The sequence below is a fragment of the Taudactylus pleione genome, unplaced genomic scaffold (assembly GCF_031769625.1).
Source record: "Taudactylus pleione unplaced genomic scaffold, aTauple2 ptg000126l, whole genome shotgun sequence".
In the NCBI taxonomy this organism is placed as follows: domain Eukaryota; kingdom Metazoa; phylum Chordata; class Amphibia; order Anura; family Myobatrachidae; genus Taudactylus; species Taudactylus pleione.
Window position 1 is genome coordinate 1,147,518 of NW_028284528.1, and position 144,179 is coordinate 1,291,696.

The following is a 144,179-nucleotide window of genomic DNA, read 5'->3' on the forward strand; positions in this document are numbered from 1 at the left end:
GAGGTGCCTAGACGGTGATAATACAGGAATATGTGGACCGTACACGTTCCTTCAGCAATTCACGAATATATACATGTTTATGTATTTCACTATTACTTTTATTGCAATTAAGAGTGTATAGAAATGTTTGAGATTAAGGCCCTCATTCAGAGCCGCTCGCTAGCGGCAGTACGCTCGTTCCGAGCGATGTTCGCACATCTGCGCATGCGTACGGTTTTTAGTACGCATGCACGAACCAGTCAGTGCGACCGAAAATCGTTGGTACGCTATATAGCGAGGGCCTGCTATTTTGAGTGACAGGATGAGGCGTATGTGGGTGGTAACAGGGGAAGGTGCTTGAAAACGGGGGAGTGGAGATCCGAACGCAGGCGTGCCTAAAGGTCAAAACGGGCGTTTTAAGGGAGTGCATAATTAATCCAGCAGCGTCATTGACCACGTCACTTGTTTTTTTTTAACTCAGAACTGCTCGCAAAATAGCGGTTGAAAACATCAACCACAAGAATAGCGAGCAGTTCATACGCTGTACGATGTACTCGATTAATCTAATAAATAGCGGACATGACGTATGGTGCGTGCGGCCAGGGGGCGTTTTTATAAAAATAAACGAGCGTATGTTTTGCTCGCTCGTTCAGACTTAGAGGTGGGAACAGACTGCAATGAGTGAACGGATCATTTGAATAGCCTCCCCTTGTTTTTGAACGAACGACCACAAATAGCGAACGGCTCTGAATGAGGGCCTATATTCAGTACCAGTGCAGTTGTGTGAGTTGCAGAGGGCCGCATTTGTCGAATGGCCTCAGGCCTAGAGAGGATAAGGCCTTCCCTTTCCTTTCTAAAGTAAACAAGTGCGTGTCTGATGCAGCAGCCATATTGTTTAATATTTTAGCTAAGGGTATATTAAATGATGTATTAATAAGTATATAGAGAATAGTGTTTATTTCTATGCAGGTGTGATTAACTGCGGAGATATGTATAGGTTAAAAACTGCTGTAGCCATTGTTCTAGCAAAAAGAATTATGAGTTTAAAATGTGTCAGTGTGCGCAGAGTGGTACACAGCAAGTCTCAGGAATTTTATAAACAAAGAGTTAAATCAAGATAGCATTTGTCTGCAATAAGCAGCTGAAGGCTAAAGGGGCAATTATATTAGAATTCTACATGGGAACAGAAAGATAATACAGAATAGTGTCAATATAATGGTTAAGACACCCATAACCATTTAAGGCCTAGCACGTACGAATATTAAATTAATTAATATTCCCCATTGGGTTAATTGGAGGTATGGACAAATTATTGTTTATAGCATTGACCAGAGAGAGAGGGAGGGGGGAGCAGTCAGAAAACAGAAGAAACAGCACACAACGAGGGTCTGGGGGTGCTGGGTACCGTTGCTGTATGTATGTATGAAATTGGCTGACTGGTATTCTGCACTGGGTGTCACAAATTTATTTTACAAGTATTCCCTACAGCTGCTGTTATGTTTTTGTTGTAAGTCTGCACTGGCAAAATACATGTATAATTAAGCTGTCTTTAAGTAAAAGCATTGTCATTTATTTTAGAATCTGTATTTGTGTGGATTATTTCATTTTAATTTATAACAAGTAAGGTTTATAAATAATCTGGAACACATCGCATTATGAATGGTTAACGTCCCTACCTCTACTAACTTTGGTTTTTCGAATGGTACACATGCCTTCACAACTGTTGTCAGGATTTGGGTTAAAGTAATTCCACACCCAAGACGTGGCTTTTCTGGTCTTATGCCCAGGCATGACAATGGCTGTTTTTTTATCATGAGCAAGAACTGCTGCCACTGGTGGCTGATTTACACAAACAACATCCTCACTATAAACATCCTCATTAGCGTCAGATAGGATAAAAATTTCCCCCTCATCCTCCTATTGCACTTCCTCTACACTATTATCCTCATTTAATACTTGCACAGTCGTCATGGCGTCAGAGATCCGCTGTGCAACTTGGTGACAGCTGTTATACTTGCTTCCTCTATCAAAGGATTCTTTAATAGTCAATTGTTTTTATAAATTACTACTAGTAGTAGTCTTCTTGGTCCCTTTCTGGGATGAAGATCAACCCCCAGCAGCAGCAGATCTAGCACTCAAGGATTCTTCTGAGGAATACTGGATAAGGGAGGAGTCACCGAGCCTTATCCTGGATGCAGAACTACTTCCAATCATTAGTGAGGATATTGATGATGAAGGTGTTTGCGGTGGAGATTACAGGTGCTGGGATCTAGCTGAGGGAAGGGAGCTAACTGATGCTGGACTGTCTGTTGTTATTTTTTTAGGACCAGTTTCTGATTTTCCCAAAAATGTTCAATGAACTCGCTGTAAATGACGTAACAGGGAGGAGGTTCCTAGATGGTTCAGGTCCCTACCTCTACTTACTCAGGCTTTACAAAGGGTACAGATGGCTTGACAATTGTTGCCTGGATTGTGTCTTTATTTAACTATTTATTTTACAGTGGAGGTACGGGTGCTGGCTGCCTGCTGGCACTTGTAGTTCCACAAGTGCCAAAGGGCAGGCATGCTGGCACCTGTAGTTCCACTGTAAAATACAATAATTTACTTCTCTTTTACACTTTATTACCCCCTGTACCCACAGCCCAGGGGTGCGGGGAAGCGCCCCGGGCTTCAGACCAAGCCTGGGATTTTGGGAGATGGGGGAGCCCTTTTATGGGGGGCCCCACCTCCCCTGAGATCCCCGGCTTGGCCTGACCGGCTTGGGGTGAGAATGCTTTGTCCCTGGAGACCCGGTAATAGGGTCTCCTGGCTGTGGTATTACACCCCGGTCGGTTTGTGTCCGGTGCTGGTTTTAAATATAGGGTGGTCCCTACGCAATTTTTTTGCCCCCTATATTTAAAATCAGGACTGGCCCTGCAGTCTGGTGCTGGTTAATAAATTACGGTGGAACCATACTCATTTTGTTCCCCGTAATTTTCGGAACCTTGACTGGCTGACAAGTCAGGGGCTGGTTATGCTTTTTTTGGGGGGGGCCCTACGTCATTTATTTACAGGCAGAAACATGCACAAATCACAATGATTTTTGTATGTTTCTATCAAACTCACAGCTCAGAAAGTGGAGAGTTTGAAAAGTCTGTTTGGCAGAGAGTTTGCTGTCATCTCACACGAGCTTGTCATCCCAATTCTTGGTAAATTGAGAGATGTATCTTTTAGGTAAAAAGTACTTCCGAATTGTCCCGATGGTGATAAGATTCGAGTTTGCTATCTCACCCGAGTTTTACGAGTGAGAAGAGAGAAATCTCTCTCTAACTCGCCTGACTTTGCCTTTAGTAAATATGCGCGTTGAAAATCAAGCCTAAAGTCTCCTGGGATGGTCATCTCAACCAGTCTCGATTCTTAGTAAATTTACCCCTTAGAGTCAATAGCTTGATGAAGCATCAGCGGCGGGGCTGTGATTCCTCTCTTGTATAGTCACACCACAGAAATCCTGAAAGTTGTGGACAGAGGGGGAAATAACTGTTCATAGACAGTGATCCGCAGTGTTGTGGGTGTGCCTCCCTTTAACTTCAACACTAGGGGCCACTGCGTGTATGGTATCCAGTACACCTGCGCTAGACGGACACCATACAAAATTATATAATAGACAGGACCACAACTATAGCGGAGTAGCCAGTGCTGCTGCAGAGTGCAGTCTGCCCTGGGTGTAGAACTGGCCCCCACTGCAATCCCCATTTTCAGGTGCCCACTGCACTGTTTTTAATAGCGGTGCAGCCATCTCCTTCCCAGGCTCTCCCCCCCGCCACTGGGCAGAGGAGTACTGTAGGTGGAGTCACTGGAGCAGAGGTGCAGGGTGCCTCCCACCTTCATATTTATTTATAGGCAGATGCAGTCTGGGGACTGGGGGGCCTATTCATTAAACATAAAAATTAAATGGAGATAATTAGCTTTAGAACTCTCATGGAGTTCTAGCTAATTATAGGTGGAATTCATCATTCCACCTCTCCATAAGTATCTATTCCGAAAAGCTGTCATTTTTGCGATGACAGCTTTTCGGGAAATAGATACTTTTCCCTGCCTACACTGCCTTATCGCATCTGGAAACAGTGCTGCGCATGCATTGTTACATCTGTAAAACCAGCGCATGCGCAGCACTGGCTACAGATGCGTTAAGTTTCGTACCCCCCCCGATCCCCCCCCCTCCCCCCCTCCGCTCACCCCCCCCCCGACTTACCTGTCCGCGCAGCAGCCTCCGGCTCCGTCCTGCTGGTCTATCACGTGGTTTCCCAGCAGACCACATGACAGATTAGAAAAAAATAATATATATATTTTTTTTTCTAAACTTTCTTGTGCTCTGCTGGGGAACACACATGACAGACCAGCCTCCGGAGCCTGAGGACGGAGCAGAGCGCCGGAGGGACTCGTTGGGGGACCTGCACATGCTGATACAGGTAAGTGGATTCTGCTATTCGCCACCTCACAGTGGCGAATAGTAACTGCATCAAATTCCGAAAATTGATAATTTTTGGAATTTGATGAATACCATAATTTCCACATCCCCATACTAATGTATGGGGAGTGTGGAAATTAACGCAGGGGAACTTAGCAAGGAGATATCTGTGATATCTCCTGTGTTAAGTCTGTTCATGAATACCAAAATAACGTTATTTAAGGAAAATGTCCTTAAAAACGTTATTTTAGTGTTGATGAATAGGCCCCTGGGGCTCATTGTGTCAGGACCGGCCCTATTACATGCTGGCACCCTGACAGTGAGTGTAGTATCTTGTTTCCTTGGGCTAGCACCTCCTCAGGGTCAAGTGTCCTATCTACATCACTACAAATCCATCCCTTTCCTTCCTGTTACTCCCTCCCTCTTATTTCCTCCCCTCTAAACCCTTGGTTCCCCTTTCCTGCTCCGTGGCACCTCTGCACCAAGCTCCACCTCCCCTCTCCTGGTTTGTTTCCACTCCAAACTCCTCCCCCTATTTGCGGTACCCTGACCCCCTCCTCCCCCACACAGGTTCCCCATTCCTGCTCTTTCTCCCCTCACAAAGCTCCAAACCCCCTAATTTACTGCACCCTCAATTCCCCCCACAGGTTCCCCTTTCCTGCTCTCTCTCCTCTCACACAGCTCCAATTTACACCTCCTCTCACATCCTTGGCATAATATGTAAGGGGCACTATTGTGTGGCATAATGTGTAAGGGGACACTATTGTGTGGTATAATCTGTAAGGGGCACTACTGTGTGGCTTAATGTGTAAGGGGCACTACTGTGTGGCATAATGTGTAAGGGGACACTACTGTAATGTATAAGGGGCACTACTATGTGGAATAATGTGCAAGGGGCATTACTGTGTACAATAATTTGTAAGGGGCACTACTGTGTGGCATAATGTGTAAGGGGCACTACTGTGTGGCATACTGTTTAAGGGGCAATACTGTGTGGTGTAATGTGAATAAAGGGACACTACTGTGTGGCGCAATGTGAATAAGGGGCACTACAATATGGTGTAATGACCACCCCAGACAGTTTTTTGATCGGCCGCATTTTTGTGATGTTTGTGAAATTGTGGGTGGCAAGCTGCTATTGGGTACAGTTCTAAATGGACTGCTCATTGGGACACATGACTGGAGCATTGACCAATTAGAAAGAAGTATGTGGGGGAGTTACTTGTAGGCACCCATAAGATGGACCATCTCCGTGCATCTGTTTAACCACCTCCCAGTCACCGCCCAGGAAAGCCCTGTACTTTCCCAAGACATTTATCATACCGTCAACTGCAATGCGCCGTAGGAGTTTATAGATATTATTGCACACTCGCAGTAACAAAAAAATCGCTTACCTCCGTGGACATCAGCATTGAGTGTGCCTCTGAATCCAGGCTCTGAATTAGTGGGAAGAAGGAAAAGAGAGGCAGACAGGGGAGAGAGATGAGGTGGGGGCATGATAGAAAATACACATGGAGGGGGGGAGCTAGTAATGGCTACATGTAAATTATTATCTCCAGAGTGGGGGAAGCAAGGGAGGAACTGAGGTGCTCAAGAACAGAGCATTCACTGGAGGAGCAGCAGCCAGGACAAAGTGCTCAGACTGTGAGGGAGGAGGTTTAGGGGGCTAAGCATGGGCACGATAGGGGGCTGCTCCTCCTATGTGTTGTGAATGAGGGCATTTCCGCTGGCTCCCCCCCCCATCATTTCATCTCTGATGTGTTGGGGAAAGGTCCCGCAGTTAATTAATATAACTGTGGGGAGATTGTTGATCCCCCTCATCCAGCACCCTCCCCCCCATCAGGGGCAACACCAGGAACATGAGCTCTGCCCACACTACTGCACCTGCATGCACCTTAGAGTATTATATGGATCCTGATGTTTTGCCGCTTGTGATATGACATATTATCTTTCACTGTTCAAAGTGGACCAGTAGCACCACTAACTAATGAGTACCACAATTTATAACTTAAGATAATATATCCTAAACTTTCCCTCATTTATATTTACCAATGTAAAATTTTTAGAACAAGTATAATCTGCCATCTTCGTGATGATGAAATACACCTGCCTGCAAGACCATTGGATGAATACAGTATCTAAAAACATGCTAAGAGTGACCGCTCGTACACTAGGAGGAACATTTTTAAGTTAAAGATACGAAGCCCCTCCCATCAATACCACTGGATACAATTATGTCAATCACCAGAAACATTTTTTAAGAACTAGCATATTGGACATGGTGAATGCTGGATGGAGGGGTCTCTCCTCTCCCAACTTCTCTTACCATGGCCGTGACTCCCTTTTCTCTTGCTGCCAGAGTGGGAGCATTACCGGGGGAAGGCAAACAACTGCAGCATGTAACCCCGCTCCAAATGCACATGTCAGTCTCAAGACACACATGTCAGTCTCAGGAGGCACATGTCAGTCTCAGGAGGCACATGTCAGTCTCAGGAGGCACATGTCAGTCTCAGGACATGCCAATTTCTACTATTCTACAGATGGCGGCTTGCACATAAGGACAAATCTAAGGTAAAGATGTAACGCTCCTCCCATCATCTTGGATGCGAATTTAAACATACTGTATGCTGAGATGGGCTTTGTACAAGAATAAAGTGCCAGATCACAGCTAATGCTCGATATGGCGAAACGCGTGTCCTTTCCATTACTACTGTGCTCACAGCAGCTACCCCCTCTCTCCCTGGCTCCTGCATATGCTCCCTGAACATCTGGGACACCTCCCTGAACATCTGGGACACCTACTTCTTTCTATTGCACTCTTAGCAGTCTATTATTTTTGCTACTTATGAAGTCTTGTCTTCACAGGGATGATTATAGGGCCTGATTAAGAGTATTACACAAACCCGATGGTTTGCATCGTACTCCGATTGTGAGCGACCTCAGCATGTGCAGGTCTCCCTCAGCGCGATCGCTCGCAGATCCCCCCCAACCTGCGGCATGACTGACATGCTTCCAGCGCAGACTACCTGGCTACTGAGCTGCGAGGGGCAATCTGAGTAACCTCAGGGGTACTCTTATTGCCAATTGTCATGCACAAGATCTGATGCTGTATATCAGGATGCAGCACTCAGATCTCCGATGGAGTCAGGAGATGTCTATTTACACCAGACGCCTCTTGCTACATTAGCGTGTTAGTTGTACGGTATTGTACAGCCGCTTATCTACAACTTTATATCAGGTACTTACTAGGAAATGCATTGACTAAAACAGAGGTCACCAAACTCGCCACTCAAAGCACCCTAACAGTCCAGGTTTTAAGGATATCGATGCTTGACCACTGACTACTTAATTAGTAGCTCAGTCAATTTGATTTTACCACCTGTGCTCAAACAGGGATATCTCTAAAACCTGAACTGTTGGGGAGCCTTGAGGACCGCGTTTGGGAACCTCAGGACTAAAACATTGGCTGCATTACCTCTTTCACTAGCCTTTTACTGGCTTAAGCTGGGTACACTCTTAGCGATGTGTACCCAGCTTGATGTCTTGTGCGGCGGGTCCCGGCGGGGGTGCTGGCATCGGCAATTGCATACACACTTCCTGATGCCGGTAGTGACGGAGTGACAGCAGGAGCCGTGCTGCATTCGGTGGAAGCGCGCGTTGTCAGCAACATAGCGGGTACACACTGGCCGATGTGCCCGATAGGTCTATTGTGTGCCCGGCATTAGACACACGGCAGACATCAGAAGGGAAAGTTACGCTTGTAAAGGCTTTCCTCTTTATTTTATTATAGTCTGCCTGTAAAGGAACCTGAGTGACAGAAAAATAAATGTATAGATGGAATTGTGATGCCATACATGCCCTAATCATGGCTAGTTGTGTATATGATATGATTCCGTTTCCACAGGACTAATTATATTACAAAAATACCATCAGTGGTTCCCAAACTGAGTGCAGTGGCACCCTGGGGTGCAGTGGCACCCTGGGGTGCCAAAAGGCACTTACAGTGGTGCCAGGGGTTGGTGGCCCTGTATCAACTAAAGTGCTTTTTTGTGCCATGTGATAGGTAAAACCAGGTGGCTGCCAATCATAAAATATGTGGACATACCTAAGCACAACCCTGTCCCCCAGCACATAGCTAAACCTAAGGATAGCAGGTAAGCACAATTTACTTAATTAATATTTTTTCCTGAGTTTTTTTCAATAAGTAACTTTTTGCCTAGGTGTGCCGTGGAAAAAAATGCTGATATTCCAGGTCACTGTGGTTCAAAAACGTTTGGGAACCGCTGCTCTGGATCAATGGTTCTTAAACTTGGTCCTCAGGACCCTACACAGGTCACCCAGCAGGTGCACAGGTGTACTCATTACTCACTGACACATTTTAAAAGATCCACAGGTGGAACTAATTATTTCACTTGTGATTCTGTGAGGAGACCTGGAAAACATGCACTGTTTGGGAACCTGTGCTCTAGATGTTAATACTGTAGGCAGCACTGAACATAGCATAAATCTGTGTCCACAGGGAATACAGTCTAACAATATACTAACCATCAGTAGATGATTCTTGATCTGATTCCACCTCTGTCGCATAGGTAACAGAACCTCTCTCATTCAGTGTTCTCTTTCTAGGGCACAGGTTCTGAAAAACGGTCCTCACACTTATTTTATTTTGTGTATATTGTTATATGTATCACATTTTGAGTTTTTCCAAAAGCGGGGATTTGTTTTTCAATCCTAATACTTAATAAATCCTACTCCTGCCCCCCGCCCCCACTCTGTTCTTTGCTTTTGCATATACAGGTATATGTTACATATATGCAGGGCCGTAGCTAGGGTAGTGCGGCCGGTGCCATCGCACAGGGCACCACAGGTCAGGGGGTACTGTTTGGGCCTGTCAAATTTCTGTTTATTATCATTCTTGCTTGTAGCTTCCTATTATTTCATCCCCAGCATCTCCTTGCCTCTCCTGTATCTTCCCTGGCCCTTCCCCATGAGGCCATTCCCCTTTTTTGGGTGCATTATGTCAGTTTGAAAAATGAGGGGGGCGCCAATGCTCTTTCTGGCACAGGGCACCAAAAAGTCTAGCTACGGCTCTGCATATATGTATTTGTCTTAGTGAGTGTTGGATCCACACCTAGGGGGTCATTCAGACCCGTTCGCGAGCAAAGGACGCTCGCAAATGGGTCGATGTTGCACCGTCGTGCGCATGCGCGAGACCCGGAGAGCGACGGGCTCTCCATCGCTCCGGGTCTCGCACCAAAGGGGGCATGCTGTCAATGTTGATTGACAGCACGCCCCCTTTGGTGGGCGTGCCGGGGGCGTGGCTGCCAGACGGAGGCGTTCCCATGGGAACGCCTACCGTCTGAAGCCGGCCCCACTGACATCACTAGTATCACGGATGAAGTCATTTCGCTGGGTAGAAACTTATCTCCGTATTCAATTTTTCAATTTAAAACGGTTTTTGCTCCGCGGAAAGTCAATGCAATGTAATAGGCAAAACGTTTTTGCCTCTGAATAGGTGGAGAAAAAAATGCTAAATCATTATTTTGGGGTGCAAAGGTGGGAAAACCACTCAGAACCCTTAAGACAGCCCCCCAAAGGACAACTGCGTCAAAAAATTCTGAAAAAACCCCATAAGAACAGCCCAAAAAAGTACTTTCGTTTAGGGGGCGAAAAATTGCAAAGTTAGGGTACAAGCTTAAAAACTAGCAACATAGACTTTTGGGGCATCTGCGAGGATGGGTCAGGTGTTTTTTTTATTGCAGGTGCTTTGAAACTTTGAAATATGCTTGCACCCATTTTTAAGTACCTGAAATTTGACAGGACTACTTATTTTCACCAAAAAATACTGCTTAATGCCATTCTTCACCACTTGTGCAAAGACGCTAGAGACTATTGACGCAACTTAAGTACCCCAAATAGCTTTATTAGGGCTATTTGGGGACCTCTACATTGATCCCCTATGTAAGTGCATCCTTTTGGGGTGTTCTGCCATTTTTCCACATTTCTGACAGCACTTTCCGCCTGTTCCGACTTTGCGGGTTGCTATTTTCGCGTGTTTTGGAATTGAATACAGCGAATAGCGGGGGCACTCCTGATAAGTTTACACATCCAAAACACGCGATGTCGGCGGAAAGTCGGGCAGGCAAAACTTTTCATCGGACGCAAAACTAATTGAATACGGGCCCTAGTTGGAACATTTGTTATAGATAGGTTACATTTTAAATGTGCCGCACAAATTGGCATATTATTGTCCACCTTTTCCTTTACTAAACGCAGTACACTATACAGCACCACCAAAACAGATTATCCCACTGACAATTCAGCCCATTGCGTGTGGTGTGACCACTGTAGGGCCTGGAGGCAACTGGGGCCCAGCAGAAGAGCAGAATAGGAACCCCATCTGAGCAAGCGCCGGTGCAGTGAATGTACAGTGATGCCTCATTCAACCTGTCCTACACATGGCTGGAACCTGTACATGTTGGTAAGGGGCCACCACTGTGATCATTTAGGAGGAAAGTGAGGGCCTAAGGCAGTGGTCGGGGAATAGGGTAAATTACCCCATTTGGGGTAAAACTGAAATTCCTGGGGGTAATGGACGGACAGTCGGGCATGCATATGAACCATTACCCCCAGGAATGGAGGTCACTGGCGCCGGGTGCAGTGGCGTACCCCCTGCACCCGGCATCAGTGACCTCCAGCCCGGTGCCGCAGGGAGGCTCTAAGCCGGACGCTGCTGAGATGCTATTACCAGAGGGCGCCCGGCTCCTTCCTTGCAGCGCCGTGTTAGCCGGAGGCTGGAGTTCTCTTCTAAACTCCAGCTTCCGGCTCTCCCCATGCGCACTATGGGAGAGACGTCATGACGTCATAGTTCCGAGGAGCAGTCGGGCGGACAGGACGGCGGCGGATGCAGGAGCAGGGATTAAGGTAAGTGTTTTTTAGTTTTTTTTTTGTACAAGTGGCACTACAGGGGCATAACTATGGGGGCACTGCTACAGGGGCATAACTATGGGGGCACTGCTACAGGGGCATAACTATGAGGGCACTACTACAGGGGCATAACTATGGGGGCACTGCTACAGGGGCATAACTATGGGGGCACTGCTACAGGGGCACTGCTACAGGGGAATAACTATGAGGGCACTACTACAGGGGCATAACTATAGGGGCACTGCTACAGGGGCATAACTATGAGGGCACTACTACAGGGGCATAACTATGGGGTCATGCTACAGGGGCATAACTATGGGGACACTGCTACAGGGGCACTGCTACAGGGGAATAACTATGAGGGCACTACTACAGGGGCATAACTATGGGGGCACTGCTACAGGGGCATAACTATGGCACTGCTACAGGGGCATAACTATGGGGGCACTGCTACTGGAGAATAACTATGAGGGCACTACTACAGGGGCATAACTATGAGGGCACTACTACAGGGGCATAACTATGGGGGCACTGCTACAGGGACATAACTATGGCACTGCTACAGGGGCATAACTATGGGGGCAATGCTACAGGGGCATAACTATGGGGGCACTGCTACATGGGCATAACTATGAGGGCACTGCTACAGTGGCATAACTTTGGGGGCACTGCTACAGGGGCATAACTATGAGAGCACTGCTACAGGGGCATAACTATGGGGGCACTGCTACAGGGGCTAACTATGGGGGCACTGCTACAGGGGCATAACTATGAGAACACTGCTACAGGGGCATAACTATGGGGGCACTGCAACAGGGGCATAACACTTGAGAACACTGCTACAGGGGCATAACTATGGGGGCACTGCTACAGGGGCATAACTATGGGAGCACTGCACAGGGGCATAACACTTGAGAACACTGCTACAGGGGCATAACTATGAGGGTACTGCTACAGGGGCATAACTATGGGGGCACTGCTACAGGGGCATAACTATGGGTGCACTACTACAGGGGCATTATATGGGGGTACTACTACAGGGGCATTATATGGGGGCACTACTATAGGATTTCCTTCCTTTCAAATCAAGGGGGTAATGTCGGCATATCTAAATATATTTTGGGGTAAAAGGTAAAAAAGTTCCCTGACCCCTGGCCTAATGGGTGGGAGCGGCATCACTAGGCCTTTATCAAAATGTTGCTATGGGCCCAATGATGCAGCTTTCCATCCCTGTATGAAAACTATTATCCTTGATTCTTGGGACCCTTCCTGTATTTTATCTGTTATTATGAGTACCTTGCCTAGAAAATATAGTCATAAATAATATAGATGAATATCTGCTGCCTTTAGACACACTGACAATTAGTTTAGAATGATGTGAACTGCTTGGAATTTTTGACTTAATTGTGATAAACAATCTGTGCCATGTGGCACCATTCAATAAACTCTACTCCACCTGTATCTGTGGATAATAGCTATCACTGCCCTATTACGTTGATGTGATAATTGTACTGTGTGCATTGCATAACACTTTGGTCAGATCCAGATTACACGCTATATCCACCCAATGTAATATTGAAATTGGCAACTTCTTGCACAGATAAGATGCAGGAGATCATGACTCACAGGAGCTATCATTGTCACTCCAATGCCAAAGCAAAGACACATGAATGAAGACCATTGTGGTGTCCAACCCATGGATGGGGACTCGCCTTAATGTACGCTGTTTGATAAAAGATAACAAAGAACAAGTAGCAATATAAAATATCCCCCTTAGAGCGTTTTCCATTCTACTCTCCACTCCATCTTCACGGCAAGACCAAGCCAAGAATCCAGCCATGGAATACCGGGTTTTCTGCCTGTTTGCCATCGCCCTCATTGTTGGGTCTTTCAGTTCCGCACACGGACAGGCTGCCCTTAGTAAGTCCTATACATCATCTTAACAAATATTCACCTGTATTATATTTACTAATTTAGGAAGGCAAACACAAATATCTGCTTGTAATTGAGATTGTTGTGTAGAGGTTGGGTTTGGATTATATTGGGATTTAATTTTGGATTTAGATTTGGATAGATAGAACATCTAGGATTAAATATTGACGTAGATTGTAATATATAATTTGGTATATAATTTGGGCAACATTAGGGCTATGTAATCCCTAGGATTAAGATTATTATGTTATAGTTAGTATACTCTTGTTACATCTCAATCAAACAATACTCTTGAAAGAGAGGACTCCCCTGTTAATAAGGATTCAAAAATCTAGTAGTCTATTTAAGGATTCAATTTTGGCTCCATTAATAGTGGGTATAATAGTGCTTAGTGTTCACTCTAGCTCCGGCGGCAGGCAGGGTGCCGGAGCTAGAGAGGGCAACTTTGTGCGCGCGGGCGAAAAGGGGGCGTGACCATAAAAGGGGGCGTGTCTATAAGACGCGTTCCCTTTTTCATCATACTTGGGGGCATGCCCGGCACTTACGGACATGCTGGGCAGCCCCCAAGCGCTGCAGACAGGGAGAACAGATGCCGGGCGCATGCGCCCGGCGTCTATTCTCCGGCGGTGACCGGGTCACAGCACATTTCTCCACCCGCGGGACACTGTGTCCCGCGGGTGAAGACTGCACCCGCAGCCTGTGAGGGCAGGGTGCTTTTTGCCCTCCTTCTGGAGGGCAGGGTGCTTTTTGCCCTACAGAAGGAGGGCAGGGTGCTGCACCCTGCTAAAACAGCCTAGCGGGAACGCTAAGTGCACTTCTTTTAGAAATACCCGGATTCTAGGTATGTAATTAGTAGATTGCATGACTTCATAAGGCAAGTGGAATGTTTATTGCTTAGATCTTGTCTAAGTATAGAGTACTATTCAATTCTGAATAAAACTAGTGTTATAGTGAGTGCGGAGTCATGTGATAAATGATGAATGAATATATATTATTGCACTTTTGTGCAGAGGTTATGCTGGGTGTTAGATGATGGGGCTGTTATGAGGAGGGATCACTGCTCTAAGATAAAATACTAATATACTATGAAAACAGACAAGTGATTGCTTTCCAATCTATGGGTAGCCATTAGTACAACTCATGAAATGATGTAAAGCGTTGTCTTACCAATAGTTCGAACAAAGCTGTTTGAATTGCATTAAACAAGACCATTTATCAAAGAATATTTCGGGTATATGAACCAAAACACCCACTATTTGGGGGGTAACGGCAAATATTAAGGATCATCTGCTGCGATCCCCCGTTTTCTTTTGCAAAATTAGCCCTCGTAGTTTCTATTGGGGGCTATTTCAATGACAAATTCAGTAAGTGATCACTTCATTTTTACACATTACAGGGTCGGGTTCCTATTGATTATCTTGCTCTGAGGAGCTGATCTTCGGGAATCTGCTCTGCACATGTGCAAAATGGGTCCTGCGTGATCGCACGCAGCCCCTGCTATGCATGATCGACAGGCAGAGGCATTTAAGGGGCGGTGCGGGGTAGCGGGGGAGGCCGTCATTCCTGGAAACAGGGGCATGTCGCCCCCGTTTTCCGGGAGTGGCAACGCCAGGATCTGCTTCCACGGATCCAGTTTCCTGGCCTCGCAAGCCGGCCAACCTGCATAAGCTGAGGCTCACTTAGCTGGCTGGCGCAGTCCACTGATGGTCGCGATGGTTATCCCAGCCTCCATCCTCGGTCGCCGTGCTGTGGTCGCAAGTGCAGCAGGGGCTGTCAGACACCTCCTGAGCATTTGCATATTTGCAAGGATGGAATTGCAAAGCTGCTTTCGCGCAGCTTTGCAATTCCGTCCACAGGCTGTGTTAGTAAAGTGACAGTTAGGAGCTGATTTGTTGGTACTTTGTCACTCTCCAAGGCTTAATACACCTGCCCCTTAATCTTATCCTGTGTGAAAATGCCCCATTGCCACCCAGATGCCATCCCGATACATGGGCAGTCTGCTAAAAAATTGTAGAATTGCGTGCGACCCTGATTCAGGTCCAGCGGCCATGCAGGACTATGCTTACAGTGTAATACAATGAATTGTATTAGTGAGGTTTGTAGGCTATAAAAGACAGATATAGGGCCTCATGTAATAGCCTGCAAAGTGCAGGCATGGGTGTGATTCCTGCGAGATAGTCCTTATTCTTAAAGCAGCAATAATTTAAAGGGCAAAACCTACCTGGACTTCGCCTCGCTATTATATAAGGTTCATTGTTGTTACTTAAATAAGTATAATAAAATAATGAATTTAGACTGCAGCATTACTAATTTACCTAATGCAATTCACCATTACCACTCACATAAACTGAGGGGGGGATGTATCAAGAATCGCCTATACTATGCAATACATCCCACCCCCTATCACATAGATACTGGCATATAATAATGCCGTATGTATGAATTCTTAGGTCCGATATAGAGCTGTCCCTGTGCAGTTCTGACTTCCGTGGAGCCCTATTGTACATGCATTGCCACTGGCCTGCGTGCACAAGCTGTTGGGGGAAGGAGAGGAATCCTTTGGGTCCCTCTCTGGGGAAGCATTACGTAAAGAAGACCATAGGCTCTTAAAGTCAATGCATTGCCTTTTGGGCAGTAGCATCATTTTCCAGATCTAGCTGCATTTGGACACATCGCAGCCCCATAGAATGCTATCGGGAATGCTGTGCCGGCCGTCTAGAGAGAGATAATATAAAAGATCTGCAGTGGAATATATCACAGATAGGCAAAGCACACCTAAACATAGAGTAACAATCCCCACTGTTACAAACTTGTGTCACCAATGAATCCATTAACGTAACCATACTGTACAAAGCTTGCAGTATATTTATACACTTTGCATTTAGCTTTGCTTCCAGTACTGAACATTATTATTAGACTTATTTGCTATCAGCCACAAAGACAACTACCCTCCATTCCACCTAACTTAGCTCTAACTCAGGAGGCAAATTTTGAAACCAATAAATACATTTCCATTGAGGATGCAGATAAGTGACTACTTAATAGTCTTTAGCATGAATCAAATGATTCATTACTTTTCCTGTGCGACGCTGTAATGTTTTATTCCTGTCTTTATTCCTGACGTAGCTCAAGAACAATGCAATGTTCAGCCAGTTGCGAGAGTGAACTGTGGAGAACCCGGCATCAGCGCCACTCAGTGCTTCAACAAGGGCTGTTGTTATGACGCTTCCAATCCCAATGCCATCTGGTGCTTCTACGCCCGGCCAAATGACGGTAAGATTGTCTCTCTGTACGACTGCTGTATCCTGCCCTGGGGAGCAGTATTGCGGGGTTGTAGTGGGGCAGATGACACTGGTCTGGCCCTATGGCCATTGGGTTGGATCACAAAGGGCTTTTGTGCTCAGTCGATGACTGAATGTATATGATCATTGGCTGACCGCGTATAACAACCAGCCCAAGCTGAACAAACATTTCCGAACATATATTTCTGGACATTACAAGATACGTTTATAACATATATCATGTGTATACTACACGTATATTATAGCATATGAATATGACAGTAAAATATACCAGTAGCTTATAGAAAGTGTTTCAAACTGAACCAATATGCACATCCCCAACCCAACCGCTGGATGAGCGACATTATGTGCTAGGGTAGTGCGGCCGGTGCCATCGTACAGGGCACCACAGGGCAGGGGGCGCTGTTTGGGCCTGTCACATTTCTGTTTATTATCATTCTCACTTGTAGCTTCCTCTTATTTCATCCCCAGCATCTCCTGGCCTCCCCTATCTCTTCCCTGGCCCTTCCCCATGAGGCCATGGCCCTTTTTTGGGTGCATTATGTCCCTTTGAAAAATGAGGGGGGCGCCAATGCTCTTCCTGGCACAGGGCACCAAAAAGTCTAGTTACTGCTCTGCTCAGCGCTATAGGTACCCCCTATCTATTGGCTCTCTGGGCAATTAGGTTTGCTTAATGGTAATGCCAGCCCTGTGTAATATAATTTGATATAATTGAACAGACAGCTAAATTCCACTGTAACCTAACAAAATACAAATTTCCATTTATTGCCGATAGCTGGTGATTATGTTGAATGATCCCCATAGTATAAAATGTTGAGTTGTTTTTCCATATGTATTGCTTATATTAATTATTGCTTTATTTCCTAGAATGCCTTTTGTAAGTGGATCCTGATGAACATACCGTAGCGGTCTCTGCCAGTGGAACAAAGCAACACGGAACAATCGCCATGTCTAATGTTTACATAGACAGAAGAAATCCGAAAACTTTCTCTGTCCTGATCAGATTTCCCATCGCAAAAGACTTTCCCTCCTTATAAATGTATTACAGCCAGGCACTCATGTAATTTAATAAAGCTGCAATTGGAAATTTAATTTTGTGTTGTTATTAATAGGTAACTCATTATTAACATTTGGCTGAGAGACTCTTATCACTACTCCGCTGATAACATGTAGATGCCCAGACTGGCTCCTTCCACTGAGGCATATAATGGGTTACTGTGATCTCTGGTCCTGTATATGCTGGAATTATGACACGCAATACACTATGTATGACACATATTAAACATACATACCTACCCTCCCGGTTTTCGCGAGAGGCTCACGATTTTTCGGGTAACCCCAATCTGGTTGGACCAATATGCAACATGTAGCACCTATCCTTGTGTATCAAATTCAATGCCTATTTCCCTACAGAATCTAAGCTTCTAACAGGGCCTCCTTACTGTACCTCTATGTCTGTCTGTTATATTACCCAGTCTTGTTCTATTACTGTTTGTTCCCAATTGTGAAACACAACAGAATATACTGGCGCTATATGAGTAACTGGTAATAAATAAATAAAATAAATATGGGCTGACCATAGAGAATCACACAATCGCCACATAATGTAGCGATAAATTTACTAAAGTGAGAGTTTTTAGAAGTGGAGATGTTGCCCATAGCAACCAATCAGATTCTACTTAACATTTAACTAGCACCTTCTAGAAGATAATAGCTTGAATCTGATTGGTTGCTATGGGCAACATCACTTTTAAAACTCACTTCTAAAAACTCTCACTTTAGTAAATAAACCCCATAGGGTTGCAATTTCAAATATTATATTTATGCTATAATTATTCACATCAGAGTGTCAGGACTTTTAGTACTTGCCGCAGCCCAGATATGTGATGGCTTCCCCTAGGAAGGGCTAAACATGTCATATACACAGGCAAATTGGTGCAGTCACGTTTTGCAGTCTATAAAGCAGTGTTTGCAGATTAAGGTGATTTCACTGTTTATTTCTGAAGAATAGTCATGGAGAATACTAAAACCAATTGCATATTCCCAGCTCTGGGTGCTATTATAAGCAGCGGCGTCACTTACTTGTGTAACACCCGGTGGGCTCCGCGGAGCCACACCCTCTTATGTGTGATGATCTTGGGGATGTGACCGCAGGTCATGCCCCCCCCCCCGATCTCAGCACACAGTGGGCCTGGCTTACCCAGCGCTCCGGCAGCTGCTGGGGCAGCCCACAGCCTCTCCCCTACCTCTATGGTGGCTGCTCGGTGACACCATCCGACAGGGTGACACCAAAATTGCAGAGCAGCTCTGCTATTTTGGTGTCACCCCCACTTTTTGGTGTCACCCAGTGCGGCCCGCACCCCCCTAATGATGCCAGTGATTATAAGAGTTAAAGCCTCAGCCATCCTGTGTTGTCATACATTGCATTTTCTAGCCAGCATACAGTACCAGAGACATTTCAAGTCTGGAGGGGACCCATGTGCAGATGCTATTACGGCAGCCCTATCTGGCTTCTAGGGGCTGCAGCTCATTTACTAGGGGCCAACATCTGTTTGCAGTGATTCTCCCAAGCACCTTTATCAAAGGACTTGTCTTTTTAAAGATGTTTTGAGTAATAAACATCTTACATTAAGATGCCTGCATCTGCTTGTATCCTGTGACCACTAGAATAGCGCAAAATGCCATTCTGTTCTCCAGCTGTTCTGGATTGAGCCCAGTGCTACCTTGCAGGATGGTCCATAATTAGGGCTCAGTGGGAATTAGCTTATATTTCCCAGCAAGTGTTGCAACAGCGTGTCAACACATACTCAGAAGCATGCAGTTATAGTTGTCGGTAGTAGGAGCCTGTGTTGAATGAGTGGTCTGAGGTGCCAGTGTAGGTACCTGGTGGTGGCAGCAAGTTATCTGCCCATTACGCATTGGGAGGGGTCAGTAACAGGCAGTTACTGATGGTGAGAGGGAATCCCTAGAAGTGGTAAAGTAAGCCCACTCAGGTTACTCCGAGTAACCACCCTCTATTCTATCAGTGACAAAAATCTGTGATCGCCTGGTGGAGCGAGGTCATCCGGTCACAAAGGTATTCTATTGTGGTCCTCTGTAATATTAGCATTCTCCCATGGACCCCTGTAATAGGGTCATTCTCCTGTGGACCTCTGTAATGTTAGCATTCACCCATGGACCCCTGTAATAGGGTCATTCTCCAATGGACCTCGGTAATGTTAGTATTCTCCCATGGACCCTTGTAATAGGATCATCCTCCTGTGGATCTCTGTAATGTTAGCATTCTCCCATGGACCCCTGTAATAGGGTCATTCTCCTGTGAATCTCTGTAATGTTAGCATTCTTCCATGGACCCCTGTAATAGGGTCATTCTCCTGTGGACCTCAGTAATGTTAGTATTCTCCCATGGACCCTTGTAATAGGGTCATTCTCCTGTGGACCTCTGTAATGTTAGCATTCTCCCATGGACCCCTGTAATAGGGTCATTCTCCTGTGGACCTCTGTAATGTTAGCATTCTCCCATGGACCCCTGTAATAGGGTCATTCTCCTGTGGACCTCTGTAATGTTAGCATTCTCCCATGTACCCCTGTAATAGGGTCATTCTCCTGTGGACCTCTGTAATGTTAGCATTCTCCCATGGACCACTGTAATAGGGTCATTCTCCTGTGGACCTCTGTAATGTTAGCATTCTCCCATGGACCACTGTAATAGGGTCATTCTCCTGTGGACCTCTGTAATGTTAGCATTCTCCCATGGACCCCTGTAATAGGATCATCCTCCTGTGGACCTCGGTAATGTTAGCATTCTCCCATGGACCACTGTAATAGGGTCATTCTCCTGTAGACCTCTGTAATATTAGCATTCTCCCATGTACCCCTGTAATAGGGTCATTCTCCAATGGACCTCGGTAATGTTAGTATTCTCCCATGGACCCCTGTAATAGGGTCATTCTCCTGTGGACCTCTGTAATGTTAGCATTCTCCCATGGACCCCTGTAAAAGGGTCATTCTCCTGTGGACCTCTGTAATGTTAGCATTCTCCCATGTACCCCTGTCATAGGGTCATTCTCCTGTGCACCCTGTGATTGGGGACTTTCTCCTGTGGACCCCTGTAAATGGGAGGATTTTCCTGTGGACCCCTCTAGTTAGTGGACATGTTCCTCTGTAATAGAAACAGTCTCCTGTTCACTTTTGTGATGTCATTCTTTGATCTGTTCTAATGGGGGACATGTCTTCAATTAACAATGACTTGTCTTGCATGTGTCACTTTTTTGCATTAATGTATTTATTACATGGCTATTTGGGTGCATTTATGTGGACATCCGCACATCAAATGCACCTGTATGGTAAAAAAACATGTTCCACAGCAAACCGAACTACTCATGATTGATAGCACCTCCTGGGTTCTTGTAAATCAGGCAATATGCTTATAACCATTATATATATTTTAATATCTCATTGTCTTAAATGAAATCTCTTTCATGTGTGCTGCTGGCATTAAACTGGTACAACTCAAATCCGTCCAGCTCCTTCCATGCAAAGATGCTACATTCTTTATCGTTAATGTTGCCATGTATTAGGGGTGTGTTCCAACCTGGACCTGACCTCTTCCACAATTTGCAGTAAATGCATCCGAATACTTGAATAAGTTTGAGGATAGATAAGCACCCTGTTTGATATGTAATTTTGTTAGGTAAGTTAAGGGTTAAAAGCTGGAGGGGGATGTGGTTAGTTATTGGTCATTTGAGGAGTATAAGCCTATGGTAGGATTTCTGGGAGGGCTTAGAGGTCCCATATAAATAGCCTGGGGAAGGGAGCCATCTTCCTCTTTCCAGTTTATTCAACCAGGCTGGCTAAGTGTCTTTTATATATTATATTTAATCTGCCTGTCTTTCCCTTGCCCATCTGCATTTTACACCTCATTTATCTACCCTTTTCTTACACCCTCTCTAGCTCCTGTCAGTATTTCTTTTATTGTTTATCTATTTTGCTTCCTTTTAGACTCTGTTCCACATTTTCCTCCTCCCTCCCCTGCTTTTGTGTTCATCCATCCCCTGTCCCCTGCCAGTATCTTCTCAGCCATGCCCAGCCGTTCAGCCGCCCCCCACCCCCCGCCCGCCCGCCGCCTTATGGAAGCTCCCAGCCCTCACGCCCTGCGGCCCCCTCGTCCCCTTCCAGTACCCCCCTCAGTTACTCCCAGGCCCCGCCGTTCAGCCAACGCCCTCCCCCCCGCCGCCTCTCACCACAGTGGCTTCCTCTTAGCGGGGCGCGCCCTGCTATAGGCCGCGACCGCGCGCCTGTCTGCGCTCCCGCACATGGCCCTGATCATGGCCGTCTGGCTCTCTGGCGGCGCCGCGAGTAGCTCAGGTGGCCACAGCCCCCCGTCCCAGCACCGCAGATTACGGCCAGCCCGCTCCCTGCGCCGGCGGTTGGCCTCGGCCACAGGGTCACGGCAGCCATTTTATATATTTTCGGCCTACGCAGGGAGCCCTGCTTGGTCCTGTTCCCCCCTTCATCTGCCCCCTCTGCTCCAGGAGCAGGGCCCCCCCCAGCACTCCCCGCTGTTCTTTAGTAACAGGGTTTTCCAAGGCCCCAGGTGCCCCACCCAGCAATCTTTCCCCTGTTGTTTGCCGGCACCCAGGGGCGGGAGTTATACCCCTTCGCCCCGTTTCTGGCTCAGCAGTAGGACAGGTCCCCATATTTATACACCACCACACTACACGCAGAATGCCCTTGAAATATACTGCCCCTTACCATCCTGCCCCTTCCGTGTACCATCGTGTACCGTGTACCCCCTGCTGCAACTCCAGACCCTAACCCCCTTTTACAAGGTTTTTGCACCTTCCTATCAGGTTTTTTCACCCTTTTTCCCTGCCTCATGCCCCCGCACCTGCATATTCCCAAACTACACATATGCTGCAACCCCCCCTTCTGTCCCCCCTGCCTTCCCCGCAATCTGCCCACGCCCCCCACTGCCACCCATTGCCCCCCCTGTCCCCCATTCCGCAGGCACAGTTGCTGTGCGGTCCAATTCACCAGTTACTGTTTCAAGCCCCCAGGTAGGAGTTTCTGATCTTTCCAGTCGCGTTATCGAGGTCCAGCAGATGGATGATGCAGTGGTATCAGCGAGTCAAATCGTGGTGGGCGCACCATGCAGCGAGGGACAGTTGGCGAACGCTCAGGAGGAAATGTCTGGTCCTTCGGCGGCAATTTCTGGTGAGCATGGTTTTTCTACATTTCGCAGCGCACATTTATCTTCCACTGATTCTAGCGATTCTTCGAGTTCATCTGATAGGCCGCGCAATCTCAAGCGTTACTTTGCGCAAAAAAAATAAAATAAATAAATAATAATAATAAATAAATAAATAAATAAAAATTAAGGCAAAGCGGGGGAGCCATAAGAGGTCTAACACAGTGTCGGCAACTAAGGTGCCGGATGCATCGGGAGATTAGGTTCACTGCGCGAATATGGCTATCCTTAAGGGTTTAAGTTCTAAATTTAGGGAGCAGATCAAGAAGAGTAAATTTGTGCATATGTTTGCGGTTGCGGATTACGCAAGTAGGTCTTTGGATCGGACTTAGTCAGCTGGGGTAGTTGCGGAGGCGACATGTCGTTCTTACCAGAATTCGGTGGCGCGTGTATATGTTTTTGCGGCACGCCCCTTAAATCCAGGCCTGGGGAGTATTATGAATGTGCTAAAATACATGCACATGGTACACGGCTTAAACTAGTCAGCTAAAGGTACCGCTTGGCGGCAATATGACGCATTTAGGACACAGCAGGAGGGGGTGGCAGTATTTTAATTCGGTTTCAAGGACGTCGAGGTTTGGCTTGCAGTCAATCAACTGCCTAACGCGCCTGCAGATTCCTCGGCTGGTCTGAAGCAACCTTTTCCGATCCGCCCTGGATCTGCGGGCATCAGTTGCGTGCCGTGCTGCGCATGTAATAACACGCAGCATCATGAGGGGCAGGCTGTGGATATTGGCATATCTGCATGCTCTGCGGGAGTGGTCACCCAGCCAAGATGTGCAGGGGGTCTGCGGCGCAGGAACAGGTTGAGGAGAATAGGGCAACGAGCATCGCGGAGGTATTCAATGAAGCGCCGTTTCTGAGTAATTTGGGGGTTTTGAGGAGTTGGTTGGGTCGTTATCCCCTTGGGGAGGAAGCAGCCTTTTTTGGGGGGGGCAAAGTTTTGGTGTGGGTTGGTGTTTACCTTTGACATGGGCGATATCTGGGTTTTCTAGGAAGATTCTGAAATCAGTGCATGTCCATCTGGAAGTCGTTAGGTGTACGGTGGAGGCGGAAGCCAGGTTAGGGCGCATGTGCGGCCACCTTTTTGCATTCCCCCCCTTTTCTGAAAGTTTAGGTGCACCGCCTTTAAGGCGGCACCGTAGAGGGAACCGAGTAGATTTGGGTTGATACAGCATCTCTCTTGCCCAGATAGAAGGGTTGGGCTCCCACGCATGATGCCCATCAGATTGTCGTGTCGTTTGCCAATCTGTTTATAAAAAAAAAAAAAAAAAAACGCCCTGGAGATAGTACAAGGTTTCGGGGGGAGGGCTCTACTAGCTAAGGCGGATATAGAATCCGCTTTACGGCTGTTGCCCATTCACCCCGAGTCCTTTAGATGTGTGGGAATTAAAGTAGTAGAGCTCTATTACGTAGACTGATGTCTGTCGATGGGCTGTTTCATTTCGTATACTTTTCGAGGGTTTAGTTACTTTTTTGCTTGCCGGCCTTGTTCGTCGTTAGTAAGGTCTACTTATGCGCATATATTACTTGGATGTAGAACCCGATACCTCGATAGGGTTATGCCACTTGTCTATGGAGAGGGCGTCGCATTTCGGGGGAGTTGCTAGAAGCGTTCATTTCGGTAAAGAAGGTTTAGTTAATGTAGTTGCAATCGCTATTGGGTCCCCTCAGTTTCGCGTTTAGAGTCATACCTAGGAGTTGTTTTTTTTTTTCAGCAGATGGCTAGGAGGAACCTCAGCGGGGGTTAGGAAGCCTCATAACCTCATTCTGCATCTCTTTGGAGCTGAGTGAGGTTCTGCGTTTTTGGTTGGTTGTTTATGTGTGAATTCAATGGCGTAAAGATATGGCCTCCGGCATCTGTAGCCAATTCGAACTTCAACTGTTTACAGATGTGTCCGGTTCCTTAAGTTTTGGTGCATTTTGTAAGGGTGTGGTGCATGGAGCCCGGGCCGGTTACTTATGGGTTTCAGGGCCTAAACAAGAACATCCTTCTTTTAGAGAGTGTTCCCAATGGTAGGTAGCTGTAGGAGAGCAAGATTTGCAATAGGCGAATTCCCTTTTGGATAACTTAAGCGTGGTGTAGGTCGGTGCTAATCAGGGACGGACTTAGATCCGGCCTTATGGTTGTTGATGTATTTTACACTGCTAAGTGGGTAAGGAATATTGAATTTAGGGCATGGCAGGTTTCAGGCGCTGCAAACGGTATGGCGGACGCCTAAAATCTTTTTCAGTGGGACAGGTTCATTTTATCGTGCCTCCTGTTTAAATGGTTTAGCCTTCCCTTTCCATGCCCGGCATTTCATTGGGCTGGCATCAAGGACCTCACACTGAAGTCATTGACGCCTAGTACATTAAAGACCTACACGGCGGTTTGGTACGATGGGCAGGGTCTTAGCTTCCAAGAGCGGGTGAGGTAGGTCGATTGATGATTATATAGCAGAGTTTGTCTGGGGCATGCCACGAAAGGGGTCATTCCAAGGCGGTTTGTCTTCAGCATTATCAAGTATCTCTAAATTTTTCCAGGCACGCCGTGGGCGGATCTGGCCAATTACATTATACTAACCATGGGCAAGCTAGTTGCTGCTAATAAGCTTTATGCGCTAGCAGGTTTAAGGTTTAATAAGGTGGTTATTAAGCAGGTATTGATCTTATGCTAATTACATAGGTTTAAGACAAATTAGCTGGCCAAGGGGCGTTGCATTTCTATTCTGGCGCTTGCATATCTCGTGAATTTGTCCAGTTGCTCAGGCAGGGTGCTTTCATAATGTTCGCCCTCCAGGTGGCGGGCACTGGTTTATCCTTGCTAATCTAACCCCCTTTGTCCAGGTGGCAGTTTATGAGGGTGTTTCAGAATTATCTTATTGCTTTAGGTATAGCTACGGAGCTTTGCAGGACTCATTAATTTAGTTAGGGGCAGCAGCTTGCGCAGCGTGGACAGGTGTTTCAGTCGACTTATTAAAAACAGTTAGGGTGGTGAGGTCGTATTTAAAGGAGGATAAGTTGCACTAGGTAGTTGCGCTCCTTGCGAGTTTGTTGGGAAACCTAGGGGCCTTATGCCTACTGCCGCTAGGGATTCTGAAAGGATTTTCAGCTTTTGCCCTCAAAGAGGTTTTGCTGTTTTTCATCTTCAGATGGGTCACCCAACTATTTTGTTTCCCTTTCCTTGGGGTTAAATTGTTGTTGTTATTATTACATACCAATTTCTGTCTGTATTAAATTCCAATATCTGTCTGTATAAATGCCAATTTATGTCTACGTGAACTCTCGGACAGGTTTGTCCGGGAATGCTAATTGTCGGGTGTGGGTGAATTCCTATTTTTTACTGGGCTAGCCAGCACCCCTTGGATTTGCAGGTCCAATTTTTTGTTGTGAGTGGGTAAGTTGCAATTGTTAGGATTACGAGAAATGCATTGGAAGCGCCTGCTAGATGCCCTATGGGCAGCAGACGAGACGTTTGGGGCCCCACTTGGGAGGCAATGATTTGGGCGCATGCATGGGTATTGAGCGGATATGGTCATTGCACACTTGTCATTTAGCGTTGGCGGACGCGTCATGCAATACCCAAGTTTTTTACGTTACAGGGCAGAGAGCTTTCATAGACCCAATGGGGCTAAACTCCTGGGCGCGGGGCTAGTGTGGTTGATCAGTGACCTCTGCAGTTTCCCTTTATTTTCAGGAAGGTCACAGTTTGGTGGCGGGCCTGGTTCTGCGAACCGGGCTTTGGCGGGAAGCAGTGCTCACGGGCGGCCTATTATTAGCGCAGGAGTGCCTGTGGTAGCATCTTTCCTTTGAGAGCGGCCAGTTTGTCACCGCCTAAAGGGGGGACATGGTCTTTGTTCCAAGGGAGGGGCCAATGCTGTGCCAATTAGGGGAGGATGGTACTGCCCCAGGTCAGTCTGCGCAGGGCGGGGATCCGCCCCTATTATTTAGTATTGGTATCCATTAGGGGTGAGCGGGTTCGGATTTCTGAAATCCGAACCCCCCCGAGCCCCCCCGATCCGAGTCCGATCCGAGTCAGGCTCGACTTTTCCCGCCTGACTCGGATCTGAAATCGAGGCAAAACGTCATCATCCCGCCTTCCGAGTCTCGCGGGTTTTGGATCCTATATAAGGTACCCGCGTCGGCGCCATTTTCTCACTCGGCTGTGGACAGTGAAGAGGGAGGGTGGGAGTTAGGGCTGTGTAGTGTAGTGTAGTGTAGTGCTGCTGTTGTCCACTACTTCAAAGTCCATAGGGGCTGGCTGTGTTGTGCTGCTGTTGTTAATAGGGGCTGTGTCCACTACTTCAAAGTCCATAGGGGCTGGCTGGACTGTGTTGTGCAGTCAGTTCTCCATAGGGGCTGTGTCCACTCCAAAGTCCTGTGCAGTGTCCCAGTCCTAAAGGAGTGCTGTAGTGTTGTCCAGGGGGTGCTCTGTCCATCAGGGGTGCTCCCCCCAAGTGCTAAAAAAATAATATATTTTCTGTGTTTGTGAATTGTGTGCGCAGTAGCCGCACGTGCATCAACAAAGTAGTGCCAAGCGTGCGCCTGTGTCATAAGTAAAGGGCCGGCTGGCTTGACCGTTAAAGGGTGCTGTAACCCCCGAAAGTACACTCCAGTCCAAACCAAAAAAAAATTATTTTCTGTGTTTGTGAATTGTGTGCGCAGTAGCCGCACGTGCATCAACAAAGTAGTGCCAAGCGTGCGCCTGTGTCATAAGTAAAGGGCCGGCTGGCTTGACTGTTAAGGGTGCTGTAACCCCCGAAAGTACACTCCAGTCCAAACCAAAAAAAAAATTATTTTCTGTGTTTGTGAATTGTGTGCGCAGTAGCCGCACGTGCATCAACAAAGTAGTGCCAAGCGTGCGCCTGTGTCATAAGTAAAGGGCCGGCTGGCTTGACCGTTAAGGGTGCTGTAACCCCCGAAAGTACACTCCAGTCCAAACCAAAAAAAAAATTATTTTCTGTGTTTGTGAATTGTGTGCGCAGTAGCCGCACGTGCATCAACAAAGTAGTGCCAAGCGTGCACCTGTGTCATAAGTAAAGGGCCGGCTGGCTTGACCGTTAAGGGTGCTGTAACCCCCGAAAGTACACTCCAGTCCAAACCAAAAAAAAAATTATTTTCTGTGTTTGTGAATTGTGTGCGCAGTAGCCGCACGTGCATCAACAAAGTAGTGCCAAGCGTGCGCCTGTGTCATAAATAAAGGGCCGGCTGGCTGGACCGTTAAAGGGTGCTGTAACCCCCGAAAGTACACTCCAGTCCAAACCAAAAAAAAATTATTTTCTGTGTTTGTGAATTGTGTGCGCAGTAGCCGCACGTGCATCAACAAAGTAGTGCCAAGCGTGCGCCTGTGTCATAAGTAAAGGGCCGGCTGGCTTGACCGTTAAGGGTGCTGTAACCCCCGAAAGTACACTCCAGTCCAAACCAAAAAAAAAATTATTTTCTGTGTTTGTGAATTGTGTGCGCAGTAGCCGCACGTGCATCAACAAAGTAGTGCCAAGCGTGCGCCTGTGTCATAAGTAAAGGGCCGGCTGGCTTGACCGTTAAAGGGTGCTGTAACCCCCTAAGTACACTCCAGTCCAAACCAAAAAAAAAATTATTTTCTGTGTTTGTGAATTGTGTGCGCAGTAGCCGCACGTGCATCAACAAAGTAGTGCCAAGCGTGCGCCTGTGTCATAAGTAAAGGGCCGGCTGGCTTGACCGTTAAGGGTGCTGTAACCCCCGAAAGTACACTCCAGTCCAAACCAAAAAAAAAATTATTTTCTGTGTTTGTGAATTGTGTGCGCAGTAGCCGCACGTGCATCAACAAAGTAGTGCCAAGCGTGCGCCTGTGTCATAAGTAAAGGGCCGGCTGGCTTGACCATTAAAGGGTGCTGTAACCCCCAAAGTACACTCCAGTCCAAACCAAAAAAAAAATTATTTTCTGTGTTTGTGAATTGTGTGCGCAGTAGCCGCACGTGCATCAACAAAGTAGTGCCAAGCGTGCGCCTGTGTCATAAGTAAAGGGCCGGCTGGCTTGACCGTTAAAGGGTGCTGTAACCCCCGAAAGTACACTCCAGTCCAAACCAAAAAAAAATTATTTTCTGTGTTTGTGAATTGTGTGCGCAGTAGCCGCACGTGCATCAACAAAGTAGTGCCAAGAGTGCGCCTGTGTCATAAGTAAAGGGCCGGCTGGCTTGACCGTTAAAGGGTGCTGTAACCCACAAAGTACACTCCAGTCCAAACCAAAAAAAAAATTATTTTCTGTGTTTAGCCGCACGTATATATCAAATCGATATAACATAAATGGAGGACCAAACTTTCTCCGATAAAAATAAAATAGAGAAAGATCAAGAACCACTTCCTCCTAGTGCTGAAGCTGCTGCCACTAGTCATGACATAGACGATAACATGCCATCAACGTCGTCTGCCAAGGCCGATGCCCAATGTCATAGTAGAGGGCACATACAATCCCAAATGGCAAAGTTCAGGAAAATGACCTTGAAAAAGACATTTAAATCAGCTGAAGAGAAACGTAAACTTGCCAATATGCCATTTACGACACGGAGTGGCAAGGAACGGCTAAGGTCGATCCCTAGTATGTTCATGACTAGTGGTTCAGCTTCACATGACGATGGAAGCCCTCCTCCCACTAAAAAAATCAAAAGAGTTAAGCTGGCAAAAGCACAGCGAAGAACTGTGCTTTCTAAGAAGATATCACAAATCCCCAAGGAGAGTCCAAGTGTGGTGGTGGTTGCGATGCCTGACCTTCCCAGCACTGGACGGGAAGAGGTGGCTCTTTCCACCATTTGCACGCCCCCTGCAAGTGCTGAAAGGAGCACCCACAGTCCACTTGCTGATATGCAAATTGAAGATGTCACTGTTGAAGTACAACAGGATGAGGATACTGGTGTAGCTGGCGCTGAGGAGGAAGTTGGCGAGGAGGATTCTGATGGTGATGTGGTTTGTTTAAATCAGGCTCCGGGGGAGACAGTTGTTGTCCGTGGGATGAAAAAGCCCATCACGGTCATGCCTGGGCAGAAGACCAAACATTCCACCTCTTTGGTCTGGCAATATTTCTATCCAAATCCGGACAACAACTGTCTTGCCATATGTACCATATGTAAAGGTGAAATAAGTAGGGGTAGGGACGTCAACCACCTAGGAACATCCTCCCTTATACGGCACCTGCAGCGCGTTCATAAAAAGTTACTGTCAAGTTCAGAAACTTTGGCTAAGACCGTAAGCAGTCCAGGGACACCTAAATCCCGTTGTCCTGTTGTATCCAAGCGCCTGCAAACCACACCATCAACTCCCTCCTCGTCAATTTCCTCCTTAGTCAGGATCGGAAGTAGTCCTGCAGGCCATGTCACTGGCATGACTGACTCTCCTATCCGGGATTCCTCTGGAGGATCCTGCATTGCTACGCCTACTGCTGCCGCTGCTGCTGTTGCTGCTGCTGGGAGTCGTTCATCATCCCAGAGAGGAAGTAGGAACACCACTACTTTTACTAAACAATTGACCCTCCAACAGTCCTTAGCGAGGAGGATGAAGTACGACAGCAGTCATCCTGAAGCAAAACGTATAACTGAGGCCTTGACTGCTATGTTGGTGTTAGACGTGCGTCCGGTATCCGCCATTAGTGCAGTGGGATTTAGACAATTGATGGAGGTAGTGTGTCCCCGGTTCCAAATCCCGTCTAGATTCCACTTCACTAGGCAGGCGATACCGAGACTGTACAGAAACGTCAGAAAAAGTGTCCTCAGTGTCCTGAAAAATGCCGTTGTACACAATGTCCACTTAACCACGGACATGTGGACAAGTGGAACAGGGCAGACTAAGGACTATATGACTGTGACAGCCCACTGGGTAGATGTATCACCTTACGCAGCAACAGCAGCAGCGTCACCAGTAGCAGCATCTCAGAAACGCCAGCTCGTTACAAGGCAGGCTACGCTGTGTATCACCGGTTTCAGTAAGAGGCACACCGCCGACAACCTCTTAGAGAAACTGAGGGAAATCATCGCCCAGTGGCTTACCCCACTTAGACTCTCCTGGGGATTTGTGATATCTGACAACGCCACCAATATTGTGCGGGCATTACATCTGGGCAAATTCCAGCACGTCCCATGTTTTGCTCACACAATAAACTTGGTGGTGCAGAATTTTCTGAAAAGCGACAGGGGCGTGCAGGAGACGCTTTGGGTGGCCCGAAAAATTTCTGGCCACTTTCGCCATTCAGCGACTGCGTGCCGAAGACTGGAGCGCCAGCAAACACTCTTGAACCTGCCCCGCCATCACCTGAAGCAAGAGGTTGTGACGCGGTGGAACTCAACCCTCTATATGCTTCAGAGGATGGAGGAGCAGCAAAAGGCCATACAAGCCTATACATCCACCTATGACATAGGCAAAGGAGGGGGTATGCACCTGACTCAAGCGCAGTGGAGAATGATTTCCGTGTTGTGCAAGGTTCTCCAGCCCTTCGAACTTGCCACACGTGAAGTCAGTTCAGACACAGCCAGCTTGAGTCAGGTCATTCCCCTCATCAGGCTTTTGCAGAAGCAGCTGGAGAAAGTGAAGGAGGAGCTAAGACGGAGCGATTCCGCTCGGCATGTGGGACTTGTGGATGAAGCCCTTCATTCGCTTTGCCAGGATTCCAGGGTGGTCAATCTGTTGAAATCAGACCACTACATTTTGGCCACCGTGCTTGATCCTAGGTTTAAAGCCTATGTGGTGTCTCTCTTTCCGGCCGACACAAGCCTGCAGAGGTGCAAAGACCTGCTGGTGAACACACTGTCAGCTGAAGCGGAACGTGACACGTCAACGGCTCCTTCTTCATTTTCTCCCGCAACTGGGGCTGCCAGGAAAAAACTTAGGTATCCTAAGCAACCCGCTGGCGGTGATGCAGGGCAGGCAGGACCAAGTTTGGACATCTGGTCTGGACTGAAGGACCTGGCAACAATTTCTGACATGTCTACTGTCACTGCATATGATACTGTCACCATTGACAGAATGGTGGAGGATTACATCGGTGACAGCATCCAAGTAGGCATGTCAGACAGTCCATACCTGTACTGGCAGGAAAAAGAGGCAATTTGGAGGCCCCTGTACAAGCTGGCTCTATTTTACCTGAGTTGCCCCCCCTCCAGTGTGTACTCCGAAAGAGTGTTTAGTGCAGCCGGGAACCTTGTCAGCGAAAGGCGTAGGAGGTTGCTTCCACAGAATGTGGAGAAGATGATGTTCATCAAAATGAATTATCAGCTCTTCCAGGGAGACCAGCCTCCAGAAGGTACAGAGGGACCTGTGGTGGTGGATTCAAGTGGGGACGAGTTAATACTTTGTGAGGATGAGGATGTACACACTGAAGAGGGTGAGGAATCGGTGGATGAGGAGGATGAGGATGACATCTTGCCTCCGTAGAGCCAGTTTGTGCAGGGACACATTAATTTCCAGCTTGTTTTGTGGGGGCCCAAACGAACCAATCATTTCAGCCACAGTTGTGTGGCAGACCCTGGCGCTGAAATGATTGATTTGTTAAAGTGTGCATGTCCTGTTTATACAACATAAGGGTGGGTGGGAGGGCCCAAGGACAATTCCATCTTGCACTTCTTTTTTTTCTTTGCATTATGTACAGTTTGGGGCCTAGTTTTTCTAACTGCCATCCTGTCTGCCACTGCAGTGTCACTCCTAGATGGGTCACGTGTTTGTGCCGCCCACTCGTGTCGCTTAGCATAGTCATCCAGCTACCTCGGTGCAACCTTTTGGACATGAAAACACTATTGTGAGGTGTTCAGAATAGACTGGAAATGAGTGGAAATTAAGGTTATTGAGGTTAATAATAGCATAGGAGCAGAGAAACCAACAAATTCTGTGATTTTAGCTGTTTTTATGCTTTTTAAAAAAAAAATACAGATCCAAAACACAAAACCCAGAACCCAAAACACGGAAGGGTGGTTTTGGCAAAACCAATCCAGATCCAAAACACGAAGAAAGATCCAGATCCAAAACCAAAACACAAAACACGAAAAGTGGCCGGTGCACACCCCTAGTATCCATCGGGCTGTGGCCTTGGAGCACTGCTTTCTTCTTGCCACCTATTCTAAAATTTCAATTTGATCAATAAATTCTGGCTGTGACCTCTTTTAATTCCATACATGTGTCAGTGTGTTTATTCCTAGGTTTAGGATTAAGTTAAATTAACAAAAGGGAATAATAAAACAAATGTGTGACTTATAAGATTATTATTTATATAATACAGATCAGGGCAGTTGGGAGGGGTGTGTGAGCGTTGCTGTCTCCCAGGGCGCAAGGCCCTGGGGGGAAACACTGCAGGCATGCACCCTGCAGTGCGTACTTCAACTGTTGCTAGCTCCACCCCCTCAAATGATGTCACAGGTTCAGGGCGGGGCCAGCACAGGGCACCAGTGGGGGAAGTAAGGGGGAGTGGCGGGAAAATACTGCGTCATTTTGGCGTGATTCTGTCGGGCGCACTGTTGATACTGCATGCAGTTGGCTGATGTTTGAAGTCTGCGTATGCGGCTCAGTTGCACAGCGCATGTGTCCCCCTTGTTAGCGCTCAGAGCTGCAGTACAGAATCAGATGCAGGTTCTGTAAATTTTAGTGGGAGGTCCTGTGAGGTAACGGGGGCTGGATAAGCCGACGAGGGTATCAGGGCTTAATTGCGTCCTGTGCTGGCCCCACCCACTTTCCGCATGACATCATGATGACATGCATAGTGGGGGGCGCCAGCACCCGGAGGTGAAGCAGTGCACGTAGCTTCTTTAAGACGCTCCAGGCAGCTGTACACATGACAGGGTGCCTGCCTGTAGTCTCCAATAGTCAGTACTGGCTGCCGGGTGCTGTTCCAGGCACCCCGCTAGCCAGAAGCAAGGGCTGTGGGTGAGCGACAGTACCGCCCACAGAGCCATGTGCTCTGTACAGTGGGACCGGTCAAACACTCCTAGTTGCCGCATGGCACTGAACCATAGTCTGACGGGGAGACTACACCGGCCATAGGGTTGGTGCAATTTTTCGATGGTACGACTGATGGTGTCTAAAGATGCAAAGAGGCAGAAATGCACTTTCAAAAGACTCTGCAAGTGGTCAGAAAATAGACCGCGGCATGAGCATAAGACGCAGACGCAACTGCGGCAAAAACGTCTGCATCGTGTCAGCGAGGACGCAGTTGTGCTGACATCGGCAGCCAGGTACAGGTGGAGATCCTGCACCTCTATAGGGAAGGTGCAGTCTCCGATAGTGCATCCGATGATTCGTCTTTAAAAAGCACAACGGCGGATTAGTGCTGCGGTCAGTGGGGGTCTCGGTAGGATGTCCACCAGTCGTAGCATTAGCATAAAGACGCAGTCACGTCTGCATAAAAAGACGCAGTCGCAGCTTAAACAGACGCACACCTCTAATTCATGCCATAAACCTCTCTGCACATTATAAATCTGCCCCACCTACAGTGCCGCATGGTTCTACTAAGGTGCAATTTGCCCTTTTTTGCAGTAGGGTGGAACAATCTTAGGGGCTTTAGTGCTGAGGACCTCAACTAACCTCATGGCTCCTAACCTCACTAACCGACTGCTCAGGTCATCATCTGCTGCTCTGCAATAACTGGCCTCGCAAGTAGAACAGAGCAGAGGAGTCACTCCTGCTCGCTATCATTGCACTGCATCCACTGACAGTAAGGGGTATGTTTACAGTACTAACGTGCGGGTTTATAGAAGTGGAGATGTTGCCCATAGCAACCAATCAAATTCTACTTAACATTTAACCGACACCTTCTAGAAGATAATAGCTAGAATCTCATTGGTTGCTATGGGCAACATCTCCACTTCTAAAAACTCTCACTTTAGCAAATATACCCCTGTGAGAGGATTAGGGACAGACAAGGAAGTGTCCAGCAGTGAGAGGCCAATGATCAGGGTGCTCATTACAAGTGTTATTTGGGCAGCAGAAGAGGGTGGAAGGTCCCTATTTCTATCACATGTACTATGGAGAGGATTACATGGCAATCAGATGTATTTTTCCTTCCAAACACTGGAAAACAAGCTGTAACATACCATCTAAATATAGTGTCAAAGTAGCCTTAGTCACAATTGACATGATTCCTAATATCGAGGACAGGGTGGGGTGCGGAACAGGGCAAAGCCCATCCCTCAGTAAGCATTATCTGAAGAATTTAGCAAACAGGACCAAGGATATAAATGACCCCATGTAAATCCATGACTGTCATGTGAGCACACAGGAGGGAGCCATGATGACAGATTGCAGGTTGTGCTGTGTGTTGGCCGTTGTGCTGATGTTGGGGGTCAGCTGCACTGACCAGGCTCTGAGTAAGTACAGCCCTTGCTTAAGACTGTTACTACATTAAAGGATTACTGTATGCAAAATGGGAATTGGATCGGGAACATAGAGTTCAAGTAATCTGTTGGTTTTCAGCTGTTGTGGTACTACAAGTCTCAACATAACCTGCCACCCAAGCGCAGAGCGTCCGAAGAGTTTGCCGCATAAGATAAACTATTTTATTCTGGAAGATAGATATTTGGCGATATCTTATAAATTAGCAGCAATCAGTATAACCCTACGCACATCACTTACTGTGCCAAGCAGTATTGGTACATAACCAGACTGGCAACGTGTGGGCATTGCCTAGTGATTTTAATTTCACATATTTATATGTGAAAAGGCTAAAATTCTGTTATGTGGAGGATTTATTTATTTTTTATTTATTACCAGTTATTTATACAGCGCACACATATTCTGCAGTGCTTTACAGAGAATATTTGTCCATTCACAACTCCCTGCCCCACTGGAGCTTACAATCTATATTCTATATTCTATAAACGCACACACCTACACCCATGGGTTAACTTTTTTTTTTTTTTGTTGGGAGCCAATTAACCTACCAGTATATTTTTGGAGTGTAGGAGGAATCCGGAGTACCTGGAGGAAACCCATGCAAGCACAGGGAGATTATACAAACTCCACACAGTTAGGGCCGTAGTGGGAATCGAACCCACGACCTCAGTGCTGTGGGGCAGTAACCATAAAATCGTCTGTGCTGCACAGATTTGCACAGAACTTTATATTTATTAATGACATTGGTTTGAGATGGATTCATACTTTGCTGCATGATATTTATTTTGTGTGGAACTCTACAAGGCTCCAATAATAATTTGTTGCTAATCTTACATTTCAGTGATAACTTTTTTAACACTTTGCTTTGCTGTCTGCTCTTACCAGGGATTTCTACAGTTTGCTCCCATGCAGAAACTTACAAGTCCTCTATTGCAGATCATAACCGAGCGGATTCAGGGGTGGGCGTCAAATTGGCCGCAGCTGTGTCTATTGCAGGTTTGCAGTCTGCGACTTTATGCAAAGGCTGCTACAAAGTCCTTCCCCGGAGTACATCAGTGCAGAGGAAGGTGCAAGGACTGAGAGGCCCACTGTGTCCATACTGGCTGTAATACAGATTGGTGCGTGTCTGGATGCCACCATTGGTGCCACCATGGAAACTTGCACCAGATCAATGGCTGGTGTAGTTTCATTGTACAAATATGGCCTCCTATGTGAACACGCGGCCATTTTCACCAACACGCCCATGACACTCTCATAACCAGGGCTGGTGCTACCATTAGGCAGCTGCCTAAGGACCCTGGCCACTGGAGTGCGCCGCTGAGTCCACACAAATAAAAAAGGAGGGTGTCTCTTTCAGCCTAGGCCGGGACTGCTGATGACCAGGGCTGACGCAGGAATACTAACAGTGTAGGTATGTTTGTGTGGGGGAGTCGGTTTCATTGAATGCCGACCAGGTGAGTGTGTTTGTTTGTGTGGGGGTTAATGAGTGGTGATCGATTGAGTGTGTGTGTGTGTGGGGGTTAATGAGTGGTAATCGATTGAGTGTGTGTGTGTGTGGGGGTTAATGAGTGGTGATCGATTGAGTGTGTGTGTGTGGGGGTTAATGAGTGGTGGCAGGTTGAGTGTGTGTATGTGTGTGGGTTGTTGATTAGTTCTGGCAGGGTGAGTGTGGGTAAATGAGCACTGGTGATGTGTGTGTGTGTGTGTGTCTGGGTATGGGTTGCGTGCTGGCAGTGCGAGTTTGTGGGGGTTGTTAATGAGTGTTGGCACAGTGAGTGTGTGAGTGTTTGTGGGGGGTGTTAATGAGTGCCGGCAGGGTTAGTGTGGGTTAATGAGCACTGGCGATGTGTGTGTATCTGTGGGTGGGTTAATGAGTGGTGATCGATTGAGTGTGTGGGTGTGGGGGTTAATGAGTGGTGATAGATTGAGTGTGTGTGTGTGTGGGGGGTTAATGAGTGGTGACAGATTGAGTGTGTGTATGTGTGTAGGTTGTTGATTAGTTCTGGCAGGGTGAGTGTGGGTAAATGAGCACTGGTGATGTGTGTGTGTGTGTCTGGGTATGGGTTGAGTGCTGGCAGTGCGAGTGTGTGGGGGTTGTTAATGAGTGTTGGCACAGTGAGTGTGTGTGTGTGTTTGTGGGGGGTGTTAATGAGTGCCGGCAGGGTTAGTGTGGGTTAATGAGCACTGGCGATGTGTGTGTATCTGTGGGTGGGTTAATGAGTGGTGGCAGGGTGAGTGATTGTGTTGGTGTGGGTGGGGGGATTAATGGGTGCTGACATATATTGGGGCATGGAGCACAGGTGTTTGACATAAACACGTACTGGGGCACGGATTTGTGGCATAAATATTGGGGACACAGTTGTATGAGATATAAAGAATTTGGGGTACATGTGGCATATGTATTGGGGCATTGTGTGGCATTATTCATGGCTATGTGGATACAGTAAATTTGGGGCACAGCTGTGTGGCATATTATGTATTGGGGCACCAATGTTTGGCATATTGGGACACAAATGTGTGCTATATTATGTATTAGGGCAAAAATATGTGGCATATTATATATTGGGTGCACACATGTGTGGCATATTATGAATTAGGGAACAAAAATGTGGCATATTATGTATTGGGGGCACAAATGAGTGGCATATTATGTATTCAAGGCATTGATATTTAGCATAATTATGAATTGCAGATACAGATGTGTGGCATATTATGAATTGGGGATACATAATGTACATTTTGATTTTGGGGCTTTGCTGTGTAGCATATTAGACGGGGCATTTCTCTATATAGTATATTATGAATTTGTGACACTGCTGTGTGGCATATTATGAATTGGAGGGAGCAGGGGTGGTGGGTGAAATGTTGCCTAGGATGCCCAGAACTGGCCCTGCTCATATTATGCCCATAAGATGGACCATCTTAGTGCATCTGTTTAGCCACCTCCCTGTCAACACCAGAAACGCCCAGTATATTTTCAATACACTTTTACCTCCGTCCATATTCAGAGTCCTTCCAGAAAGAGACACTGCACCTGCCATAGGCTGGTGCAAGTGTCAATTGTAAACGCGGTGGTGCACCGATGGTGAAGTGGTAGGAAACTCTGACTGAGTTGCAATAGTGCACAGGCACTGAAAGTGGGTGGCTCAGGGCTTGCGCTGCCTGGTGCAAGCTAAAACACTAGGAGGAGGCTGAAACTCTGCAGAAATTCGCAACCGCAGCTGTAATAGCACCCACCTCTAAGTCAGGCCCAGAGTGACCACAAAGGTCATTATAATGTGTACTAAAGGTCACAAAATACCGTCCATTGCACATATGATACAGTCTTGTAAAAATGGAAAGTATTCACATGTCCCCAAAATAGCATCACCTAACAATGCCAACCGGAATATGGAAATGAAACCTTGTTTTAAGAACTTTTTTTTTTTTTTTTTCATATACTATGCACCCAGGACTGCTGGAAGCACAATTACAGCCCATAAGTAGAGGCATACATCCAATTTGCATGAAGCTGTTTTTATATTAACAGAGCTCATCAGTGCAGTGGCAGTGACTTCTAGGATGAACCCATAAAAGTTTGAATGAGTGCTTGGGCTTACTCTGCCAGCCAGTACACAATTGGGGTCACTATTACTGAGTAACCCAAGTGGGCTTCACCTCCCCTGAGTTATAGAAAAGATTCCCTTTCACTGTCAGTAACTGCCATTTACTGACTCCTACAGCATTGTAAGAGGTTAAGCCGTGGTCACCACCAGACGCCAGCACCTGGAACTGCGTTCTTCTGGGCATGTGTGGTCACGCTACTGTAGCACCTCCTGTATGGTGACAAGCAGAGGGTAAATTCGGAGACACTGGGGGTCCGCAATGGCAGGGGATGGGGCTTGGCGACCGGGCTTAGCGCCGGGGGGGTAACAGCGGCGGTTGGACAGCGCATGCGCGGGGCACTTGTCACTGTATTATTTTGCGAAAATACCGTGACTAGCGTGCAGATGGGATTCGCAGGGACAGAGCTTTCTTGCAAGCTGTCCCTGCCAGGGATTTGTAGTAAATCCCTGTGATATTGCCTGAATTCCCAATGCGGATTGTAGTAAATAGAGCCTTAATGAAAAAATAATGACTTTCAAACTTTTCAGTTGGCAGTAATGTGTCATTTATGTTCAATCTTTGAATATTGGGAAGGGAGGAAGACCACCCTGCACTGCCTATAGGGTAAGATGCAGCAGCTGCTCTACCCTCTTACCTGAAGGCGGCTGCCGCTGCTGCTGGTCTGGCCGGCCGGGTTCCGACGCCAGCACAATGGATCTGGCATGCACCTGGAACCAGGGGCAAAAGCAGGATTTTTATGAGGGGGTTTCCATAATAAATATATATATAAAGTGGGTATGTGTATACACATACAGTACATGCATACATACATACATACATACCTATATACATACATATGTCACTCATACCTTACATGCACACACATACAGTATATACACACCAATGTCACATATATACAAACAAACTTACCTTGCAGCAGATCTGACCGGGACAGGACCTAGCAGGCTGGCAGTATGTTCTTAAGTCCCTCCCGGCAAATTTCCGCAATTCGCAGGTCAATCTGGAGGGGTCAGGGACAAATTACTTGATTCTAATGAAATTGCGTCATATTGGCTCCGCCTCCTCCAGATTGACCCGCGAATCGCAGCAATTTGTAGCGAGGGGGCGGGGCTTAAGAACATGGTTCCTGAACTTCAGTCTGTCATGGGGGTTTCTGGGTACTAAGAAACCCCCCCTGCATGCGCTACTAGGAACAGTGCATGAGCAGCAGTGGCACCACGCATGTGCATAGCACTGGCTTCTGGGGTCTATTTTGACTGTAGAGAAGCCATGTAGGGCTGTCCAAAAGACAGAGCAGTGGCTTCCACTGGAAGCTGCTCTCTGCCAATCGCAGCCTGAGCTGGCAGTCCCAGAGGGAGGAGACAACTCCAACTGGGGCTGCCTGTCCTGTACGTGACTGGCAGGTGGTGCTTCCAATGGGAAGCCACTTCCAGTCACAGTGTAGCCAGTGCAGTCACAAACTGCAATTAGCTCATTGAGATGCAGGGTCATATTTATAATGGGTGCAGGGTGCGCGGTGAACACAGGATCCTGGGTCCAGGGGGGGCCCGCACCGCACACCCTGCACCTATACCTTTCTTTTTATACTTAGCTCTCTGAAGTCCAACTGAGTAGCGCTACACAAAATGCCTGGAAAATGGCGCAGTAGGAAAACACCAGGAAAAACAAGAGATATGGTAAGAACTTACCTTTGTTATCTCTGTTTCTACGAAGTCCATAGGGTCCACAGGGTTGACCTTGGGGTATAGCTTGGATCTGGATCCACGGCCACAATACAGTTAAAGCTTTAGCTCCCAGTATGCACTTGAGTCCTCCTCTATACCCCGCCCCCGAGCCACAGGCACCTCAGTTGGTAAGTAGCCTAGGCCGAAGGAGTAGACTAAACAGAGAGAAGGAAGACTGGAACACACAAGAAACCATACTCACAGAAATGGGAGACGGAAACACCGGTGACCAGTACCACAGCCCATTTGAAGCCAGGTGCGTCAGGGCGGGCGCCCTGTGGACCCTATGGACTTCGTAGAAACAGAGATAACAAAGGTAAGTTCTTACCATATCTCTTGTTTTCTACTTCAGGGTCCATAGGGGGTCCACAGGGTTGACCTTGGGGATGTCCCAAAGCAGTTCAACTAAGGGCGGGGACGCTCCTGAGCAGAAAGGAGAATCCTGCGCCCGAAGCATGCATCCTGAGAGGCAAAGGTGTCAAACGCATAAAACCTCAATAATGTCTGAATTGAAGACCAAGTGGCCGCCTTACACAGCTGAACAGCGGAGGCACCACGTCTAGCAGCCCAAGAAGGGCCTACAGACCGAGTGGAATGAGCCTTAACCGAGGCTGAAACAGACAAAGGTTCCTGTATATAAGCCTCCCCAATAACAGAACAAAGCCAACGGGCTAAAGTTTGTTTGTTGGCAGGCCAACCCCTCTTATGGAAACCAAAGAGGATGAACAACGAATCGGACTTTCTAACAGAGGCCATCTGTTCAACATAAATTCTGAGAGCCCGGACCACGTCTGGCGAAGCCTCGCCAACCGTAAGACCCGGAGCCTGAAAAGCTGGTACCACAAGTTCCTGATGTATGTGGAACTTAGAAACCACTTTAGGCAAAAACTCAGGACGGGTGCGAAGCAAAGCCCTGTCCTGATGAAAAATCAGGAAGGGGGGGCTACAGGAAAGTGCCCCCAACTCGGATACCCTCCTGGCCGAAGCAAGAGCCAGGAGAAACACAGTCTTAAGTGTTAACCACTTGAGGTCAACCGACTCAAGAGGCTCAAAAGGAGCTCCCTGCAGAACCCGAAGAATCACTGCCAAGTCCCACGGAGCCACTGGAGGCACAAAGGGAGGCTGGATCCTCAGCACACCTTGGAACAAGGTGTGAACGTCAGGCAGTGAGGCAATCCTTCGTTGGAACCACACTGACAGGGCCGATACATGAACTTTTAGGGAAGCAAGCCGTAAGTCCAGGTCAAGACCTGACTGCAGAAATGCCAAGATCCTAGAAACTCTGAACACCTGAGGGTCATAGCTTCTAGACTCGCACCATTGAAAGTAAGTGTGCCACACTCAGTGGTAAATCCGTGCAGAGGCAGGTTTACATGCCCTAAGCATGGTACTGTTGACAGAGCTTGAAAAGCCCCGGGACCTTAAGATGGCTGTCTCAAGAGCCATGCCGTCAAAGACAGTCGACCCAGATCCGGGTAAAGGCAGGGACCCTGAGACAGCAGATCCCGACGTTGAAGCAGAAGGTACGGAGCGTCTACAGACAGGCCCCTGAGATCGAAGTACCAAGGACATCCGGGCAACCCTGGAGCCACCAGCAGAAACGTGCCTCCGTCCCGTTTGAACTTTCTGAGTACCCGAGGGAGCAGGGAGATTGGAGGAAACAGATACGCTAGGTGAAACGACCATTTCACTGACAACGCATCCACTAGGCTTGCGCCAGCGTCCCTTGTCCTTGAGCCGTATATGGGCAACTCGTAATTGTGACGAGAGGCCATCAGGTCCAATTCCGGCAGTCCCCACTTGTCCACGAGAAGTTGAAACACCTCTGGTTGAAGCAACCATTCCCCGGGATGCACGTCGTGACGGCTGAGGAAGTCTGCCTCCCAATTGAGGACTCCAGGGATGAAGACTGCCGATATTGCTGGAAGGTGGCACTCCGCCCAAGTCAGGATTTGGGACACTTCCGACATCGCAGCTCAACTGCGAGTTCCTCCCTGGTGATTTATGTATGCCACCGTGGTGGCGTTTTCTGATCGCACCTCAATTGCTCTTCCGAGAACGGTGCCTGACGCCAGAAGAGCACGGTACACTGCCCGTAGCTCTAGAATGTTTATGGGAAGAAGGGCCTCCTCCGCCGACCAACGGCCCCGAAGAGACAACGAGCCGGTCACTGCCCCTCAACCCCAGAAACTGGCATCTGTCGTGAGCAGAACCCAGTTCGGAATCCAAAAGGGGCGACCCTGGCTGAGATGAGCTGACTGCAGCCACCACACCAAGGACCGGTGCACTTCCGGGGACAATACCAGCATCTGGGATCGGATCCGGCGGGACAACCCGTTCCATTCCACAAGAATCTGACCCTGCAGGGGTCTGGAATGGAACTGGGCGAACTCCACCATGTCGAATGCCGACACCATGGACCCCAGGACTCATTGCCGAATGTATTGACACCCTGCCACTGCTTAGGCAACCGTGTATCCTCAGTTGTAGGGAGGATACCTTTTCCAGAGTCAAGAAAATCCTTTGTTGACTGGAGTCCAGAAGTGCTCCCAGATGGACCATCCGTTGAGATGGGATCAGAGACGACTTCTTCCAATTTATTAACCACCCATGTGCTTGAAGACAAGCAATTGTCAGGTGTAGATGATGAAGAAGCACCTCCGGGGAACTCGCCAGCAGCAGCAGATCGTCCAGGTACGGCAGCAGCCGTATACCCTGACCCCGAAGGTGGGCAGCCATGACTGCCATCACCTTGGTGAAAACCCTCGGAGCCGTGGAAAGAACGAAAGGCAACGCCCGAAATTGGTAGTGATGGTTTAGGATAGCAAACCTCAGGTACCGCTGATGTGCCGGTGCCACGGGCACATGGAGAAAGGTGTCCTGGATATCGAGGGAGACCATGAAGTCCCCTGGTTCCATCGCCAGGATGATGGACCGCAATGTTTCCATCCTGAACCTGGGAACTCTGAGGTACTTGTTCAGAGACCTTAAATTCAGAATAGGGCGATGAGACCCATTGGGTCTCTGCACCAGAAACAGAGATGCGAAGCTTTGGACTCGTCCAGCGAAGGACTTGTGCAAAAAAATTGGTGGGGCGGCCTGCACCGAAACGACAGGGCGTACCCCTGAGAGACTACTTCTCGAACCCAAGCATCCGTGGTGGTACTGAACCAACACTGGGCGAATCTGAGAAGTCGGCCTCCCACTCTGGGGTCCCCCAGGAAGAGGCCCGTCCCGTCAGGCAGCAGGTTTATCCTCCTGTTTGGAAGAGGGGCGCCAAGCATTCCATATGCTTCTTGGGTTTGGATGAGGCTTTGGTCGCTGAATGTCTCGGGAAGGACTGGCCCTTGGCCTTACCCTGAATCCGAAAGGACCGAACGGCAGTGCTCCTCACTCTAGCCGGCGCAGAAGCCGAAGGGAGGAAAGCCGACTTGGACTTAGCCAAGGTATCCACTATTTTGTCCAAATCCGGACCAAATAGCAAATCTCCATTAAAGGGGAGAGCCTCCAGACCCTTTTTAGAGTCCGCATCAGCCCTCCAGGACCGCAGCCACAAGGATCTCCGAGCAGACACAGCCGCAGCCGAAACTCTAGAGGTTAACATGCTTGCGTCCAATGACGCTTCCCCAATATAGGAAGCGGCATCCCTCATTTGTGCCACTAATGCTCTCTGAACATCCGGAACATCGTCCGTAAGAGAATCCTCCAAGGCATTGGCCCAGTTCTCAATGGCTTTAGCCACCCAGGAAATGGCCATGGACGAGCGAGTAAATGGACTTCAAACAAATCTCCACTTTCCTGTCCGTTGGATCCTTTAAAGAGGAAATAGATGGCAATGGTAGCGTAGCGGTTTTAACCAAGCGAGTGACATGTGAATCCACCGCCGGTGGAGTCTCCTATTTCCTGCAATGATCCTCAGGAAAGGGATAATGAGAAGCCAACCTTTTCTGCGGTTGGAATCTCTTGCTGGGTAATTGCCAGGCCGCCGCCATATGATCCGCCAACTGATCGGACAGAGGGAACACATTAGAAGTAACCTTTGCTTTCTTGAAGTCAGGAAACTTCGACTTAGGGACCGGTGCCTCCTCTTCTATATTGAGAATAGCCCGCACCGCCCTAACTAATGCTGGAACATTAATGGAGGACCTAGGCTCAACCTCCTGTCCCACAGCACCCAAATCAGAATCCTCATGGACCTCTCCATCATCTGAAGAGGGATCCGATTCTGATACCTGCGCAGTGAGTAAACTCACAACAGGCCGTTTAGTCGCCTTCTGTGGCACATCACCCTGCAAAATTGACTGAAAAGCTGAGGATGAGGCCGCCAAACTCTGTACCGAGTTGGAGAGAACATCCACCCAAGGCGGAGGAGCCGACTGAGGGAAGCCCTGAAAAGGCACCACAGACTGTTGTGATACAGGGGGAGGCTGGACATACACAGGCAGCCCCGAATACTGTCTCACAGTCTGGGCCCCGGAGGGAGACCGCAATACCTGCGGAATATCCGGGGAATGGGAGATAGAGTGCTGGGACAATGCCCCAGAAGGGGTCACTGTAGGGATCGACATCTGCAATAGATGTCAGCACTTGTGAAAACATCGCCCAAGGGGGGTCCTGCTGCATAGGGGGTATAGAGGGGCCTGGTGCCAGCTGGCACTGCCCGCAAAGACCATCCTGAGATAAATCCCCCCCATTAACACCAGCAGAACAGCGTCTGCAGGAAAGCAACACAGGAGCCCCGGAGTGCTCAGTCTCCTCAGCAGACCTGATACAATAAATATATATAAAAAACTAATTAGCAGAGGACATACGGTGTTAACACCCCCGCACTCATCAGCATGCAACACAAACAGGCCCAAAAATATGGTACTGTGTAGCACACAACAGTATGTGACTGACCTCACAAATACATGATTTATAAAAGTGAGGTTAATAGAAAAACGCCCCTCCCCCACACACCTTCGGGCTGTAGGAGAAGCAAAGGGATAGATATAAGCTGACATCAATTAGAGAATAAGTACAGACAGCAGCACTAGCAAAGTCACATACAATGCAGGAAGATTGTACTTACTGCACCAATCGCTACCCTCAACCACCCAGATTCAGTGTCTGGGGGGAGTTAAAGCGCTGTGTACACTGTCCTTTAGGTTGGGGAGAGGTACACAGGGGGACCTGACCATGCACCTGCCTGGGAGCCTGCGTTATAGCCGGAGAGCTCTGAGGAGGAGTGGCCAGCAGAGGAGCAGCTCAGCGACGCCAGTACACATGAGAAAAGGCGCGCTGAGCTGAGGGGAGGAGCCGCTAAACCAGGGAAGGCTGCCTCCCCTGGCTAGTATTTAACCCCAGGGATGCCGGTTCCCCTCCGGAACTTATACCCTTCTGGTCCAGCGGAGCGCGGGGTATGCCTGCATGAGGGGGAGCCCGCCGCCGCTACTAGCGCCGCCGGTCTGTCCCCAGAGACCGGTGGCAACTGACTGCGTTTATCCCCGCGAGCGGCGCTAAGAGCGCTGCTCGCGGCTTACCTGTTCCCCGTAGAGTCCGGCAGCAGTCAGATGGAGGTCCCGTAGCCATGCTAGGACTAACTCCGGGGTCCCGCTGCGATCCCCAGATCAGTACTGGCGTCGCAGCGCCAGCGGGGTGTTGGAGTGGCAGCGTGGACGTCCAGAAGGACAGTCCTATGCTGCCGCATTAAGTGTAAAACCAGAGAAAAAATAAAAAACTTTTCTTCTGTAAAAATAAAGCTATGGGGCTGCTCCTGCAGCCCCACTGCACAGTGCAACCGACTTCGGCCGGCACCAAACTGAAACTGAGGTGCCTGTGGCTCGGGGGCGGGGTATAGAGGAGGACCCAAGTGCATCCTGGGAGCTAAAGCTTTAACTGTATGGTGCCCATGGATCCAGATCCAAGCTATACCCCAAGGTCAACCCTGTGGACCCCCTATGGACCCTGAAGTAGAAATGGCTGCCGCACAATTTTCCCAGTGACCTGCGCATGTGCAGTAGACTCTGGGCGCACTCTAGTGCCTGGGGTCTACTGCTGCTGCTGTCAGTTCGCTGGCGGCAGCCGGGCAGGGAGGAGGGGGCCCCCGGACGGGGAGTGAACACGGGCCCCCTCCTCTCTTAATATGCCCCTGCTTAGATGGAGCATTGAATATTAAGAGAAGAGTGATATATCTGTGAGACGCTGCTACACATATCTAGAGAGCAGTTACACTGTTGTGCAATTAGATTTTACTTTATGCCGCCCTTACAGGACATAACTGGCTAATTGTATCTCTCCTGTCTTCCTAACAGCTGCCGCGGGATGCAACGTCGCCCCTAACACCAGGGTCAACTGTGGATATCCCGGTATTTCTAAGGCCATCTGTCTGGCTAAAGGCTGCTGCTTTGACTCCAGCATTGTAAACGTTCCCTGGTGTTTCCAGACAAATACCCCGACAGGTAATTGCAATAAACTAACACAAATCACCCAGACTAACATTTATATATTAAGATGAGAATAAGAAGGCAGCCTATCAATTCGCTAGGAATCATCACTGAGGCATAAGGCACGGATTGAAGAGCCACCTCAAGGCCCGGTGTGGCCTTCATGAGGGAACCCCCAATGTTGCATTCATAGGGTGGGATGTGCAAAGCAATGCATCCACTATGTGATACATCCTGACACTTATCGTGTACATATCGGCGTTAATTATGCTGGTATGTACTTAGAAATGTGATTAAAATTGCAAAGGACAGCTCTCCCTGTAAGAGCTGTCATTTGTGATAGACTCGGATAGAGGAACTTCTTGGATTAATACCCAGAAGTCCCTATGTGCATGCGCAGAATTGTGCGCATTGCTGCGGGGGACGCTGGGAGGGATCCGATTGGATCCCTCCCAGAAGAAATGTGAATAGAAGACCATTGGCTTCCATTGGGTAACGCCATTTAAATTTGGCGTTACCCACCGGGTCCAAGCTCCGTAATGTATCACATTCTGGAGCTTGGTACATAGGAAATGCGGCCAAAACTCAGAAAATGGCATTTTCATACTTAAAACATCCCACCCATAGTACAACCCACCCATAGCATCCCACCCATAGTACATTCCACCCATAGTACATCCCACCCATAGTACATTCCACCCATAGTACATCCCACCCATAGTACATTCCACCCATAGCATCCCACCCATAGTACATTCCAGCCATAGTACATTCCACCCATAGCATCCCACCCATAGTACATTCCACCCATAGTACATTCCACCCATAGTACATCCCACCCATAGTACATTCCACCCATAGTACATTCCACCCATAGTACATCCCACCCATAGTACATTCCACCCATAGCATCCCACCCATAGTACATCCCACCCATAGTACATCCCACCCATAGTACATTCCACCCATAGCATCCCACCCATAGTACATCCCACCCATAGTACATCCCACCCATAGCATCCCACCCATAGTACATCCCACCCATAGTACATCCCACCCATAGTACATTCCACCCATAGTACATCCCACCCATAGTACATCCCACCCATAGTACATTCCACCCATAGTACATTCCACCCATGGTACATCCCACCCATAGTACATTCCACCCATAGTACATCCCACCCATAGTACATCCCACCCATAGTACATTCCACCCATAGCATCCCACCCATAGTACATCCCACCCATAGTACATCCCACCCATAGCATCCCACCCATAGTACATCCCACCCATAGTACATCCCACCCATAGCCTTATAAACAGGACAGTACCTCCGGCACTGAGAAGAGCACTTTATAGATCAAAACTTAGGGGCATATACAATTGTTTAGTGAGTTAAAAACCTCGTGGACCTCGCTCCCAATTCCAGAATATCACGGGAATGCGCGCTCCCGATACCATTCAATAAAAAAATAGTGGTCGCAGGGTTTTCAGCTCTGAAAACCCCGCGCCGCGTAAAAAACAAACAAGAAAAACCCACCTACTGTACCTGGCAGGGGGTCACCGCGGCTCCCAGTGGCTTCCCCTCTCTTCTTACTGGAGAAGGGGCTGCTGGGAGTCCCGGGGGCTGATGGGAGGAGCAAGGGCTGCAGGGAGATGTAGTTCTCCCAGCCCCCATTCTGGGGGGGGCCACACACACTGCACCTGGGGTCACACACAAAACACACACACACACACACACTCTCACTCATTCACTCATACACACTTACATACACCACACACACTGACATACTCACCCTGCTGCAGAAGAGCCGGTTCCCGATGCTGGATGCAGAAGAAGATACAGAAGACAGCGCATTGGAAGGTGAGTCATTAAGGACTAATTAAGCTAATTGGATACTTCCAATTGCTTAACTAATCCTCAGGGGGGGGGGGGTGCCGCGGGGGTGTCAGAGCAAGTCCCGGTGATTTTTCATAAAATCATCGATTTTAGGAAAAATCACGCTTGCTCAGGAGGTGCGTAAAAAAAAACCTCCCGATGTGTGTTTTAAAAAAAAACCACGCACCTAATAGCAAAAAAAACGCACCTGCAGGATAAACCTCGCAGGTGCGGGTTTTTTGCTATTCTCGCACACAATTGAATATGCCCCTTAATTGTGACAGATGCGAGCAATATAGGACTGTGAAAGGTAGTGTTAGCACTACTAATAAATATAAGTGGTCAAATACCCTACATGAAACATGAAATATGGGCTGCAATTGGCAAATAAGAGATGACCCAGCAGAAATTGATAACCAATAATCAAATTATTTTATTAGTTAGATTAATGGCATCATAATAAAACTCACTATTGACATGGATAAACAACATTTAAAAATAACAAAATTGTTTTCACTATTGTAGACAACAATGGTTAGAGAAATAATTAAAAATAAATAATAATTACAAATAATAAAAAAAACACAGTATCACAAGTTAAAAATGAGGCATAAAAATAAAGCATAAAAGAAAAAGGATAATTTTACTTAAAACTGCAACGCGTTTCACAGCACCTGGCCGCCTCCGCAGGCTACGTTCAATGAATCATAGTCTTGTGACTTTGGGATCTATGTACAAAATGGCCCGATTCAGCTACAGACGGAATTGCAAAGCTACTCGCAAGCAGCTTTGCAATTCCATCTGTGCAGATATGGTAATGCATAGGAGGCATCGTTGCCCAACGCAGTATCGGATACTCTGCGGGAACATCGGCCGGGGCCGGCCGCTGCAGATGATCGGAAGAAGCCAGGAAATCTCCGTCAGCTGAAGTCATATCTCTGTCCATGGCTAGCTCCAGGGATAATGCATTAGGAGTTGCGTTCCTGTTGGACTAATTGTTTGAATTAAATGCTTTTTTTTTCATTACAGAGTGCGGTTTTTAAAGTGAACAACCTTTACCAGCGATACTGCCATTCAACTGTTTGCACCTACACACCCTGAGCAGCGAACATATCAATAAACCACATAACTAGTATCTTATTGATTTAATCGTTTTAGCCAGTCCTCAAGATTCCCCAGGGAATATAATCCATCTGATCACTGAAAGCAAGTGAGACAAAATGGACGCCTAAACGATGGTTCACTCATTTTTCATGAAGACAAAAACTGATGCCAGTTAAAAATAAATGTATTACTTAAAACACGGACTCATGAGTAATTGGGTAATTACATTTGATATGGGGGATGAAGCATTCTCCGATGCAGATCTCCATCCCCTACACTCAGATATTGACCAACTTCCCCACCATGCCTAAGCAACTGGCGAGCAGGAATCGTGGCTTTGCTCCATCAGGCAGAGGGGGATGTTACAGTATAAATATCTGCTACCTAGCTTGCCCAAGAAAACTGAAAACCTGGCAAGCGGGTGGGGTCTATGTTTCATGTGGTGCCTCTATAATTAACAAGTACCAAAACATTTTACCATCTTTCTGGATCTTTTAATAAAACTTTTTTATTTTGTTTTAATAATCTGTAGTTTTCAAATTCTCAATTCGGAGATCAGTCCCAAAGATCAGTATTTTGCTCACACGTTGGTTTAATCTCTTTATGCCTTTTTCATTATTTTATTGCTTATATAGTTATTCTCTACCTACTGTACACCCTTCCCCTAAGCTGTGTCTGAGGTTACTATACTGTACACTCTTCCCCTAAGCTGTGTCTGAGGTTACTATACTGTACACCCTTCCCCTAAGCTGTGTCTGAGGTTACTATACTGTACACTCTTCCCCTAAGCTGTGTCTGAGGTTACTATACTGTACACCCTTCCCCTAAGCTGTGTCTGAGGTTACTATACTGTACACTCTTCCCCTAAGCTGTGTCTGAGGTTACTATACTGTACACTCTTCCCTAAGCTGTGTCTGAGGTTACTATACTGTACACTCTTCTCCTAAGCTGTGTCTGAGGTTACTATACTGTACACCCTTCCCCTAAGCTGTGTCTGAGGTTACTATACTGTACACTCTTCCCCTAAGCTGTGTCTGAGGTTACTATACTGTACACTCTTCCCTAAGCTGTGTCTGAGGTTACTATACTGTACACTCTTCTCCTAAGCTGTGTCTGAGGTTACTATACTGTACACTCTTCCCTAAGCTGTGTCTGAGGTTACTATACTGTACACTCTTCCCCTAAGCTGTGTCTGAGGTTACTATACTGTACACCCTTCCCCTAAGCTGTGTCTGAGGTTACTATACTGTACACTCTTCCCCTAAGCTGTGTCTGAGGTTACTATACTGTACACCCTTCCCCTAAGCTGTGTCTGAGGTTACTATACTGTACACTCTTCCCCTAAGCTGTGTCTGAGGTTACTATACTGTACACCCTTCCCCTAAGCTGTGTCTGAGGTTACTATACTGTACACTCTTCCCCTAAGCTGTGTCTGAGGTTACTATACTGTACACTCTTCCCTAAGCTGTGTCTGAGGTTACTATACTGTACACTCTTCTCCTAAGCTGTGTCTGAGGTTACTATACTGTACACTCTTCCCTAAGCTGTGTCTGAGGTTACTATACTGTACACTCTTCCCTAAGCTGTGTCTGAGGTTACTATACTGTACACCCTTCCCCTAAGCTGTGTCTGAGGTTACTATACTGTACACTCTTCCCTAAGCTGTGTCTGAGGTTACTATACTGTACACTCTTCCCCTAAGCTGTGTCTGAGGTTACTATACTGTACACCCTTCCCCTAAGCTGTGTCTGAGGTTACTATACTGTACACTCTTCCCCTAAGCTGTGTCTGAGGTTACTATACTGTACACTCTTCCCCTAAGCTGTGTCTGAGGTTACTATACTGTACACCCTTCCCCTAAGCTGTGTCTGAGGTTACTATACTGTACACTCTTCCCCTAAGCTGTGTCTGAGGTTACTATACTGTACACTCTTCCCTAAGCTGTGTCTGAGGTTACTATACTGTACACCCTTCCCCTAAGCTGTGTCTGAGGTTACTATACTGTACACCCTTCCCCTAAGCTGTGTCTGAGGTTACTATACTGTACACTCTTCCCCTAAGCTGTGTCTGAGGTTACTATACTGTACACCCTTCTCCTAAGCTGTGTCTGAGGTTACTATACTGTACACTCTTCCCTAAGCTGTGTCTGAGGTTACTATACTGTGCACTCTTCCCTAAGCTGTGTCTGAGGTTACTATACTGTACACCCTTCCCCTAAGCTGTGTCTGAGGTTACTATACTGTACACTCTTCCCCTAAGCTGTGTCTGAGGTTACTATACTGTACACTCTTCCCTAAGCTGTGTCTGAGGTTACTATACTGTACACTCTTCCCCTAAGCTGTGTCTGAGGTTACTATACTGTACACTCTTCCCCTAAGCTGTGTCTGAGGTTACTATACTGTACACCCTTCCCCTAAGCTGTGTCTGAGGTTACTATACTGTACACTCTTCCCCTAAGCTGTGTCTGAGGTTACTATACTGTACACTCTTCCCTAAGCTGTGTCTGAGGTTACTATACTGTACACTCTTCCCCTAAGCTGTGTCTGAGGTTACTATACTGTACACCCTTCCCCTAAGCTGTGTCTGAGGTTACTATACTGTACAGTCTTCCCCTAAGCTGTGTCTGAGGTTACTATACTGTACACCCTTCCCCTAAGCTGTGTCTGAGGTTACTATACTGTACACCCTTCCCCTAAGCTGTGTCTGAGGTTACTATACTGTACACTCTTCCCTAAGCTGTGTCTGAGGTTACTATACTGTACACCCTTCCCCTAAACTGTGTCTGAGGTTACTATACTGTACACCCTTCCCCTAAGCTGTGTCTGAGGTTACTATACTGTACACCCTTCCCCTAAGCTGTGTCTGAGGTTACTATACTGTACACCCTTCCCCTAAGCTGTGTCTGAGGTTACTATACTGTACACCCTTCCCCCTAAGCTGTGTCTGAGGTTACTATACTGTACACCCTTCTCCTAAGCTGTGTCTGAGGTTACTATACTGTACACCCTTCCCCTAAGCTGTGTCTGAGGTTACTATACTGTACACCCTTCCCCTAAGCTGTGTCTGAGGTTACTATACTGTACACCCTTCCCCTAAGCTGTGTCTGAGGTTACTATACTGTACACCCTTCCCCTAAGCTGTGTCTGAGGTTACTATACTGTACACCCTTCCCCTAAGCTGTGTCTGAGGTTACTATACTGTACACTCTTCCCTAAGCTGTGTCTGAGGTTACTATACTGTACACCCTTCCCCTAAGCTGTGTCTGAGGTTACTATACTGTGCACCCTTCCCTAAGCTGTGTCTGAGGTTACTATACTGTGCACCCTTCCCTAAGCTGTGTCTGAGGTTACTATACTGTACACCCTTCTCCTAAGCTGTGTCTGAGGTTACTATACTGTACACCCTTCCCTAAGCTGTGTCTGAGGTTACTATACTGTGCACTCTTCCCCTAAGCTGTGTCTGAGGTTACTATACTGTGCACTCTTCCCTAAGCTGTGTCTGAGGTTACTATACTGTACACTCCTTCTCCTAAGCTGTGTCTGAGGTTACTATACTGTACACCTCTTCCCTAAGCTGTGTCTGAGGTTACTATACTGTGCACTCTTCCCTAAGCTGTGTCTGAGGTTACTATACTGTACACCCTTCCCCTAAGCTGTGTCTGAGGTTACTATACTGTACACTCTTCCCCTAAGCTGTGTCTGAGGTTACTATACTGTACACTCTTCCCTAAGCTGTGTCTGAGGTTACCATACTGTGCACTCTTCCCCTAAGCTGTGTCTGAGGTTACTATACTGTACACCCTTCTCCTAAGCTGTGTCTGAGGTTACTATACTGTGCACTCTTCCCTAAGCTGTGTCTGAGGTTACTATACTGTACACCCTTCCCCTAAGCTGTGTCTGAGGTTACTATACTGTACACTCTTCCCTAAGCTGTGTCTGAGGTTACTATACTGTACACTCTTCCCCTAAGCTGTGTCTGAGGTTACTATACTGTACACTCTTCCCCTAAGCTGTGTCTGAGGTTACTATACTGTACACTCTTCCCCTAAGCTGTGTCTGAGGTTACTATACTGTACACCCTTCCCCTAAGCTGTGTCTGAGGTTACTATACTGTACACTCTTCCCCTAAGCTGTGTCTGAGGTTACTATACTGTACACCCTTCCCCTAAGCTGTGTCTGAGGTTACTATACTGTACACCCTTCCCCTAAGCTGTGTCTGAGGTTACTATACTGTACACTCTTCCCCTAAGCTGTGTCTGAGGTTACTATACTGTGCACCCTTCCCCTAAGCTGTGTCTGAGGTTACTATACTGTGCACTCTTCCCCTAAGCTGTGTCTGAGGTTACTATACTGTGCACCCTTCCCCTAAGCTGTGTCTGAGGTTACTATACTGTGCACCCTTCCCCTAAGCTGTGTCTGAGGTTACTATACTGTGCACTCTTCCCTAAGCTGTGTCTGAGGATACTATACTGTACACCCTTCCCCTAAGCTGTGTCTGAGGTTACTATACTGTACACCCTTCTCCTAAGCTGTGTCTGAGGTTACTATACTGTACACTCTTCCCCTAAGCTGTGTCTGAGGTTACTATACTGTACACTCTTCCCCTAAGCTGTGTCTGAGGTTACAATACTGTACACTCTTCCCTAAGCTGTGTCTGAGGTTACTATACTGTGCACTCTTCCCCTAAGCTGTGTCTGAGGTTACTATACTGTACACCCTTCTCCTAAGCTGTGTCTGAGGTTACTATACTGTACACTCTTCCCTAAGCTGTGTCTGAGGTTACTATACTGTACACTCTTCCCCTAAGCTGTGTCTGAGGTTACTATACTGTACACCCTTCCCCTAAGCTGTGTCTGAGGATACTATACTGTACACCCTTCCCCTAAGCTGTGTCTGAGGTTACTATACTGTACACCCTTCCCCTAAGCTGTGTCTGAGGTTACTATACTGTACACCCTTCCCCTAAACTGTGTCTGAGGTTACTATACTGTACACCCTTCCCCTAAGCTGTGTCTGAGGTTACTATACTGTACACCCTTCCCCTAAGCTGTGTCTGAGGTTACTATACTGTACACCCTTCCCCTAAGCTGTGTCTGAGGTTACTATACTGTACACCCTTCTCCTAAGCTGTGTCTGAGGTTACTATACTGTACACCCTTCCCCTAAGCTGTGTCTGAGGTTACTATACTGTACACCCTTCCCCTAAGCTGTGTCTGAGGTTACTATACTGTACACCCTTCCCCTAAGCTGTGTCTGAGGTTACTATACTGTTCACTCTTCCCCTAAGCTGTGTCTGAGGTTACTATACTGTACACCCTTCCCCTAAGCTGTGTCTGAGGTTACTATACTGTGCACTCTTCCCCTAAGCTGTGTCTGAGGATACTATACTGTGCACCCTTCCCCTAAGCTGTGTCTGAGGTTACTATACTGTACACCCTTCTCCTAAGCTGTGTCTGAGGTTACTATACTGTACACTCTTCCCCTAAGCTGTGTCTGAGGTTACTATACTGTGCACTCTTCCCTAAGCTGTGTCTGAGGTTACTATACTGTGCACTCTTCCCCTAAGCTGTGTCTGAGGTTACTATACTGTACACCCTTCTCCTAAGCTGTGTCTGAGGTTACTATACTGTACACTCTTCCCTAAGCTGTGTCTGAGGTTACTATACTGTGCACTCTTCCCTAAGCTGTGTCTGAGGTTACTATACTGTACACCCTTCCCCTAAGCTGTGTCTGAGGTTACTATACTGTACACTCTTCCCCTAAGCTGTGTCTGAGGTTACTATACTGTACACTCTTCCCTAAGCTGTGTCTGAGGTTACCATACTGTGCACTCTTCCCCTAAGCTGTGTCTGAGGTTACTATACTGTACACCCTTCTCCTAAGTTGTGTCTGAGGTTACTATACTGTGCACTCTTCCCTAAGCTGTGTCTGAGGTTACTATACTGTACACCCTTCCCCTAAGCTGTGTCTGAGGTTACTATACTGTACACTCTTCCCCTAAGCTGTGTCTGAGGTTACTATACTGTACACTCTTCCCTAAGCTGTGTCTGAGGTTACTATACTGTACACTCTTCCCCTAAGCTGTGTCTGAGGTTACTATACTGTACACTCTTCCCCTAAGCTGTGTCTGAGGTTACTATATTGTACACCCTTCCCCTAAGCTGTGTCTGAGGTTACTATACTGTACACTCTTCCCCTAAGCTGTGTCTGAGGTTACTATACTGTACACCCTTCCCCTAAGCTGTGTCTGAGGTTACTATACTGTACACCCTTCCCCTAAGCTGTGTCTGAGGTTACTATACTGTACACTCTTCCCCTAAGCTGTGTCTGAGGTTACTATACTGTGCACCCTTCCCCTAAGCTGTGTCTGAGGTTACTATACTGTGCACCCTTCCCCTAAGCTGTGTCTGAGGTTACTATACTGTGCACTCTTCCCCTAAGCTGTGTCTGAGGATACTATACTGTACACCCTTCCCCTAAGCTGTGTCTGAGGTTACTATTCTGTACACCCTTCTCCTAAGCTGTGTCTGAGGTTACTATACTGTGCACTCTTCCCCTAAGCTGTGTCTGAGGTTACTATACTGTGCACTCTTCCCTAAGCTGTGTCTGAGGTTACTATACTGTGCACTCTTCCCCTAAGCTGTGTCTGAGGTTACTATACTGTACACCCTTCTCCTAAGCTGTGTCTGAGGATACTATACTGTACACTCTTCCCCTAAGCTGTGTCTGAGGTTACTATACTGTACACCCTTCTCCTAAGCTGTGTCTGAGGTTACAATACTGTACACTCTTCCCTAAGCTGTGTCTGAGGTTACTGTACTGTGCACCCTTCCCCTAAGCTGTGTCTGAGGTTACTATACTGTACACTCTTCCCCTAAGCTGTCTGAGGTTACTATACTGTACACCCTTCTCCTAAGCTGTGTGTGAGGTTACTATACTGTGCACTCTTCCCTAAGCTGTGTCTGAGGTTACTATACTGTACACCCTTCCCCTAAGCTGTGTCTGAGGTTACTATACTGTGCACTCTTCCCTAAGCTGTGTCTGAGGTTACTATACTGTACACCCTTCCCCTAAGCTGTGTCTGAGGTTACTATACTGTACACTCTTCCCCTAAGCTGTGTCTGAGGTTACTATACTGTACACTCTTCCCCTAAGCTGTGTCTGAGGTTACTATACTGTGCACTCTTCCCCTAAGCTGTGTCTGAGGTTACTATACTGTACACTCTTCCCCTAAGCTGTGTCTGAGGTTACTATACTGTACACTCTTCCCCTAAGCTGTGTCTGAGGTTACAATACTGTACACTCTTCCCTAAGCTGTGTCTGAGGTTACTATACTGTGCACTCTTCCCCTAAGCTGTGTCTGAGGTTACTATACTGTACACCCTTCTCCTAAGCTGTGTCTGAGGTTACTATACTGTACACTCTTCCCCTAAGCTGTGTCTGAGGTTACTATACTGTGCACTCTTCCCTAAGCTGTGTCTGAGGTTACTATACTGTACACCCTTCCCCTAAGCTGTGTCTGAGGTTACTATACTGTACACTCTTCCCCTAAGCTGTGTCTGAGGTTACTATACTGTACACTCTTCCCTAAGCTGTGTCTGAGGTTACTATACTGTACACTCTTCCCCTAAGCTGTGTCTGAGGTTACTATACTGTACACTCTTCCCCTAAGCTGTGTCTGAGGTTACTATACTGTACACTCTTCCCCTAAGCTGTGTCTGAGGTTACTATACTGTACACCCTTCCCCTAAGCTGTGTCTGAGGTTACTATACTGTACACCCTTCTCCTAAGCTGTGTCTGAGGATACTATACTGTACACTCTTCCCCTAAGCTGTGTCTGAGGTTACTATACTGTACACCCTTCTCCTAAGCTGTGTCTGAGGTTACAATACTGTACACTCTTCCCTAAGCTGTGTCTGAGGTTACTATACTGTGCACCCTTCCCCTAAGCTGTGTCTGAGGTTACTATACTGTACACTCTTCCCCTAAGCTGTGTCTGAGGTTACTATACTGTACACCCTTCTCTTAAGCTGTGTCTGAGGTTACTATACTGTGCACTCTTCCCTAAGCTGTGTCTGAGGTTACTATACTGTACACCCTTCCCCTAAGCTGTGTCTGAGGTTACTATACTGTGCACTCTTCCCTAAGCTGTGTCTGAGGTTACTATACTGTACACCCTTCCCCTAAGCTGTGTCTGAGGTTACTATACTGTACACTCTTCCCCTAAGCTGTGTCTGAGGTTACTATACTGTACACTCTTCCCCTAAGCTGTGTCTGAGGTTACTATACTGTGCACTCTTCCCCTAAGCTGTGTCTGAGGTTACTATACTGTACACTCTTCCCCTAAGCTGTGTCTGAGGTTACTATACTGTACACTCTTCCCCTAAGCTGTGTCTGAGGTTACAATACTGTACACTCTTCCCTAAGCTGTGTCTGAGGTTACTATACTGTGCACTCTTCCCCTAAGCTGTGTCTGAGGTTACTATACTGTACACCCTTCTCCTAAGCTGTGTCTGAGGTTACTATACTGTACACTCTTCCCTAAGCTGTGTCTGAGGTTACTATACTGTGCACTCTTCCCTAAGCTGTGTCTGAGGTTACTATACTGTACACCCTTCCCCTAAGCTGTGTCTGAGGTTACTATACTGTACACTCTTCCCCTAAGCTGTGTCTGAGGTTACTATACTGTACACTCTTCCCCTAAGCTGTGTCTGAGGTTACTATACTGTACACTCTTCCCCTAAGCTGTGTCTGAGGTTACTATACTGTACACTCTTCCCCTAAGCTGTGTCTGAGGTTACTATACTGTACACTCTTCCCCTAAGCTGTGTCTGAGGTTACTATACTGTACACCCTTCCCCTAAGCTGTGTCTGAGGTTACTATACTGTGCACTCTTCCCCTAAGCTGTGTCTGAGGATACTATACTGTGCACCCTTCCCCTAAGCTGTGTCTGAGGTTACTATACTGTACACCCTTCTCCTAAGCTGTGTCTGAGGTTACTATACTGTACACTCTTCCCCTAAGCTGTGTCTGAGGTTACTATACTGTGCACTCTTCCCCTAAGCTGTGTCTGAGGTTACTATACTGTGCACTCTTCCCCTAAGCTGTGTCTGAGGTTACTATACTGTGCACTCTTCCCCTAAGCTGTGTCTGAGGTTACTATACTGTACACCCTTCTCCTAAGCTGTGTCTGAGGTTACTATACTGTACACTCTTCCCTAAGCTGTGTCTGAGGTTACTATACTGTGCACTCTTCCCCTAAGCTGTGTCTGAGGTTACTATACTGTGCACTCTTCCCCTAAGCTGTGTCTGAGGTTACTATACTGTGCACTCTTCCCTAAGCTGTGTCTGAGGTTACTATACTGTACACCCTTCCCCTAAGCTGTGTCTGAGGTTACTATACTGTGCACTCTTCCCCTAAGCTGTGTCTGAGGTTACTATACTGTACACTCTTCCCTAAGCTGTGTCTGAGGTTACCATACTGTGCACTCTTCCCCTAAGCTGTGTCTGAGGTTACTATACTGTACACCCTTCTCCTAAGCTGTGTCTGAGGTTACTATACTGTACACCCTTCTCCTAAGCTGTGTCTGAGGTTACTATACTGTGCACTCTTCCCTAAGCTGTGTCTGAGGTTACTATACTGTACACCCTTCCCCTAAGCTGTGTCTGAGGTTACTATACTGTACACTCTTCCCCTAAGCTGTGTCTGAGGTTACTATACTGTACACTCTTCCCTAAGCTGTGTCTGAGGTTACTATACTGTACACTCTTCCCCTAAGCTGTGTCTGAGGTTACTATACTGTACACTCTTCCCCTAAGCTGTGTCTGAGGTTACTATACTGTGCACTCTTCCCTAAGCTGTGTCTGAGGTTACTATACTGTACACTCTTCCCCTAAGCTGTGTCTGAGGTTACTATACTGTACACTCTTCCCCTAAGCTGTGTCTGAGGTTACAATACTGTACACTCTTCCCTAAGCTGTGTCTGAGGTTACTATACTGTGCACTCTTCCCCTAAGCTGTGTCTGAGGTTACTATACTGTACACCCTTCTCCTAAGCTGTGTCTGAGGTTACTATACTGTACACTCTTCCCTAAGCTGTGTCTGAGGTTACTATACTGTACACTCTTCCCCTAAGCTGTGTCTGAGGTTACTATACTGTACACCCTTCCCCTAAGCTGTGTCTGAGGATACTATACTGTACACCCTTCCCCTAAGCTGTGTCTGAGGTTACTATACTGTACTCTCTTGCCCTAAGCTGTGTCTGAGGTTACTATACTGTACACCCTTCCCCTAAACTGTGTCTGAGGTTACTATACTGTACACCCTTCCCCTAAGCTGTGTCTGAGGTTACTATACTGTACACCCTTCCCCTAAGCTGTGTCTGAGGTTACTATACTGTACACCCTTCCCCTAAGCTGTGTCTGAGGTTACTATACTGTACACCCTTCTCCTAAGCTGTGTCTGAGGTTACTATACTGTACACTCTTCCCCTAACCTGTGTCTGAGGTTACTATACTGTACACCCTTCCCCTAAGCTGTGTCTGAGGTTACTATACTGTACACCCTTCCCCTAAGCTGTGTCTGAGGTTACTATACTGTACACCCTTCCCCTAAGCTGTGTCTGAGGTTACTATACTGTACACCCTTCCCCTAAGCTGTGTCTGAGATTACTATACTGTACACCCTTCTCCTAAGCTGTGTCTGAGGTTACTATACTGTACACCCTTCCCCTAAGCTGTGTCTGAGGTTACTATACTGTACACCCTTCCCCTAAGCTGTGTCTGAGGTTACTATACTGTACACCCTTCCCCTAAGCTGTGTCTGAGGTTACTATACTGTACACCCTTCCCCTAAGCAGTGTCTGAGGTTACTATACTGTACACCCTTCCCCTAAGCTGTGTCTGAGGTTACTATACTGTACACCCTTCCCCTAAGCTGTGTCTGAGGTTACTATACTGTGCACCCTTCCCCTAAGCTGTGTCTGAAGTTACTATACTGTGCACTCTTCCCCTAAGCTGTGTCTGAGGATACTATACTGTGCACCCTTCCCCTAAGCTGTGTCTGAGGTTACTATACTGTACACCCTTCTCCTAAGCTGTGTCTGAGGTTACTATACTGTACACTCTTCCCCTAAGCTGTGTCTGAGGTTACTATACTGTGCACTCTTCCCTAAGCTGTGTCTGAGGTTACTATACTGTGCACTCTTCCCCTAAGCTGTGTCTGAGGTTACTATACTGTACACCCTTCTCCTAAGCTGTGTCTGAGGTTACTATACTGTACACTCTTCCCTAAGCTGTGTCTGAGGTTACTATACTGTGCACTCTTCACCTAAGCTGTGTCTGAGGTTACTATACTGTGCACTCTTCCCTAAGCTGTGTCTGAGGTTACTATACTGTACACCCTTCCCCTAAGCTGTGTCTGAGGTTACTATACTGTACACTCTTCCCCTAAGCTGTGTCTGAGGTTACTATACTGTACACTCTTCCCTAAGCTGTGTCTGAGGTTACCATACTGTGCACTCTTCCCCTAAGCTGTGTCTGAGGTTACTATACTGTACACCCGTCTCCTAAGCTGTGTCTGAGGTTACTATACTGTGCACTCTTCCCTAAGCTGTGTCTGAGGTTACTATACTGTACACCCTTCCCCTAAGCTGTGTCTGAGGTTACTATACTGTACACTCTTCCCCTAAGCTGTGTCTGAGGTTACTATACTGTACACTCTTCCCTAAGCTGTGTCTGAGGTTACTATACTGTACACTCTTCCCCTAAGCTGTGTCTGAGGTTACTATACTGTACACTCTTCCCCTAAGCTGTGTCTGAGGTTACTATATTGTACACCCTTCCCCTAAGCTGTGTCTGAGGTTACTATACTGTACACTCTTCCCCTAAGCTGTGTCTGAGGTTACTATACTGTACACTCTTCCCTAAGCTGTGTCTGAGGTTACTATACTGTACACTCTTCCCTAAGCTGTGTCTGAGGTTACTATACTGTACACCCTTCCCCTAAGCTGTGTCTGAGGTTACTATACTGTACAGTCTTCCCCTAAGCTGTGTCTGAGGTTACTATACTGTACACCCTTCCCCTAAGCTGTGTCTGAGGTTACTATACTGTACACCCTTCCCCTAAGCTGTGTCTGAGGTTACTATACTGTACACCCTTCCCCTAAGCTGTGTCTGAGGTTACTATACTGTACACCCTTCCCCTAAGCTGTGTCTGAGGTTACTATACTGTACACCCTTCTCCTAAGCTGTGTCTGAGGTTACTATACTGTGCACTCTTCCCTAAGCTGTGTCTGAGGTTACTATACTGTACACCCTTCCCCTAAGCTGTGTCTGAGGTTACTATACTGTACACTCTTCCCCTAAGCTGTGTCTGAGGTTACTATACTGTACACTCTTCCCTAAGCTGTGTCTGAGGTTACTATACTGTACACTCTTCCCCTAAGCTGTGTCTGAGGTTACTATACTGTACACTCTTCCCCTAAGCTGTGTCTGAGGTTACTATATTGTACACCCTTCCCCTAAGCTGTGTCTGAGGTTACTATACTGTACACTCTTCCCCTAAGCTGTGTCTGAGGTTACTATACTGTACACTCTTCCCTAAGCTGTGTCTGAGGTTACTATACTGTACACTCTTCCCTAAGCTGTGTCTGAGGTTACTATACTGTACACCCTTCCCCTAAGCTGTGTCTGAGGTTACTATACTGTACAGTCTTCCCCTAAGCTGTGTCTGAGGTTACTATACTGTACACCCTTCCCCTAAGCTGTGTCTGAGGTTACTATACTGTACACCCTTCCCCTAAGCTGTGTCTGAGGTTACTATACTGTACACCCTTCCCCTAAGCTGTGTCTGAGATTACTATACTGTACACCCTTCTCCTAAGCTGTGTCTGAGGCTACTATACTGTACACTCTTCCCCTAAGCTGTGTCTGAGGTTACTATACTGTACACCCTTCCCCTAAGCTGTGTCTGAGGTTACTATACTGTACACCCTTCCCCTAAGCTGTGTCTGAGGTTACTATACTGTACACCCTTCCCCTAAGCAGTGTCTGAGGTTACTATACTGTACACCCTTCCCCTAAGCTGTGTCTGAGGTTACTATACTGTACACTCTTCCCCTAAGCTGTGTCTGAGGTTACTATACTGTACACCCTTCCCCTAAGCTGTGTCTGAGGTTACTATACTGTGCACTCTTCCCCTAAGCTGTGTCTGAGGATACTATACTGTGCACCCTTCCCCTAAGCTGTGTCTGAGGTTACTATACTGTACACCCTTCTCCTAAGCTGTGTCTGAGGTTACTATACTGTACACTCTTCCCCTAAGCTGTGTCTGAGGTTACTATACTGTACACTCTTCCCCTAAGCTGTGTCTGAGGTTACTATACTGTACACCCTTCCCCTAAGCTGTGTCTGAGGTTACTATACTGTGCACTCTTCCCCTAAGCTGTGTCTGAGGATACTATACTGTGCACCCTTCCCCTAAGCTGTGTCTGAGGTTACTATACTGTACACCCTTCTCCTAAGCTGTGTCTGAGGTTACTATACTGTACACTCTTCCCCTAAGCTGTGTCTGAGGTTACTATACTGTGCACTCTTCCCTAAGCTGTGTCTGAGGTTACTATACTGTGCACTCTTCCCCTAAGCTGTGTCTGAGGTTACTATACTGTACACCCTTCTCCTAAGCTGTGTCTGAGGTTACTATACTGTACACTCTTCCCTAAGCTGTGTCTGAGGTTACTATACTGTGCACTCTTCCCCTAAGCTGTGTCTGAGGTTACTATACTGTGCACTCTTCCCTAAGCTGTGTCTGAGGTTACTATACTGTACACCCTTCCCCTAAGCTGTGTCTGAGGTTACTATACTGTACACTCTTCCCCTAAGCTGTGTCTGAGGTTACTATACTGTACACTCTTCCCTAAGCTGTGTCTGAGGTTACCATACTGTGCACTCTTCCCCTAAGCTGTGTCTGAGGTTACTATACTGTACACCCTTCTCCTAAGCTGTGTCTGAGGTTACTATACTGTGCACTCTTCCCTAAGCTGTGTCTGAGGTTACTATACTGTACACCCTTCCCCTAAGCTGTGTCTGAGGTTACTATACTGTACACTCTTCCCCTAAGCTGTGTCTGAGGTTACTATACTGTACACTCTTCCCTAAGCTGTGTCTGAGGTTACTATACTGTACACTCTTCCCCTAAGCTGTGTCTGAGGTTACTATACTGTACACTCTTCCCCTAAGCTGTGTCTGAGGTTACTATACTGTACACCCTTCCCCTAAGCTGTGTCTGAGGTTACTATACTGTACACCCTTCCCCTAAGCTGTGTCTGAGGTTACTATACTGTACACTCTTCCCTAAGCTGTGTCTGAGGTTACTATACTGTACACTCTTCCCCTAAGCTGTGTCTGAGGTTACTATACTGTACACTCTTCCCCTAAGCTGTGTCTGAGGTTACTATACTGTACACCCTTCCCCTAAGCTGTGTCTGAGGTTACTATACTGTACACCCTTCCCCTAAGCTGTGTCTGAGGTTACTATACTGTACACCCTTCCCCTAAGCTGTGTCTGAGATTACTATACTGTACACCCTTCTCCTAAGCTGTGTCTGAGGTTACTATACTGTACACTCTTCCCCTAAGCTGTGTCTGAGGTTACTATACTGTACACCCTTCCCCTAAGCTGTGTCTGAGGTTACTATACTGTACACCCTTCCCCTAAGCTGTGTCTGAGGTTACTATACTGTACACCCTTCCCCTAAGCAGTGTCTGAGGTTACTATACTGTACACCCTTCCCCTAAGCTGTGTCTGAGGTTACTATACTGTACACTCTTCCCCTAAGCTGTGTCTGAGGTTACTATACTGTACACCCTTCCCCTAAGCTGTGTCTGAAGTTACTATACTGTGCACTCTTCCCCTAAGCTGTGTCTGAGGATACTATACTGTGCACCCTTCCCCTAAGCTGTGTCTGAGGTTACTATACTGTACACCCTTCTCCTAAGCTGTGTCTGAGGTTACTATACTGTACACTCTTCCCCTAAGCTGTGTCTGAGGTTACTATACTGTACACTCTTCCCTAAGCTGTGTCTGAGGTTACCATACTGTGCACTCTTCCCCTAAGCTGTGTCTGAGGTTACTATACTGTACACCCTTCTCCTAAGCTGTGTCTGAGGTTACTATACTGTGCACTCTTCCCTAAGCTGTGTCTGAGGTTACTATACTGTGCACCCTTCCCCTAAGCTGTGTCTGAGGTTACTATACTGTACACTCTTCCCCTAAGCTGTGTCTGAGGTTACTATACTGTACACTCTTCCCTAAGCTGTGTCTGAGGTTACTATACTGTACACTCTTCCCCTAAGCTGTGTCTGAGGTTACTATACTGTACACTCTTCCCCTAAGCTGTGTCTGAGGTTACTATATTGTACACCCTTCCCCTAAGCTGTGTCTGAGGTTACTATACTGTACACTCTTCCCCTAAGCTGTGTCTGAGGTTACTATACTGTACACTCTTCCCTAAGCTGTGTCTGAGGTTACTATACTGTACACTCTTCCCTAAGCTGTGTCTGAGGTTACTATACTGTACACCCTTCCCCTAAGCTGTGTCTGAGGTTACTATACTGTACAGTCTTCCCCTAAGCTGTGTCTGAGGTTACTATACTGTACACCCTTCCCCTAAGCTGTGTCTGAGGTTACTATACTGTACACCCTTCCCCTAAGCTGTGTCTGAGGTTACTATACTGTACACCCTTCCCCTAAGCTGTGTCTGAGGTTACTATACTGTACACCCTTCCCCTAAGCTGTGTCTGAGGTTACTATACTGTACACCCTTCCCCTAAGCTGTGTCTGAGATTACTATACTGTACACCCTTCTCCTAAGCTGTGTCTGAGGTTACTATACTGTACACTCTTCCCCTAAGCTGTGTCTGAGGTTACTATACTGTACACCCTTCCCCTAAGCTGTGTCTGAGGTTACTATACTGTACACCCTTCCCCTAAGCTGTGTCTGAGGTTACTATACTGTACACCCTTCCCCTAAGCAGTGTCTGAGGTTACTATACTGTACACCTTTCCCCTAAGCTGTGTCTGAGGTTACTATACTGTACACTCTTCCCCTAAGCTGTGTCTGAGGTTATTATACTGTACACCCTTCCCCTAAGCTGTGTCTGAGGTTACTATACTGTGCACTCTTCCCCTAAGCTGTGTCTGAGGATACTATACTGTGCACCCTTCCCCTAAGCTGTGTCTGAGGTTACTATACTGTACACCCTTCTCCTAAGCTGTGTCTGAGGTTACTATACTGTACACTCTTCCCCTAAGCTGTGTCTGAGGTTACTATACTGTGCACTCTTCCCTAAGCTGTGTCTGAGGTTACTATACTGTGCACTCTTCCCCTAAGCTGTGTCTGAGGTTACTATACTGTACACCCTTCTCCTAAGCTGTGTCTGAGGTTACTATACTGTACACTCTTCCCTAAGCTGTGTCTGAGGTTACTATACTGTGCACTCTTCCCCTAAGCTGTGTCTGAGGTTACTATACTGTGCACTCTTCCCTAAGCTGTGTCTGAGGTTACTATACTGTGCACTCTTCCCCTAAGCTGTGTCTGAGGTTACTATACTGTACACCCTTCTCCTAAGCTGTGTCTGAGGTTACTATACTGTACACTCTTCCCCTAAGCTGTGTCTGAGGTTACTATACTGTGCACTCTTCCCTAAGCTGTGTCTGAGGTTACTATACTGTGCACTCTTCCCCTAAGCTGTGTCTGAGGTTACTATACTGTACACCCTTCTCCTAAGCTGTGTCTGAGGTTACTATACTGTACACTCTTCCCTAAGCTGTGTCTGAGGTTACTATACTGTGCACTCTTCCCCTAAGCTGTGTCTGAGGTTACTATACTGTGCACTCTTCCCTAAGCTGTGTCTGAGGTTACTATACTGTGCACTCTTCCCCTAAGCTGTGTCTGAGGTTACTATACTGTGCACTCTTCCCTAAGCTGTGTCTGAGGTTACTATACTGTACACCCTTCCCCTAAGCTGTGTCTGAGGTTACTATACTGTACACTCTTCCCCTAAGCTGTGTCTGAGGTTACTATACTGTACACTCTTCCCTAAGCTGTGTCTGAGGTTACCATACTGTGCACTCTTCCCCTAAGCTGTGTCTGAGGTTACTATACTGTACACCCTTCTCCTAAGCTGTGTCTGAGGTTACTATACTGTGCACTCTTCCCTAAGCTGTGTCTGAGGTTACTATACTGTACACCCTTCCCCTAAGCTGTGTCTGAGGTTACTATACTGTACACTCTTCCCCTAAGCTGTGTCTGAGGTTACTATACTGTACACTCTTCCCTAAGCTGTGTCTGAGGTTACTATACTGTACACTCTTCCCCTAAGCTGTGTCTGAGGTTACTATACTGTACACTCTTCCCCTAAGCTGTGTCTGAGGTTACTATATTGTACACCCTTCCCCTAAGCTGTGTCTGAGGTTACTATACTGTACACTCTTCCCCTAAGCTGTGTCTGAGGTTACTATACTGTACACTCTTCCCTAAGCTGTGTCTGAGGTTACTATACTGTACACTCTTCCCTAAGCTGTGTCTGAGGTTACTATACTGTACACCCTTCCCCTAAGCTGTGTCTGAGGTTACTATACTGTACAGTCTTCCCCTAAGCTGTGTCTGAGGTTACTATACTGTACACCCTTCCCCTAAGCTGTGTCTGAGGTTACTATACTGTACACCCTTCCCCTAAGCTGTGTCTGAGGTTACTATACTGTACACCCTTCCCCTAAGCTGTGTCTGAGGTTACTATACTGTACACTCTTCCCTAAGCTGTGTCTGAGGTTACTATACTGTACACTCTTCCCCTAAGCTGTGTCTGAGGTTACTATACTGTACACTCTTCCCCTAAGCTGTGTCTGAGGTTACTATACTGTACACCCTTCCCCTAAGCTGTGTCTGAGGTTACTATACTGTACACCCTTCCCCTAAGCTGTGTCTGAGGTTACTATACTGTACACCCTTCTCCTAAGCTGTGTCTGAGGTTACTATACTGTACACTCTTCCCCTAAGCTGTGTCTGAGGTTACTATACTGTACACTCTTCCCCTAAGCTGTGTCTGAGGTTACTATACTGTACACCCTTCCCCTAAGCTGTGTCTGAGGTTACTATACTGTACACCCTTCCCCTAAGCTGTGTCTGAGGTTACTATACTGTACACTCTTCCCCTAAGCTGTGTCTGAGGTTACTATACTGTGCACCCTTCCCCTAAGCTGTGTCTGAGGTTACTATACTGTGCACTCTTCCCCTAAGCTGTGTCTGAGGATACTATACTGTACACCCTTCCCCTAAGCTGTGTCTGAGGTTACTATACTGTACACCCTTCTCCTAAGCTGTGTCTGAGGTTACTATACTGTACACCCTTCCCCTAAGCTGTGTCTGAGGTTACTATACTGTACACCCTTCTCCTAAGCTGTGTCTGAGGTTACTATACTGTACACTCTTCCCCTAAGCTGTGTCTGAGGTTACTATACTGTGCACTCTTCCCCTAAGCTGTGTCTGAGGTTACTATACTGTGCACCTAAGCTGTGTCTGAGGTTACTATACTGTACACCCTTCTCCTAAGCTGTGTCTGAGGTTACTATACTGTGCACTCTTCCCTAAGCTGTGTCTGAGGTTACTATACTGTACACCCTTCCCCTAAGCTGTGTCTGAGGTTACTATACTGTGCACTCTTCCCTAAGCTGTGTCTGAGGTTACTATACTGTACACTCTTCCCTAAGCTGTGTCTGAGGTTACTATACTGTACACTCTTCCCCTAAGCTGTGTCTGAGGTTACTATACTGTACACTCTTCCCCTAAGCTGTGTCTGAGGTTACTATACTGTGCACTCTTCCCCTAAGCTGTGTCTGAGGTTACTATACTGTACACTCTTCCCCTAAGCTGTGTCTGAGGTTACTATACTGTACACTCTTCCCCCTAAGCTGTGTCTGAGGTTACAATACTGTACACTCTTCCCTAAGCTGTGTCTGAGGTTACTATACTGTGCACTCTTCCCCTAAGCTGTGTCTGAGGTTACTATACTGTACACCCTTCTCCTAAGCTGTGTCTGAGGTTACTATACTGTACACTCTTCCCTAAGCTGTGTCTGAGGTTACTATACTGTACACCCTTCCCCTAAGCTGTGTCTGAGGATACTATACTGTACACCCTTCCCCTAAGCTGTGTCTGAGGTTACTATACTGTACACCCTTCCCCTAAGCTGTGTCTGAGGTTACTATACTGTACACCCTTCCCCTAAACTGTGTCTGAGGTTACTATACTGTGCACCCTTCCCCTAAGCTGTGTCTGAGGTTACTATACTGTACACCTTCCCCTAAGCTGTGTCTGAGGTTACTATACTGTGCACTCTTCCCCTAAGCTGTGTCTGAGGTTACTATACTGTACACCCTTCTCCTAAGCTGTGTCTGAGGTTACTATACTGTACACTCTTCCCCTAAGCTGTGTCTGAGGTTACTATACTGTACACCCTTCCCCTAAGCTGTGCCTGAGGATACTATACTGTACACCCTTCCCCTAAGCTGTGTCTGAGGTTACTATACTGTGCACCCTTCCCCTAAGCTGTGTCTGAGGTTACTATACTGTACACCCTTCCCCTAAACTGTATCTGAGGTTACTATACTGTGCACCCTTCCCCTAAGCTGTGTCTGAGGTTACTATACTGTACACCCTTCCCCTAAGCTGTGTCTGAGGTTACTATACTGTGCAATGGAGTATTGCACATAAAAACAAGAGATGTTGCTTTGTAAGAGCTGATGATGCAGTGATCAGGCCGAAAACATTTTGCACTTTACGTCTGTGTACAAGACGGGTAACGGGGGGCTTACCCTGACGTTGACTGTATGTTGTTGCCTAGTCGGCGCGGCATGCATGGTCTGTACATCAAATAGCAATTGGCGCCATGGTCCCAATGGATTTTGGTTTTGTGCCACCTAAGAACCACAGGGCCCCTCTGAACTACGGGGCCTGGTACACGTGTACCCTTTGTAACCCTCTGTTGCTGGGCCATTTTATATAGCAGAATGTATTTGTCAGATTACTCAGCACATTACAACTACGATGTCTCAACTGAAGTATTTTAGCGATCGTTAGCATTTTTTAAAGTATAATTCTGCTGTAATGTATCTTGCTGTGTATTCCTTGTTGGCACTAATAAATAAATATATTCTTCCCCAGGTTGTGGTTTGTTACTTTTAGGGCTAATGGAAAATATTTAATATTCCAACTCTCACCGCCCCATTTCCATAATTACACCCCTGCCCTCTCTCCTTAAAATTATTCTATGAAACAGGTTTACGGCATTTCTCATTCAAAACGTGGGGAGAATTTTGAGTAATGAGCAAGATGTGTGTCACTTGGGGCTCCTGGTCCCCTGTTTGATCACTAAGAGAGACCAAAGTATGCTGCTTGGCGCTGGTAAAATCATGTGTTTTATTTATTCTTATCAGCATCAAATTATTATTATTATTATTATGTTTTATTCATACAGTAGAAAATGTTACTTTGAGGTGATTTTTATACAATAATATAAAACAGAAGGTAAAGATGCAAATCCAAACAATTCCTCAAGATGGCGCTGGTACACTGTTAGCCAGCAGATCTCAAGAGGATCTCTAGTATATATACTGTACATGTATAGGAGATTTAAAAAAAAAAAAAAAAAACAGCACTAATGGAAACAGTGTATTATGGTAATAATACTTGTGGGCTAAGGTATAACAATTACACCTGAAAACAGCTTAATTCTATTAAGAAAAGTGATCATTAAAAAGCTCAATGTAATATAATAAATGACTGCAACTCAGATTATTATAGCAGCAATATAATACAATGAATGCAACTCAGATTATAACAGCACCATTTGTGTGACCATTTAAATAAATGAGTCCACAGGTCAGTAGAAAAGACCCCACTGATACCCCTTTCACACTGAAAATCAAAATCCCGGGTAATTCACTTTTACCCGGTAATTTGCTAAACAACCCGGGATTTTTCCCTGTGTGAAAGGGCCATCCCGTGACTAAATTCCCAGGTCTCCGACCCTGTTTTTTTGCAGTGTCGTAGACCCGGGAATTAAGGGCCTGATTCAGACCCGCTCGAGAGCGCATAGCGCTCGCAAGCGGGTTGATGGTGGGGTACTGCGCACGAGCGGCGCGCGCATGCGCAAGCCCCGGAGTGAGAGAGAATTTCTCTCACTCCGGGATTCACTACAAAAGGGGCAGCTGTTGATGTTGATCGACAGCTCGCCCCGTTTTGTAGGCCGGGGGGTGGCTACACAAACGGAGGCGTTCCCGAAGGAACGCCTACCGTTTGTGGGAGGCACCACTGATATCACCAGTGATGTCAGTGGAGAGCTTCCTGCTATGTTAGAGCAGGAAGCTCTCTTGGGCTTGCGACGGACGAGACCCTACCACAAGGGTCTCGTCGCAAGCCCCGATGGTCGCGACCATCATCTGGCCGCCCGCCAAAGCTGTGGGTGGTCACCCACAGCTTAGCGAGCAGCCAGGAGGCCGCAAAAAAAAAAGAAAAGTGCCCTGATTCAGAGCGAGCGCTCTTAAAGAGCGTCCGGCTGTGAATCAGGCCCTAAGTCCTGAGTTGACCCTTTCACACAGGGTAAAAACCCAGGTTGTTTAGCAATTTACCAGGTGAAAGTGAATTACCCGGGATTTTCATTTTCATGTGTGAAAGGGGTATCAGACAGTAAATGGCAAAAAACCTGGCACGCAAAATGGCGGGTAAAAGCTGGTTTTTTTTTTGCAATTTTCTGTCTGAAAGTGGTATGACTCTCTTCTGAGTTTGGATGGACTGGGGCTAGTATTGCAACACATAGAGACAGCTCCAGCACATACTGTAACTGTAGAGTAAATGAAAGGGAAATGATCAGGCTTGCCAAGAGTCCCAATTAGCACGATTATCCTTTACACAGTTGTAGAGATCTCCTGGAATCCTTGTAAAAAAAATAAAGAATTTATATTTTTATTGTCATGATGTTTATTATATGTGCATGGGCCGCGCCATTTTCATATGTTATCGGTGCTAGAGTATTATTAACCTCAATAACATTCATTTCCACTAATTTCCAGTCAATTTTGACCATCTCACAGCTCACATTATTATTTTCATCCAGTTTAGGCCAAAAGTTTGCACCGAGCTAGCTGGCTTCAACTTCAAACATAGCACATGGCTAACATTGCGTGGACTGTGGAGCTGATTCAGACCCGCTCGCTAGGATGCGATCACTCGTAGGTGGCCGGTATTTGCAATGTGCGCATGCTTATGAATCTCAATGCACGTGCGCGAACCTCTGCGAAAGATCGGGAAGCGCTCGCTCACCAAAGCATAGACATCCCAGTTGAATGAGTGACAGGAGAGGCCGTTTGTGGGTGGTAACAGGGGCAGGCCACTAGAAACGGGGGAGAGGAGGCCTGAGTGTTTCAACGACATTTCACGCTGAAGTGATCGCAGTGCTTGCGGCAGGGTATAGTCAACCTCAAGGACTATGAGCACATCCGATAGTGTTCGATGTACCAATGTTTTCATGCACTTCCAGTAGATGAGGTGCGCAAGTGGGCATCTTATGAATGGCTAATGGGCGTCTACATACACAAATTGATCACACGCCAAGATATGGTGGACGTGCTAATGCCTTGCCGTACGATCGCCTGCCTGGCTGGACGTGCGTTAGATTTGCATACGCTGGGAGCGAGCGAATGCATCTAGTGAGCCTGAATGAGCTCCTGGAGCCACAGGTTTTGCCTTATATATGCACGTGAGCAAAGCGCACCAAACAGTACAATTATTTTATTTACTTATTTTTGTGTCACAGCTGTATTCCTGGGTGGACTGGAGCCACAGGGCTTATATATGCACATGAACAAAACAAAGCGCACCAAACAGTACAAACAATACAATTACTTAATTAAATGTTTTAATTTTTTGATGTCGCAGACGCAGGTCTCTTCAAACAGCGTGGCGTGGAGACACAGGGCTTATATATGTAGTGCACGTGAATGTCTTACAGATGAACACAGCACAGCCAATACAGCAGAGTACAGCACAGCATACAGCAGCGTGCACCCCGAGGGGGGGGAAGGGGGTACTAATTACCTGGTCCCAGGCTTGCTAGAGGGGTCCGGCACTCCCCACCCCCTTCCTCACAGCAGCCCAGCACACGCTATAATGGGAGACTGCTCGCGGCTGCTGAGTTGCAGCCGCAGCAGTCTCCTATGCCTGTGGGGGGGGGGGGGGGAGCGATCACACTGATTAGCTTACTCGGGCTGACCGGCTTGCGAGGCGGATGCAGCGAGTGGTCTTGCCACTCCCGCAAAATGGGGCGGACACGCCCCAGTTTCCAGGAACACCGGCTGTCCCAGCCGCCGCACCGTCCCTTAAATGCCTCTGTCGGTCACTCAGCAAGAGACATAGAAGGGGCTGCCTGCAACCATGCAGGACCCCCCCATTAGTAGTGTTCCCAGTAGTGCCCCCATTAGTAGTGCTCCCAGTAATGACCCCAATAGTAGTGCCCCCATTAGTAGTGTTCCCAGTAGTAATGCCCCAGTAGTAGTGCCCCTTACAAAAAGAAACACATAATACTTACCTTAAGCCCCGCTCTTGGGTCCACTGCTGTCCGACTGCTCCTCGGAACTATGGGAGAGACGTCATGACGTCTCTCCCTTCAACCACTGTGGGAGCCGGAAGGCGGAGCTTAGATGTGAACTCCGGCCTCTGGCTGCCGCTGTAGAGAGGGAGCCGAGCGCCCACTGTTAACAAAATCTCAGCAGGTGCCCGAAAAAACGGGGTAGGCAGCGGTGGCGCCTCTCCAGCACGGCGCCTCCCTGCGGCGCAGGGCTGGCTGAACGACTGGCTGGGTAGCGTGGGCTCCAAATAGAAGTGACAGAATGCATTTCCGGTTTAGGAATCGTAACTCAAGAAAGCGCTCGGACGTCCAATTTTTCATTCACTTGCGTCACTAAAATCACCACTGCTCGGCTCCCCTTTGTCATACATTAATGTGTCATACACCTAAACCTTCCTCCACACATGCTCTATAGGATAGTGACAACTGCAACAAAATCCATCCAGTGGTTCTCGAGATTATCACTAACAGACAGATAGATGCCTACCAGGGACTTTATTTTATACTATGTATAGATTATTTTATGTATAGATAGATTGTTTTGATATGGATTGATACTTTGCTGCAATACTGTATATTAATTTTTGTGCAGAAATATACAAGGCTCCAATATGAGCAATACAATACAATACAGGCACAATGCAGGAAATATCACAGATATGTCCTGCAAAAGGCTAATTAGTGATGTAGACCCCAGGCCTCGTTATTCCCAATGGGGACTGTGGTTTGACCCCATGTGCCAAGGCTAATGCCATTAAGGATACCGCCTGTTCCGGTGGCATTAGTCGTGTTATGCTTATGGGGGCATTCACAGGAGTGGGATGTGCAGTGTCGGAAAGTGTGAAGAAGTCTTTTGTAACTGCGGCGGGGTGATATTAGCAGGGGCACAGTGTTATCAAAACCGTTGTTCCTGCAAGGTAGCTTTGGTACATACTGTAGGGGTGTGCACCGGCCACTTTTCGTGTTTTGTGTTTTGGTTTTGGATCTGGATCTTTCTTCGTGTTTTGGATCTGGATTGGTTTTGCCAAAACCACCCTTCCGTGTTTTGGGTTCTGGGTTTTGTGTTTTGGATCTGTATTTTTTTTAAAAAAAGCATAAAAACAGCTAAAATCACAGAATTTGTAGGTTTTTCTGCTCCTATGCTATTATTAACCTCAATAACCTTAATTTCCACTCATTTCCAGTCTATTCTGAACACCTCACACCTCACAATAGTGTTTTTATGTCCAAAACGTTGCACCGAGGTAGCTGGATGACTATGCTAAGCGACACGAGTGGGCGGCACAAACACGTGACCCATCTAGGCGTGAAACTGCAGTGGCAGACAGGATGGCAGTTTGAAAAACTAGGCCCCAAACTGTACATAATGCAAAGAAAAAAAAGAGGTGCAAGATGGAATTGTCCTTGGGCCCTCCCACCCACCCTTATGTTGTATAAACAGGACATGCACACTTTAACAAACCAATCATTTCAGCGCCAGGGTCTGCCACACAACTGTGGCTGAAATGATTGGTTCGTTTGGGCCCCCACAAAACAAGCTGGCAATTAATGTGTCCCTGCACAAACTGGCTCTATGGAGGCAAGATGTCATCCTCATCCTCCTCATCCACCGATTCCTCACCCTCTTCAGTGTGTACATCCTCATCCTCACAAAGTATTAACTCGTCCCCACTTGAATCCACCACCACAGGTCCCTCTGTACCTTCTGGAGGCTGGTCTCCCTGGAAGAGCTGATAATTCATTTTGATGAACATCATCTTCTCCACATTCTGTGGAAGCAACCTCCTACGCCTTTCGCTGACAAGGTTCCCGGCTGCACTAAACACTCTTTCGGAGTACACACTGGAGGGGGGGCAACTCAGGTAAAATAGAGCCAGTTTGTACAGGGGCCTCCAAATTGCCTCTTTTTCCTGCCAGTACAGGTATGGACTGTCTGCCATGCCTACTTGGATGCTGTCACCGATGTAATCCTCCACCATTCTGTCAATGGTGACAGTATCATATGCAGTGACAGTAGACATGTCAGAAATTGTTGCCAGGTCCTTCAGTCCGGACCAGATGTCCAAACTTGGTCCTGCCTGTCCTGCATCACCGCCAGCGGGTTGCTTAGGATACCTAAGTTTTTTCCTGGCAGCCCCAGTTGCAGGAGAAAATGAAGAAGGAGCTGTTGACGTGTCACGTTCCGCTTCAGCTGACAGTGTGTTCACCAGCAGGTCTTTGCACCTCTGCAGGCTTGTGTCGGCCGGAAAGAGAGACACCACATAGGCTTTAAACCTAGGATCGAGCACGGTGGCCAAAATGTAGTGGTCTGATTTCAACAGATTGACCACCCTGGAATCCTGGCAAAGCGAATGAAGGGCTTCATCCACAAGTCCCACATGCCGAGCGGAATCGCTCCGTCTTAGCTCCTCCTTCACTTTCTCCAGCTGCTTCTGCAAAAGCCTGATGAGGGGAATGACCTGACTCAAGCTGGCAGTGTCTGAACTGACTTCACGTGTGGCAAGTTCGAAGGGCTGGAGAACCTTGCACAACACGGAAATCATTCTCCACTGCGCTTGAGTCAGGTGCATACCCCCTCCTTTGCCTATGTCATAGGTGGATGTATAGGCTTGTATGGCCTTTTGCTGCTCCTCCATCCTCTGAAGCATATAGAGGGTTGAGTTCCACCGTGTCACAACCTCTTGCTTCAGGTGATGGCGGGGCAGGTTCAAGAGTGTTTGCTGGCGCTCCAGTCTTCGGCACGCAGTCGCTGAATGGCGAAAGTGGCCAGAAATTTTTCGGGCCACCCAAAGCGTCTCCTGCACGCCCCTGTCGCTTTTCAGAAAATTCTGCACCACCAAGTTTATTGTGTGAGCAAAACATGGGACGTGCTGGAATTTGCCCAGATGTAATGCCCGCACAATATTGGTGGCGTTGTCAGATATCACAAATCCCCAGGAGAGTCTAAGTGGGGTAAGCCACTGGGCGATGATTTCCCTCAGTTTCTCTAAGAGGTTGTCGGCGGTGTGCCTCTTACTGAAACCGGTGATACACAGCGTAGCCTGCCTTGTAACGAGCTGGCGTTTCTGAGATGCTGCTACTGGTGACGCTGCTGCTGTTGCTGCGTAAGGTGATACATCTACCCAGTGGGCTGTCACAGTCATATAGTCCTTAGTCTGCCCTGTTCCACTTGTCCACATGTCCGTGGTTAAGTGGACATTGTGTACAACGGCATTTTTCAGGACACTGAGGACACTTTTTCTGACGTTTCTGTACAGTCTCGGTATCGCCTGCCTAGTGAAGTGGAATCTAGACGGGATTTGGAACCGGGGACACACTACCTCCATCAATTGTCTAAATCCCACTGCACTAATGGCGGATACCGGACGCACGTCTAACACCAACATAGCAGTCAAGGCCTCAGTTATACGTTTTGCTTCAGGATGACTGCTGTCGTACTTCATCCTCCTCGCTAAGGACTGTTGGAGGGTCAATTGTTTAGTAAAAGTAGTGGTGTTCCTACTTCCTCTCTGGGATGATGAACGACTCCCAGCAGCAGCAACAGCAGCAGCGGCAGCAGTAGGCGTAGCAATGCAGGATCCTCCAGAGGAATCCCGGATAGGAGAGTCAGTCATGCCAGTGACATGGCCTGCAGGACTACTTCCGATCCTGACTAAGGAGGAAATTGACGAGGAGGGAGTTGACGGTGTGGTTTGCAGGCGCTTGGATACAACAGGACAACGGGATTTAGGTGTCCCTGGACTGCTTACGGTCTTAGCCAAAGTTTCTGAACTTGACAGTAACTTTTTATGAACGCGCTGCAGGTGCCGTATAAGGGAGGATGTTCCTAGGTGGTTGACGTCCCTACCCCTACTTATTTCACCTTTACATATGGTACATATGGCAAGACAGTTGTTGTCCGGATTTGGATAGAAATATTGCCAGACCAAAGAGGTGGAATGTTTGGTCTTCTGCCCAGGCATGACCGTGATGGGCTTTTTCATCCCACGGACAACAACTGTCTCCCCCGGAGCCTGATTTAAACAAACCACATCACCATCAGAATCCTCCTCGCCAACTTCCTCCTCAGCGCCAGCTACACCAGTATCCTCATCCTGTTGTACTTCAACAGTGACATCTTCAATTTGCATATCAGCAAGTGGACTGTGGGTGCTCCTTTCAGCACTTGCAGGGGGCATGCAAATGGTGGAAAGAGCCACCTCTTCCCGTCCAGTGCTGGGAAGGTCAGGCATCGCAACCACCACCACACTTGGACTCTCCTTGGGGATTTGTGATATCTTCTTAGAAAGCACAGTTCTTCGCTGTGCTTTTGCCAGCTTAACTCTTTTGATTTTTTTAGTGGGAGGAGGGCTTCCATCGTCATGTGAAGCTGAACCACTAGTCATGAACATACTAGGGATCGACCTTAGCCGTTCCTTGCCACTCCGTGTCGTAAATGGCATATTGGCAAGTTTACGTTTCTCTTCAGCTGATTTAAATGTCTTTTTCAAGGTCATTTTCCTGAACTTTGCCATTTGGGATTGTATGTGCCCTCTACTATGACATTGGGCATCGGCCTTGGCAGACGACGTTGATGGCATGTTATCGTCTATGTCATGACTAGTGGCAGCAGCTTCAGCACTAGGAGGAAGTGGTTCTTGATCTTTCTCTATTTTATTTTTATCGGAGAAAGTTTGGTCCTCCATTTATGTTATATCGATTTGATATATACGTGCGGCTAAACACAGAAAATAATTTTTTTTTTGGTTTGGACTGGAGTGTACTTTGTGGGTTACAGCACCCTTTAACGGTCAAGCCAGCCGGCCCTTTACTTATGACACAGGCGCACTCTTGGCACTACTTTGTTGATGCACGTGCGGCTACTGCGCACACAATTCACAAACACAGAAAATAATTTTTTTTTGGTTTGGCCTGGAGTGTACTTTCGGGGGTTACAGCACCCTTTAACGGTCAAGCCAGCCGGCCCTTTACTTATGACACAGGCGCACTCTTGGCACTACTTTGTTGATGCACGTGCGGCTACTGCGCACACAATTCACAAACACAGAAAATAATTTTTTTTTGGTTTGGACTGGAGTGTACTTTCGGGGGTTACAGCACCCTTTAACGGTCAAGCCAGCCGGCCCTTTACTTATGACACAGGCGCACGCTTGGCACTACTTTGTTGATGCACGTGTGGCTACTGCGCACACAATTCACAAACACAGAAAATAATTTTTTTTTTGGTTTGGACTGGAGTGTACTTTCGGGGGTTACAGCACCCTTAACGGTCAAGCCAGCCGGCCCTTTACTTATGACACAGGCGCACGCTTGGCACTACTTTGTTGATGCACGTGCGGCTACTGCGCACACAATTCACAAACACAGAAAATTATTTTTTTTTTGGTTTGGACTGGAGTGTACTTTCGGGGGTTACAGCACCCTTAACGGTCAAGCCAGCCGGCCCTTTACTTATGACACAGGCGCACGCTTGGCACTACTTTGTTGATGCACGTGTGGCTACTGCGCACACAATTCACAAACACAGAAAATAATTTTTTTTTTGGTTTGGACTGGAGTGTACTTTCGGGGGTTACAGCACCCTTAACGGTCAAGCCAGCCGGCCCTTTACTTATGACACAGGCGCACGCTTGGCGCTACTTTGTTGATGCACGTGCGGCTACTGCGCACACAATTCACAAACACAGAAAATAATTTTTTTTTTGGTTTGGACTGGAGTGTACTTTCGGGGGTTACAGCACCCTTAACGGTCAAGCCAGCCGGCCCTTTACTTATGACACAGGCGCACGCTTGGCACTACTTTGTTGATGCACGTGTGGCTACTGCGCACACAATTCACAAACACAGAAAATAATTTTTTTTTTGGTTTGGACTGGAGTGTACTTTCGGGGGTTACAGCACCCTTAACGGTCAAGCCAGCCGGCCCTTTACTTATGACACAGGCGCACGCTTGGCACTACTTTGTTGATGCACGTGCGGCTACTGCGCACACAATTCACAAACACAGAAAATAATTTTTTTTTGGTTTGGACTGGAGTGTACTTTGGGGGTTACAGCACCCTTTAACGGTCAAGCCAGCCGGCCCTTTACTTATGACACAGGCGCACGCTTGGCACTACTTTGTTGATGCACGTGCGGCTACTGCGCACACAATTCACAAACACAGAAAATAATTTTTTTTTTGGTTTGGACTGGAGTGTACTTTCGGGGGTTACAGCACCCTTAACGGTCAAGCCAGCCGGCCCTTTACTTATGACACAGGCGCACGCTTGGCACTACTTTGTTGATGCACGTGCGGCTACTGCGCACACAATTCACAAACACAGAAAATAATTTTTTTTTTGGTTTGGACTGGAGTGTACTTTCGGGGGTTACAGCACCCTTAACGGTCAAGCCAGCCGGCCCTTTACTTATGACACAGGCGCACGCTTGGCACTACTTTGTTGATGCACGTGCGGCTACTGCGCACACAATTCACAAACACAGAAAATAATTTTTTTTTTGGTTTGGACTGGAGTGTACTTTCGGGGGTTACAGCACCCTTAACGGTCAAGCCAGCCGGCCCTTTACTTATGACACAGGCGCACTCTTGGCACTACTTTGTTGATGCACGTGCGGCTACTGCGCACACAATTCACAAACACAGAAAATAATTTTTTTTTGGTTAGGACTGGAGTGTACTTTCGGGGGTTACAGCACCCTTTAACGGTCAAGCCAGCCGGCCCTTTACTTATGACACAGGCGCACGCTTGGCACTACTTTGTTGATGCACGTGCGGCTACTGCGCACACAATTCACAAACACAGAAAATAATTTTTTTTTTGGTTTGGACTGGAGTGTACTTTCGGGGGTTACAGCACCCTTAACGGTCAAGCCAGCCGGCCCTTTACTTATGACACAGGCGCACTCTTGGCACTACTTTGTTGATGCACGTGCGGCTACTGCGCACACAATTCACAAACACAGAAAATAATTTTTTTTTGGTTAGGACTGGAGTGTACTTTCGGGGGTTACAGCACCCTTTAACGGTCAAGCCAGCCGGCCCTTTACTTATGACACAGGCGCACGCTTGGCACTACTTTGTTGATGCACGTGCGGCTACTGCGCACACAATTCACAAACACAGAAAATAATTTTTTTTTTGGTTTGGACTGGAGTGTACTTTCGGGGGTTACAGCACCCTTAACGGTCAAGCCAGCCGGCCCTTTACTTATGACACAGGCGCACGCTTGGCACTACTTTGTTGATGCACGTGCGGCTACTGCGCACACAATTCACAAACACAGAAAATAATTTTTTTTTTGGTTTGGACTGGAGTGTACTTTGGGGGTTACAGCACCCTTTAACGGTCAAGCCAGCCGGCCCTTTACTTATGACACAGGCGCACGCTTGGCACTACTTTGTTGATGCACGTGCGACTACTGCGCACACAATTCACAAACACAGAAAATAATATTTTTTTTGGTTTGGACTGGAGTGTACTTTCGGGGGTTACAGCACCCTTAACGGTCAAGCCAGCCGGCCCTTTACTTATGACACAGGCGCACGCTTGGCACTACTTTGTTGATGCACGTGCGGCTACTGCGCACACAATTCACAAACACAGAAAATAATTTTTTTTTTGGTTTGGACTGGAGTGTACTTTCGGGGGTTACAGCACCCTTAACGGTCAAGCCAGCCGGCCCTTTACTTATGACACAGGCGCACGCTTGGCACTACTTTGTTGATGCACGTGCGGCTACTGCGCACACAATTCACAAACACAGAAAATAATTTTTTTTTTGGTTTGGACTGGAGTGTACTTTCGGGGGTTACAGCACCCTTAACGGTCAAGCCAGCCGGCCCTTTACTTATGACACAGGCGCACGCTTGGCACTACTTTGTTGATGCACGTGCGGCTACTGCGCACACAATTCACAAACACAGAAAATATATTATTTTTTTAGCACTTGGGGGGAGCACCCCTGATGGACAGAGCACCCCCTGGACAACACTACAGCACTCCTTTAGGACTGGGACACTGCACAGGACTTTGGAGTGGACACAGCCCCTATGGAGAACTGACTGCACAACACAGTCCAGCCAGCCCCTATGGACTTTGAAGTAGTGGACACAGCCCCTATTAACAACAGCAGCACAGCACAACACAGCCAGCCCCTATGGACTTTGAAGTAGTGGACAACAGCAGCACTACACTACACAGCCCTAACTCCCACCCTCCCTCTTCACTGTCCACAGCCGAGTGAGAAAATGGCGCCGACGTGTGTACCTTATATAGGATCCAAAACCCGCGAGACTCGGAAGGCGGGAAGATGACGTTTTGCCTCGATTTCAGATCCGAGTCAGGCGGGAAAAGTCGAGCCTGACTCGGATCGGACTCGGATCGGGGGGGCTCGGGGGGGTTCGGATTTCAGAAATCCGAACCCGCTCACCCCTAGTACATAGTGGGGATACTAAAATAAATAAATTAAATAACAACCATACAGCTTGCTAACAATTGCAGCAGTGCCATGACTATTCTATGTAGACTCCTTAGCGTCTAGCACACATTGGGGCAGATGTATGAAGCTCTGGAAAGTGATAAAGTGCAGAGTGATAAACGACCAACCAATCAGCTCCCAACTGTCATGTTACAGGCTGTGTTTGAAAAATGACAGTTGGGAGGTGAGGGGCTGGTCGTTTATCACTCTGCACTTTATCACTTCCCAGAGCTTCATACATCTGCCCCATTGGGCCTTATTCATAGTTGGATGGTATTACACAGCTGCTGTGCTCTACCGTCCAACTCTCAAATGCGAATGCAGCAACATCTGTGATCCGGGTGCAGCGTCCGTAGACGTTGCCTCGATGGTCGCGATGGTTGCTCCTTTGGCCAGGCTGCATGAGCTGATGCTTACCTCAGCCTGGCCGGTTCCTGGCAGCTTGCGAGGCTGTGTCCACCAATGTAGAACTTGGCCTTGTTGTCCCTCCTGGAAAACACTGTGACACGCCACCATTTCCGAGAACACTGGTTAGCCATGCCCCTGCTCTGCTTCCCAAACACCGCAACATGTCAATCAGACCCCAATATATCGGAGATGTAGGCAAACCATCGGGTTTGCATAAATCTCTAAATTAGGCCCATTATACGCAGATTGAGCCACAACTGCATTGAGATAATTCTTTATGTTCTGAAAACTGAAATAGATTCTGTTCCTGCAAATAATAATTTTACAGGAACCAACAATTTGTATTTGTCTTCTACTGCAAGCACCTACCCTCCAACGTGACACATTCCATAATACCCCTTTTACACCAGAGCAAAAACCTGGGTTTTTACTGGGTCTACCTGGGTCGCAGCTCAGTGTAAAAGGGTCCCAGAAAAATAACCCAGGTCAAGTGACCCAGTAATCCAACCCAGGTAGCTACCAGGGTTGGACCCAGGATGGACCCGGGTAATGGTGCAGTGTAAACGGTGCAACCCGGGTTATTTGACCTGGGTCATGCCTAAAATGAGCTGATTGGTGGTTGTGGGGCATTCACCTTCCACTTTTTATGATCTCACAGGTTTAGCAGGGCAGACCTGAGTTCAGTGTGAACAGGGCTGACCTGGGAGTAACCCAGATCGAAGGTGCAGTGTAATACCCCTTTTCCACCTAAATTCCGGGTCTGACCCGGAGTTGGAACAAAGTTCCTATCCGGATCAGACCCGGAATTTTGCTGGCGCCGACTCGGGATATTCCTGAGTCAGCGCCGCTCACATCGCAGTCGGGTTTGCATAGACCCGGCTTTTGCGGAGTGAAAGTGGTCGCTTGGAGATAACGTCATCTCCAAGCGCCACTGAAGCTGGACCAATCGGCCGGCTAGCAGCGCACTCCAGGTCATCGTGACCCGGAGTGCGCTATTCTCACAGCAGGGTTTCACGGGCTACGCCCATGTGAAACCCTGCTAGTTACCTGGGTTGGATTGCCGGGTCACACGACCAGGTGATCCAACTCTCTCCCCTTTTACACCAGGGAACTGCCCGGGTTAACCCTTCAAAAACCTGGGTTTTAGCTCCGGTGTAAAAGTGGTATAAATGGGTCTGACCAGGGTTGGAACCATGTCCAAAAACTCAGGTCGGACCCGGGTTTTTGGTGGAAAAGAGGTATTAGATACAGAATTCTCTGCTCCTGGACTTCCCACCTAATGTATGATTGCAGTCACCCGTGTTGAACTAGGTAATGGATGAGACAGGTGTTTCACCACAGGTGGCTGCAATCACAGACCCTTCAACATGACTCGTTCCATTAGGTACAAAACACTCTGCTCCTGGACTTCCCACCTAATGTATGATTGCAGTCACCTGTGATGAAACACCTGTCTCATCCATTACCTAGTTCAACACAGGTGACTGCAATCATACATTAGGTGGGAAGTCCAGGAGCAGAGCATTGTGTACCTGGTGGAACGGGTCATGTTGGAGGGTCTGTATAAGCACCACTTGTAATAATTATATGGAAGTTGTACTAAAACCAGGAACAAATGCAGACCCTCCAACATGACCCCTTCCATCGGGTACACAATGCTCTGCTCCTGGACTTCCCACCTAATGTATGATTGCAGCCACCTGTGGTGAGCTAATTAACTGGTTTCAACACCGGTGGCTGCAATCATACATTAGGTGGGAAGTCCAGGAGCAGAGCATTGTGTACCCGATGGAAGGGGTCATGTTGGAGGGTCTGCAAATGCTGATTTTAGTACCCACCTTTATACTAGGGGTGTGCACCGGCCACTTTTCGTGTTTTGTGTTTTGGTTTTGGATCTGGATCTTTCTTCGTGTTTTGGATCTGGATTGGTTTTGCCAAAACCACCCTTCCGTGTTTTGGGTTCTGGGTTTTGTGTTTTGGATCTGTATTTTTTTGAAAAAAAGCATAAAAACAGCTAAAATCACAGAATTTGTAGGTTTTTCTGCTCCTATGCTATTATTAACCTCAATAACCTTAATTTCCACTCATTTCCAGTCTATTCTGAACACCTCACACCTCACAATAGTGTTTTTATGTCCAAAAGGTTGCACCGAGGTAGCTGGATGACTATGCTAAGCGACACGAGTGGGCGGCACAAACACGTGACCCATCTAGGAGTGACACTGCAGTGGCAGGCAGGATGGCAGTTAGAAAAACTAGGCCCCAAACTGTACATAATGCAAAGAAAAAAAGAGGTGCAAGATGGAATTGTCCTTGGGCCCTCCCACCCACCCTTATGTTGTATAAACAGGACATGCACACTTTAACAAATCAATCATTTCAGCGCCAGGGTCTGCCACACAACTGTGGCTGAAATGATTGGTTCGTTTGGGCCCCCACAAAACAAGCTGGCAATTAATGTGTCCCTGCACAAACTGGCTCTACGGAGGCAAGATGTCATCCTCATCCTCCTCATCCACCGATTCCTCACCCTCTTCAGTGTGTACATCCTCATCCTCACAAAGTATTAACTCGTCCCCACTTGAATCCACCACCACAGGTCCCTCTGTACCTTCTGGAGGCTGGTCTCCCTGGAAGAGCTGATAATTCATTTTGATGAACATCATCTTCTCCACATTCTGTGGAAGCAACCTCCTACGCCTTTCGCTGACAAGGTTCCCGGCTGCACTAAACACTCTTTCGGAGTACACACTGGAGGGGGGGCAACTCAGGTAAAATAGAGCCAGTTTGTACAGGGGCCTCCAAATTGCCTCTTTTTCCTGCCAGTACAGGTATGGACTGTCTGACATGCCTACTTGGATGCTGTCACCGATGTAATCCTCCACCATTCTGTCAATGGTGACAGTATCATATGCAGTGACAGTAGACATGTCAGAAATTGTTGCCAGGTCCTTCAGTCCGGACCAGATGTCCAAACTTGGTCCTGCCTGCCCTGCATCACCGCCAGCGGGTTGCTTAGGATACCTAAGTTTTTTCCTGGCAGCCCCAGTTGCGGGAGAAAATGAAGAAGGAGCCGTTGACGTGTCACGTTCCGCTTCAGCTGACAGTGTGTTCACCAGCAGGTCTTTGCACCTCTGCAGGCTTGTGTCGGCCGGAAAGAGAGACACCACATAGGCTTTAAACCTAGGATCGAGCACGGTGGCCAAAATGTAGTGGTCTGATTTCAACAGATTGACCACCCTGGAATCCTGGCAAAGCGAATGAAGGGCTTCATCCACAAGTCCCACATGCCGAGCGGAATCGCTCCGTCTTAGCTCCTCCTTCACTTTCTCCAGCTGCTTCTGCAAAAGCCTGATGAGGGGAATGACCTGACTCAAGCTGGCAGTGTCTGAACTGACTTCACGTGTGGCAAGTTCGAAGGGCTGAAGAACCTTGCACAACACGGAAATCATTCTCCACTGCGCTTGAGTCAGGTGCATACCCCCTCCTTTGCCTATGTCATAGGTGGATGTATAGGCTTGTATGGCCTTTTGCTGCTCCTCCATCCTCTGAAGCATATAGAGGGTTGAGTTCCACCGCGTCACAACCTCTTGCTTCAGGTGATGGCGGGGCAGGTTCAAGAGTGTTTGCTGGCGCTCCAGTCTTCGGCACGCAGTCGCTGAATGGCGAAAGTGGCCAGAAATTTTTCGGGCCACCCAAAGCGTCTCCTGCACGCCCCTGTCGCTTTTCAGAAAATTCTGCACCACCAAGTTTATTGTGTGAGCAAAACATGGGACGTGCTGGAATTTGCCCAGATGTAATGCCCGCACAATATTGGTGGCGTTGTCAGATATCACAAATCCCCAGGAGAGTCTAAGTGGGGTAAGCCACTGGGCGATGATTTCCCTCAGTTTCTCTAAGAGGTTGTCGGCGGTGTGCCTCTTACTGAAACCGGTGATACACAGCGTAGCCTGCCTTGTAACGAGCTGGCGTTTCTGAGATGCTGCTACTGGTGACGCTGCTGCTGTTGCTGCGTAAGGTGATACATCTACCCAGTGGGCTGTCACAGTCATATAGTCCTTAGTCTGCCCTGTTCCACTTGTCCACATGTCCGTGGTTAAGTGGACATTGTGTACAACGGCATTTTTCAGGACACTGAGGACACTTTTTCTGACGTTTCTGTACAGTCTCGGTATCGCCTGCCTAGTGAAGTGGAATCTAGACGGGATTTGGAACCGGGGACACACTACCTCCATCAATTGTCTAAATCCCACTGCACTAATGGCGGATACCGGACGCACGTCTAACACCAACATAGCAGTCAAGGCCTCAGTTATACGTTTTGCTTCAGGATGACTGCTGTCGTACTTCATCCTCCTCGCTAAGGACTGTTGGAGGGTCAATTGTTTAGTAAAAGTAGTGGTGTTCCTACTTCCTCTCTGGGATGATGAACGACTCCCAGCAGCAGCAGCAACAGCAGCAGCGGCAGCAGTAGGCGTAGCAATGCAGGATCCTCCGGAGGAATCCCGGATAGGAGAGTCAGTCATGCCAGTGATATGGCCTGCAGGACTACTTCCGATCCTGACTAAGGAGGAAATTGACGAGGAGGGAGTTGACGGTGTGGTTTGCAGGCGCTTGGATACAACAGGACAACGGGATTTAGGTGTCCCTGGACTGCTTACGGTCTGAGCCAAAGTTTCTGAACTTGACAGTAACTTTTTATGAACGCGCTGCAGGTGCCGTATAAGGGAGGATGTTCCTAGGTGGTTGACGTCCCTACCCCTACTTATTTCACCTTTACATATGGTACATATGGCAAGACAGTTGTTGTCCGGATTTGGATAGAAATATTGCCAGACCAAAGAGGTGGAATGTTTGGTCTTCTGCCCAGGCATGACCGTGATGGGCTTTTTCATCCCACGGACAACAACTGTCTCCCCCGGAGCCTGATTTAAACAAACCACATCACCATCAGAATCCTCCTCGCCAACTTCCTCCTCAGCGCCAGCTACACCAGTATCCTCATCCTGTTGTACTTCAACAGTGACATCTTCAATTTGCATATCAGCAAGTGGACTGTGGGTGCTCCTTTCAGCACTTGCAGGGGGCGTGCAAATGGTGGAAAGAGCCACCTCTTCCCGTCCAGTGCTGGGAAGGTCAGGCATCGCAACCACCACCACACTTGGACTCTCTTTGGGGATTTGTGATATCTTCTTAGAAAGCACAGTTCTTCGCTGTGCTTTTGCCAGCTTAACTCTTTTGATTTTTTTAGTGGGAGGAGTGCTTCCATCGTCATGTGAAGCTGAACCACTAGTCATGAACATACTAGGGATCGACCTTAGCCGTTCCTTGCCACTCCGTGTCGTAAATGGCATATTGGCAAGTTTACGTTTCTCTTCAGCTGATTTAAATGTCTTTTTCAAGGTCATTTTCCTGAACTTTGCCATTTGGGATTGTATGTGCCCTCTACTATGACATTGGGCATCGGCCTTGGCAGACGACGTTGATGGCATGTTATCGTCTATGTCATGACTAGTGGCAGCAGCTTCAGCACTAGGAGGAAGTGGTTCTTGATCTTTCTCTATTTTATTTTTATCGGAGAAAGTTTGGTCCTCCATTTATGTTATATCGATTTGATATATACGTGCGGCTAAACACAGAAAATAAATTTTTTTTTGGTTCGGACTGGAGTGTACTTTGTGGGTTACAGCACCCTTTAACGGTCAAGCCAGCCGGCCCTTTACTTATGACACAGGCGCACGCTTGGCACTACTTTGTTGATGCACGTGCGGCTACTGCGCACACAATTCACAAACACAGAAAATAATTTTTTTTTTGGTTTGGACTGGAGTGTACTTTCGGGGGTTACAGCACCCTTTAACGGTCAAGCCAGCCGGCCCTTTACTTATGACACAGGCGCACGCTTGGCACTACTTTGTTGATGCACGTGCGGCTACTGCGCACACAATTCACAAACACAGAAAATAATTTTTTTTTTGGTTTGGACTGGAGTGTACTTTCGGGGGTTACAGCACCCTTAACGGTCAAGCCAGCCGGCCCTTTACTTATGACACAGGCGCACGCTTGGCACTACTTTGTTGATGCACGTGCGGCTACTGCGCACACAATTCACAAACACAGAAAATAATTTTTTTTTTGGTTTGGACTGGAGTGTACTTTCGGGGGTTACAGCACCCTTAACGGTCAAGCCAGCCGGCCCTTTACTTATGACACAGGCGCACGCTTGGCACTACTTTGTTGATGCACGTGCGACTACTGCGCACACAATTCACAAACACAGAAAATAATATTTTTTTTGGTTTGGACTGGAGTGTACTTTCGGGGGTTACAGCACCCTTAACGGTCAAGCCAGCCGGCCCTTTACTTATGACACAGGCGCACGCTTGGCACTACTTTGTTGATGCACGTGCGGCTACTGCGCACACAATTCACAAACACAGAAAATAATTTTTTTTTTGGTTTGGACTGGAGTGTACTTTCGGGGGTTACAGCACCCTTAACGGTCAAGCCAGCCGGCCCTTTACTTATGACACAGGCGCACGCTTGGCACTACTTTGTTGATGCACGTGCGACTACTGCGCACACAATTCACAAACACAGAAAATAATATTTTTTTTGGTTTGGACTGGAGTGTACTTTCGGGGGTTACAGCACCCTTAACGGTCAAGCCAGCCGGCCCTTTACTTATGACACAGGCGCACGCTTGGCACTACTTTGTTGATGCACGTGCGGCTACTGCGCACACAATTCACAAACACAGAAAATAATTTTTTTTTTGGTTTGGACTGGAGTGTACTTTCGGGGGTTACAGCACCCTTAACGGTCAAGCCAGCCGGCCCTTTACTTATGACACAGGCGCACGCTTGGCACTACTTTGTTGATGCACGTGCGGCTACTGCGCACACAATTCACAAACACAGAAAATAATTTTTTTTTTGGTTTGGACTGGAGTGTACTTTCGGGGGTTACAGCACCCTTAACGGTCAAGCCAGCCGGCCCTTTACTTATGACACAGGCGCACGCTTGGCACTACTTTGTTGATGCACGTGCGGCTACTGCGCACACAATTCACAAACACAGAAAATATATTATTTTTTTAGCACTTGGGGGGAGCACCCCTGATGGACAGAGCACCCCCTGGACAACACTACAGCACTCCTTTAGGACTGGGACACTGCACAGGACTTTGGAGTGGACACAGCCCCTATGGAGAACTGACTGCACAACACAGTCCAGCCAGCCCCTATGGACTTTGAAGTAGTGGACACAGCCCCTATTAACAACAGCAGCACAGCACAACACAGCCAGCCCCTATGGACTTTGAAGTAGTGGACAACAGCAGCACTACACTACACTACACTACACAGCCCTAACTCCCACCCTCCCTCTTCACTGTCCACAGCCGAGTGAGAAAATGGCGCCGACGTGTGTACCTTATATAGGATCCAAAACCCGCGAGACTCGGAAGGCGGGAAGATGACGTTTTGCCTCGATTTCAGATCCGAGTCAGGCGGGAAAAGTCGAGCCTGACTCGGATCGGACTCGGATCGGGGGGGCTCGGGGGGGTTCGGATTTCAGAAATCCGAACCCGCTCACCCCTACTTTATACCATGATATCAGAGACAATGGGGTAACAGTTCTACTGAATAATAACGACATATGGAACATGGTGATTGAGCACTTCTGATCGCAGCCATGTATTCACAATCAACTAACGATCACCCCATACAAGTAACCATATTTACCTACTGCATGCTCACCCCGGGATAATGTGAAGTGAATCGAACGATTACTTTATACTTCAAGTCAAAAGTGTTCAGAGAAAACTATCGAACCGGGTGAGCGGATTTGTGATGGATTTAGGCCTCTGAATTTGGCACCACCCACAGGATAGATATGTAACAATTTGTTTGAACAACTTGACACAGAGAAACCATAAAGGTCGGGTGATGTGTACTCAAGGTGCCAAAATGCCGTCCATTGTACAGTACATGCTTAATGATACAGTTTTGTAAAAATAGAAGGTATTTACACGTCCCCAAGATAGCATCACCTAACAATACCAACCGGAACAGGGACATTAATCCTTTGTTTAAGGACTTTTTTCTTCTTCACATACTACACACCCAGGATGTTGGTTTAATAGCAAATATACAGCCCGATAAGTACAGCCATATATCAACTTTACATTAAGCTCTATTTATCGTAACAGAGGTCATCAGTGCAAGACACAGTACAGTGAATTCTATCATATAGGTCGAGTAGTGAACCCATAAAGAACGACAATGACGGGCTTTCTTTGCCAGCCAGTACACGATTGGGGTCACCATTCCTGAGTAACCCAAGTAGGCTTACTTCACCTCCATTGCGGTATAGAGATTCCTTTTTACTGTTCCAGGCACCCTGCTAGCAAGATGCTGAGGTCGTGGGGCAGCAATGGTGCCGTCTACTGGGCTCTGTACGCTGGCACCACTCACTCAACCCTAGTTATGGCCCTGTCTGCAAATACCATACCGTAAGAGTCATCTAGTTTTGTCACACAATGCAGTTCTCAGGGACATTACTAGGGTGGTGCGACCAGTGCCATGGCACAGGGCAGCACAGGGCAGGGGGCGCTGTTGGACCTGTCAATTTTCCTGTTTATTATCATTCTCACTTGTAGCTTCCTCTTATTTTATCCCCAGCATCTCCTGGCCTCCCCTATCTCTTCCCTGACCCTTCCCCATGGGCCATGGCCCTTTTTCAGGTGCACTATCTTATGTCCCTATTTAACAAATGGAGGAGGGGGGGGCGCCAATGTTCTCTCTGGCACAGGGCACCAAAAAGTCTAGTTACGGCTCTGGCAGTTCTATAGGCCTTTTCACATTATTTTAGTATCACATAATGCACAGGTTCTCAAACTCGGTCTTCAGGACACCAAACAGTGCATGTTTTCCAGGTCTCCTTACAGGATCACAAGTGAAATAATTAGCTCCATCTGTGTGAATCTTTTAAAATGTGTCAGTGTTCCTGCTAGGTGACCTGGAAAATGTGACCTGTGTGGGGTCCTGAGGAACGAGTTTGAGAACGACTGCATTAATGTATTAAAGGGCTTTTGGAGCAGTTTTCATGAAAAACGACTCCAAGCCCTTCAATTCGCATATTTTCAGTAAGCAGATCGCATTTCCCATACTTCTAATGGGAAAAGTCATCTGCTCAGACTTATGAAAAATATATTGTGAAGAAATACCGGGGGAAGCCCTGTGATAATAACAGTACCTTCAGACGGCATTATTAGGGCTTTTCCCCGACTCCTGTTCTGCTCTAACAGGAGCGGGCCCCTGTGATCAGTGCTCAAAACACCTGCATCCAGAGAGTGGAGATCAGAGCTCTTGTGAGGTCCTCTCTCTGGGGTTCTGGTCTCCGGGCTCCTGCACTGTGACTAAAAGTCAGCGCTCTATGCCGGCATTTCAGTTTGCAGCATAGAACAGCTGACCGGGGTCACAGTGCAAGAGCCCGGAGACCAGCTGACCAAAGCCCCAGAGCACCAATTAGCAAGCAGGTAAGTGTAAGCTGAAGGGGGGTTGGGGGGTTGCGGAGGGGGGGGAGGGAGAGGGGGCCATAATGGTTGCACGGGGGAAGGGGGAGGGTATGGTGAGCTGACGATGCATGCGTGGGCACCTCACTGTATTTTTTGTGAAAAATACAGTGAGAATTGTGCGGAGGGGATTCGCAGGGACAGAGCTTTATCGCAAGCTCTGTCCCTGCATGCAGATGTTAGTACATCCAAGTAATGTTTCCTAAATTCACGCTGCGAATTTAGTAGAAAGTATCACACTACAATCCGCATTTAAAAATGCGGATTGTAGTAAATAGGGGCCTTAGCCATAGCGGCATGTGATTAACTTCTGCTTTATTTGTTGTTTTTTTACAGTATATTACTGATACAACAAAATGAATGTGTCTTTATACTAAAATGTACCAAATCATTGGTGTATACACAGCGCTGCTGCTGGGATCTCCTGGGCCCATCTGCTCAGGTTCAGCACATGTATCATGAAGCCGCTTTTGTTAATTCACTGCAGAAGAGAAATCCCTGTGCTTGCTGCAATTTGGAAGCTGAAACATAACCTCCCAACCTGTCAGCACCCGAAAAAAATCCCCAAAATTTTGTGGCGTAGGTTGGCCGATTGGGCACCATAGAAGCGAGGTACCCTCCTGGACTTATCTTGTTCCGCTGGCCCCCTGTACACATTAAAATTACATTGTCAAAGTTGACTTTATTATTTTAATAGAGAATCCTGACAAATGTGGCACTTCTCTAAACCATGGACCCGGTAGAGATAACAACCTATACAGTTGCTATATACATTTTCACAACAGGTCTTTGTATGGTGTTTTTGATTAATCAACAGATTTGGATTGAAAGTGTTAAAAATCTAAACTTATTATTAAAAAAATAATAATAGTAATTTTACAGAGTTGCACTAAACAGCATATTCTCAATGCACCTCTTTGCAGAGTTCTCATTGCCGTTATCTCTTTACTCCTCCAGATGGCGCATTGATTATTAAGAGAAGAGTGATATATCTTTGAGATGCTGCTTCACAGATCTAGATACTGTAGTGTTGAAGTTGCACAGTGCTTATGCCAGTGTCGGACTGGAGCACCAAGGGCCCACTGGGGGAATGCAGGGGTAGGGGCCCATGCTTTGGGGTGTGGCCAGTTACCACAGGGGATGAGGTCAGCCCCCACAGAGGCTTGGACAGACAATGGAGACCATGTAACTGACCCTCTAATAGAGTTACAATGTATATTTCTAGTGTACAGTCTAAAACCTGACATTAGAGCAAGTGGTGGGGCCCACAGGCAGTGGGGCCCACCGGGGATTTCCCCTGTACCCCTGTGGGCCAATCCAACCCTGGCTACTGCCAATACTCCATGTTTAGGTTCCTACAGGTACACTGCAAATCCCTAACCAAGATGGCCACCGACCATTCTTCTTCACGTGTGTAGCACCATTTTGTCACTGTTTTAGATCGCCTATTTCTAATGGACTATTTCTCCAGAGAGACCCTGAGATTGCCGCCGATCCATCCTGCCAGAGTCGCTATTGCCGCTTGTACACTGCACCTCTACCCTGATACATTTACCAGCTGGTGACCTGTATGCTCCACTTCATGAATTAGAGTCTGTGTAAGCATAACAGTGAGTACGGATGTACACTTTGCATTACTGCTGAATCCCCGTGGTTAAGAACTTGGCTGTTCACTGACTCAGGGCATCCATTGGTGTGTACCTACTCTCTGCCATACCACCACCACCTGTACACCTATTCCAACTAATAGCAGCTAAACTGTTCCGTCATTTGATTTGCTTGGTTAGACTTAGATTATGTGCAGATAAGTGCGGTTCTTTTGGATTTCTTACTATCTTCCGCCCATGCCAGAAATAATAGGAAAATTGTATCTCTCCCGTCTTCCTAACTGCTGCCGCTGAATACACCATCGCCCCTAGAGCCAGGGTCAACTGTGGCTTTCAGAGTATTTCCAATGCTACCTGTCTTGCCAAAGGCGGCTGCTTTGACTTCAGTATTTCAGGCACTTTTTGGTGTTTCCAGACAAATTCCCTGGCAGGTAACTGCAATAAATGAACACAAATATAACTTGCATATTATTAACATGGTGGCAGCCATTTTGTGGGCTGAACAAATACTCATGAGAAAAAAAATGCATCTTATCAGTTCACTAGGAGCCACTGAAACCACTGAGGCATGAGGCATGTAACATGCCACATACGTACTAGCGCACACATGACGAGTGACTTCAAGAGTCACTTTAAGGCCCGGTGTGACAGCTTCATGAGGAAACATCCAATGTTGCAATCATGTCATGGCTAGCTCCAGTGATAATTAGAGATGAGAGGTTTGGTTTTTGAGCACATCCGAAATTGGGGGTACCGAGTCGAACCAAGGCATGTCTTGGAAACCATGGCCAAATCTGGGTATCAAATCGAGGCAAAACATCATAATCTCGTAAATGACGAACCTCAGATGGTTTGGATTGCATTTAAGCCCCTCCTTGTCTACTTCCTAGTTTCTATTCCTCCCTGAAGCAGCTCCACCCAGATGGGTGGGCTGAAAGCACTGCACAGAGCAGTATGATCTATGCAGGCTCTGTTATATGTTAATAGGGAATGATACAGCACAGCAGTGGGGTAATAAAGAGAATTGGAAAAGGTTGGATATGTGGTCTACTTTTGGGGGACTCTTTCTTGGAGTGGGAGTGAGGACATTCTTTAGAAATTTCTAAAAGCTATATTCCCCCATTAATCTTCAATGGTGTCTCTTGTGTTGTGCTCTAAGGGCTTTTTGGCACAGTTTATGTGGTGGCATCCGGCCTACTGTTGTGGCTACTTACCGGTACGAGTGCCTTCTTTCATGGTGGTGTATAGTTCCCATTCATTACATGTTCCTGGAAGTGACATGGAGTGAGGGCGGAAGTGTGGTTCCATGCCCTTGCATGCTCGCCCCACTTCGGACACGGTGGCTTGCTTCACTCACCAAGGGTTTCTATTCCCACTCTATGTCCACGTAGATCTTAACTGATAATGTTGGATAGTAACTAATGACATCAGAGTACATCTACTGAATGGGATCTTCTTTCATGGTGTCTGCTATGGAGCTGCTGTGCTGATTGGTGATGTCCTCTGTGGGACAGGCTGTGTCCTTGCCGACTCAGTTTGTGAGCCCAATGTGCATCGGTACAGATTCTGCATTGCTCTACAGCGATGGACAGTGAAGCTGCAGCAACCCGTGTGTGCCTGACCGTTGCCGGGGACACGGTGTCAATGCGCCGTGTCCAGCCAGCTCAGGCCTCTGGGTTTGCATTCACATGGTTCCCGCAGTCTTGCAATACTTCTCTGACCGGAGAGGTGATCTAGGATGCTAGATTGTTGGGTGTGTGGGATAATCAGGGAATGACCTACGCGTTTTGTCAATTTTGTCTTTGTCAAAGATAATCAGATTGTGCGTTTGTCTTGTTTTAAAGCCCAAGCCATCTTCTCATTAGTTCTAATGGAAAATAGTCTCCTCCAGTGTATTGATTGGATGAGTCGGATGCCCAGATCTGCAGTCATGCGCTGCTCGAAATGTGTGTCAGTTGACCTGGATAATGTGGGGTTGTTAATTGAGAATTATGGTCTCCATATATATAATATTCAACTTATAGTTGTAATGTAGATGCTGATATTAATATTATATATGTATATGCTCATACCCATTGGTGGTATTCCTAAATGTGTTGTTGTGCTGAGGTTGGTGTGGACCTACGGTACCATGTTGTTGGCTCCTGAAATTTGCGGTATACTGTGGTATGGTATGATTACTGATCTGCACAGGGTAGAGAGAAAGAGTGGGCTAAGGCTATGTGTCTGGGTATGGGAACAGTGATATTATGGTAAGGTATGAGCACATTGGTACTGCAGAACTGTATTTGCTGTTGGTGTATGGTGTTTGGTGTATAGTTGTGTCCGATTATGTGTTTAGACAGTGGATGACTGGGACTGTTCCTACAGATGGTGGTGTATCTGGGATGCTAATGTTGTTTAGGTCTGTTATGGGTATGTGTGCACTATATGAATAGTACACGTGTCTGTTTCTGAGCATGTGCAGAAGGATGCAAGAGGGACTTCTGGGTTTTGTTGATGCTCATCAGGCTGGAAAAGGTTACAAAACCATCTCTAAAGAGTTTTAACTCCACCAATCAACAGTCAGACAGATTGTGTTCAAATGGAGGAAATTCCAGACCATTATTACCCTCCCCAGGAACGGTGGACCAACAAAGATCATGCCAAGAGCAAGGCGTCTAATAGTTTGCAAGGTCACAAAGGAACCCAAGGTAACTTCTAAGCAACTGAAGGCCCTTCTCACATTAGCTAATGTTAATGTTTATGAGTCCACCTTCAGGAGGACACTGAACAACAATGGTGTGCATGGCAGGATTGCAAGGAGAAAGCCGTTGCTCTCCAAAAAAAAACATTGCTGCCCATCTGCAGTTTGCTAAAGATCACCTGGACAAGCCAGAAGACTATAGGACCAATGTTTTGTGGACAGATGAGTCCAAAATAGAGCTTTTTGGTTTAAATGAGAAGCGTTATGTTTGGAGAAAGGAGAACACTGCATTCCAGCATAAAAACCTCATACCATCTGTGAAACACAGTGGTGGTGGTATCATGGTTTGTGCCTGTTTTGCTGCATCTGGCCCAGGACGACTTACCATCATTGAAGGGATAATTAATTCTGAATTATACCAGAATATTCTAAGCAAAATGTCAGGACATCTGTCCATGAGCTGCATCTCAAGAGAACGTCTCTTTTATTTCTTCCTGGATATCTCAACGATTTCTTAAACTTAATATGTCTAAGACTGAGCTGATCATCTTCCCACCCTCCCACATACTGTAACCTCACTTCCCGCTACTTCTTTATCAATTGATGGCACAACTATCTCCTCTAGTCCCAAAGTGTGCTGTCTTGGAGTTATCCTGGACTCCTCCCTCTCCTTCAAACCACATATCCAGAACTTCTTGCAGTCCTGTAATTTTCATCTCAAAAATATTTCCAGGATCAGACCCTTTCCCACCCAGGATGCTACTAAACCCGTCATCCACTCACCGGTCATCTCTAGATTGAACTACTGTAACCTCCTCCTATCTGGCCTCCCCAACTCCCATCTCTCTCCTCTCCAGTCTGACCTCAATGCTGCTTTGTTCCTGTCCAAACATTCTACATCTGCCTCCCCTCTCTTACAAGCCCTTCACTGACTCCCCTTCCCCATTAGAACCCAATTCAAGGTTCTCACACTCGCTTACAAAGCCATCACCCCTTCCTCTCCCATTTACATCTCTGACCTCATCTCCCTTCACCCTCCTGTCCGCCCTCTTTGTTCAACAAATGCACGCCACCTCTCATGCCAACTGATTACTTATTCCCACTCCTGCCTCCAAGATTTTTCCTGTGCTGCTCCCCACCTTTGGAACTCTCTCCCTCTCCCCATCAGACTCTCCAACTCTCTACAATCCTTCAAACAGGCTCTCAAGATCCACTACTTCATCAAAGCCTGCCAGCTCTCATCCTAACTTGCTGCTACATGCTCCTTCCTCCCTGTCACCTCATTTGTGTCATCCCTGTTTGTCTGCCCCTCCCCTTTAGAATGTGAGCTCTTATGAGCAGAGCCCTCTTCTGCTTCTCCTTACTTTACTTTAATCTACTTCTTACTCCCCACTAGGGCACCTAACACTTGGTTGCTTATGTCCTGTTGCTAATTTTGGTGTTATGGTCGCTAATATAGCAATGTATATTATCCATGTCCTTGTCCTGCATTATTTTTTATTGTATTGTACTGTAAGTCACTGGTCACCTATTTGTTTATGTACTTTGTGTGGTGCTGTGGCACCATAGCACACAAGTCATTTGACCAAAGAATGGTTAAAGAAGATTACATTTAAAGTTGTGAAATGGCCAAGTCAAAGTCCTGACCTTAATCCAATCGAAATATTGTGGAAGGACCTGAAGCGAGAAGTTCATGGGAGGAAATCCACCAACATAACAGAGTTGAAGCTGTTTTGTACGGAGGAATGGGGTGAAATTCCTCCAAGCCGATGTTCAGGACTAATCAACAATTACCAGAAATGTTTAGAAGCCGTTATTGCTGCATAAAGGGTCATACCAGATACTGATAGCAAAGGTTCACATACTTTTGCCACTCACAGATATGTGATATTGCATCATTTTCCTCAAAAAAATAGAGCATGTCTAATTTTTTTGTCTCATTTGTTTGATTTGGTTCTTTTTATCTATTTTTAGAACTTGTGTTAAAATCTGAGGTACTTTTAGGCCAAATTTCAGCAGAAATATAGAAAATTCTGAAGGGTTCACAAACTTTCAAGCACCACTGTATACATCTACACTACATGGGTAAACCTTTTGAAGTTGGCACTTTGCGTCTATCGGTCCATTTAAAGATGGCGCCGCGGCACAATGATTAACCCTTCAGTGCCACAGCCGCCATTTTGTTCACATGGGGGAGCAGGGGTGGCTGGCTTGGGACCCGGCCACACTCCCTATTTGCATATTATTATTGAGAGACCAAACACCTTTCTGACTACAGCTGAGCTACATCCACATCCCCAAGTGAGTATTAATAATAGAAGAAATGGTTAATTAAAAAACAAATACAGTATATGTTTGGTTTGTTTCCCCCAGATCAGTAACCATCCCTGGACCTCTGAGCCTGTGCCAACACTGGAAAATAGGGGAAAAATACATTGTGTGGTTCCCATTAATTCCCAATAAACTGGTACCAGGCTGAACCAGCCGGGGGGCTGACGTTATAGCAGGAAGACACACAGTGTGGGGTCCCCCTACCATAACAGCAACCTGCCCCAAACTGGTCAACTTAAGGCTGGAGTCCATTGGAAAGTCGGGACACCACAAAAAAGACCCTCCTCCCGAGGGACAACCAGCCCTGCGCTGAAAGCCCAGTGTTCTTCCACCCACTCCCTGTGATTTGGGTATCTAGGTAATAAATAGTTGTTAATATTGTTCTTTACAGGTGGCCTACTAGTCCCATCAAGCCTGCTCCGGCACGATGGCACTTGTGGAACAACTGCCAGCATGCCCAGACATTAAGAGCCTGTAAAGAAAATATTAAATAATATTACTATTTGCCACCCTTGCAGGAAATAACTGGATAATTGTATCTCTCCCGTCTTCCTAACAGCTGCCGCTGAATGCAACGTCGCCCCTAAATCCAGAGTCAACTGTGGCTTTCCCGGTCTTTCCAGGGCAGACTGTTTAGCCAAAGGCAGCTGCTTTGATTCCAGAATTTCGGGTGTTTTCTGATGTTTCCAGACAAATCCCGTGCAGGTAACTGCAATAAACTAACACAAATATAATTTATATTAACATGGTGGCAGCCATTTTGTGGGCTGAACATATATTCATGAGAATAAGAATGCAGCTGATCAATTCACCAATGGACTGCTCTGCACACTGGCCCTCATTCAGAGGTGGTCGCTAGAAGCGATCGCTCTCTCTGAATGAGGGCGGCCGCTTCATTTTTTGAAGTGCGGCCTCCTGGTCGTTAGTTAAGCTGTGGGTTACCACTCTGATCGAGCAGGAAGCTCCCCACTGACATCACTGATGATGTCAGTGCGGCCGCCCACAAAACTGTAGGCGTTCCTCAAGGAACGCCTCCGGTTTGGAAACCCCCCCCGTCCCACCTACAAAATGAGGCGAGCTGTCGATCAACATCGACAGCCGCCCCTTTTGTAGCAAGCTCCGGAGTGAGAGAGTTTCTCTCTCGCTCCGGGGCTTGCGCAGTGCGGCCGCTGCGCGTGCGCAGGGCTGCCCATCGATCCGGTTGCGAGCACATTGGTGCTTGCGACCGGGTCTGAATGAGAGCCACTGTGTGCAGCATGACATGTTACTGCCGATCACTCTATAGAAATTAATGGGGGAAGTGCTGATTGGCTGAGAGCATGGGTGCGCATCTCTCAGCCAATCTGCACTTGTAAGTTCATTTCTATGGAGTGACTGGGAGTGACTCGGTCATTCTATGGCACAGATTTGCTATTTACTGTCTATTGAGCCAGTCTGTTCTGTTTTTCTTATTTTGCCAGTGTCAGGATGCTAAGAAACCAAGAAGATTATGCGAAGGACTCCAACCCTAAATTTACCAGTTTGGAGCTGGTTGTCGTTATGGCAGGAGTACCCCACTCTGTGTCACCATGCTATAGTGTCAGCCCCCCGCTGGTAAAGCCTGGTGCTTGATATTGTTAAATAGGGTGAACCCACACCCATTTTTCACCCCTATTTTCCAATTGTAGTCCAGGCTTAGAGAACCAGGGTTGAATACTGATTTGGTGCAGGGGAATCGGTATGATTTACCGCGGACGCATATCCGGATGTTGGAATCCCGACACCAGCATCCCGGCAGCAGTGGAAATCCCGACCGCCCTCAGGTAAGTATTAGCTAACCTAATTCTTCCCCCTAACCCTAACCCTCCCTTAGGGGTGCCTAACCCTAGCCTCCCCCCTCAGTACCTAACCCTAATCCCCCCTTCCTAAACCTAAGACCCCCAGGGGGGTGCCTAACCCTAACCTCCCCCCGGGGGTACCTAACACTAACCCCCTCTTCCCCTAACCTCCCAGGGGGGTGCCTAACCATAAGTCCCCCCCGGGAACCCTAAACCTAACCCTCCACCCCCGCGGCTATCCGTGCTCGGCTTCCCTTCGATCGGGATGCCGGGCGTCGGGCTCCCGGCGTATGTCTAATGACAGGCGACGGCACATCGACGCCTGTCTTTAGTCCCTTGCCGAGATATGACAGTTGGGAAGTCGCCAATGCATAATATGCCACAAAGCTGTGCACCAAATGTATTGTATGCCACATAGCCATGAATATGCCACACAATGCTCCCAACACATATGCCACATATGTGCCCCAAATTCTTGATATGCCATACAGCTGTGCCCCAATCTATTATGCCACACATCCATGCTCCAATACATATTTATGCCACACATGTGTACCCCAATATATGTCAGCACACACACTCACCCTGCCAGCACTCATTAACCTCCACACACTAACTCTTTCAGCACTCATTAACCATCCACACACCAATCCTTTCAGCACTGATTAACACACACACACACACACACACACACACACACACACACACACACACACACACCCTGCCAGGACTTAGTAAACACACACGCACGCACACACATACTCATCCAATCAGCATTCATTAACACACACAAACTCACCCTGCCAGGACTCATTAACACGCACACGCACACGCACACACACACACACACACACACACACACACACACACACACACACACACACACACAGAGCTGGGATTGAAAGAGGCATCCTTTGTGGACTCAGAGGCGCCCTCCAGCGGCCGGCCAGCAGGATCCACAGCCAGATGACAGATGATGGCTGTTCAGTGCGTATGAACAACCGTCATCTGCAGATATATCTGTCAGGTGTGTACCCAGCATTGGTTTAGCCAATCAGCGCACTGCAGCCTTTGGCCAATATTGATGAAAACAAAATTGTGAGCTGTGAGGTGGTCAAAATTGAATGGAAAATGAATGTTATTGAGGTTACCGTAGAAACAAAAACAGGTCCAAATTATATGGTTTTAGCTGTTTTTATCAATTTTTTTTTAAATCCAGATCCAAAACCAAAACACAATAATGATTTAAAATCAAAACACAAAGGTCTGCGCGCATCTCTAGCGATAATAATGCATTTGGAGTTGCATTCCTGTTTGACTATACGTTTAAATTATTATTTTTTTCTCTTACAGATTGCACTCCTTAAAACTGAACAACCTTTACCAGCGATCCTGTGATTCAGATATGTGCACCTTTGCACCTACACACGCTGAGAAGCCAACCCCATATATCATATCAATGAGCCACATAACCAGTATCTTATCTCCATAATCGCTAGAGCCAGTCCTCAAGATTCCACAAGAAATTGTATTCCGCTGATCACTGAAAATGAGTGAGACAAAATGGCCACCAAAATCACTGAAAATGAGTGAGACAAAATGGCCGCCCAAATCATTGAAAATGAGTGAGACAAAATGGCCGCCAAAATCACTAATTTTTCCTGAGGGCATAAATTGATGCAAGTAACTTATAAATGTACTATGTAAAACATGGATTCATGAGGCATTGGGTTTTTACACTTGATATGGAGGATGAGGCGACCTCCAATGCAGCTCTCTGGTTTACTTACCTGTCCCCTTCCACCCGCACGTTGACCAACATCACCACCATGTCTAGGCAGCTGGCTAGCAGAAACCGTGGCCTGGGATTTGTCAGCAGGGCAAATGCTAGGTTTATCAGCAGCGCCAAAAAAAACTGTACCTGGAATGGAAAGCGGGCGGGGTCTATGTTTCTTGTGGTGCCTGTATAATTAATAAGTACTTAAAAATGTAACAATCTTTAAAGATTGTTTAATAAAGCTTTTTATGTTTAATTTTAGTAATCTATAGTTTTCAAGTTCTCCATTTCTAGATCGACACCAGTGATCAGTTTTTGGCTCACACATGGTTTACAGGCCTATTCATCCTCACTTAATTTGAACATTTTTACCTGTAATTGTAGAAATTAAGGCCCTCATTCGGACCTGGACGCAAGTGGCCGTTCGTACGTTGGGCGAACGTAAAAAAAACATTTAAATTCAGGCACACGCTCGTATTTTCGTTCGCATCAAAACATCCTCCCCAAACTCAGGCGTCCCCTCCTCTAACTAACGAGCGTGCCAAATAGCGAGCGTACATCCCCGAAGTGGTTTGAAGGGAACGCACGCACTAGTACTACCCGGAAGTTGGACTGTGACATTTCGATTAACTGCTCGTTTTTTCTGCCTACCTCCCTCAATCGTAACATGCCAATCAATATATCAATTAGATTAATTGTTTTTTTTTTTTTCTTTTACACAATGAACTTTATTTATGTCCGTGTTTGTGTTTCCCCGCAGAATACGTACGGCTTAAACATTCGCTTTTAAGTGTCAAAATACATGTTAGCCCCTTCTAAATAATTGGTCTATTTATTTTTATACCCGCATAGTTCCTGGAGTTCATTTCTTTATGTAAATTTGCTTACGCATGTCACTGCATTAAGCCTATCATAAGTCTCCACAGATTTCTGGCCCTGTCGAACACATGACTCATACACTAACCAATAGAATTGCTCCTGTTAATTTCCTAAATACATTAGCCAATCATAAAATTTGGGAGCACTTTATCAAAAATGATTTTTAGGAAAAACTCCATTGCCATCATGAGAGCCTCCGCATTCACCAGGCGCGAGCTGCTGGTGCTTACGGAGGTGATGGATAGGCGGATCACCAGCCAGCCTCCACCCATCACCAACCGCGAGAAGTGATCCGCATATGCGGAGGTTCGGGCCCGCCTGCGCTCCTTCGGCTCACGCCGCCATATCGGGCAGCTGGAGCGCAGGTGGTCGGACCTGCAACGGCGGACGCCCCGCTTGCTGGCATGCTTTCGCATGCAGAATGCTGAAAGTAAGTTTAATGGATTGTGGTTTTCATGTTTGTCTTTGTGGCCCTAACTGCATGGCCATGTTTGCCCTGTCTTTCATATTTATTAATTCTCCTCATATCTGCATGGCCATGTTTTCCCTGTCTTTCATATTTATTAATTCTCCTCATATCTGCATGGCCATGTTTTCCCTGTCTTTCATATTTATTCATTCTCCTCATATCTGCATGGCCATGTTTTCCCTGTCTTTCATATTTATTCATTCTCCTCATATCTGCATGGCCATGTTTTCCCTGTCTTTCATATTTATTCATTCTCCTCATATCTGCATGGCCATGTTTTCCCTGTCTTTCATATTTATTCATTCTCCTCATATCTGCATGGCCATGTTTTCCCTGTCTTTCATATTTATTCATTCTCCTCATATCATTTTTTTTTAAGTTTTTGGGGGTGCATTTGAAATTGTTTTTGTGCGTGGATTTGTGTTGGAACTAACCCCAATTTGTTTCCCATCTTTTAGGGGCCCAGCGAAGACTACACCGTCAGCGTCCCGCCAGACGACGATCACGGCCACTCTCCCCCACCCCCAGCCAACAATCCAACTCCACTCCTTCCCCTATTCCCCACTCCTCCCCAGCCTTCCTACACCCTCAGCCAGATTTTTCTGGACTCCTTCCCCTCCATCCCAATTCCCCCTCTCCTCCAACCACCCCTCTTAGAATGACCCCCTCCCCGGAGTCGGTCATTACCCCGCCCCGATCTTTGGGGAATGGACCCACCTCCGAGGAGGACGATGGAGGGCCTTCTGTAGCTGGCGTTGGGTCTTCCGGTATGTTTTTTTTTGCAGTTTTTTATCGTCACAAACTGTTTGTATGTATTCATGTTTTTTTTTGTTTTTTGTGTTTATTTTCCAAAATTAAGTGGTTTTGGGCGATTGCCGTAACCTGTTACTGCTGGTTTCAACATACACATAGCACACCTGTCGGATTTTGGACATAGGCCTTGTATTTTTGCCCTACACCATTTTAGTGTGATGTGTTTTAATACCGTTTTTTTTTTTTAATTTTTGTGGATTTTTTTTATTTTTTTTTATTTTAATGTGGTTTCACTATTGTTGTATTAATCCCCACACTTTTCTCACCCACAGAGGAACAGAGGCTTCGGGCAAATTTATCCGCCTGTGTGGCCCAGATGCACAGCAATATCATCGGGGTGCTGGTGGTCCTTGACCGTATGTCGGTCCTCCTTAGGGAGTAGTTATTTTTTTTTTGCCCATTCTGTAAATAAATAGTTTTGTTTGAAGTTACGTTCTGGCTCATTCGTTTTTTCAAAACCACATATTGTTTACTCTGACATAAGTAGAGTGTTCCTGCAAGGAATTCAAATTTTTGACAATAAGAGTGTGTGTTGTATTTTTATGGCAAACAGCCACAAGAAACACCTAACAGTACAAATCTGAATTCCCTTTTTTGGTGTAGTCACAATTAGATATTTCTACATTTTACAGGTTCCTAGTTGGTGTGCAAGCAGCTTAGGGCAATATTACGAAGCAAAAGGATTGTACAGGCTTCCTTTTGGTGTTGGTTTGGACCCTGAATAAAGAAAACATTTTTGCTCAAATGGCGTCAGTACTGGATTACCCCTTAGTCAAATGTAACGTGTGTGAACCTGGTTACACTTGGTGGTAACGTTCCAAAAAAGGGACAACATTTCACTCTCAAAACATTTATTACCAACATAACTGAAAAATCAAAGTGGTCACTCACAAACAAAACACACAGTGATAATCTCAAATACAACACATACCAAAAAACCAACATCACAAATAAAAAATCAAGAACTGGTTGACGAAGGACCATGCCAACATGATTCCACATATATGGCGTGGCAATAAGGGTTCCAGAATATATCCACAAAATATCCACATACAGGTTTTGTAAGGGTAGCAGGAAGTAATCATCGTTGGAGTGCCAAAGATTATGTAAAAAAACAGAAGATGGAGAAAAAAATTAGCCAAAAATTAGATGTTCTCAAACCAACCCAAACACATTAGGTATCAACACTGTTTTTTTTCAAATAATTACCTAAAAAATCTGGCCACCACATCATCGCGTATGGCCCCCCCACATACTGACCTCCGACCAACCTCGGGGGGGCCCCACTCCTTATGGCGATGTTGTGAAATATCCCACACAGGACCACAATTTTCGAAACCATATCCGGCAAATACATGAGTTCGCCACCAGAGCGATGGAGGCATCTGAATCGGCCTTTTAAAAGGCCGATACAGCGCTCCACCACTTGCCTGGTGGCTGTAAGTGCAGAATTATACTCACTTTGTGGCCCTGGTGTGGGAGCCAAATAAGGAGTGAGCAGCCAGGGTGTGCAAGGGTAGCCACTGTCTCCTGTGAAAACAAAAAGTCAACATCAGGCTCACTCTGTATGAAGCTTAACATTGTTATGTACTAAAGGTCTCCACTTACCCAGAAGCCACGCATCACCAGCTTGTAGGTTGGTTAATTTGTGCCATATCCCTGATTGCCGGATGACGAAGGAGTCATGTGCACTTCCTGGTAATTTTGCATTCAGGGACAGGATCTGGAGGGAGGCATCACATACCACCATTACATTGAGGGAGTGACAGTGTTTCCGGTTTCTAAATATTGCCTCCAGCCGTGCTGGAGGCTGAAGTGGTATGTGAGTACCATCCACAACCCCTATGATGTGTGGGAAGCCAGCTATTTGGTAAAAATTGGCCTTGGCCACACTAAGGGCACCCATATCCAAAGGCATTTGAATAAAATGATGGAGGTGCTTGAAAAGTGCCTCCATCACTGCCCTCAGGATCCGGGAAAAGGAGGATTGTGAGATGCCCGCCACTATTCCCACCGTTGTTTGGAACGATCCTGAGGCACAGAAATGTAACACCGCCATAAATTGCGTAAGTGGTGGAATTGCTGTAGGACTGTCAATTTGCCGCTCAAGATCACTCTCTCTCTAATGAGAGAGTGTCTATGATGATTTTTGGAGGAAGACGGTATCATCTTAAAACCTCATCATCTGGCATTCCAAAAAGGGTGACACGTGTTCGAAATATCTGGGGCCTTGCACGCCTACGATGCCTACGCCTGGGACGAGATTGAGGTTGGTCGGCTTCCGGGAGCAGGGCCAGAACAATCCGACCCATATCAACCTGAAATGACAACATTGGAATGTCAGCCTTTTTACCGCACCCAATAAAAATACATGTAACTTTGCTTGAAAATACCATCCATTGATGCTTACATGCCGGGGTATTGTCATGATATGTTGGAACTGCAAATAATAACATCAAAAATATACATCATTTTATGCTGGCCATGTCATTATCACAAATTTAAGCAAGACAAACAATAAAAGGGGACACACACACATTTGGGCAAAGAGCAAAACGACGTTGCGCACACTACGTCAAATTGAGGCCAAATGTAAGCAACCAATGCTCCAGGCAAAAAAAAACATTTTTAAGGGATGAATACACATTTCACAAAGCGCTAATTATTTCGCAAATACATGGCACATTAGGAAGTAGTAAAAATGCGTTAATTAGTTCGCAAATACATGGCACAATAGGAAGTAGTAAAAATGCGTTAATTAGTTCGCAAATACATGGCACAATAGGAAGTAGTAAAAATGCGTTAATTAGTTCGCAAATACATGGCACAATAGGAAGTAGTAAAAATACGCTAAATAGTTCGCAAATACATGGCACAATAGGAAGCAGTAAAAATGCGCTAATTAGTTCGCAAATACAAGACACAATAATGCCGCATAAATAATGTTAAAAAAACACAGAGTTCAAAATTGCAAAAAACAACGTTACATGTGGAAGGCCAACCAAAGCTGCGTACAGACAAACAAGAACATTTCCTAAACAGTTTAACACATGAACTTACCAAGAGCTAATATATAAGAAACCGGACCAAAATGTCTTTGGGGCAGAGCCAAAATAAATCCTAAGAGAGATGAAATGAGGGGAAAAACTTATTTGCAAAATCGACACCAGAATGAGAGACAAATTGACCCAAAGTTAGACTTCCCCAAACTTACCAAAACTGGAAACGACCAAAAAATTCAAAATGGAAAAAAAAGGAACGGAAAACAAAGAAAAACCGAAAAATAAAAAAAACCCACAAAAAACGCAAACTCTGAAACCAGCCAACAATCAACTCCAACCAACGTAACCTCCAACATTCAATAAACGCCACCTCGAGTCGAGACGCCCCAAGCCATAAATAGTGTTTCGTTTCCCGCACAAATTAAGGAAGGATCAGAGGAACGCACAATCAATGATGCGGCCGCAAAATAAGGACGCATGTATAAATACGTCACGAGACACAAACACAATTCTGGTGTATTTCTAGTTTGAACATCACACATGGCTACAGACCAGGGAAACAATGGATAACAGTCAGGCGGTAAGTATTTCATGCATTTTGACTCAATGATTAATTAGAAACATAATATTGTGCAAGTTGTGAAGTTGAGAATTCTGCAAATTTACCCAAATAGGTGAGGAGGATGACATGGAAGAGGCTGCTGGGCCCAGTATTCCGGGCAAAGCTGCCAAAAAGAAAAGGCAGCCACAATTCACAAGAAAAGAGATGGAGGTTTTGATTCAGAAGTGTGTGGACATCCTGCCACAGGCAGACAGGAATATGAGTTCAAGCCAGAAGTGGAGAATGTGGGAAGAGGTAGCCGTGGATGTCAATAGGGTGGGTGATTATGTCCGTCTAGCCCGGGATGTCAAACGGCGGTAAGTAAACACTTGACCACCCTAAAACCAAATCAAATAAAAAGTAATGGTTCCAAATTAACCCACAGATGGCAAGACTTCAAATATCGCCTGAAACAAAAAATGGCAGACAGGGCTAGGCATGCAAGGGGGACAGGTGGAGGTCCCACCCCTGTGTCATTGGAGTTTACTGATTTAGAAGAGCTGGCACAGGGGTGTGTGCAGCCTGTGGAGGTGTTTGGCGTGTCCAACATGGATACGGACATGCCAGACTTTGCGCCTCCTCATGTTGTCCCAGGTAAATGTTGTGATGTCACCAACTGTGAAATGTTAGTGTGCCAATATGTAGATTCTAATGTGAGTCTTTTCTCATTTTTCCAACAGAGACACAGGCGGATGAGTCTGCTCCAGAGGGGAGCCTTGGCCGCAGAATTTCTGCTGGCTCTGCAGGGAAGGAACCAGTACATCCGGCTGAGGACCCTGCAGAAGCCAGTCCAGGGCAATCCCCCTCGCAGGCAGTGTCCCTCCTCACAGAACTCAAGTTTAAATCGGATTTCCATACGGAGATTCTGCAGAGGATGGACGCCAGTCTGGTACGGGTGGCTGAGGCCCTGGAGCAAAATGCTGCGGCCAACGTGACCATTGATCAGGCCCTGGCGGAAAATACCAGGGCCAACATCCGCATCGCGACTGCCCTGGAGCAGCTCGTTCGCCAGCACATGGTGGAGCCGACCTCCCTTCCTGCCGGGACATCAGGATCCTCCACCTCTGGCACAACATCAGCCAATCCTCCAAATGTGCCTAGCCCTGTGCCTAGTCCAGAGGCCACAACATCTGCCTCTGGACAGGCCAGCCCGATGACATCCCGGACCCGGTCTGGCGCCCTCCCTCCCCCTGCCAAACGGGCGAAAAAACGGTGACACCATTGGCTACTTTTCCCACACTCCTTCTGTGCTTGCCTCATATTCCTTTCTGGCCAAAACTTCCCTCTCCTTTCTTGTGAATTGTTTTTAATTTTTGCATTTACATTTACCCAAAAATTATTGTTTGCACAATTAATAAATATTGTGGAACACTGCCCAAAATGTTGGAGTTCAATATGTGGTTTTTTTTTTGGGTGGATAAAAATAAATTTACAAGAAATGTACGACATTGTATTCTGACATTATTGAAAAAATGGGTTACTTTTAATCCGGGCCCACAAGCCAACAACGTTCAAAATAAAAAATTACACATTGAAAAAAAATTGCTCGTTAAGGAACGTTTAAAACATTACCTAAGGAGGAAAAAACACCTTGCAAACACAAAATGAGGGACCAAACCTAAACATGATGACATTATTGTTACAATAGTCCAAAAACGAACACATTGCGGCCAAAATACACCCCCACAAATGTACGCTAATTGATTGTGTAATCCTGACATTAGCAGCTATGATTTCCACCTGCGTTCGGTTTTGTGCTATCCCAAAAAACTGCTTTCCAAACACATACCAAGCCGGTTTTCAATCCAACACTAATTGAGTTTCTGACAAGCCGTGATTAATCGATGCAACATCGTGGAGTGCCGGGACGGAGGAGAAGGCCATCGCCACTGTGGTCGAGTTATCCAGCCCCTAAGCTGTGCGAGCATTTTGAAGGGAAAGAGGATCATCCAGTGACGTATGAGTTGGTACGAACACATTTGACGTTCGCATTTGTTAATGTATGTACGCCCCAAAAACGCCTCGCCACGCCTGCGTTTTTCCATCTCCACCCCCGTCAACGCCCAAAAACGGCCTGTTCTGTCAATCACATTTGACATGTCACTTCCTGTACTCTATTTGACGAACGAGACAAAAAAAACTCGCAATCTGCCGTACGCACATGCGCAGTGTAACACCGACGCATGCGCGGTTACTCAACATCGGAACGCAACGAGCGTACTGCTGTTAACGAACGGCTCTGAATCAGGGCCTAAGTTGCAACTTGCAACAGCTTTATGTATCTGCCGATTCATTTACATGCTTGATTTATATAAAGAGACACCACTTGTTATATCACAATGTTTTTCAATCGATTGTGGCAGTTCTGCAATCTGCAATCGATTGAAAAAGGGAAAGATTTTTATACACAATCGATTGCAGATTGCACGATTGCTGCAATCAATTGCTGATGCAGGGTTGGACTGGCCCACAGGGGTACAGGGGAATCCCCCGGTGGGCCCCACTGCCTGTGGGCCCACCCCCTCCTCTAGGGATCAGGTTAAAGACTGTGCACTTAAATTATACATTATACATATGTTACATTATACTGCACAGGACTATTGTGTATTTTCTACAGTTCATTGGTGTTATTAATCTGGTACATTATCATGCATGCACTAGAAGTATTCACTATATTTAAATTTTTAAGGAGCCCAATCCATGCACTTTCTGTGGAGGCTGGTGGCCACACCCCATTTAGAGGCTGGCCACACCCCTAAATATGGGCCCCTATCACTGCATTTTCCAGGTAGGCCCTTCATTCCCCAGTCCGACACTGTGCTGATGTATGGGGGCCTTTAGATTACTCCGCACTTTACAACTTTACAACTAAAATGTCTCAGCTGAAGTATTTTAGGGATCGTTAGCATTGTATAAAGTATAATTCTGCTTTAATGTATCTTGCTGTCTAAAGGTGGCCATACACGTTGCGATGCAACTGCCGATTCGTCGGCAAACGGATCGTGCTATCACCGCCGGAAATCGCGCTGTCCCCGCAGACTGCACGATATGCCGGCTTCCCCCTCCTTCATCTGAATAGGATCGTACATCGCATCCCAGGTCAGATGGTTTTGCTGGAAGACCTGGGGATGCGATGTACGACCCCGTGGGAGTGCGCAGCGCGATATCAGGTACGATATCATGCCCATACACGACACAATATAGTACCTATATCGTGCCGATCCATCGGATTGGCAGGCATATCGTGCCTTGTATGGGGGCCTTTAGCTTTGTCGGCACTAATAAATAAACAATATCCTTCCCCAGGTTGTGGTTTGTTACTTTTTGGATCATGGAAAATATTTAATATTCCATTTTCATAACTACACCCCTGTCCTCTCTCCGTTTACGGCATTTCTCTTTCAAAATGTGGGGAGAATTTTGAGGAATGAGCAATATTTGTGTCACTTGGGGCTCCTGGTCCTGTTTGATCACCACTGATGGCGGCATTTATGAACGCTATCACAAAGGATAGCTCTCCCAATAAGAGTTGTCCTCCTCGAAAGAAGGACTTACAGATTTATGACCCAGAAGTCCTTCTGTGCATGTGATAGGTGACGCACGGGCTGTGGGAGGAACGGGAGGGATTAGATTGAATCACTATCAGGGGGAATTGTGAATAGGAGCACTCAGGCCTTTATTGGACAATGCCATCTGAGGATGGCGTTTTCCACCGCATCCAAGCCCCGAAATGTATCGCATCCCGGGACTTGGTGCATATGCGATTTGCTGCCAGACCTCTGAAAACTTCATTTTCAGAGGTGTGATCGCAAAATCTGCATTGATGCATCCCCCCTATGTGTTTTTATTTTATTCTTGTCATCATCAAATTATTATTATTATTAATAATATCTTTTATTCATAAATTACAACATGTTATGCAATTCTTTACTTTTAGGGACTCATGATGCAAACCATTTATATACAATAACGTGAAACACATGGTAAAGATGGACCTAACCACAAGAGGTGTGAGGTACAATTGGTACATAAGGTACCTGTTCGTGGATATAGGGCCTTATTCAACAGTGCACACTAGTGATCCCGTACGCAGACTATCAGCAGACTGTCATTGATTGACAGTCTGCTGCCGTTTGTGGGCATGGAGGGGGCGGCGATGGCCTTTGTTTCCCGAAACAGAGGCGAGTCGTAGCTCTTGAGGGGGATCTCCATCAGCTGACGGAGATTTCCTGGCCTCTTCCTCTCATCTGCGGTGGCCGGCTGCGTGACCAAATGCGTCACCTTAGCCGGCCCATGTTCCAGTAGAGTATTCGAAGCTGTGTTGGACAACAGCTCGGATACGTAATGCACAGGAGGCTGCACCACCGGTAGTTTTGCCCCTGCCTGCAGCTACAATCATTCCTCAGTCTTCAGTGCTAGGGACATCTCTGTAATGTACAGTACACCGTTACTGGAAATGAACTCCTAGCAGTACAGCTGAACAACACAGCAAAGCAAACAGGGCCTGATGCAGTTGGAATTAAAATGGCCGCACAGTACAGTGCATTTCAGCACATACGCGGATCTCTAGTCCTCTGCATCGGCAGCACGTGCACCTTGTTCACCTGTAATTATTATCATCAGCACATAAAGCACCTGTACTATACTAGGTGTAAGAAACGCTCCGCCTAACAGGCGTATATAAATATAGTGCTGGTCTGCATGGGCAGAGGCATCACCGGGCGTAGTAAGACCCAGTGCGGGACCTCCAGCCCCCTCACATGCCCCGAAGGTGCACACGTGAAGCGAGCATGGCCCAGTGCCCCCGAGGCCATGCTTCCATGTTTCGGGGGGTGGGGCTGTGTGCCATGCCCCCGTTCTCATCACACTGAGGGGTTTCCCAGCGCTCCACAGCTGCTGGGCAGCCCCCAGCCTCTCTGCACACAGGAGTGTTGGAATGGATGATGCGCTCATGTGCTTGTCATCCATCACTGGTGCTGGCCACTCGGTGACACCATTCGAGGGGGTGACACCAAAATAGCAGAGCTCATCTGCTATTTTGGTGTCACCCTCTTAGACAGAGTCATCTGGTGAGGCCCGCACCACCCTAGCGATGCCACTGTGCATGGGCCGTATTTGCATGAACGCATTCCTACCTAACTGTGCCTATATGAGAACGCCACTTCCCACCCTGATTCCTCCTCCCTGGTCATAAGCAGTGGCAGATTTTACCTAGGGGCTGAAGGACTGCAAGCTCCCCAAGTAAAACTCGGCCACTGCGCTGGTAAACCCAGTGAGATCCAGTTTTCAGCACTTGGCCATGCCCCAGGCTCTTCTTGCCACCGCCAGCTCCCGGCTCCACCCCCCATGAGCATGGTCAGGCAGGGAAGAGGAGACAAAGGGCCTGATTCATTACCGAATGCAACTGCAATTACACATGCTATTGGCCGATTGTTGTGTACTGTGCATACGTATGCATTGCAGTGCGCGTGTGCAAATTGGTCACTGCGATCGAGACTATGCAGACCCATTGCTAAGTGATTGACAGGAAGCGCCGTTTGTGGGTGCTGATGGGGGTTGTCGGGGAAACGCAGGCGTGCCAGTGCATTTGAACACCGTTGCATGGGCGTGCATAAATTATCCACTGCAATGCCATACTGTATACAGCCTGAGAGTGCGATGAAGTTAACAATTCCTGAGGTCTGACCCTGCCATAACTGTGCATATGGGTCCTTTGTTACTCGATATTACCGATTGTTTCACTATATTGCCAAAGTATACGGATGTGTGTAAGGGGAAGTGGGCGTCCTTATGTTAGGCTGCGATCACAATGCGAATACAAACATTTGCATATCACCGCTGATATTAGCAACTGCGTTGTGTGCATATTAGCAAAATAGCCTCTCACCATATATTGTGGTGAGAGGGGTTGTCTCTCACTTGAATTGCCCACATTCCCGTGGTATCAACTCCGTCCAAGGGAGTCTAGAGTGATGTCTGTTAAGTTTGCAGCAAGGGAGATGTGGAACTCCAGGTTTTCACAGTTACACAGACCCAGCTCCAGTTCATCACTCAGGAATAGGAAGAGTGTAAAACTCTCATACACCCACTGCTCTGGGCACTGATGCTGACTAGCAGCCAGTTTAGTAGGCCTTAGTGTTGTTGTGCCAGGGACCAAGGGCTATGCTGGGAGAGTATGGCCGATTGTGACTGTAAGCCACTGCTGACTGCTAAGCATGAGGAGCGCTGGGACCTTTTATGTTTATTTGCTTATGTTCTGTATGCCTGTTTTTCCAGGCCTAAGCCTAAAGTAGTGTCTGCTGCCATTAAGGACACTGCTTTTCCGACTACCTGCCTGTCTTGAGTCCTCATTTCTACACCCCGTGTTACATTTGGTGGCCCATACGGGAAACCAGCCACTTCCAGCGTGGCAAAGGATCTAACTGTCACAACTCTCAGGTATAGTGGATGCAACCAGTATTTGGGGAATTGGCGTGACCTATTCCTGAGGCGCGGAGTCTAATGTGCCAGCGGTAATCACCAGGGACCCTCGCAAGAAGGTATGGACTTAGCTGCATCCGATACACAGGTCGCGGCCTTCAGGGTAGTTTTCCCTATACAGGTGCTGGCGAACTCTGGATGGAGTGGAGAAGATTTTCAGCATAATCGACAGGCCGGGTCAGAACCAAACGGACAAGACGGTACCAGGAAGCAGACGTATGCGAGTCACAGGAAAGCCGAAGTCAGAACCAGATTACCAAACGCAGTACCAGTAATCAGAAGAAATCAGAGTCACAAACAAAGCCAAGGTCAGGAACCGATAACAGGATATGCATAGCAAGGTTGGAGTAAGGTAATGGAGCCTGTACTCTGGCACCTGTGTGCTACCAGATACTCCCTCTTAGAAGTAGGAGATCAAATCTAGATTTACTAGATTTTCATTCCAACCAATCAACTAGTTGGCTGGTTGGACAGATAATCTTTAGATGTGTGGCCAGCTTAAGACATATCAAATGCTGATTAGTAAGTTCACCTATTGTTTGAACAGAGCAAGGCACACATACTTAGTTTCAATTAACCACTGCATTGCTTGAAAAATAAAAAAAAGCAGTATTTTCTTTTTCTGTGTTAAACCTTGATAACTATTGCATTGCTGAAAGAGAGATATGTTTATTTTTTGGGAAATACTGGCTTGTTATCTAAAAGCTCCCAGATTTGTACATATACGTTCCACTGTAAAATTGAGGAAGTTTTTGCACTATATTAAATTTGTTGGCCGCTCACCAAAAGACAGAGTAACAAATGTTGCAGCTGGTGATCCAGTTGGTGGCCATGACAGGTGCAGGGCATTTAAAGAAAACGTCTGCCGCAGATGACCGAGAGGCATATTTGCTGATAGTTGAAAGGGTGGCACAGAGCTTAAAATGGCCAACAGACACTTGGGCTGGTAGACTTGTCCCCTATCTCACTGGTGAGGCTATGGGTAAGAAAGTATATATGTAAAACAATATGTATGTAAAAAAACTAGTTATTAAAAATATGAAAAATTAGAAAACCCACAATTTAGAAAGTGGGCAATGATAAAAGAGAGGGTAAGAGGGTAGGAGACCCATGAAGTGTGGAATTATTAAGAGTTTACAAAAAGTGACTGCATGGAGTGAGAAATGAGATATGAAAGATGGGCATGGGGGCATTGCCCGTGATGCGTGGTAAATAGGAAAACTGAAAATATAATTGGGTGTGTGGAAGAATGGATACCAAAAAGAACTAAAAAAGAAAGGTGCCAGTGTATGGCTGTGCAAGAAATTAAACAAAAATAATCAAAATAAACTGATAAGATAAGACAGTGGGGTGAATATGTGATACCCCCCGAATTTAGGGAGAGTTCAGATGTAATATGTTTAAAGTATGATATCCATAGATAGTCGTATAAAAGAACATTGGCCCTGATTCAGAGCCGGACGCTCTGACCAGAGCGCTCGCTCTGAATCAGGGCCGTCCTATTTAAATGTGGAGCGGCCTTTTGGACGCTCACATAGCTGTAGGTGACTACCCACAGCTTATGCGAGCGTCCATGATGATGGCCGCGATGGTGAAGACCATCGGGCTTGCGACGAGACCCTGCGGTAGGGTCTCTTGGCCGCAAGCCCTGGAGTGATTTTGGCTCTATCAGAGCCAAAATCACTCCCACTGACATCACTAGTGATGTCAGTGGGGCCAGACCCAAACGGTAGGCGTTCCCATGGGAACGCCTCCGTCTGGCAGCGACGCCCCCGGCATGCCCACCAAAGGGGGCGTGCTGTCAGTCACCATCGACAGCACGCCCCCTTTGGTGCAAGACTCGGAGCGACAGCTTGGCTGTCGCTGTCCGGGTCTCACGCAGGCGCACGACGGAGCTCCCTCCATCGTGCGCATGCGCATTGGGGTAACATCGACCCACTTGCGAGCGTCCTGCGCTCGTGAGCGGGTCTGAATGAGGCCCATAGTATGTTTTACTATTTTAAAGCTGTATTGTGCATGTATGTTGGGCCAAGTGGGGGTATAGTTATGTTATGTTTCCATGCAGAGAATTGCCTCATACTCCCCGAGACTATAGATTATCCCACTGCAGTAAACTCCTGCTCCTGGCAGGGGGGCTAGAGAAGGGAAGCCCCACTTGTCCACGAGCCCGGAGCAGCAATCAGGCGCGCGGAACCAGTGGGAGGAGAGCCGCCGCGAGTGAAACACCCGCCGCGAGCTAGAGACCCGGATGGAGGGCATATATAAAGAGGTGCCAAGTAACAGTTGGGGGGTCCTGAGTGGTTGGTGGCGCAGTGCGGAGAAGACTACAAGCGCACTTACCTGACTGCGGGCATCCATTGCGGGTCCGGAGAGAGCTGTCTTCAGGAAGAAGCCGCTGGAACTGAGACGGACAGCCTTGACTGATGGAGGGAGGCGGAGCGACCAGGAGAGGAGGAGATCCAGGGTGGCATTGTGGCCATTTTGTAATCTTGTGATTTTAGAAAATGGGCCAAAATAAAGGGTGGGAGCACACATTTCGAACAATAGAAAAACTACATTGAGAGGACTTCCACAATTTGCCCCAAAAAAAGCACACAAAAATTTGAACGCTAAATGGTTCGCATTTTGACAAGGGTAATGAAGCCTACAAAAATGCGCTAAATGGTTCGCATTTTTACAAGGGGAATGAAGCCTACAAAAGTGCGCTAAATGGTTCGCATTTTTACAAGGGGAATGAAGCCTACAAAAGTGCGCTAAATGGTTCGCATTTTTACAAGGGGAATGAAGCCTACAAAAGTGCGCTAAATGGTTCGCATTTTTACAAGGGGAATGAAGCCTACAAAAGTGCGCTAAATGGTTCGCATTTTTAACATCCCCAAAAACCCTAAAAAAAACCTTAATGAGTCCAAAATATGCGAAGAACAATACATAAACATTTAAAAATCAAATTAAAATCAAAACTTACCAATACATGATAAATAAGTCACAGAACAAAAACGTCATTGGGGCACAGCCAAAAAAAACCTACAACCAAAAAAAAAACATATTATTTTTTGACCCCAAAAAACAATTTTGAAGATCCATAATTTACACAAGGATGACGGGAAAAAACTTACACAAAAAATACACCACAAATAAAATAACCATACCAAAAAATGCGAACGGAAAGTTGTTAAAAAAAAAACGCCTCGAACAAACTCCAAAAAACCTCCTCCAAACACTACTCCCTCCAACAATACACTCCGAACCACGCAACCTCCAACAAACAACACCCGCCACCTCGACTCGAGTCACCAAGAGCCATAAATAGTGTTTCGTTTCCCGCTCAAATTAAGGACGGATCATAGGAACGCACAATCAATGATGCGGTCGAATAATAAGGACGCATGTATAAATACGTCACGGAAAAAAACAAACGGTCTGGTGTAGTTCAAGTTGTAACAAGCAAAATGGCTACAGACCAGCCAAACAATGGCCAAGAGGCGGCCGGTAAGTCTTTCTCTCATTTCTCTTCAAGTATTATTTAGAACCAGAATAGGGTGAAAGATTGACATCTAAATTTCCAAAAATTTAATGTAAATAGGTGTTGAGGATGACATGGAAGAGGCTGCTGGGCCCAGTATTCCGGCCAAAGCTGGCAAAAAGAAAAGGCAGCCACAATTCACAAGAAAGGAGATGGAGGTTTTGATTCAGAAGTGTGTGGACATCCTGCCATAGGCAGACAGGAATATGGGTGTAAGTCAGAAGTGGAGAATGTGGGAGGAGATAGCCAGTGCTGTCAATAGGGTGGGTGATTTTGTCCGTCTAGCCCGGGATGTCAAACGCAGGTAAGTTAAACCAAATAAAAACAAAAAAAGAGGATACAGGGCCAAATAATGCAGGAATAATGCCAACTTTTTCACCCACAGATGGCAAGACTTCAGATATCGCCTGAAGCAAAAAATGGATGACAGGGCTAGGCATGCAAGGGGGACAGGTGGGGGTCCCACCCCTGTGTCATTGGAGCTGACTGATTTGGAAGAGCTGGCACAGGGGTGTGTGCAGGCTGTGGAGGTGTTTGGCGTGTCCAACATGGATACGGACATGCCAGACTTTGCGGCTCCTCATGTTGTCCCAGGTAAATGTTGTGATGTAACCAACTCTGAAATGTTTTTGAGACAATATGTAGATTCTAATGTGACTCTTTTCTCTTTTTTCTCACAGAGACACAGGTGGATGAGTCTGCTCCAGAGGGGAGCCTTGGCCGCAGATTTTCTGCTGGCTCTGCAGGGGAGGAACCAGTACATCCGGCTGAGGACCCTGCAGAAGCCAGTCCAGGGCAATCCCCCTCGCAGGCAGTGTCCCTCCTCACAGAACTCAATTTTAAATCGGATTACCATCCGGAGATTCTGCAGAGGATGGACGCCAGTCTGCTAAGGGTGGCTGAGGCCCTGGAGCAAAATGCTGCGGCCAACGTGACCATTGGTCAGGCCCTGGCTGAAAATACCAGGGCCAACATCAGAATAGCCAATGCCCTGGAGCAGCTCGTTCGCCAGCACATGGTGGAGCCGACCTCCTTTCCTGCCGGAACATCAGGATCCTCCACCTCTGGCCCAACAACAGCCATTCCTCCAAATGTGCCTAGCCCTGTGCCTAGTCCAGAGGCCACAACATCTGCCTCTGGACAGGCCAGCCAGAGGACATCCCGGACCCGGTCTGGCGCCCACCCTACCCCTGCCAAACGGGGGAAAAAACGTTGACAGCACTGGCTACTTTTCCCACACTCCTTCTGTGCTTGCCCCATATTCCTTTCTGTCCAAAACTTCCCTCTCCTTTCTTGTGAATTGTTTTTAATGTGTTTGTTTAAGTTTGCCAACACTGGTAATATGTTTGTCATAATTATTTCAGTTATTATTGCCTAACACTGCCCAAAAACTGTATTTGCAAAATGCACCAGAAATCTTTAAAAATGTGTGTATGAAATTAAAAATTTGACAAATGTTCTCCATTGTATTGTGACATTATTTTAAAAATGGTTTAGAGTTAATCCTGGCCCACAAGCCAAAAACAAAATCCCCCCCCCAAAAAAATGGGTTTAAAAAAAAAGGGTTCTTTAAGGAACACTTTGAAATTAAAAAAAGGATGCAAATTCTCCAAGCCAAAGCAAAATGGTAAAATACACACAAACATGATGACATTATTGTTACAATATCACAAAACGAAAAAAAATTGTAAAGAACAGTCCTAAAAATGTACGCTAATTGATTGTGTAATCCTGAAATTAGCAGCTGAGATTTTCACCTGCGTACGGTTTTGTGCTAACCAAAAAAACTCTTTTCAAAACACATTACAAGCTGGTTTGCAATTCAAAGTTGACTGTTTTTCTGACAAGCCGTGATAAATCGATGAAACATCGAGGAGGCCCGGACCGGAGGACAAGCCCATCGCCATTGTGGTCGAGTAATCCACACCCCAAGCTGTGCGAGCAATTTGAACGAAAAGAGGATCAGCCAGTGACGTATCACTTGGTACGAACACATTTGACGTTCGCATCAGATAATTTATGTACGCCCCAAAAACGCCTCGCCACGCCTGCGTTTTTCCATCTCCACCCCCGTCAACGCCCAAAAATGGCCTGTTCTGTCAATCACATTTGACATGTCACTTCCTGTTCGCAATTTGACGAACGAGACAAAAAAAGCTCGCAATCTGCCGTACGCACATGCGCAGTGTAACACCGGCGCATGCGTGGTTTCACAACATCGGAACGCAACGAGCGTACTGATGCTAACGAACGGCTCTGAATGAGGGCCTTAATTCATTGTGTTAAATCGTTTTGAATGCCATGAGTTAACTGCTTTAAGTCCACAGACGCACAGTCCGGAGGTGGAGTTGTTCCTGTATAATAAAATTGTAGTTATTCGATGTTAGGGGTATACAGTGAAATGTAATAATATGTGTTTATTGGTATGTTAAGTATTTACTAAAACATTAGTACCTTTGTTTCGGTCTTATGCTCTTGCAAAATTAAGTGTTAATAAAGAGTCACGTTAATGACCAATTGACTGATGATTAGTGCAAATAATCACTAGAAATCATATCCATTCCATCAGAGGGAACAACAGTGACTAGTGAAATTCTGTATAGCCTCAAAGGAATTATTAGTTCTAATCGTTGAGGATGTTACAAATAAAGTAAAAATATCCATAAACCAATATCCTCAAAAGAAATATCATTAAAAAGCAACTCTAAAATATTAATAAGAGAAAGTAGGAATAACTATAACTGGAATCCAGATAGAAGTCATGTCGTAAGAAAATTTCCTGAAATTGATGTATTCATTGAGGCCTTCCGGGGACCAAGGGCCTGATTCAGACCCGCTCGCTGCTGCCGATGGTATGCAGTGTGTATGCATTGTGCGCATGCATCGCTATGCGCATACCTTACCGAAAGTTCACAATGCATTCGCTCACTGCGTATAGACAGCCCAGCAGAGTGAGTGACAGGAGAAGCAGTTTGTAGGTGGTAACAGGGGCTGGCCATGAAAAACGGGGGAGTGGAGGTATAAACGGCGTGCTAGAGGCGTGCATAATTATAAGACAGCATCATAGTACACGTCACCTGACTTGTTCTTACACTGAAGTGCTCGCAGTGCTTGCGGCAGGGTGTGGTCAACCTCAAGCGCTGTGATAGCATCCGATGTACCGATGGTTGCATACACTTCCTGGATATGACGTACACAAGTGGGCATCTTAAAATAGGCTGGTGGGTGTCTGCATACACTATGTGACCGCTCTCTAATGGAGCATACACACGGTCAGATTTGTCAGATGAACGATTTGAACGATTTTACCAAAGATTTGAACGATTTTTGACTGCATTAAAATGTATGGAATTGTCCAAGTCTGACTGCAAACACATCAGATGTCAGATATCGTTATCTGACCATCAGGAACGCGCATCGTTCATCATTCAGGCTTGTCAGATATGTCAGATTTTCCTTCAGATGTGAACGACTGAACGATTTTTTCAATTGTTATCGTTCAGATCTGAAGAAAAATCTGACCGTGTGTACGCACCATAAGAAATACTGAGCGTGCTAATGCATTGCTGTGCGGTAGCACTGCCTACGCAATTTGCATACACATCGTGCGAGCGATCGCATCTAGCGAGCAGCTCTGAATCAGGCCCAGAGCGCCAAGACTGAAAGTCCAAGAACTTTTTTTCTTCAAAAGTCCAGTGGTGATATTGCCGCCTCTTATTCCCAAGTGTATTCTCTCCAGACTGAAAAATTTTAAATCATTAAAAGTATTCTTGTGTTGAAATTGGAAATGTTTTGCCACGGTTGTGATTTGTTTGTTCTTAAGAAGGTCTGAGGCAGCATTCCTAATGCCCTTTCCTTCAGCATGCCTGTTGTCATTCCCACATACAGTTTATCACAATCACAGGTAATACAATATACTGCATTCATGGCATGGCAGTTCATAAACTGTTTAATAGGAATGTTATTCTCATACTTGTCTTGTATTGAGTTCTTCTTCAGTATGTGTTTACAAGCTTTACAAGATCCACAGGGCAAAGTGCCTGTTTTGAGTGGTTTCTTTGGAGGATTCTTAGTAAAGTGACTGTGAATAAGTTTGTCTCCGAAGTTTGTAGACCTTATCCAGCTCATTGCCACTCTGGGGCCGATTCAGACCCGGATCGCTTGCATCCAAAAGGGGCCAGGTATGCAAATTCCGTGATCGCGCTGTCTGGTGTAAGGACGCCCTTTATGTTTTAGAGAGCGACGGCAGAGCCAGAGCCGGCCCTAGGCATAGGCATAATAAGCTAATGCCTAGGGGCGACAGGAATGCCCAGGGGCATCCGTCGGCTTTGCTGCTGCCCCCTGCCTGCCGCTGCTCACCCACCTGCCGCTGCCTCCCTGGCACTGCTGCAATCGGAGCTCAGCTCCGGTCGGCAGCTCAGCGCGTGACCAGGTCAGGTCAGCTGCGGGTACCAGTCGGGACCTGGCCATGCTGTCCATATATATATATATATATATATATATATATATATATATATAAATAAATTACTATAATAATAATAATAATAATAATAATCCTGGCGTTCCATTAGGTGGCACTAATTCCCTTCTTTACTAAACTTATTTATAAGCTCATAGAATGCCTCTAAGACGTATCCTATGCTTATAACTTACACTATTCCATATATAATCATTATTATCCCATTTTACTTACAGTATACAGCATCGACATACTGTATTCTATAGTGTTATACAGATTATATACATTATTACTGATTGATGAATGTGCAGTGCCGACATGTTCCACAGAACTCTAGAAAGTAATTTACTATTCAGTCAGGGGGGTTAATAGGACTTTGTGGGCACCAGAGCAACATTTTGAAGGGATCCCAAATGCTTCTAGTGAGACACCTCTCTCCTCAGTGCTCTTTATTACGTTACCTTATGGATAAACTATCCCCTTTTAGCTCTGTCTACTATATAAACTAACCCCTGTACAGTCTCCCTGCTTACCAGTATATTGGTGACTGTATAGACCACAGACTGCATTATTGGTCTCCTAGAATCACCTTAATTTATTACCATTTACAAATGTACCTGCTGTTACTGTAACCCCTGTACATCGGGACTCATAAATATAATCACATTATTTTATAACACATTTTATTCCATTAAATCCAAGCTAGTAGGCAAATATAATATATATATATTTTTTTTTATTTGATAGGTCAATTTACAAAGTATTTGCGATTTTAGCCCATTAATGCGCTGCATCTACAAACATGTCACCTTTTGCCTCCATTATAATAATACATTATGGCCCTCATTCAGAGCCGGACGCTCTGAGCAGAGCGCACGCTCTGAATGAGGGCCGGCCTCCATGAAAATGGAGCGTCCTCCTGGACGCTCGTATAGCTGTGGGTCACCACCCACAGGCTATACGAGCGTGCAGTTTGATGGCCGCGATGGTCTTGACCATCGCGACCATCGAAACTGCGAGCCGGAGCCTGCGGCTGAGGTTTTCAACCGCAAGCTCCGGAGTGATTTTGGCTCTATCAGAGCCAAAATCACTCCCACTGACATCAATAGTGATGTCAGTGGGCCGGCTTCTGACGGGAGGCGTTCCCGTGGGAACGCCCCCGTCAGGGAGGCACGCCCCCGGCACGCCTACCAAAGGGGGCGTGCTGTCAATCAACATCGACAGCACGCCCCCTTTGATCAGACACAACGAGCGAAGGACTTTCCTTCGCTCGTCGCGTCTGGCGCATGCGCACGACGGAGCTCCCTCCGTCGTGCGCATGCTCAGTCCAGAACATCGACCCACTTGCGAGCGGACAGCCGCTCGCGAGTAGGTCTGAATCAGGCCCTATATTCATTATTGCACACAGGGCCTGATTTAGACCCGCTCGCAAACGCTATGCGCTCACAAGTGGATCGATGGTGGGGCACTGCGCATGTGCGGCGTGCGCAATGCACGTGCACAAGCCCCAGAGCGAGAGAGAAATTCTCTCGCTCCAGGGCTCGCTACAAACGGGGTGGCTGTCGATGTTGATAGACAGCTTGCCCCGTTTTGTAGACGCTAGACAAACGGAGGCGTTCCTGAAGGAACGCCTGCCATTTGTGGGTGGACCTACTGACATCACGAGTGATGTCAGTAGTGAGCTTCCGGGTCTATTAGAGCCGGAAGTTCACTGGGGCTTGTGGCAGCCGAGACCCTACCACAAGGGTCTCATCGCAAGCCCGATGGTCACGACGGTCGTGACCATCGCGACCATCACCTGGCCGCTCGCTAAAGCTGTGGGTGGTCACCCACAGCTTAGCGAGCGGCCAGGAGTCCGGGTTTGCTAAAACCAAGCGACCGTCCTGATTCAGTGCGAGCGCTTGCTTTTTGCGAGCGGCTCTGAATCAGGCCCACAGCTCACAGCGCTGTCGTAAATCAGATGGCCCTCCCTCCAGAGCCTGGGGTAGAGGTGGTAACACACAGTGCCGGATTCCTGGAAGTTGCTGACACCCTATTGCAGAGCTAGGCACATGGGCGTTTCTAGAGAGGAGGGGGCCTGTGTCTCCCTCCGGCGGCCGGCAGCGCACTGAGCTGTGCGCGGCCAGCACCGGAGTTATAGACTCTGGGCACTAGAGTGTGCCCAGAGTCTATAGAGTATGCCCTGGTTACCGGGAAAATGGTAGTGGTGGCCATTTTCCCTGTAATGTGCATGCGTAAACGACGGGAAAATGGCCGCAGCGGCCATTTTCCAGACGTTTTTACAGCGCCGGACCCCTGCCGACGTGGGACTCCGGAGAGGTAAGTAATATTATGGGTGCAGGGTGTGCGGTGCAGGGTCCCCCTGGACCCAGGGGCCCGTGTGCCCCGTACACCCTGCACCCATTATAGATACTCCCCTGGCTAGGCAACACATTGCTATCGGTATCCAGTCACAAAGTCAACATTTACCATGGCAACATTCATAATCACAACAATACAATCTTAATACTAGAATGACGAAAATGTCAACTTATTCACAATGTCCACATCTGAAATGTCGCTATGTGAAATGTCGACATTCTTAAAACGCTGACAGTTAGTTTTAGGTGCTTCCGGGAAGGTTAAGGTTAGGCTGAGCCTGTGGGGGGTGAGTTCTGTTTCGGCACTAGAGGAAGGGTTGGGAATAAACAGTGGCATATCTATAGTGGGTGCACACCCCGCACCCATTTCTTCAATACATACCTCTTCGGAGTCCCGCGTCGGCGGTACCAGAGCTGTACAAATCACCAGTAAAATGGAATGGGTGTCATTTTCCTGGCGTTTTGCACATGTGCAGTAAGGAAGCCATGACCTGCACATGCACAGTAGACACTGGCATAATGCTAAAGTCTACTAGCACCCAGAGCCTACTACTGTGCTCAGTGCGCTACCTGCTGCAGGGTAAGGAGGAAGGGGCCCCAGAGGGAGACTGCACACAGGTCCCCTCCTATTTTAATGCGACCCTGGGAATCAGGGTTAGGGCAGTTATACTTACCGGAATGCCAGAGAATCAGATCACTCCGCCTAGAACTCACATGACCGCCGGGACCCAGAGGAAGACACTGGAGCAGTGGCGTAACTAGGGTCTTCGGAGCCCAGGGCCAGTTTCAGATTGGCGTCCCCCCCATTAAACAGCCATATATATCTTGCGCGCTGAAAATATGGGCATGGTCACCTACCAGAAGGGGCGTGGCTACTGAAAATGGGGCATGCCAACATGACACGCCACCCATTTTTTGTCACATTCCATATGCTAGATAGATTTGAGTGCGCTGATCACCTAGATAGTATATCCTGATTATGACAGGCTGCTCCTACAGCAGGATCTGCACCTGCTAATATGATAAACAAGAGAAAAGGTGTGGTATGGAGCGCTAGTCAAGATCAGGTGACCACGATGTGTAAATTGTATTTATTAAAACTCTTATAAAAAATTAGAACGCACACACAGGATACAATAAAAAAAGTGTGTAAAGAGTATCTGAGAACACCTGGAGATGTAATACGGAAATGCTATGAAAGTCCCTCTCCTAAGACGGAGCTCAGGGCCTGATTCAGAGCCGGACGCTCTGACCAGAGCGCTCGCTCCGAATCAGGGCCCTCCTCCATGAAAATGGAGCGTCCTCCTGGACGCTCGTATAGCTGTGGGTGACCACCCACAGCTATAGCGAGCGTCCATGATGATGGTCGCGATGGTCAAAGACCATCGCGACCATCGGGCTTGTGACGAGACCTCGCTGCCGCAAGCCCAGGAGTGATTTTGGCTCTATCAGAGCCAAAGTCACTCCCACTGACATCATTATTGATGTCAGTGGGGCCGGACTCAGATGGTAGGCGTTCCCTTGGGAACGCCTCCGTCTGGCCGCCACACCCCCGGCACGCCCACCAAAGGAGGCGTTCTGTCAGTCACCATCGACAGCACGCCCCCTTTGGTGCGAGACCCTGAGCGACGAGAAATACGTCGCTCGGGGTCTCGCGCATGCGCACGACGGAGCTCCCTCCGGTGTGCGCATGCGCAGTCTAACAACATCGACCCGCTAGCGAGCAAACTTTGCTCGCGAGCGGGTCTGAATGACCCCCTTAAGACGGAGTCTCTGCTACCTTGTATTTATCCGTATTACATCTCCAGGTGTTCTCAAATGCTCTTTACCCACGTTTTTTCTGTTATTGTGATTTGATACTTATCATTTATTGTATCCTGTGTGCACGTTGTCATTTTTTATAAGAGTCTTAATAAATACAATTTACACATCGTGGTCACCTGATCCTCACTAGCGCTCCATACACACCTTTTTTCACATTCCATATGCACATTACCTTTGCGGTAGTTTCTCACAATGTGGAACCTCTGAAGAAATGTATCCTCCCTGGAACAATGGCGTCTTCAGCTGGTATTCACTATTCATGTAGGTCACGTCGTCCGGAAGATGCCTGTTTGTGTGTTAAAAAAGTAATCATAAAACAGCGGTTCAACCAGACTCGTTCCCCCTGTGTAACTTCCTTCCCCTGCGCCTCTCAGCCACACCATCATCTCACTGCATCCTCTCTTAGCCACACCATCATCTCCCTCCCTGTGTCGTCTCTTCTTAGCTACACCATCCCCTCCCCCTGCGTCGTCTCTCAGCACACCATTACCGCCCCCCCCCTGCGTCAATTCTCAGCACACCAACAACTCCCCACCTAGTCGTCTCTCAGCACACCATCAGCGCCCCCCCCTGCATCGTCTCTCAGTCAGGCAATCAGCTCCCCCCTGCATCGTCTCTCAGTTACGCAATCAGCTCCCCCCCCTGCATCGTCTCTGTCACACCATCATCTTCCCCTGCATTGTCTCTCAGCACAGACACAGATACACACACTGACATATATATATATATATATATATATATATAAAATTATATATACATACACACACACATACACACACTGACACATACACACACTGACATACACATACACACTCTGACATATACACATACACACACTGACACATACACACACTGACATATACAGTACACTGATACATATATACATGCACACACTGACATATACAGTACACTCACACATACATGCACACACTGACATATACAGTACACTGACACATATATACATACACACACTGGCATATACAGTACACTGACACATACATGCACACACTGACATATACAGTACACTGATACATATATACATGCACACACTGACATATACAGTACACTGACACTTATATACATGCACACACTGACATATACAGTACACTGACACATATATACATGCACACACTGACATATACAGTACACTGACACATATATACATGCACACACTGACATATACAGTACACTGACACATATACATACACACACTGATATATACAGTACACTGACACATATATACATGCATACATTGACACATATACAGTACACTGACACATATATACATGCACACACTGACATACAGTACACTGACACATATATACATGCACACACTGACATATACAGTACACTGACACATATATACATACACACACTGACATATACAGTACACTGACACATACATGCACACACTGACATATACAGTACACTGACACATATAAACATGCACACACTGACATATACAGTTATATACACACACAATCTGACATATGCAGTACACTGACACATATATATACATGCACACACTGACATATACAGTACACTGACATATATATACATGCACACACTGACATATACAGTACACTGATATATATATACATGCACACACTGACATATACAGTACACTGATATATATATATACATGCACACACTGACATATACAGTACACTGACATATATATACATGCACACACTGACATATACAGTACACTGATATATATATATATATATATATACATGCACACACTGACATATGCAGTACACTGACACATATATACATGCACACACTGACATATACAGTACACTGACACATATATACATGCACACACTGACATATACAGTACACTGACACATATATACATGCACACACTGACATATGCAGTACACTGACACATATATACATGCACACACTGACATATACAGTACACTGACACATATACATACACACACTGACATATACAGTACACTGACACATATATACATGCACACACTGACATATGCAGTACACTGACACATATACATACACACACTGATATATACAGTACACTGACACATATACAGTACACTGACACATATATACATGCACACACTGACATATACAGTACACTGACACATATACATACACACACTGATATATACAGTACACTGACACATATTCATACACACACTGACATATACAGTACACTGACACATATATACATGCACACACTGATATATACAGTACACTGACACATATATACATGCACACACTGACATATACAGTACACTGACACATATACATACACACACTGACATATACAGTACACTGACACATATATACATACACACACTGACATATACAGTACACTGACACATATATACATGCACACACTGACATATACAGTACACTGACACATATATACATGCACACACTGACATATACAGTACACTGACACATATACATACACACACTGACATATACAGTACACTGACACATATATACATGCAGAGAGAGCTGGGGAAGGAAGAATCCCTCCTCTCCTGGTACCCGGAGTCAGACGGCAGCTCGTCTCAGGCAGGTCAGGGAACAGGAAGAGCTCTCACTCTCTCATCAACAAGACTGCCTGTGAGGGGCTGCGCGCTTCCACTGCAGCTCCCCCTAGAGGCAGCCCAATTATCAGCAGGCACAGCCCACTGACCTGCTCGTTATTAGTCGGGATACAATGATGGCGGGAGGGGGGAGGGCGGGTGTTCGTGCGGGTATGATGCCCTGCTGGCGCCCCCTCTGCTGGACTTGCCAGGGCACCCAGGGCACGTGCCCCGCTCGACCCCCCCCCTAGTTACGCCACTGCACTGGAGCTACTGTAATCGAGTCGTCGGGACCCGGTAAGTAACCGCTGGGCCACCAGCAACATTACGCTGACATTCTATCATGTCAAAAGGTCATCTGTGTAGACCTGATGACTGTCAACATGTTTACTTCCTATGGGCCTCGGGACCCTCAAATAGGGAGCATGGCCTACAGTAGTGCTGAAGGGGGTGTGGCCTTACTTTCATCACTCTGGGGGGCAAGCCCAGCACTCTCAGAGAAGCTGAGCTGCCCACAGGCTCTCCCTGAGTCCCGCAGAGTGAAGAGATGCTGTGCGCATGCAACGGTGAGAGTGCTCCCCCCCAACATACACTGCGGCTCACGGGTGGGACGACGGGTCAGTACCTGAATAGCTGGACTGTCCGGCCAGAAGCGGGACAGTTGAGAGGTATAAAACATGCTACGCATCTCCACATTCCACCATTCTCAGGGTGACCCATGGGAATAACTACCATAGGTGCAATGGGGTGCTGCTGCTATGAGGCCCAGAGCTGAGAGGGGCCCACCTTCCTTGTCATAGTTACATGTGTTGTATACATTTTCCACCATTGGGTGGTACATAGGGGTCCTTACACACTTTTGCTATGAGGCCTTAAAATACCTACTTACACCCCTGTGTGTCTTTCACCCTCTGTGTATTAGTCTACAACCAGTATGTGCACTAGTCTGTCTGTTTTCACACATCTGCCTCTCTGTCCCCAATTTCTGTGTATTTCTCCCATCGTGCCCCCATCCAATCTGCTGCCCTTCTTCTTTCTCTCATCTGATTCCACAGCCCACTGCCCACTTACAGCACATATTCTCCTCCCCCATCTTACACTTCTCTCTCCTGTAGCACAGGTGGCAGTGACAGGCAGCACATGTGAGACTGGGAAATTGTTTGAAGACTACGTCCCCAGAGTCTCCTGGGGTGGCACAGTATCAGTGAGACATGGAGAGCTTACTTGCCTCCTATTTTTATCTCCTTTCCCATAGAGGAGATGCAGCTGGTTACTTCTGGGGGTATGACAGGGCTCTAGCGTCATTAGATCACGCCCCTGTCTTGACAAAATGCGGTGATTTGAGGGCTCCCGCGATTCCTGGTTGTAATATCTCCCCATCCTGCTCACTTCACTAGGAGGTGGACGGGATGTTGTAGATCCGGGGACACTTCCGGGGTGCGGGAGACTGACTGAAAAATTGGGAGCCTCCCGCACCTTCCAGGGGAGTGGACAAGTATGATGCAAAAGCTGCAAGGGGAGGAAAGACAGTGGACGGGATGTACTAAAGTAAAAAAAAACAGGACCCCCTGAAGATACAGTTTTCGGGGTTTTTACCACATTTAACATATGTACTTAGCACCAGAATGTGATGCATTCAGGTTCTTCGTCCCGGTGGGTAATGCCATCTTTAGGTGGCGTTACTCAAAAAAAACCTATGGGCTTCTTTTCGGAATTCGGTATGCCCCCTGAGAGGGACCTGATCATATCCCTCCCATCTCCTGCTGTGACTCTGGCGTATTTCTCTGCATGCACAAAAGGACGCAAGAGGGACTTCTGGGTGTTAAACCTGGAGGTCTCTCTATCCGAGGGCATCGCAAAACACAGATCTTTGTCCTTTGCGATTTTATTTGCATTTCTAGGTACATACCATGGTAATCAACCACGGTGTGTACCCGGTAAGAGGCGGGATGTACTGCATCATGGATCCGATGCTTAGTACATCCCGCGAGGGGCTAGAGAGCAGAGAGAAGGTGGCGAAAGAAAAGCTGAGAGGCAGGAGACAGAGCCAATGAGAGAAGGTTGCATTTTGTTACAAAGGGGACTCGTGGGCTGGTATTTAGCATCTATGGGGTCTATTCATGAAGCAGGGAAGAGCCCTGATCTCTCTCTGCTTCATGCAGTTCATGGAGCAAGTTACCGTGGAGGAGTATATTTCTTCTCCAGCAGCACCCCCCGCTCCATGCCTGCATTGCATCACTATACTACTGTATGGTGAGTGCGATTTATAGAATCATTCCTCTTCTGCATACAGATTCTCTATCTGAGGATGGCGTAATAAGTACCGCAAGCGGAACAGAGCAGGGATGGTGCAAACTTCATAGGGCAGCACAGATGGTGTAATGGTTAGCACTACTGCCTCACAGCACTAAGGTTGTGGGTTAATTTCCCACCACGGTCCTAACTGTGTGGAGTTTGTATATTCTCCCAGTGCCTGCGTGGGCTTCCTCCGGGTGCTCTGGTTTCCTCCCACACTACAAAAATATACAGGTAGGTTAATTGGCTCCCAACAAAATTAACCCTAGTGTGTATGTGTGCGAGCATGTGATAGGGAATATAGAGTGTAAGCTCCACTGGGGCAGGGACTGATGTGAATGGACATATTCTCTGTAAAGTGCTGCGGAATATGTGTGCGCTATATAAGTAACTGGTAATAATAATAAATACTTCCCTGCTGTCTGACCGGTGCTGGCTCCGCCCACTTTTTACGGCATCCTTTGCAGCAGGTCTGACCTGCTACTCTCAGACGTCAGCGCATTCGCAGTGAGAATACTGACGTATCGGGCACCCGATATGTCTGTATTCTCACTGCGTCCAGGGATTGCATAGGGACAGCGCATGAAGACGTCAGAAAAGGTAAGTATACAATACATGAATGGCTACTAAACATCACTATATATCGCATCGATGTGATGCGATTTATAGTGAGACATTTTATGTTCTACATGAATAGACCATATATTTAACTAATAAATGCCACAAATATAACCAGGCCTGGTGTGATTGATTCACTTATAACATACTTGCCTACTTTTGAAAAGCCATTTCAGGGAGATTGTGATAGAAACACCTATGAGCGCGGCGGTAAAGTGGGCGTGTACTGCTACATCTGAGAGGCGTGTCATAATACTGACTTACATCCAAATGTAAACGAGTCCCAAAGCAGTTAGTAAGATCTACTTGTTGATGAAAACACACTGATACTTCTCAGAAAATGCATGTAGCCATAGGGATCATTGTGCCTCATAACATATGCAGGGAAATTTTACAAATGATCACATCTGAATGTATATATCTCAGTTTTTTTTTCAATATAACAGCTAATGGGAGTAAGATTCAATCAGGGAGATTGGCAGACTCTTCAGGGAGACAAGGAGATTGCTACTATTTCAGGGAGTCTCCCTGACAATGAGGGAGGGTTGGCAAGCCTGACTTATAATAGCCCATCCCATCAATGAGACCCATGCCAGGGTTTTTCAGACTAGTTACTGTAGTTATATTGACAAGAACTAATCAGTTTTACCTGTTTAATGTGCTCTGATGTTTTCTGCTTTCCTTACAGCAGAGTCCCGGAGGTCCCAGATTCAGCCTCTGGTGACCTTTATATAGGTCTGTTCATTTGCTCCCCTTGTGGCTTTTGTCAAATGTTATTATATTATTGTAATATTATTGTGTTTTTTTTTATCAAAGTTTTACTTGATAACTGGTTTTCCATAGTTGTTCTGCAGATCCTAACGGGGAAGGGAGAGATTGTAGTGTTGTGTTTTATGGCTAATATGAAGTTTAATAAAAGTATCATAATACTTCTAACTTAGAGCGGTCAGTGCCATAAACAATGTTTTATCCTTAACTGAGTTGATCACTGATATACTGCAGCAATAAAACAAAACATAACCACAGTGTAAAATTAGGTACATACAAAGCCTCACATAGCCAAAGGTTAATGGGGAAACTCTGCCATAAAAAATGATAAATAATATTCTGATGTGAATGTATTCGTTTTAAATAGGAAATTAAATCACATTTTCCTTAGGTCATTCATGCAAAAGATAACAAGGGCTCAAACCAAACGTAACCAGTCTTGGCCTGTCTGGTGAGGTGTGTGAGGTCATGCTGTGATGTCATAATGGTAACTGCCTATGGGCCTGATTCAGACCCACTCGCGAGCGGCTGTCCGCTCGCAAGTGGGTCGATGTTCTGGACTGAGCATGCGCACGACGGAGGGAGCTCCGTTGTGCGCATGCGCCAGACGCGATGAGCGAAGGAAAGTCCTTCGTCGTTGTGTCCGATCAAAGGGGGCGTGCTGTCAATGTTGATTGACAGCACGCCCCCTTTGGTAGGCGTGCCGGGGGCGTGCCCACTGACATCACTAGTGATGTCAGTGGGAGTGATTTTGGCTCTGATAGAGCCAAAATCACTCCGGAGCTTGTGGTTGAAAACCGCAACCGCAGGCTCCGGCTCGCAATTTCAATGGTCGCGATGGTCTCGACCATCGCGGCCATCAAAATGCACGCTCGTATAGCCTGTGGGTGGTGACCCACAGCTATACGAGCGTCCAGAAGGACGCTCCATTTTAATGGAGGCCGGCCCTCATTCAGAGCGTGCACTCTGCTCAGAGCGTACGGCTCTGAATGAGGGCCAATGTCAGGGCTTTGCTGTTGCTGCCTCTCTCATACACGTCCAAGTCCCTGGCACAGCTCACCGGCAGAAGGCGATACTCACATAATGTGTGTGTAATATATGACTTATGACAATGACATCAGGACAGTATTGGATAAAAATAAAATCACAGATGTTTGGTGAGCACAGGATGGGACTATAATGTCTAATTAAATCCTTTTTGATCTGTATGCCATTATTGCAGACTGTTCCATGTTTATTAATGTGCAGAGGTGTGAGAGAATTATTATTATTATCATTTATTTATAAGTGTTCCACAGCGCCTTACAAAGTACATAAACAAATAGGTGACCAGCGACTTACTCTACAATACAATACAATGCAGGACAAGGACATGGATAATATATATTGCTACATTAGCGACCATAACACCCAAAAAAGCAACAGAGCATAAGCAACCAAGTGTTATTTGCCCTAGTGGGGAGTAAGAAGTAGATGAAAGTAAAGGAGAAGCAGAAGAGGGTAGAGGGCCCTGCTCATAAGAGCTTTACATTCTAAAGGGGAGGTGCAGACAAACATGTATGACACAGATGGGGTAGACAGGGAGGAAGGAGCATATAGCAACAGGTTAGGATGAGAGCTGGAAGGCTTTGATAAAGTAGAGGGTCTTGAGAGCCCATTTGAAGGATTGTAAAGAGGTGGAGAGTCTGATGGGGAGAGGTAATGAGTTTCAAAGGTGGTGAGCAGCATGGGCAAAATCTTGGAGGTGGGAGTGGGAGGAAGTAATCAGTTGGCATGAGAGGCGACATGCATTTGCTGAATTAAGACAGCAGAAAGGAGAGTGAAGGGAGATGAAGTCAGAGATGTAAATGGGAGAGGAATGGATGAGGGCTTTGTAAGCGAGTGTGAGAACCTTATATTGGGTTCTGAAAGGGAAGGGGAGCCAGTGGAAGGCTTGTAGGAGAAGGGGGGCAGATGCAGAGCGTTTGGAGAGGAAGATGAGCTGAGCAGCAGCATTGAGGACAGATTGGAGAGGAGAGAGATGGTAGTTGGCGAGGTCAGATAGGAGGAGGTTACAGGAGTCCAATCTGGAAATGACCAGTGAGTGTATGAAGGTTTTAGTAGGATCCTAGGTGAGAAAGGGTCTGATCTTTTGAGATGGAAATAACAGGACAGAGAGGGGCTGGATATGTGGTTGAAGGAGAGGAAGGAGTCCAGGATAACTCCAAGACAGAGCACTTTGGGGCTAGAGGAGATAGCTGTGTCATCAATTGATAAAGAAATAGTGGGAAGTGTGGTTATATGGGAGGGTGGGAAGATGATCAGCACAGTCTTAGACATATTAAGTTTAAGAAATCGCTGGACATCCAGGAAGTGATAGCAGAGACACAGTTGGAGATATGAGTGAGGAGAGAGGTCAGGGGACTAAAGGTAGATCTGAGTATCATCATCATAGAAATGATAATGGAGGTCAAATGAGCTGATGACTTCACCTACAGAGGTCTTATAAAGGAAGAATAGGAGAGTTCCAAGGAACACCTACTGTAAGAGGCTGTGGGGGAGAAGAGGAGTCATGAGAGTAGACAGAGAAGGGTTGGTCAGAGAGGTAGGAGGACAGCCAGGAGAGGGCAGTATCACATAGACCAAGGGAGTGAAGGATTTGCATCAGGAGAGGGTGGTTCACAGTGTTGAAAGCAGCAGAGAGGTCAAGGATAATGAGCAGCATGGAGATCATTGCTGACTTTTGTGAGGGCAGTTTCAGTGGAGTGGAAAGAACAAAAGCCAGACTAAAAAGGGTCAAGGAGGGAGTGGGAGGAAAGAAAGGTGGTAAGATGGCTCAAGGAGTTTGGAGGCAAAAAGGAGGAGAGAGATGGGTCGGTAGTTAGAGAAAGTTTTAGGAGTAGGTTTTTTAAGAATGGGGGAGACAAGGTGTCAGGACTGTGACTATTTCAGTACATAAAGATAGACTACTTTTGGCAAAGTTCCATTGTGGTCATTGGAGGAGCTATCCTGCTTGGGATTCCTAGATTGCTCATTATTTCAAACCTGATTCCATTTGGGTCACATGTTCTGAAACTCCCTATGGATCACAGACCTCTAGTATAAAGCCTGTTACTAACTGTATCTCAGTGTCTGTGCAACGTTGCTTTCAGGTCATTTCTTGGACTCCTGCCAGATCCCCGCTGTGCCTGTGGCTTGCTGTGGACTTTGTTATATTCCAGATGAACTTCTGATGCCAGTTCTCCGCTGCACTATAGAGCCCATCATTCCTATTGTCTAAGTATTGCTTTTTGCTCCATCATTGTGCTTTCATCATTTTGCTGCACTTTACCTGTTGTCTTTTCGTTCCTGTGGATATTGAACTCATCTTTGTTACAGTTGTCAACTGTACCATTACAGTGTCATCTCCGCATCACGGGGCTCAACCCCGCTCCGTACTCTAGCCACACCCCAGGGCTCAACCCTGCTACAATCTTCTCCGCATTATGAGGCTCAACCCTGCTCCGAACCCTAGCCACAATACAGGGCCCAACCCTGCTACAATCTTCTCTGCATCACGGGGCTCAACCCCGCTACAATCTTCTCCACATCACGGGGCTCAACCCCGCTACAATCTTCTCCGCATCACAGGGCTCAACCCTGCTAAAATCTTCTCCGATTCACGGGGCTCCACCCTGCTACAATCCTCTCTGCATCATGGGGCTCAACCCCACTTCGAACTCTAGCCATGCTACAGGGCTCAACCCAGTCCTGGAATCTCAGCATCTTACAGGGCTTAAGCCTGCTCCGATTTCACTACTCCACAAGGCTCTCACTGCACCGCCGGGCACGGCCCTGTCCCGGAACTATACTATTCTGCAGGGTCCGCTCTGCTCCAGATTTCCATTACTACAGGGTTCTACCTTGGTAAAGGTCCTTAATGTCATCCTGAGGTGTTAGCGTCATACTGGACTCTGGGTTCTCTAACACGTTAGTTCTTATATGCTAAAGACTGCTTATATATATTTGGGGATTCTCTCCTATACTTATTATTGCATATATGAATCTCTGTGCTGTTTGAGACTTTATATGAGGCCTTGCTGATTATAATTCTTTTGTAAATAAATTCTACTTTACTTTTATCCTGTGCTACTGAGTTTCACGGAAAGGTCATTCCTAAGACCACCCCAGTTTATTGTGCCTAGTAGGCCCGCCTCCCTCCAGGAGTCTCAAGTGTCGGCAGCCGTGACAGTTTGCACAGACCTAAAAATGAATCCGGATCTGGAACAGGCTACTGGGGTACACGTGCTTCAGGGTTTGACCGCCCATTTGGAAGTACAGAAAAATACCCAAGTTCAAGTTTTACAACGTCTACAGGATTTTTCTACACGTCTTGATAAACTTAAAATTCCTGTTACAAGTACATCAGGGGTTTCTGTTTCTCATTTACGCCTTCCAACTCCCTCCTCTTATGATGGTAATCCAAAAACATGTAGAGGATTTCTCAACCACTGTGAGATTCATTCTGAATTGTTACCTCGGAGTTTTACCACCCCTCATGTCAAAGTGGCTTATATTATGTCATTATTGTCTGGTACTGCTCTTGAGTGGGCCTCTCCTTTATGGGAGAGAAATGATGCCTTAATGTCTAATTACCAAGCTTTTGTTTCTACTTTTAAAAGGATATTTGACAAACCTGGAAGATCAGTGGCTGCATCTGTGGACATTTTACGAGTAAAGCAGGGAGCAGCTCCAGTTGGTCAGTATGTGGTTCGTTTTCAAACTATAGCTGCAGAACTTAAATGGAACAATGAGGCAGTAAGAGCAGCATATTGGAATGGTCTCTCTGAGAGACTTAAAGATGAGTTGGCGACTCAGGATCTTCCTGAGAGTTTGGATGAGTTAATTTCATTGACTGTTAAAATTGATCTGCATATGCGAGAACGAGGGGTTCAGAGGAATCGCACTGAGTGTTCTAAGAATTCTCTTCCCCAGTCTCGCTCTGTTCATGGTACATCTGATGAGTCTATGCAAATTAATAAAGCCAAATTGCCTGAAGTGGAGAAGCAACGTAGAAGGCGTTCTAATCTGTGCTTGTATTGTGCATCCTCAGAACATTTTTTGGCTAAATGTTCAATAAGGATGGGAAATGGTCGTCCCTAGTTGATGGAGTCAAACTAGGGGTACTCTCTAAAGTTTCCCCCAAAAAAGATTGTTTAATTTCTGTGAAAAAAAGATTGAGTTGAGTCAACCAGACACCCTCAGTTTCCTGGCGCTCAGAAGAACACTACTAAAGGTTAATAATTAAATTACTGAAAATGATAAATTAGTTGTGAAAATAATACAGAACACAGCACTGCAAAACTTGTGTCATTTGCTGACCTGACATAACTACACCTAGTGGACAAAAGGAAGAAAAAGTTGCGCTGCTGTGGCTGTATGAGTACTTGATTGATTTGAAAAAACACCTAAGCCTCTCTGAATCATATGAAACATTTATTGAACAAACAATAATAATAATATAATAAGTTAGAATGTATCTCTTAGATACAAATAAAATCACAATATTGTTGCAACAACTCTGAGAACCATTAAAAGGTTTTCATAGCATGTAATTGTTCCACTAATATCCTTGAATTTTGACTAGAGTCAACTGGTAAAATAGGATTCAAATGCTCACCACTGTATTCTCACACAGATGATAAAGTGTCCAGCAATAGTGTGGTGTATGGGGACATCTGGGTGCCACTTGTAGTGCGCCGGAGCTTCTGCTGGAACCAGCGTGTGGCTGTGTTGGAGTCCCCCACTGCAGCGTGGCAACAACCAGTGGAGCCGCAAAAACCTCTCAGCACACGAGGCCAGAAGGCAGCTGTGAGGCGACCGATGTCCGTCCGACACCCGGGTCTGCAAGAGTTCTCCTGATTCCCAGCTGCAACAAATATAAATGGCAAGTGCCACGTCCTGGCTGTCAGCTTTAGATGAATCCAATGCGGTCCGGAGCTCATGTCTCACTGCTTGGAGATGTAACCAGCGGTGATGAGCGGCAGCAAGTGAAGAGTTGCAGAACACTGGCCACAGTGTGTGGTTAACCCCTTCAATGCATTTCGCTCCCCTCATGGAGCTTTTTCAAGATAGGGGTTTTGAGTCACAATCCCTCCTTTAAATAGGGTTGGCAATTGGTCAAGTTAAAGCAGCTGTATTAATTAATTAACTCTTACAATTATTCAGAGAAGCTCCTGGTTATTCCTATATCTCACAATACCAATATTAATTACTTATAATATAGTTTATAATATATCAATAACATCTATACAAAAAACTGGATAATAATAATAATCCTTTGGTTATGTGGAAATTTATATTCATAGTACCTGGTTTTAAACATCAGATACCAATTAATCTACTTTTTTCACCTACATAGATGACATCTACAAATTGTACCTCTAGTCTAGATCTTACTTGTGTCCAAAAAAAAAAAAAAAAAGAAATAAAATATATATATATATTATATATATATATATGCCAATTCTCCATACATAACGTTTACATAAAAATACAGACATATACATAGATATATACAAGCATAAAGAAATACGTATCCATCATTCTATATATTTATTTCTAATTTGTTGTTTGTTTGTTTCTTAATCTTAAATTAGCTGTTCAGACAAATATCGCATAATTTGATCTGTTTTCTTTTCTCATCTTATAGGGACTATTGATATCATATAGTTCGTCCAATCCCTTATACACATATCAATAATTTATTTTATATAATATATTTCTTTATTTCCTATTAAATAATTACATTTACAGGTTTAGAAGTTCTAAGATTATATTATATATTTTATATTTCTAATTTGTTTTTTATTTGATTATTTAATTAATATATACAGTCTGATACATTTTCTAAAAAATTATGCATACAAATATACACATAAACATACATACACAGACATATATATATATAAATATATATATATATATATACAATGCAAACATATATAAGCCATGCATGAACACACACACATAGACATCTCTACAGCACCCCCAATTTATTTTAGAATTATAAATTCTTCTTCTTTTATTCTTTTATACAGCAGCAAAACAGCATCTTACCCAATCATAGCTCTCACCTGAACCCAAATAATGAGATCATCATAGATGTAGTATATAATGAGAACAGTACTATATCATTATCTAACCTCGGAAAAGATAACAGGCTTAAATACTGTTAATCGGGGGGATTCCTGGGATGTGGAATATACAGCGACAGACATCCACTTGTAATAATTCACCCCCATGGGCCCCCAAAGTTGAAGAAAAACCTCCCACATCAAAATCTGGGATCCAACTGATAGATCAACCAGATCTAGCGGAGAGGGGATCAATTGGAGGATAGAACTAATCTAAACAAGAATAGTCCAAGGCTATGTTTAGGCCCCTTGGATGAGGTGTATCTAGTTTAAGGATCCAGAAGGATTCTCCTAGACAGAGTTTCTTAAATCTGTCTCCTCCTATCCTGGTTCCTTCAAAGTGTTCAACTACTGTTAACTTGAGTCCCGATGGATCACTTCTATGTTCCAGAGCAAAGTGTCTGGACACACTGTGACTGTGTAGACCATTGAGAATATTGCGTCTATGTTCTCTAAATATGGCTTTGATGGTTCGAGTAGTTCTACCCACGTATTGCAAGGTACATGGGCATTCGAGAACATATACACAATAGACTGACTCACAGTTAAGAAACTGCACAATGGGATAAACTTGCGCAGTTGAAGTAGATAATACCTGGGTACATTTGTTGGAGATGTGTCTACAAGTAAGACATAGCCCTCTGTTGCATCTATAGCATCCAAAAGGTCTTGAGTTTAGCCAAGACTTCTCTTTCTCGATAACTAATGGCCTCAATTCACTAGGAGCCAAAATATTCTTTAAGTTCTGGTTCTGTTTAAAGATGATATTTGGATTTTCCTGTATACACTGTCCTAATATTGGATCTTGTTTCAATATGCTATAATTAGCTTTAATTATCTTTTTAATTTGGTCAGATTTCCTGTTAAATTTGGAAATAAATGGGATAAATTCTTTACCTCTAGATTGTAACACCTTAATATTCCTTGGGTCCTTTTCATCAGTCTGGGAATCATCCCGACTTTTTTGTTTGGGACCGTGTACTCCAAGTAGTTCTGATCTAGATAAAGACAGTGCATAACTTTTAGCTTCTTCTAAAAGAACCTTTGGATACCCCTTTCTCTCAAAATCCTTCAACATAGTTTCCATCTGTTTGGAGAACTCATCTTCTCTCTCACAATTACGTCTCAGTCTTAGTAGTTGATTTTTCAGTATATTAGATACCCAAGGCTTGTAATGGCTACTGGTATAGTGGAGATAGTTGCCCACTCCCACACTTTTAGCATAATTGGATGCTATCACAGTATTGTCTTCTCCTATGGAAAAAGAAACATCAAGGAAGTTGGTTTGTTTTAAATCAAAGGAATTTTAAATTAAAAGTGTTGGTGTTCAAATAATCAACAAACTTCATGGTAAATCACTACCCCCATTCCAAATAATAAACAAATCATCTATATAATGGCCATAGAGGACCAGGTTCTCTCCATATGGGCCACCCCAAAGGTACTCGTCCTCGAAGCGACCCATATAGAGATTCGCAAAACTAGGCATGAACCTGGTCCCCATGGCCATTCCAAGTGCCTGCGAATAATACGTGGATTCAAACAGAAAATAATTGTGTCAAAATAAATAAGATGGCAACAAGAACAAGGTCACACTGTCCACTCGTCAGGGTTTCATATAACTCCAAATAATATTTAACCGCCTCCACCCCTCTCTCATGAGGTATATGGGTATAGAGGAAACCCCACTCTGGTGACCACTCTAAATGTACCAATTTCTTCTGGATGTGTCCTGTATCTTTGATATATGATCTAAGGTTGGCTACGTGACCTTGTAAGTGAACATCCACAAAATGTGAAATTAGAAGTTAATGACCCTATCCCAGAAATAATAGGTCTCCCGGGAGGTGCTACCAGTGTCTTGTTAATTTTTGGGAGGTGTAACAGGGTGTGTAGCAAATATAAATTTCGCCTCCTTCTTCGTGATGTTTCCTCCCTCCACAGCATCATCCAATAAAGTTTTAAGTTGCATCTGAAATTTGGGGGTGGGATTGCCATCCAGAAGAACATAAAAGTCAGTTTCATCCAACTATCTGTGTACCTCACTCTGATAATCCTCTCTGTCCTGGATGACAATTCCACCCCCCTTGTCAGCAGATCTTATAACAATTGTGGGCTCATCTTTTAAATTTTTCAGTGCTGTTCATTCCGACTTGGTCTTATTTCCTGTTTTAGATTTATTGTTTTTTTCTTTTTTACACAGAACCTTGAATTCCTCCAAAGTTTTAGTGTAAAATATTGAAATATGCTGAACTTTTCTGTTCTAAAGGAAAAAATTGATATTTATTTTTCAATGTGGGTCGACGGCACTTACTAGATTCCTGTTGTATATCAAAAATCGGAATGGTACTAGTAGTAATTCCATCCGATTCAAGTTGTAAACTTTCAAGAATCTCTAAACTATCCAAATCATTACTATCCAAAATTATTGGGCAATCAACCCCCTCTTTAACCTTGAGTTATTTGCAAAATATCTTTTCCTACATAATGTTCTCATATATTTGTTTAAATACAAATACAGATCAAATAAATTGGGTTCTTTACTAGGTGCGTAGTTGAGTCCTTTCATTAGTACTTTAATTTCACCCTCTGTCAGTTGTTTCTTTGATAAGTTGAAGATCCCTGTTTTCATCTCTTTTATACTCTCCTTTTCCTTTCTCTTTGATTGTCCCTGCCATCTTCTACCTCTTGATCTCTTTGTTTTTTTGGAGTATTCATTTTTAGAGGGGCAAATGGATTCGGATGCTGATGCAGTTTTAATCTGTCATCTCTGTATAAAAAATCCTTATTGGAGTTGGGCATTTCATTAAGATTTTTTGGTCTTACATCACTTTGTTTAAATGATTTAATTCTCTCTCTATTTATTGTTCATTTCTTAGAGCCTTGTGGAGTATTAGTATATCTCAGATCCTTATTCATTAGCTTACTAGGTCTGTATGATTGGTTAATGTGGTTGGATTTTTTCCTATAAGTTCGAATTCTATCATTTTCATAGTCTTTTAGATCCCTATCAAACTTATTTGATATCCAATAATTCCTGCTCAAAGTGAATCACTTTATCGTTGGTGACTCCATCATGTTCTTTAAATTCTGGTTTATCCCTAAATTTGAGTAACTCCTCTTTGATTTTATCTTTATCTTTAGTTAGTTCTTTAACTTTATTTTCTATGTACTCAATTAATAGTTCCATAAAGGATATTGAACAGGAGTCTAGGATCTGATTCCATTTTTTTGTCAAGTTAGGATTATCTGTGATAGATAAACTTTTAAAAATCCTTAGACCTCTAGGAATAATGTTCTTATCAATGTAATATTGTAATGAAACTCCATCCCACCAGTTGCGCATCTCCTGCATGAGGTGATTCTCCAGCTGGTGGAACAGTTCAATCACATCCTGGGAGTCTTCAGTCATCCCTTCTCTTCTATTCTTCTATGTATTTTTCACCTTCTTATACATGCAGCAGTAGCTGCTCTTATCTATCTTACACTTTCTTACACTTCACCTTCTCTCATTATGGTGATGCCCTGGGGTGGCTCAGCTGGGCCTGTTTGGGGGTGTCCTGTGCTCTGGATTTCAACCTCAGTAGGTTAGGGACCTACCCTCAGAGGTTACCTGGGCATGGTGCGTAGGCCCATACCCATGGCCATGATTATGCTAAAACCTCTATGTATTGCAAAATTCTATTGCATAATTTATTATATATAATTAGTAATGTACAGTTGTGCACTTGTACTTTCTTTTCTTGTGTTTGCAACAATAGTCTCCACAGGTAGCACCTCCCATTATATATATATTCAGGGTGTGCAGTCTAGGGCCCCCCTTTCTATATACTCTGCTTAGTGTGCTCCCATGCACACATGAAGGTTTGAGATGCCTTCAGCCTAGATTAGCACCCCTCCCCCATTGGTTTTAACCAGGGATTCAGACATTTTGACTGCACCTTAGTACAAGGCACAATCCTAGGTAAGTCCTAAAAAATGTTATACTGCAGTGCAGCTATGGGTTGTATTTTGGGGCATGGGTTCCCTGGATTGCTTTGTTTGGGCTGCTTCAGGGCATCGCATTATAAACACATTTTCCTTTTTGCACTTTTAGCACCT

At 46.4% G+C, this 144,179-nt stretch overlaps 1 protein-coding gene across 1 annotated transcript; it reads left to right on the forward strand.

Annotated features, from left to right (window-relative positions):
* Positions 1-13,191: 13,191 nt before the first annotated feature.
* LOC148523875 (putative gastrointestinal growth factor xP1) lies at positions 13,192-101,981 on the forward strand. The gene is made up of 4 exons (XM_088472545.1): positions 13,192-13,273; positions 16,412-16,558; positions 17,455-17,464; positions 101,843-101,981. The coding sequence occupies exons 1-4, from the start codon at positions 13,192-13,194 to the stop codon at positions 101,979-101,981; spliced, it is 378 nt and encodes a 125-aa protein (XP_088328671.1).
* The last annotated feature ends 42,198 nt before the right edge of the window (positions 101,982-144,179 follow it).

Excerpts from the sequence above, each read along its gene's own strand:
- LOC148523875 (XM_088472545.1), top strand. The coding sequence starts at position 13,192 with ATGGAATACCGGGTTTTCTGCCTGTTTGCCATCGCCCTCATTGTTGGG. Across the intron at positions 13,274-16,411 it reads ACACGGACAGGCTGCCCTTA|CTCAAGAACAATGCAATGTT; the intron begins GTAAGTCCTATA and ends TTCCTGACGTAG.